A 140,286-nucleotide genomic window follows, 5' to 3' on the forward strand; every position below is an offset into this window, starting at 1 on the left:
TCTCACCGATCTGAGTAAAGGCAGGCCTGCAGCTCCGGGTCTGCCTTCTGACGTCCTTTGACAGCTGTCTGAACAGGTTTTGTTCCCCCTAACATTACCAGGTAGGCAAGTGTCCTCTGAATCATTATTTAAGAAATAAGCCAACACACAACCAGCAGCACCAGCTAGCTGGTGCATCTTACATAGCTCTATCCTCCCTCGTGAAAAGTCAGAAAATGCCTTGATCCCACTTAGCTCAGGCATAATTTACGGCTTGACATTAACAGTTAATGACTTTATTAAAATGTTCTGTCAGTCCAAAATTTAAAAGCACATAGAAAAACACATCTGACCTAGAAATACAGGGCTACATTATTCTCCTTGAAGACAAATTCAAATTGGACAACTGAAGGTCATTCATTCATATTTTATACAATTTATTTTTGAACACGGTTTCCTTTTGGACATGATGAAATACGTGGAATTCCTGCAGTTTTGTGTTTTGTCCTACTAATGATTTTAGTAAATTGACTAATGTCCTTATAGAAAATCGTATCTACAGAGCAGTTCCTCATAGCAGCTGATGAAAACATCAGGTGTGCTTTCTGCTTATTGTCAGAACTCAGCACCTCCCCCTTTTGTGTTTACACACCAGGTAGAAGACATGGGCGGGAACATTTGACATCAATCCTGTGATGTTGTGGTGCCTTGAGTGTTAAACAGCCACTATGCAATATAAGCTCTCAATTGGGATTGCAGAGGTGGTCCCGCTGGAGGGGGAGGGACAGCTCTTAACAGAGGTAAGGAGCTGCTGTGGTTGCTAGGCATCCAACGCTGAGGAAAGCATATCTGTTTTGGGCCCTGGTCCTCCTCTCTGCTTTTCCCACAACAGAGTGCAGCACCACTGTCAGCCACAGAGGGCAGCCATACTGCTCATGCTGTGCTGCTCTCCTTCCCAGCTCCCTGTAGTGAAAAAAAAACAGGATGGCCCAAATAATCCCCTTTAATACCCTTCTGCACTTGATTTCCTGACCTGTGATTGGATGGTAATTCTGTTTGCTGCTGTTTGTGATAGCTGATTGGTCTGGACCACCGTGCAGTGAGTGAGGGTTTGTCAAGCGGAGCCTCCAGGGAGCCTCTTTGGCATAATGACCCATGACTAGGCGAGGCAGAGTCCCTGTATCGGCTTTGCAAAAAAATAGCTGATAAACACTGCAAGGAGACTGAGAGCACAGACCAAGGGAGGACGCCAAAGAACCTCACATGACCTTGCCAGCTTCAATCATGGCTGCTCATCAGAGGTGGTTAGGTGGGCAGACGGGACGATGGAGCACGTGGCTGGAAGGGTTTACTGACAGGATTGCCTATGACTGCTGTGAATAAGAAAAAGAATGACCAATTCTGATTAAGGAAGACGAAAGGCATCCTGAAGAGGGAGCGCTGCTCAGTGCTGCTGCACACTGCACTGCCTCTGCACCCCTGCGTGTCTGTCTCTGTGTGACTAAGCGCGTGTGTGTGTGTATGTGTGTGTGTGAGAAAGAGAGAGAGAGGCAGAGAGAGAGACAGGGAGAGAGGGAAAGGGGGCGTGTAGATGTGTGTGCTCTGCTGCACAGCCAAGGTAGTGTGAGCTGAGTGATGCTCGCTGGCCGTCTCTCTCTCTCTCTCTCTCTCTCTCTCTCTCTCTCCTCTCTGCACTGCCTGGCTGTGCCTCTTTCGAGCATTGATGAACCATTTTATGCTACAGAGCTGCCGTAGCCATCGTCCTGGTCCAGCTGCCAGCTGCTTCTCTGTCCTTTCAACACGTTAGGAAACACCTGCTAATGCATCGCTCTCTTAAAAATTGCTGCTAAGGTACTGTACCATCTACTGTCTGCCTGTCAAGCCTTGTGTGTTTTTCTGAGCCAGGGCTTGTTGTGCTGCCTCTGCTGCAAGATCCCTGGCTGCTGCTGCTGCTGCTGCTGCTGCTGCTGCTGCTGCTGCTGCTGCTACTACTGCTGGAGGGATAGGGATAATCTTAACATGTCTTTGGCTCTTACCGCTATGATAGAAATGTACTCTTCTGCTTACTATAGCTCCTAACCTTTACATACATTTCTTCACAGAAGGATCATACTGTTTAGATTCCTGTGCAGAAGTGCAGAATATCCAGGTTAGACGGCACTGGGAAGAGTCAGAGGACATTGCACATCATTTGCATGCAGTAAGGAGTCACTGTCAAATTATTTTGTTATTTAAGTTTCTTGCCCTAAATGAAAACATTTCAAGGAACACTTAATTCTGGACAACATGAGCAGACTGTTTATTGGCTGTGGTTGATGTATCCTAATTTTTAGGGTGAATGTTTGTTCTGGTTGTCGCCGGCATGCCTGTCAGAATTTGCTTTCTACAGAGTCCATCTCCATGCATAGGCGATGTGTTTTTTTATTAATTGCGAGAAATCATTAGTGCAAAGAAGTTGTGTGAAGGACTTGGTCACATATATTCTAATTGATAGATAGCAGTTATTTGATATTTATCAAACTGCTTGAATGGATTTTGTAAAGCGATTGTACTGATTATCCATCTGGGTTTTGTACCAGTGAAGACTGTTTGAGATCAAAGCTGTGAAGACAGCAGCTGATTCTGTGTGGTTGGTCTTTTTTTTTTTTTTTTTTTCTCACACAAAAAAGGTGTCCATTAATGTTTGTGTGTGTGTGTGAGTGTGTGGTCATTATAAGTAGATACAGAAAGCTGTAGAGGGCATTAACAGATATGTAAAGGCTGTAATTGTTTCTGTATGTCGTGTCATCAGTTTGCAGTGAGACAGGATCCTATAGGTGGCAGTCATGAGTGCAGACAAATAAAGAGTGAAGGCTGAACTGTGCAGAAATATAATGTCTGTGTGCATGTGTGCACAGGTATAGATGTTTTGCTGCCTCCCAAGGTCACTCATTTAAAGAGCTTTCATAATTAGGGCTGTCAGTCTCGACTCACACCTCAGGTATGAGAGAGTACTCTGTCGACATACTCCCATTCATGCTGTGGCTCCTCCTGCCCACCTTGACAAGTAGGCATGGCCATTTATCATTTTGCTGGTTATCCCTGAGGTGCCTGCAAGCGACTTTTATCTTCACTATGCACAGGAGAGGGGCATTCATATTTCTTAGCTAAATTTGTTTTGCTCTGCAATGAGTTGATTACAAGAGAGGAGGTTGGAGGGTGGCAGTGGTTGCTGTGGGGGAGCTCAGGAGGGAGGAGGAGTACTGCTGAGCGTTTCTTAAACCCAGCCCCAGGTCAAATAATATTTGCATAAAATTGTTAGTATATATTTCCTCCTTTTGGTTGCACTGAATGGATGGGATCTTCTGCAGTGGGAGTTCAAACTCTTGGTTTGCAATAACAGAAAACTACACTGAATTTAAAATTAACAATTATTTATTTTTTTTAACTATAATGAAGCCTTCTGCTACATGTGAATATGATTATGAGAACCAAGACTTCTTCATCTGACAGGATATTTGGAATCTGCTTAGTTTAAAAAAAAATTGCAACCAACATTTAATGAGTGAGACATTTAAACCTGCATTAATGATTTTATGGTTGCTTAGGGCAGCAGACAACACCTACATTAAACACCTTTGAGATATCACATCAACAAACGTGCCTATTTGTACACCCATCAGACACAGAGCAACATTAGCATGCATGGGGAATCATGCCCAATCCACCAGACATGCACTCCGGATGGTTCCTTATGGAATATATTTGGTTCTAAGCTGGCTGTAGAAATAAATCTGGGGCCACTGAGAGTGACCTAAACAGTGAGGATTTTTGCTTTTGAACTATATATTAGAGCCCGAGAGTCCAAAACGCTCATAAAGGAATTAGAAGAAGTAGAATCCACATGCAGTTAGAGATCTGATCTGTGTAAAATGACATTTTTAATCAGAGCAGATTTGAAGTAGAAAAAAACATGTGTCAGCTCATTCCAGGGTACAGTTTTTATACAGGAAAAAAAGTGTTTCTCAATTACCTAAAAAAATATACTACAATTATAAAATTATAAAATGTTATATCATTTAGGATGTCTTTGCTCTTATTTCTTATAAAGTTGGCAACACTTTAAATGACAGATGTGTTTGTAATGAGATAAAATCATGAATAAATGATCGCCATGCATGGTATTGAAGTTTCACAGAATAATTAGCAAGTTTAATTTTAAATCGGATCTATGTACTGTATGTCTAAATTAACATGCACAACACTAAAGGCTACATCATGCAGCATGTTCATGAGTGTGTAACCTCAGTGACATAATTACCAACCCTTTTAGCCAATGCAGATGGTGCCCACAGCTCGCAGTTTGGATCCAAGTGTTTATAAGATTTTTTGGGCAACCAATTTGAAGTCCCTAAATAATGCATCATCAGTAAATCCCCATGTGTTGTGTGTTCATTACGGAGGATATGCTGAATTAGTACTGTCGGTGTAAAGCAATGTTTCCATTGCTTATTCCTGTGACACCAAAGTGAAATGAGTGCTGAGGCACTGAACATGGCTGCTCAGCTGAGGATGCAGCAGTGGGAGAGGAGCATGGCTCAGCATGCTCCTTAGTGACTGAAGCTACGCTGTAGTAACAGCTGGATTGTACTCTTGGCGCCTGGATGTGGCCTGGATAAAGCATGTGACCCCGCGCCACAGTGTGAGGCATTAGTGATATGAACAGCAGGGTCCATGGCCGTTGTTACATAACACCATCTTCGCTGGGAAAGCTCTGTAAAGATGGCTATGGGAGGCTCGGTGACAGTAGAGTGAAAGTGCATTATCATTGTCAGCGACTGCATCACTCGCTCTGATTGTTAAACTGTCCCGTGCATGACAAAGCAAGCATGTGTCTCTGATGTGTCCTCAGGGTATTCTCATGTGCGGGCGGATTTATGTAGATGTTTTGTGCTTTAAGCCTCTGGACTTGATCCGTTTAAAACACATGTTCAGTGCATTTGTGGTCTGTCCATATATGTATGTGTATCTGCTCGCATGTGTCTTAACATCAGGATGTGACTGTTGCAGTTTGTATCTTAATAGATGAGCATGTGTATGATTATACAGCACAAGTTCATGTTAACGCTATAGCCACTGCAGCTCAGATGTATCATTAGAAGAAAGATGTTGAGCCAGCTATTGTCATATCAGCAGTTTGACCATTGTGGTGTTGCTCGGACGGCCAAGAGTGTCTGTCTGCTGACTGTAGCTGAGGTCAGAGGAGAGTGGCTGGTAATCACCCTAGGGATCTGGCTGCATTCATAATTGATTGCTCCTGGAGTTGATCAGGGCTGCCCACCTAGTCAGATGAGAAACACTGATCTGGGTTAAAAAGTATGAGATTAGAGCCCCTGGGGTTTGAGAAAAACTTTACAGCCATAACGATGGAAAACAATGCAATTTATTACTTAGAAGAAACTGTGATCCTGCTTTTTTTTGTAAGATTATGTGTTTGGGCTTTTTGGCCCTTATTAGATAGGAAATATTTGGAGAGACAGTAAGTGTGTGGAGAGAGAAGGGGATGACATGCACCAAACAGGTCGGGAGTCAGACATGCCAACAGTTCTACAAGGACTGTAAAGTCTGTACATGGTACACGGCTGCACTACCAACTGTGCTAAGCCAGTGCTTACGATGATCCTACTTGTTGCTCTTTTGATTTTTAGCCTCATCCCATTCTTTAGGACAGGGGGGAATGTCTCTATCCAAACTCAGTTCAGGACAAGAATTAGAGTGAAAAGGATAAAACACCTGTCTCGCAAAAATAACAGGATTTTAGGGCGCACTCACACTAGGCATTCTGTACTGTACCCAAGCACGCTTCACCCCTAAAGTCTAGGTCGTTTGACTAGTGTGAGTGCTCTGATCCATGCTCAAGCATGGTACACTTCCTTGGCACTTCGAAGAGGTGTGCTTCGGGAACAGTACAGTTAATGCACGAGCACAAGCACGCGGGTACACAACGTTGACAGCCTTCATTATGGAGAAATCCCGGCGTTGTATGGCTGTATCTGACTAAAATTACTCAAAATAAGCCACAAAGTCAGTAAAGTAGCTGAGCTGTCTTGTTCTCCGGTGTGCGGATGCAGACCCGACAGCGTGTCTTTTTCTTTCCCTCAAGTCCGTCTGTCTTGTAACTAAGGATGCTTCATAATTACGTGTTGTGTTATGACCATATGCACAAGAGGTAATCGTGCTCAGGCCTGGTTAGTCCTGGAGAGTGCAGGCCATGGAGGGGAATGGGGAGGGGGGGGGGGGTGGGGGGGCAATCACGGTACGGGACAACTTTGCTGAGTGCACCCTTAGTGTGCACTAGCCAACAAGACAAAAAACCACAGCTCATATATGAAAGACTATTACAGAGTTTTGCTGCTCTCTCTGAACTGTTGGTACGTTTGTGTTTGAGGTCAGCTTAGTAAGGTGGAGGGCTGTTTGGTCCTGTTCTGAAAGGTTCGCATTTATGCACGAGGGAGGCTGCTGAGGGTGATTACGTGGATCTTGCCAAAATCCACAGGCAGTGATGATTATTTTTAAGGATTTGCTTTGTAATAAAAAAAGCTTATCCTGCAGGTTCAATCCCTCTCTGTCTCTGTCTCTGCCTTTCTGCTTACATGTTTAGCTTAGTGTGTCTGCTACGTCATCAATGTATTAGAACTTTCTTTAAATACCAAAATGTGTTCAGTTTCCTTTTGCACAAGTTAATTCAACCTGAACTAGATTATATTTTTAACAGATGATAGTACAAATAAATCAAATACATCAGCGCTCATACCACTCTGTACTATCAGAGTGATATGAGCGCTGATTTATTTGATCAGCTTTCAAATGACAACAGTAGGATCCTCTGAAGTCTGAGATAGTTGTTGAACATCTTGTCCAGTGTTCATGTCCTCAACATGGACACACTCTTCTCCTTGTATTGTCATGGAAGTTAATTGCACACTCTTTCATTACATATTATTGGCAGGCAGGGCGACAGTCACACTGTTCATGTGAGTTCAAGGCACACTTTCTGTTTCTGAAGCATTTTAATGTTGAGGATGATGAATGCAATCCTTATGTGCTCCAGAGTGAATGCTTTGTGTTTATGTGGGGATGCTATTTATTGACTCTAATGTCCTGATCAAGTGGAATTTCACAGCAGATTACTGGAACAAAGCTCATCTATGCAGTGGGTGCTGCTGAAAAAGAGTTCCCTCTTTGTAGTGATCAATCTCTGTTAACTGTACCATAGGACACACTACATTGTCCTATGTTTTAGGCCCCTGTGGAGTTGATAAGCCCACTGTCCAATCCACTGCCTCCATATTGTCCCGTCATCCAACAGGGCCACAGGCTAATTGCATGAAGAAGCTGTAATAAGGTGGATTGAATTAGCATTGCCCTGACTTAAATGAATTAAAGAGGCCGTCATGACATACAGTCTCCCAAACTGACTTATAAAACCTGTTAAGGCAAATATTTGATAATCCAGGGTATAATCTTAAAGATGCTGATAGTCAAGGGGCCACAAAGCAACATGAATTTGTGCACAAGTTTCTAAGATACGAATTTGTATGAATTAGAAATACCTGCGTGGAACCTACCTTCTACTATGAAAAACCATTAGCTTCATTCCAGTCCTGACAAATTATCACAAATATTTTGCTCTTGCTATTTGAAATGTCATTCCATAAAATCATACATGTCTGATCCAGATGTTCATGTTTACAGTAATGGAATGCTTCTGAATCTTACTTCTCAATCCTACCTCTCAAATATTGTAGCCACAAACTATTATGTGAATAACATAGATATTTCATAGAGATTGTCTGTTAAAAAAAGGTATTATTATAATAAGACAAATCTAAAGATGACCTTATTCCCAACCTTGAATTGAAAGGATTTCTTGCTTTAATTTATTGATGTAATTGTAAAGGATTTTTCTTCTAGACTTTTGGTCAGACAAATCAAGCAATGGTAAGACGTCCCAGGACGCTTCTAAAAATTAGGCTGTGAACTTCTTAGAATTGTCTTACAAAGAGAGAAGAGAAATACCTTGTTCTTTCTGAAACACAGTATTGAGACGACCAAAGCTGATGGCCCTTTTGCCAAAGACTTAGTTGTTTGGACTCGTCAAGGAGTCGTATATAACCTAATGAAGTTGAGGTGAATGGAGGGGATGCATGGCTTTAGGAGCTGTTCCCTGGCAGCAGGATTACAAACGGGGCAGGACAGAGAGAGCCTTTGTCCAGATGTCTGTTTGTGTTCGTGAGGTTAAGGCACTGCCTTCCACCATTAGAAACAAACACTAATTGCCCATTGGCCCCGGGTTTAAGATGTGCAGCTGGGGACATGTGGCTAAAAATAGCACAGCTTTTTCCCATGAGTGGCGGGAACACAACACCATAGCATTAGTATTCAGCTCTAAAACATGGCATGGATTAAAAAGGTCATCTTCTGGCCATGGCCACAAATGTCAGACTGGGGTACAAAGCGAAACTAACACAAGGCGAGTTAGCTTAAAGCAACACCTCAGGGTTTGCCTACATTTAGACCAACCTACTGAACCTTTATCCTCTGTCTGTACACTCTGTTTCCATGTGACATTTTCCTGCAAGTGTCATGACATCCTGTGTTTTGTTTGTAGCCAGCAGCATCCATGCTTGTTCCATGAAGCTTTTACCTCCATGTAGCGCTGGCCTTCCATGCTTGAGTCGAGTTACAGCTCTCTCTCCCTCTATGACACAAAAGCAGCATCTGGTTCCACCTGACTAGAGCCATGAATAATTGAATAGGGGGCATTATTATTTCCAGCCAGCTCCACTAGCTTGGCAATAACAAGCAGTTTAGGTAGTGCTATCAGCGTTGCTAGCTAAGTGGTTGAGTATGGAGAGAGGATGTTATTTTACCTTGTTGGCATCCTATACTTGTGTGGGTTTGTAAGTATCTGGTTGAATGAGCACTTAAGTGTTATTTTTCATTGATACACTGGTTCAACATGTTGCATGGTTGTTTGCAGATTTTGGAGTGTGAGTAAACATAGTTGTAAAAGCGTCTGGCTGACTTCAATAATACAATAAAGTACACATTAGACCATCCACAATAAGACTTTCATTGGATTTCACAGACTCTCTATTGTTATACAATTTTTTTTCTATTTCAATTGTTTGTATTTTTTATCTGAATTGGACAACAGTTGGACACAGGTTCATTGTGTTTGCTGCTGGTGGGCAGGTAGTCCAGTAGATACTTTATTCTTTCTTTCTTGAGACAGAAACTGTGAGGCTAGATGAAGGTTGAACTCACTGTTTGCACTGTGAGTGTAGCTGTTAGCTGTTTTTCCACTCAGACCTCCTGCTAGCTCTGAAGGGCCACTCAACTACACTTAGAAGTAGAGTGCTAGCAGATTTCATCACTAGGGGGCCTTAGCAGTAGTGGTGTATGGTTATGTGGAGTAAATACAAAAATCACATTTTAGAACTGCTTTAGCACTTTTCAAAGTGCCTTACATACACTTAATATGGAGTTATAAAAACAGTCAGAAACTCTCCTCCCCCAGCTCACCCTTCAGGTCATGCACAAGGTTAAAACAAAAAATAGGTTATAAATGAAATACTGAAAACACTAAAATATAATAGAACAAAATAGAATTAGATGATAAAAAAATCACAGAAAATCCTTTTTTTTTTTTAATGAGCTAAAAAGATAATTTAATCAAAAATGTTGTTAATATTGCACAATCTTCTTCTTATAGCCCGCTCTGGCCAGTTAAAGTGCTGCCTTCAAAACAGAAAACAGTAACACATTATTCATAACTCCCATTGTTTTGCTGTGATACTGGTGTGTTGTCAGTGATTCTTGAAAGGTAATCTTGGTAATCACTACAACAGCATTAATGTTTTAAGTGACATTCGCAAGCGTGTGTCACAGTTGAAAGCAGCCACTAAACTTAGATTGTACACTTGGACTAGGTTTGTGGGGCAAGTAAGTTCTCTATAATAAACTAGTATGGCTAAATTCTTTTAAAACCATTGTTTCCTGGCAAGAAACAAGGCAAAAACACAATTTTAATCAAAATAAATCCCCAGAAGAGTCAGTGGAGAGTGACACAGAGTAGGAAAACAGAAGGGTCAAGAGCCAGACACATAGGATTTACAGCCTGGGCATCAGTAGGACATCAAACCAGACAACCCAGGAGGAGATGGAGGAAGTGCTCATTAAAGTAGAAAAAAGTTTTTAAATGAATAACCTTTGCATCATATCAGTTAATCTTCTTCATTTGGAGTTGAAAATTATTGACTGTTATTTTCTGAGCCAAAATAATGATCCAGGGCCAGTGGTTAAAATGGTGGCGCCATTGATATCCTAAAATTTGCCACTGCGGCAATGTAAACCCTGTACTGTGATAGCGACCACTAACTATTGTGGAAGGGTTATGTTTATAATAGAATTACTCTGCGCTAATATTACTATATTGACCAACTGTGTTCTGTTTCGTCCCACAGCTTCGAAATGAAGTCCCGCCCCTCCAGCTCCCAGATGTGCAGCGTGTGGACAGCTTTCATCTTCTAGAGGCCAACAGCAGAGCTCTGAGACTTGGCCCTGAGACCTTGAGCCACCAGAGGCAAAAGCAGAAATTACTGGTGAGTTCTCCTTGTTAAAAGGAGAAAAATGTTTGTTGGTGCAGGACTGGGCATGGGCCATTAGGGGCAGTTGAAGATGGCTGTGGAGGCATTTGCTCTAAGCAGTTGTCTGGCTTTTATGTTCCTCTCCCTGCCTCTGATTGTGAACTTGTGAACCATGAGTTATTTTTCCTCCAGTTACTGGTTTAATTTTGAAATGAGCCGTGCTCCCCTCTACTCGTGTTCAATTAGAATCATCATTTGGATTAATTGGGGCCATAATGGCAGTTTTCTTGGTATGTCATGATTGCTGACCATTTCAGTATAAAGTAAGAAGACAATGACCCTAACAGAGGTACACACATTTACAGTACATCTTCCATGTCCGAGGAGGTTACTGAGTCAATCAAATTTGTTTGCAAATGATATTTTCCTAATGAATCATAACCTTGAACGGTCATTTTATTTTTGAATTTATTATCAGTGATCCTCAGCAACTAATTTAAGTTTATGGCATCAATTTGGTGTAAAGACAGAATTGACAATTTTTACAGTTTTTATTTTTAAGGGAATAAGGAAAAAAACAAGTTTGAGTTTGGAAATATTAACATTTTGTTATTTCTGTGATATTTCCATTACATAAAATGAAATAAAATGGGCCCTTGAGACTTCTTCATTAAAATATTTATTTAGGCTCTTTGCCTTTATTTAATAGGACAGTGGATAAAGTAGGAAATTGGGAGATAGTGGGAAATTACATGCAGGAAAGGAGCTGCAGGTCGGACTTGAACCTGGGTCGGCCGCTTGAAGCACTATAGCCTCAGTACATGGCACACTAGGCCATCAGGTCCCCACCTACTACATTTAAAACTACACTACTATTGACAGCCTGCACTGCACAGGGGTGCTGAGTCAAATATTTTAATACCTTTAATTCATTGGCTGATATTTTTTTTGTACATGGCCTATATATTACGGACACCTCTGAGTGCATTTATATGATCACAAATCAAAGTAGAAAATGAAGTTCGGAGATGGTCCCTATCTAATTTCTTTCCCTGAGGCCTCCTGATGGTTAAATCCTGCTGCTCATATGAAAAATAGTACATCAGTTACCAGAGGAACTGACTGGGACAGCTTTTGTTCAGGAGGTAGCGGTGGTATCGTGATTATCTGCAGTTGGACCAATGATACCTCCAGTCCACCTGACAAAGTGTGTTTGGGCACGTCATCGAACTCCAAGTTGCTGTTTAAGGCTTAGTATGAAAGTGAAGAGATTAGATCCTAATGGGCAGATTGACACTTTACATAGTAGCCTTTGCCATGAATGTATTTGTGTGTGAATGTTGATATGTAGTGTACTGTAATTTTAATTGTTCAACTAGAAAGGCTCTGGGACAAGAAAGCTGCTATCGAAGTGCAATCCACTTACCATTTATTAAACCCTTTATGGGGGGAAATTGTTGCTTTCCTAACAGTTAACGCTTAAACATCTAAAGAAGATGGAATTTTGATCTTTAACAGTGTCTTTATTTTCTGATCTACCTGTACCACTTCAATTCCCTTGGAGTGAGGAGACCTCATAGCCAAGGACAGTAAACAGCAGGTTTCCAGAGCGGAGCTGGCTTTGTTTTCCTCAGGCTTCCTCCAGGCTGCGATCTCACAATGTAGGCTGCTTGTAATTCCCCCGGCTTCCCCTGATGTCTGCGGTTCAATATGAATGAGCTGCATCGATTAGACCTCAGTGTGGTGCTTACGCAAAGGGGATAAGGTGTGTGTGTGTGTGTGTGTGTGTGTGTGTGCATGGGGCTGCTGCCTTTCTGTCCTGTGTTTCCTAAGCACTTCCCAGACAGTTGTTCTACACAGGGTGAAGTTATGGGTGACATGTTTCGCTGTTCCATACAAGCTTGGTTATTAGCAGCCTCTTCCTGCTCGTTATGAAACGTGATGTATACTTCCTGGTGATCAAGAAAAGTACATTTTACTGGTTGCAATGGTAACAGAGGAAACGGAAAGCATAGTTTTCTAGATACTTTTGCTTTTCGCACCTTGGTTCTGATCATTGGCAGAAGATCAGAGCACCCCATGATATTCACAACCCCTCCAACCTTCTTGTCACACACTGAGAGCGAGGCCCTCTGATTTGCTGCGATAGATAGGATACACTTTATTGTCCCCTTGGGGAAATTTGTCTTGGACTCACAGTGCTGTATGATCTCTAGGGGTGCTAGGTTAGCACTACCAACTGTGTTTTTTTTGCATAATGGTGGTGTGAACTTTATTTTTAAATTCTCCTCCTGCTTGTGACATGGCTACTTGATAATTAACTTGTCAACATTTCTACAGGGGTTTCACTTGCCATTTCAGTCATGTGCTGTAGCATTTCCCAGGCAGCCACACATGGATTTTTTATAATCTGTCATTCTATCAAACTTCATAAAGATCCTGCAACAACTCTGTGAAGAGGACATTTTATTGTGCATTTGTCTGCCCGCGATTTTTTTACTCTAAACAGATGTTTAATCTGAAATGTGGACATTAAAGGGATACTTCACCCATTTGCATTAAGCTTTGTATCATTAGAAACCTGGTAGTATTTTTGAATGGTCGTGCATCCCGCCTTCATTTTCCCCTCAGATGCGAAATCTTTGTATTTCTAAGTCTGAAAAGGAGCTTCTGATTGTCTTCAAAAATTGTCATTTTACGTCATTGGAAGCTGTTGCTGTTAGCAGGGTGAAACTACAACGTTAGTTCCTCATATTTTTAACCACTGAAGCTACAGACCAATCACAGATCAGTGGGTGGGAACTCACTCCCAGAATCAAAACTTAATGTCCGCCATATTGCTTGGAAGCTATGCTAACAGGCTCTATGGAGAAAGCTGAAAGCCGGGGCCGCAGCAGCCGAGAAACAACAGCCACCTGCTATATTGCTATATTACTGGCCGCCGCCGGCCGTTGCCAGCTCAGCAGCCGAGACATAAGGCCTGCCTGTCGGCGGCGGTGAGGACGAGGACTGTTTGCCTATGGACACAGACATAGAGTCTGTTTTCTGACAGGAATTTCCAAGATCAATTCTGGAAGAAATCTCTGAATCAGTTGAGGAAATGGCCTTATGTGTTGAAGTAAATCTGTCTGTAAACCTGACCTTAGTGGGAGTGGCCTGCAGTGCAGTGCATTCTGGGATTTGGTGTCTTTCATCCACATGAGCCAAAAAGAAAGCACCAACTTCAAAATTTATTTACTACTACATATATGACCCAATGTCAATACAGGTTCATGTTTCAACAGGTGAAGTTTCCCTTTAAGGTTTAAAGGTATAGTATGTAGAATTGTATGACAATGTTTACATTCAAATATCTAAATTAATTAAAAATTGACTAGGCCTATGTATATATGTATATATAAGTTTTTGTTGAGTACTTAGAGTACCTCAAATATTTCCAACAGTTATCAAAGACAGAATAATCTGTAATTTTATAATTGTAAAAGACCCTATCTTCGCGGCAGCCGCCATGATGAGCCGCCATGACAGACACAAAATGTTTATCGTTGCCAAGGAAACACCGGATGTTACGTCAAAAAGCGCTGCATAAGGAAGCGGGAGCTGCTACTGAAAGCTGCCGTACTGTAGCTGTATGTGCTGCTGTAATATAATCTTCATGTAAATTATACTTGGCTACATCTTTGGTAAACATGTTGTCTTTCTCAGGTTGGTTTCGCCTGTTTGTATTGACTACGGTCAACACAAGAGTTCGTTTTCACCGGGGCCAGCCTCGGCATCTTCTTTTCTCTGCTTCATTGTTTTGATTGAGAGCCCCGTGGTGGCGGATTTTACATACTGTGTGTTTAATTGGCTGCTATTGCATTCATTCAGCCCCAACTCACTCTTATCTTGTTGTTATTATAACATCCTTGACAGACGTCTGGTCACATAAAAGCTCTTCCCTCGTACCTGCAGTGGTTGCTGGGAAACAAGCATTTTGAAGTTGACATGCTTCCTATCATGTAAGCTGGTGTTTTACACCTCTCAGTCAACAGAAATGAACTGGGAACAACAGGGGTGGGTGGGTTCAAGGTGGCGTTGTTAGTCCCCTCAAGTGGACAAACAGCTGATTATGGATTCTAGAAGATTGGTGTAGCATCAGTAATTGCAATACTGAACGTTCCTGCATAGAGCTGAGTGAAGTGGTAATGAAAAATTGACAGAGCAAGAGGCACTTCTTCAGCAGGCTCCATTAGCCTGCAGCTCTGTTATCTTATGATGGAGATGCAATCAACAAACAGCAGACACGTCCTGTTGAAGGTATCTTTCCCGTGAACACAGCTGTCTGAAACCGGTACATCTTAGCTGAGTGTGGTCTCCTGTGAGCAATTTTCACAAAAGTGACTTTTTTTTTTACTTTGCCCCAGAGATTGTGTACACTTTTTTCCACCCTTGTTGTTTGTCTTCTTTTATGTGCACAGATTTGTGCTGAAGAGGGAATTTCACAGATACTGAGTTTTCCTCTGTCATAAGACTTTTAAGTGTTTGACTGCAGGAGTTTTTGGAGATCAAGGAAACTGACTGTCTAAACTTCTCTGCCTGTAAATTATGCATCAGTTGAAAGTTGCTGTCATATAGTATAAATTAAACTTTTTTTGTTTCAATCACTTTCAGTTATAACAGTTCTCCACATTGTGAGCATGCTGTGCTGGTTAAATCAGTAGTAAAATCAGTGAATCAAAAGCCACTGAGCATAAAGAAAAAGTAGCTAATTTGTTTACTTTGTTTACAGCCAGAGAGGTACAGTTTTGTTGTTTACAATATTCCGTTATCAAGAATGCAACTGTAAAAAAGAAACAAAATGCATCGTTTGCATTTTCTTTGGCTGATTCCTATATCAGATCTTTTTAGAGGTGTCCCTGATCTGCAGATTCTAATTATGGCTGATTTCAATTTTCTATCTTTAAAGAACTATGGTTGACAGCAAAATAAACATTTTTGTAAATTTTCTTTTATGGAAATTCAATTTTCTGTCCCTTTATTAACACTGACTGGCTTACTATTTGTTTAAAAAAAGTCTTCATAACTGCAACAGGACATGACTATCTCTGTGTTCTCATCTAAAGTAAAACATTCTCCATCTCTTCAGCTGCATACTCCCTGACTCCTGAAGGAATTATGTATTATACATCAAAAACTACAACTCGTGACCATTCTTTAGACGATTGCTTGCAGTTTCTTGCCTGTCTACCTTTGTCTTTCTCACTGCTTGGTGACAGATATGTGGCCACAAAGAATGAATTAATTAGTGAAACGGTCTTTGATTACTCTCCAGTAGGTCAATGTTTTTTTTTTTTTTGCATCCACTGATAGACACCTCACATCCACACTGCCGTCTTGTTAGCTTGTTTGTGTGTAGCTACCACATTAGTGTCTGTGGCGCTGTGTGCATTGCAGGAACAGTGTGGCTCATGTGTGTTTATCTGAAGTCGGCACAGATTAGAATCTGATATATTTGAGAGGACCGGCCAGTCATGGCTGAACGGGCTGAAAATTGTCCGACTCTGGTCACCAGCTGGTCAATCGGTGCATCTGTAAAAAACAGCAATTTTTTCTTTCAATCGGCAAAACCCTTCATTCCAATGAATCGAGGACAATTTTGTTTAATTATTTAAAATTTCCCTTTGCGTTATGAAAATGTGCTTTTTCTTTAAATTGTCTACTAGCAAAACTAAGAGAGTGATCTTGGATGTTTCTGTATCAGATACCGCCAAGTCTGTCCCCCTCCACTTTTCCTGCCGATCTGCTGCAAGACTACATTTCTGAGATAAATAGACAGGCTTTCTAAGGAGTCAAAAAATACAGGCACATCTGTCAAAGTTAGTTGCAGCAAGGTTTGAGCATTTCTTTCAGCACTGAGCATTTGATTGATGTGGAATGAATGAATAGATGTGTTGTTTAAAGTGGAGAACATTTGCTGCCAGAATTTTGATTTGTGATGTTTTGCCAACAAATTGTAGGAACTGCACTATTTCTGTCTCCGTATCCATCCGTGTTTGTTCTGCGCTCTGATAGGCCCACCTGCATAATGAAAAGCTAAGAGTGTGACCGACTCCCCATCTGTCTCCGAGTGTCTCGGTGTCATAGCTGAGATGACAAGGGGTAAGACTTATTAGGGATGTGAACAGTTTCTCCTTGGTTAACTCCTGCCCTAATAACTATTCATCACTGAGAGCAGGCCTACAGACAGACCTGCAGGTTTACTCAGCTGTGCTCAGTCTGATGGTCAAGTGAATCATCAGGCCAATGGCACATTAGAGTTCTGATCATAAATATGAATCACACTGATAAAAAAAACCAGTCATAGTCTGTACCCATCATGTTCTTCTGAACATAAACTAAAAATATTCTCTGGTGTCAAACTTGGTGTCTTTACCCTCCTACACCACTATGCATGCCAAAATGATGCCTTTATTCATAATTATTCATATTCAGAGATTAAAATCACACAGCTGAGAATCGATGGAGAGAACGGTACGACAAACAGACGGAAGTATTTGTGTGGTGGGACTAGATGTGACTGAGACAAACAGTTGTAGATTTGTGGTTTTGTCATTTATTTCATTATGTTAATGTCTGTGTGCGTGTGGGTGCATGTTTTGCTGTGGGAGGCTCTGCGCTGGGGCACAACCACATGTTTACATCACTTATAATGAAATTAGAGCCACGTGGCGCCCACACTACAGGCCTCCACTGATCCTCTAATTCAATTACCCTCCTTATTAATGGTCCAATGCTGCTGGATGACCCAGGACCACACACCGTTCAGGCTACACACCATTCACTCAGCAGCCTGCTCTGCTTCTCCACTGGACTTACTTATCCGTCACTGCCGTATTGATGAACAAGGGCCATCCGGGAGAAAGAACCTTGATATCTATGTGATAGTTCATGACTGTAGTAGCAGTCTCTGGTCTGCAGTATCAGTAAATAAACTTTAAGTGTCCTTTTTTTGAGATTTATTTTTGGGCTTCCTTCATTTGGACAGGACAGTGGGTAGAGTAGGAAATAGGGCAGAGGGAATGGGGAATGACATGCCAGAAAGGATCCCTAGACCAGACTTGAACCAGGCCGAACGCTTGAAGGACTATTGCCTGTATACATGGGGTGTGACCTAACCACTAGACCATCTTGACCCCAAGAGTACATTTTTTCCATGCATAACTCTGTGCAGAATTTGTGAGAATCTTTGTTAATTGGAGAATACTGTTTTGCATTTGTCTGATTGGTCATGTTTTCATCATATCTATTTTTACGAGTTCAGCTGTGAACATTTATAATATCAGTCAATTAGGGGTGCTGGTAGCGCAGTGGTTAGAGTGTGCGCCCCATTGTATGGAGGCTGTAGTCCTGTAGCGGGCGGGTCAGGATCAAATCCGACCTGTGGCTCCTTTCCTGCATGTCATTCCCTACTCTCTCTCTGCCTGATTTTCGACTCTATCCACTGTTCTATCTCGCCAATAAAGGCACAAAATGCCCAAAAATAAATCTTAAAAAAATTAATAATAATATCAAACAATTGATCATTTTGTAGTGAAAGTAAATTTTGGTGTCCCAAATGTAGCTTGTCAGCTATGGGACTTAAATAAAAAAAATATATTATCAGCTCGATTGTTCAAGTGGAAAACTGCTGATGCAGCTTTTCTTATGCTGAATGCTAAAATGTCTAAATGTGTCCAAATGTTTAAGCTTTAGGACATTTACCTGCATGAACTTTTACAAGCCTTCATCAGCATTGTTTAATAGTGAAGAATAAACCTTGACTGAGGTTGCATGGATATTATTTTTACCTCATGATTTGATATTGAAGCCTGCGACTTTAACTTGACAACAGACAAGAACATTTTGAGCTTGTGGACTGTCTTAAAAGTGTTTCCAAAAACGGTTAAGCTTCAAAGGTTTCTGTCACTTAGATAATGTACATTCGCTATAATTGCTTCTGGACTTCCTATTCCTCATTGTCTTCAAAACCTCCCCTTTAGAGTAATGCAATACAAACAAGTGAGCTGTTTTAGCCCTATTTGTTGTCTATAGTTTTCTTCTTTTTTTTTTTTTTTTTTTTTTTACCAGCTTGAAAGTTAACCTGGTGTCACCAATCATTACATCTATTACCAACCGACCTGTAGTTTTTAAAATAAATAAAGGTCAATTTAAGCCAGTTCATTTGAAATTGGTCCAGTTTCAATCATCTTGTAAAAACTATTTGACATAAAATGTAAAGCTCCTCTGTGCAACTTTTCGATTTTGTTGAAATTGACTCCCCCTGTAGACAAAGTTTTACCTCTTACCTCTTTGTTTTTCTTCCTGTGCACATGTACATCGTGTTTTCTGAAAATTCTCTTCCTGCGTTACCACTCACAGTGAATCTTGGCTGTAGAAAATGTCAACGATGGCCATTTAAGCGGAGTTCTGTAAATCTTCTCTTCTGACTACTGCCTTGCTGCAGTGGTAACAAGCATGAAGCATCTCTATGTAGAAATGAGTCATCTTTAGACAGATTGGCTTGATAGAAAAATTCATCACTTTAAAGTAATAAATGCCATATCTTAAAGGTTTTTGCTTCTTTTACAGATCTGAGCAATACAGTTTTTTTCTGATGAAAAAACAGATCCTGATAACAACCTTCCATAATAACCCTCAAGGGAACCAATGAGGACATTCTGAAATATATGAATTAGAAAAAACCCTGTAAAAATGGGCTAGAAAATTAGCATTTTTGTTTTTTAAATTAGTGATCAGTTTGTATTTTCCAAACAAACCAATGTTAAGAAAGGGGAAATTGTTGAACCATTCCTAGACAGTGATTCTGATTCCTGCTATATTTCCTGCCTGAGATGCAGCCATGAATGTAAACTGTAAGATTGTGTTGCTGTTGGAAGAAAGCCCGCTGCCTCTCTGCTGTAACAGGTCTGCAAGGAGCTGGCAGGGTGTGTGGCATGATTTAACACACAGGGTGTCTGGTGCTAGCACATACACAGACAAGGGGCAAACACACTCACATAAACATATGAACACGCAGCACTGTATGCAGTCAGTGGTTGAGACTTTACTGCACAGATAACAGCACACTTATGATGCTGAGATAGCGTTTATCACAGCCTCATCAGAGATAGTAGAGAGAAGGAGAGAGCCCTCTCCAGTCTCCTCCAGGGTCATGTGTTTCTGAACCACCTTCCTTTAGACTGTCATGATGGCTGTCTGATGTAGGATCACACTGCTCTCTCTGTATTCGTTCATTTTACGTAAAGAAAATCCCCTCTGCTGCAAAACATGCTAATTTAAGATTTAAAAAAATGCAGTAATCAGAAATCTGTTATGTGAAAAATACATGTAGTCCTCCTGGCAGCATTTTATAACTTAAAGTGAATACATTAGAACTAGCAGGAGAAACATTGCTTCATATGACAGATTAAAACACTAAGAGAAGTGTCTGAAACAAAGCCAGCTAATGGGTTTATCACAGGTTCATAGAACCCCCCGTCTTTTGACCCGCTTGAGAGCATGCATGATACTGCATGGTTAATCATCTCATGGCCATACTCAGGATTTCAAAGGTAACTCTGCCAAGTATCTCAATCTCTAGCCACAGCAATGAGGTTATTAAAATTTCAATCTGCTACAGGCTCTCTTTCTCGCCCCGCAGGATGAATGTGCCCTTTTAATAATGTAACCGGTTTTAACAAGATCGTAAAATGTTCATTTAACTTTCATAAGTCCTGTTAGCAGAGGGACAAATTCATGTGATGGCAGGAAACACTTGGGCTGTCAGTCGGTTTTTAGAAATGAGTACAAAGTTTTTTTTTTTTTTTCTGTCGTTCAGTGCAGCTGCATGAGGCCGGACAGTTGTGCTGTAGTTTACAGCTGCCAGCAGGGGCGGGGATGGGGGGGGGGGGGGGGGGGGGGGGGGGGAGAGGGCTGAGCTTGTAGCTGTGTCACGCCTGTGGCTCTGAAAAGAGAGGTTAGTCATGATGGGGCAGATTTAAATTGGCCTTCTGGTAACTGATAGTGCTTGACTGAACACTCCCATTCTACTCTGCCTCATCTATAATGCACATGAGTTACAAAAGGGCTAAACCCTGAAAACAGCCTTTCACATGCAGCCAGAGCATGCTGTGTGATGGCTTTCAAAATCCATTTATGGCTCATGAGCTCTCCCTCTTTTTTCACACTCTTCAATACAGTCTCTGGTTCAGTGACATAACTCGAACTGGGGCAGGGTCAGGTTTGAATGCAAAAGCTGATTGGTTATTCAGTAGACTTTGTGTTTGCTTCACCGTCTCAAGCATTGTTGGAGTAATGTGACCTTCATTGGGAGATTAAAATATGTTGCAGGCGTGCATTGATTTCCGGGCTGGCCACTGGTATTTATGGACTCAGCCAGTGCATTAATATTGATATTGGCTCTCCTGAAGCCAGATCTGACTTTGTGTGTTCCTGCACTCATGTGCAAACTGAGATAAGAAAAATATCTGAAGAGACAGAGATAAGAAAAATATCTAAAGAGACAGTACCCAATAGAGAAGAATGATTGGTCGCTTATGTGTTTTGGTAACCTAAATCTGATGATGACCCAGCAGCAGCTTAATAAGGTCATTCCCCATTATGTAGTGGCTAATTACAAATCCTGTCATAGAAGTCCCAAAGCTGCACTGTCAAGTATAAAAGCAGTTTAAAGGAACACTTCACACTCAAACATGATAAGATGATGTTTTCTTTTTCCATTTTAACCCAATCTGAGATGTTTAACTGTTTATATAGATCATTTCACAGGCATTTTTGCATTGGTAACTCCACTTTGAGTGTTTTGATCCATCCGTTCCAACACAAAAAGCATTCCCAGGAGATTCACTTTGTGCTTTAGTAGTGATGGGTATCGAGAACTGTTATTTTTTCAAACCTGTACATATTTGGTCAGTACTGGAAGGACAGATTAGCTCATGGACAAACAGTGCCCCTACATTGCATCATATTTAATGCAGGGCTTTCCATAAGCACCAGCTGATGTTCTAACAGCTGAACAGTCACTTAACTACTTTTTTTTAATTAATGTTTTTAATCTAATAGTCGTGACACTCACCTTTGTTTCACATCAATATGAGCAGACGAGATGCCTCTCTGTCCGTGTCATTCCTGCCCGTATGTGTGAGCAGGGGGAGGCAGGGGCACTCAGCTGAGAGAACATGAAGAATTGCATATTACTGCACAGAAGAGGGTCATCGTCATTACAGACTGCCTAAAAAACCAAGTCAAAACAAATGATGCAGCAAGGTGATGCCTGCACTGTACTCTTTAAAAAAAAATTCCCAAACACGCCATGCAGACGTTTATGTGCTTAATAAATGAACATATCAATTAACTAACTTTTTTATGTTCTACAGATTTTGACATGTTTAGCATATTTGTAAGAGACGTCACCAGCTTTTTTTTTTTTAAATCTGTATGATTGTAAGTCATCAGGAGGTGGGTGATTTTGTTCAGTCTGGTGCCCTTTAATTGGATTGGTGCCTGAGTGGAATTAAAGGCCAACAATGGCTGCCAGCGTTTCTCATACAGGCAGAGGGGATGACTGATAAGCTGGCCACTCATAGTGTCAGAAGAGTTGCGATCAGCTTTGTGTGTGTCTGGAGTGTTGTTGTTGTTGTATCCTGTTATAACCCTCTCCTGCTTCCTCAAATTGCTCCTTTGTCTCAGCTGGGAATGCCTGTTCATCGGAGCGTTTTGTTCAGTGGTGTAGAGTTTTTTTTTCTAAGCGATTGTTGTTGAAGTTGAGACTCCTGTCTCTTGCTGCATTTGAGATGTTTTCTTCTGTGAGGTTTTGTTTTTAGGAGGTACTTTGGGATGAGCGTGAGGGGCAAGTGGTCCTGACAGTTCAACTAAGAATGACTCCCACTACTGACATGACTTTTGGCCAATGAGTTCGCCAAAAGGTTATGTTATTGGTCATTTGCTTGGATTACATCTCTCTCCCTCCCCTGTTGCCTTTTTATGTTGATGTCTAAGCTGTCACATAGTTTTACGGCAAAATGGGAGCCAGACATCTCAGGAATGTCCTGTAAATATTAGCGCAACATCAGTATGAAGAAACCTCTCATATATTTTGTGTTTTATATCGACATCAAAAAAAATAGCAAGCAGCCAACCTCCTACTCTAGGAGCTGCTGCATGTGAATGTACTCTACACACTAAAAGTGAGGTCTGACAGAGGTCTCACAGAGCAAAATATGGCACCAAGCCACTTAGCAGGGACTAAATATTTTACTCCCATCCCTTAGAGGGTAAATGAAGGACCAGAAAATGACTGGGAGTTAAAAAAAAAAAAAACCTGTTAATATTATCGAAAGAAGTGCACTGCTAATTAAACAGACTATCCTTCACTATATGTAGCTGCAATGCTGGCATTGAGTCATATTAATTCACCGTGTCTAACACACTGCTTATCAGTAAGAGTCTGCGACGGTGTGTTATTAGGTGACTGTAGCTATCGCAGCACGCAGTAATTCAATCGGCAGGCTTGGATAGCAGTATGGACTTGTGCTGAACTTCAGGATCAGGTTGCAGACCTGTGCTGCGCTTTCAAACCTCTGCGAAGTGAGCTTTGTCTATCTGCCATCTGTTCTACAGTTCAGACAGACTTGTGGAGACTGAAACAAACCGCTTGTTTGCTGCTGCCTGTGTGGATATGAGGGAAATCGTCTTTAAAGCTTGCACGGTCTCTGTGTGGGAGAAGGTAAGGCCAGGTGAAAAGGTGACCTTTATACAGTGTGAGTGAGAAAATCTAGGAAGTCAGGGGAAAGTTCAGGCAAGTGGACTGAATGTTGTCTGTTTGATGTTTCTCGATGGGACAAGTAGCCAGTCTCTGTCAGTGTCAGACCTTCTTCTGACCTGTTTTGGGATCACTCTTTTGTTGAAGTTGCAAAACAGAAAGTGCTGATATCTTACTGTTGATGAAATTAAAAGTAAAACCATTGTTGTGTTAACATCCTAGATTGATAGTAAAGAAATTCCAGTAACACGGTCTGGTAAAATGTTGACTTTGACAAGGAATAAGGTTGAAAATGTATTTCTACAAAAAGCCTTTGCAAAGTTGAGTTATTGGTGTGAGATAGCTCCACCTCCTTCTTGTGATGTCCTTCAAGGATTTTCTTCATGTCTTTAGAAACGTCTGAAAACAAGTGTAAATGCTTTCAGGAGCAAAATGAAGGTGCCTCCTGGAATTAAATAGAACTGTACCTTTACAGAGCAAGACATGTCTCCTTATTGGCCTTCTTTAGTTGGGCTTCCACTCATATGTTTTTTACATGATGGACTGACTTTATTTTCAGCAAGCAGCTACTCTTTATATTAGTGATGCTGGCCCAGAGCATATTTGGATATTTATGCTAAAATGAAATCTTAAAGATTTTCATTAACATAAATGTCTGTTTAAGCCCTTGTGTCTGAACTATTCTTTGTATTAAGAAATGGGTGTGGAGTTGATGTTTCCTGGAAAAATTGCACAACAGTTATTTGGATATCAAATCAGCTTGCCACTGCTGGTATATTGAACAGGGTGTTTGTGTGTGGACAGGGCATTGTGGTTGTTATACTGTTACATTTCAGTACAGCATTGCATAACTTATAAATGACCTCTTAGTCCCTCCCCACAAAATGGTCCTACACAGTACTTCTTTTAGCTTGCCTCATTTAGCTGGGGAGACTGAGTGTAATTATGGCACATTTTGTTACACCTGATGCGAGCACATGTTGTAAGTTTTTATTTTTATTTTTGTATTATTTTCAACTTCTTGTATTGTATTGATAGAACAAAAGTCCTTTATCAGGTTATCAGCTAAACCTATAATAATACATATATCTAATGTCTACAGAGAATGAACAAAAGCAAAGCCAAACAATAAGAGAAACATCCAATCATGACAAACTGTCAAAACTATCAGCAAGGGAACCGTTATGACATGTCTCTGTGTCCTATTCTTTTGAACATGCTGTCTCAAAAAATGCCTGCAGAAAATATCTTTGCATCTGGCACAGACCCCTAAAAAAGGTTTAAGGATGGACTGATGAGATCATGGAGGTCAAAGGTCCTGTTTTTATTTATTTTATTTTATTTCTCTGTGAGAGAATGGCACCCTTGCCCAGTCACAGTCAATTCAATACTATTCCCTACACTTTGTTTGTTGCTAAACTTGATGCATGCATGTGACTGCAAAGCCAAAATTCATAGTCATTGTGTTGATTAGCTTACCAACTATGCCATCACCTTAATTTATCTCGGCTCACTTAACATTTGCCTTCCACTTCATTTAATTTCATATCTTGTGAAGCTATGTAAAGGCCTGCCCTTATTATAGTAACATGCCTATAATGGCTGCTCATTATTATTAAAACATTAAACTTAGGCTTTGGTGTCTGATGCTCTGATCATTCAATAGGCACATTGGAGCTGTGCCAATGTATCATTGCATAACACTGGCATAGCATGCAGGTGTACATTTACCAGCTGGGAGTCCATTGCCTGCTGCTGTTTGATATCTCTGGTGGATTTGAATCCCTTTTAAAGATGCAGGGTGTTTGGTATATCCTTGCTGCATTGCTGCCATAAGCACTGCCTTCGACTTAAAGAATGCCTCTCCCCTCTTTCTCTCTCTGCACTGAGGATGACTCACACTCCAACACACCCTGCAGAAACCGCCCCTCAAGCACCCGAGACAGAGAGAGAGAGAGAGAGAGAGAGAGAGAGAGATGAGAGAGAGATGAGAGGGATGCGTTTTTAAACGTGGCTCTAACACACACAATACCGGTTCATATGTCCTGATCTGCCTGCTCTGTCTGTTTAAAGAAATACCTGGACTCATCAGTATTCCCTCCTCTTCTCTGCACGAACCATGCAGCTGGTGTTTTTGAACTGCTAGACCCTTGAGTGTATTATTCATTCATTCAGGCAGCTGATTCTCTTATCTGAGACAAAGGGTCTTTAGAAGTGCATTTATATTCATACGATGTGTTTTATATCTCTTAAAAGTACCTCAGTACCTCAAAAAGCCAAAATGCGAGGTCATTATTTAAGTAGACAGAGTCAAGCATCAGATTAAAGCATCATGGCAAACAATGCATCCATAAAGGGTTAGTGGCAAAGGTGCCATTTTTAGATTCTCTCGTGATCCTCTCACCGTAGGCCGCCCTCCAGTGAGCGAGCTAACATTGTGTGACATTTGCAGTGATGCTGAAGTCCAGCCTGCACGTGCTGCAGCGCTGTAGGTCCGCTGCCCTTAGGCTTCCGCTTCTCTGGAAATAGAAAAAGAGCAAAGAGACCGAGCGTGATTAATGGCCATATATGTGCAGCAGAAAACACAACAAGCCTGTCTGCCGCCCTTCCCTAACACACAACCCTACAGGCTGAAAATTACATAACAAAATCTGCAAATTTGCTCATGCTGATTTTGAATTGCTGTAGTTCAGTTCTTGTATGTGATTGTGGCTGCATGGCCTCGCTTGTCAGGTGGGCTCACAGTCTCACTGAGATGTGAGCCGTTTCAGATTTTGAGTGGTTTCTCTGCATGGAGTGCTCTCCTCTTATTTACCATGCCCCCAAGGTCAGCTCTCAGGACTGTCTTTGGAAGCAATGTTTAACTCTCCCTCTCGTGCCAGCCTGGATTTGACTGGCACTCTGTTTTTTTTTCTATCAGGAATGTGCTATTTTTAGCGCACTGTGTCAAAACATGGCTGTCTCATCCTGTGTATGTATGTCCTCACTGAAATAACCTCTCTTCCCCAGAAGGCTGTTGTGGTCTCTTCAGCTACATGTGCTGTAGCCCTGTTTGCCTTGCTTCACACTGCATGCAGACCCATTATGCAACCCTGTGCATCAGCCGTGGGGCCACCGGGCCAGAATGGCAGCCAGCTCCCTCCCAGCTCTCTCCCTTTCATCGTCTTTTTCTTTCTTGTTTTCATTTATTTTCTTGTTCTGTGTCTCTCTGTTCACCCTGACCCCCTCCCTCTCTGTTTCTTTCTTTAATCTTAAGATAAAGAAGAATGCACTCTGCATTGAGTTGCCTCTGTACACAATTACAGCAGTCTGTGTTTTCAGTAGGCGGTAAAAACTGTGGATTCTGCTTTCATGCAGCGTAGTTCTCTGTCGGTGTGCTGGAGTGTGAAGGCAGGTCAGACGGGGCCAGAAGAAGAAGAGAGAATGATCTGTCCTCTGTTGTCAGTGGGCTTCCTGGCTGCTTTGTCTAATCTTAATGCAAATTGGAGGGTAGTGTTTTCAGAAGTGTTGGACTTATCAAAGTTGGCCATACCTTACTAATTGTTTGATCAGCCATATCACACAGTGATCTTTGCAGTGATTGGTGTAGCAGTGTACTAGTAGAATAAAAAGGAAGTTCCACACTGTTCAACTCCCAATGGCAATTTTATTTACACAGAGAAACATTTTGAGCTCAGAGGAAGATTTTTTTCTAAAGTTAGTACATTTCGTGTCCTGCACCTGTATTTATTTTTACCTGGATGTGCACACACTAGCTTTCTCTTTTCAGTGTAGATTATACAAGTACGACAAAAACAAACAGTGGCAGAACTAGTACCCGATAATATCAGTAGTAGTAACAACAATGCAAAGACACCGTTTTATTTTAAAAGTCATGATTTTGTAAATTGAAATATGAGCAGGAGAATGTTTACTCAAAGGTCCTTTTTATAGAGAGTGGGAACTTGCAGCATGTGGAATTGTTGACGAGTCAATGTTAAAGCAGAGTTTTTACTTTGTAGCTTCAATTAAAAATGTTTATGTCAGCAGATCAGCTGCTGGCTTTCGCTTTACTTTTGAGTACACATGTATATGGCTCCAGCCTCCAGCCATGGTCATAGCTTGGCTATGCACAAAAATTGGTTATGAAATAGGGAAACAGCTTTTCTGACAGTGGCCAAAAGTAAAACATTGTACAACTACTACAACCATGTCTGCTGCTGCTGCTACTATAACTACTACCAACTACTGCTATGACTGTACACTAGCAACATCTCTGAAGCTCACTGAGATGTATTGTCATTTTAAAAACCTGTAAAAGATATTGCATGTGATCACAAGTTACCCACCTTTTCCAATCAAAGCTAATGGGCTTCTGGTTGTATCTGTATATTAAATGGACAGGTATGAGATTGGTATTCATCTTCTGTCTAGTCTGACAAAGAATGATTTTGACCATGCATTTTAGCTTGAAATAAGCCGCCTAATTCAGATGGTGATCTCCTTCATCTATGCTATTTGCAAGTGTTCCTAATGCTTTTGCATGTGAAATGTTTAACACGTCCATTGTCAAACTTGAGTGTCACCATGATACATCATAAATTAAACAAGTTAAGAGTGGGTGCTCTTGTATTCATTATTAGTAAGGCTGTGATTCAACCTTAAATAATCACAGCCACACTCATTCTCTACTCTCGATAAAGGGAGTTCTCTGTAGTGGACTATAAAGTGCAGGGGTCACAGACCACCGGGTCTCAGAAGCAACCAATAATGTGGGAAAAGCAAGTTTTGAATGAATATTTTGATCCTACAGTAAGGCTTGTAACATATTGCACTATTATTTCATTATTTACATTTATTTTAATGGTTTATGTGGAGTTATTATTTAGGGGACTTAACCATTGTAATGCCAAGGGCTAACCTCCCCAGTTCCCCCACCAACTGATAGGCATGGTCTCTGCATCCGAGGTTGAGTGCTGCCCAAGAGGATTGTATTTCTTTGAACAAATAAAATCAAAGACAACATCCCAGAGCTTTTTTTTCCCTGCACACATGATGATTTTGGGTCAAGTGAGGCTTCTTGTCTAACTGGTGACAGAAAGCAAACAGTCTTCTTTCCCAAAATGTTCCTTTAAGTTCTAAGACTTGTAGTTGTTTAGTTGGATGAGTAATAACTATGTATTACAAGCAAAACACATCATTATGAGCATTTGACTTGAAGAGCGATATTACAGGCAAATTATGTTCCACAAATTAAAAGGACATTATGTTCCGTTCCAGTCCACTCAGTGTGTGAGCCTGCCTGCTCTGACATCTCATACTAGTTGAACCTCGGATATAAACATTTGACTGAGACTCTATTAAGACGTTAAATGAGCCTGAAGCAGATATTTGAAGAAGTTCAGAGTATTAATTAAACCAAATGAGATATCAGAGAAGTTATGTTGACCCCGGTCACGCTCTTAACAGTGGTAACCACACACAGACACACCCGCACCCTATGTTCTTCTTTCTTTTGCCTCATTTTCAAAGCATGCTTATAAGAACACACCTGTCGACAGGACTCTACTGTTTTCTGTTCTTTAAACTTTCTTATTTCTCTTCGAGTCTTCAGTCAGTGCGAGTCAGGAATTAAATTTGACCTTTAAACTTTGTTTGCTTTTAATGTTAAGTGCTGCATGCTTTGAAAATATTATGGAGACAAGATAAAACAATCCATAAGGTTGCAGACTGCTTGGAAACACTCCTGGTGCAACTTTGTATTCTATGTGAAGAAATGAGAATCAGAAACCTTCTCCCAAACAGCGTTTCATACCAAGACTTGTCTGCACAAATGCCATGCGAACTGCTTGAGGAGTGCAACATTTGAAAGTGTTATCAATGGAAAGTCAATCAATGTGTGTTTATATTTTACACAAAGGGTAAACATATGGCTTACTCAGCAATGTGAACTCATAGATGGTCCTTGACTGTGCTGAGCATTAATGGAAGCTAACACTCAGAGTATTTGATTTGTTAATGTATGTTGAAGGCCAGTGTAAATGCAGGGCTTTCAATGCAATATGTTGAGTTAAATAATGCAAATGTGTTTTTTCATATGCTTGTTTCCTTTGTGTTTACATTTGAATACATGCTGCTTCATCATGTCTCAGTGTTTGTTGTTACGCTGCAGTTGTAAAGTCAAATAGCTCAAGATAGATTACAACAGTGTTATCTAGAAGTTGAACAATTGCAGCAAACCTTTGCATGCTAGCCATTAATCTTAATTCATTACAACGTTTCTGTGAATCGATACTGTATCCTAAAACATTTCGACCCAATACTCAAGGAGTGTTTTGATATTTTCTAAGACCTCTATAGTATGCTTGCAGCTAATCAACATTGTACAGTGTCTGTAAAAACTTAAACCTGCTTGTTGTGTTTTAAAGTATAGCAGCAATGTTAATGTACAAGGGTTTATAATGGAAGCTCTTTGTTTGTTCCGGGGAGCCGAAAGTACTCATTTTGGCTCTGATTCTTTAAAACCAGCATCATCCAGCCCCTGCTGAGAGGAGGCAGGAGAAATTGATGTCCTCTCTGAGAAGCCCACTCACTCACACAAACACACGCACACACACATTTTCTACTAAGCCAGGTCGGCTCTCGGTTTTTCGGTATAAGTTGTCACTTTTGCAGCAGGCGGATGTAATCACAGTTGTCATTCATACAGTTCTAGTGTTGTTTGTTGAATATGAGAAGAATAATAACTAACCCTCTCTGTCTGCCACCCCCTTGTCTGAGTCAATTTCTTGAATGCAAAAAACTAAATTGGAGTTCTTTTTTTGTCCTGAAGGTTTAAATTGGAGTTCATAGTGATAGAAATGGAGCGTCCAGTGATTGACAGGTTGGAGTGTTGTTTTTCTGCTGTTTATCCTCTCCCCTGTGTGCAGGAATCAAAGTCCTGACAGTCGCGCTCTGATTCTGGATGAGGACCAGAGAGCATATTGACGATCAAGCCTTGTGCAGCAGCAGCAGCCGTCTTCTCCAGGCTGTTGTTTATATGCTAATGCTGGAGCCTGACTTTCTGTTAGGCTGCTGGTCGTGCACAGCATGCTTGATATTAATCTAAAATTCTATTCAGTTTGACAAAAATGTCACCTGTGATGATCTTTAGTCTTGATGAACTATGAGCTCACCTGCTATCTTTAGCATACATGCAAAAGTCCTTTGAACAACATTTATTTACTGTGACTTGTGGGAAGCTACAGGCTTGAAACAAAATTAGTTCCAGACTTGCCGTCCCTATTTAAGAGTTAGAGGGCTCTTTGTTCTACAAATAAGTAATTTGTTTTCAATTGAGCCATGACAGGGATGTCCTCTCATATGTTACAAACTACCATGACACAGTGTCTTTAAGCCAATAAGGATTTGTGTGGACATTTTCTGATGTGCTCCCTTTATTGGCCATTTCCATATTTACGGTGTTTTTTTGTTTTTGTTTCTATTAAATACTAAAAAGAGCAATTATGAGATCAAATCTATTTTTTAACCAAGCATATAATATGGATCATGTTATGAACAGTGTTGTCAGTCCAGCCACAACTGTTTTCCATACAGTTATAACTCAACAATGGTGGGATAGATTGCCATCAAATTTGATGCAGACAGTCATTGTTCCCAGATGATAAACATTTCTGTCCTTCTGCTCCCCTGACGTTTCCTTCTTCCCCATCAAGAGACTGACCTTTGTGGTGTTATAACTGTTGCATGATTTCCTGATGTTTGGGAGAATTAATTGTAAATATATTGGTGATCCCTTTACTTTTTTGTTCCATCTGGTTAAAATGTCAAGCGGTCTGTATGTTTGGGTACGACCTCACATCTGCAGAGCTAGATATGTTTATTGTGACACTCCCTGCCTCATCTTTACTCTATGATATTGCTTTTAAATCAATAAATCAATACAATTATTTAATTGACAATGTAACATGGTGATACTCAACTATGATAATGGATGTGTTAAACAGTTTACCTGCAAAATGTTGGCAAGTTAGCATTTTCTTTTCTAGCAATGCTAGCATTAGCATTTTATACAGCCTCACTAAGCCACTGGCATGACTGCAGACTTTAATGAACTATATAAAATAAAAAATAAAAAGCAATTGCTTTTGAATTAATCAATTTAAATGTTAAAGAGCATTAGAGTGAAATAACCTCATTTTCAATTGTGACACACAAATAGAAACACACAAAGACAAGCTAGTTCTCCGGTTTGTTTTCTTTTGGTTTTCCAACAGATTTTTTTGCAAAGTTGTTGATGATAATAGAGATGGATTCAAAATGCTAAAGCTGCCTTTATTAACTGTCTTCATCTGACCACTTGTTTGATTTGGCATTTTCACTCTGTGGGCAGCAAGTCCTCGCTTAGGTAATGACCAGTAATTGAGTGTCCTGTTAATTGGCAGTGATGGTTAGAGAGCGTCTCCCAGATGGAGGGAAAAGGCTTCTGTTTCTGCTCTGAATGTGCCAGACTCCTGTGGGGTGAGAGCCTCACTCTTTATCTCCTCCTGGGCACCACCTGTCTTCCATTACTAGACACAGGATCTCTTCACCAACACCCTAATGTGAAAACGCCTCACATCTTCGTCAGTCTCGTTTTGCTGTAAGGCCAAAAGCCAAGTCTGACACCTCATAACAATCATTTCACAGAAGGGCATCATCTCTTACTCACACGATTTAGAGCAGATGATCCTCTACTACAAGCCAAGGACGACCTTCCTCTCCGTCTGCATCTTTCCCTGGCATTAAAGACCCATTAATGGACACCTCTGTAGGGCCATGCTGACAGCAGCTCTTGGCAAGCATTGACGATTTGGCTGATGGAGGGATGTGCAGGTGTAAAAAATGGAGGAATAGGATCCTGTTTTTCTACTGGAAAAATCTATTCTGAGTACATGTACGCCAAATCTTGACCGTTTACAGCAGGAACTTTATTTTGCCAGCACTAACTTTGTTCCCCTTTGACAAAAGATGCAAAAGTTAAGGTGTACTCGGTATATTAGTTTTGCAATCTGGAGAGCAAACTAATTGGTCACCAGCTGTTGAAATGTAGCTAATGAACATAAAGGTAATGGAGAGCTGTTCCCTGCATCCAAAACAGCTCCTCCCTGCAGGATGGAGCGGCATATGTCTATGGCTCTGGCCCAGGATCAAAGCGGGAGACACACTACCTCAGCTGGTGACAGCACCTTCGCCTGTAACAGCCTGAGCTCTCACTGTGTGGGGCAGGAAGACAGATAAATTCGAGCTAATCACCAGACAGATCATTCAGAGCCAGCCAGTGTAGAATTAGCACGAGATGAACTTCTAATAACATTCAGTTGAGTTTTGAGCTGAGAAACTTCCAGAGCTTCATCTGGTTAGACTCTCTATACATTAGAGTCCACTGTGATAATATTTTCGATCACAAATGACAAAGCATCAACTCAGAGCTGTCATTGCAGCAGGGCGCAGTATGTAATCCAGTATGTTAAAGTGGCTGTTCAATCCTTTCATGCATTACAGGTGAAGATGAACTTATTGGACATAATTGACCTGCTGATGGTAAAGAGCCATGTGTGCTAAAGGATGAACTAGGGTACAATAACTAAAAATTATTTTGTATAATTACCTCATAATTATCCATCTCAATACCTTGATATTTCATAGGTCATTGATTTTGCATTACTAGAGGCATCAGGATAACACTGGATCTGAACAAATAGGACAGCATGTAATATTTTCTGCTCTAATCAGCTTATCTGGTTGGGGCCCAAGTGTGCAGACAAACAGACAGCTTGGTTCAATGTGAATTAGTTGAATGTGAATTTGTAATTTGATCATGGCAGGTTTGTAAGATTCTCTCTCTCTGTTGGCTTCTGACTGAGAGGGCCGCAGATGTGATGGCACGCCACGACTCCCCGTAGACTAAAAGCGAGTGATTCTGGCAAAGTCATGAAAAAGAAGACGGATGCTCCTTTTCTTTTTTTTTTTCTTTTTTTTAAATTTGTCTAGTTTAAACTTGTCTTTGTGTTTTAATAACAATCCAGTTATATGTATCTAATGTGATAATAAGTTATGATGTAGGTTATGCTCTTTATTTAGTTGAATTGCTGCAAGCCTGCAGGGCAACAATTCTCAGTCAAAGCAGTCTGGAAACAAGGGACCAGATCAACATTGACTTTTGCCAGTTATAATCCAATTTTTTAACCGCTTTTTTTGTTTGCCGCTAGCTATTAACCTTGTTGAAAGTATCATAAAACACAACCCAATCGTATTCATTTAAAAAGATGGTACTATTGTTACCATCTTTGCTGTTGTTTTTTTAGAAAACCCAGACAGCAAAGAGAAGTTGAGGAATAAACAATTCTAATTTGAATCACCTTATTGCAGTCTGCTGTGCCAAGTCGTCCACACTGTGCCTGTTTCTGCTGCCAACAGTCTGCTTAAGAATAAACAGAGGCCTCCACTGTTTCTAAGGGCGATTGCTGTGCTCCACAAGTGTCTTTATTTTCATTGTACAGTTGCCCAGTATTAGTGAGTCCGTATTCAGGGTTCATTTGCTCTCCTTTTTGCTCCCACGCTCTGTTTGACTACTGCGTCCTGAGGGTTGAACACTCTGTCTGGCCGCTCAGAGAACAGTCCACCATAGCTCATCTATACGCAGCTACTGGACACTCCGATGAGACTGGGGCCAGCTGTCACATAGTGCTGTGTATCTGCCATCTAGACGACTTAAACTATACTCCAACCAAGTCAAGTCTGTGAATGTGTCAGGATTCATTCAATCCAGCATATTTATTTCAAGAAAATATGTTATTGACAAACTAAATGTAAGGCCTTCTATTAAAGATGTTTGCATTAAACCTCACCTGAATGTAAGCTGAGTCAGGTTCTGTTATGTGTGTGACCCATACTCAATCTTTTTTTTTTAAAAGCAGCTTGTGTACTATCTTTGTCACTACAGCTTTCTTTTCCAAAGCTTGCTGGTTTATTTATATTGTGAAACATTTGTCCCAGTAAGATCACACTGTGCTGTTTGTGAATCCGTCCTAAAGGGATGGATATTTTACGGATTGTTCAGATTTAGTTTTATTGGGGGGCATATACTAAGCATTGAAATGACCTCTGAGAGCACCTTGGGTTAAGCAGAGGTATAGTTTCACTCAAGATCCTTACACAAATTGATGAACTGAAGGCAGTATAATCTGTAATTTATGTGAAATAATGTTTTCATTTCACTGTTTTGGTCAGTTTTTTAAGCATTAAGGGGAGTCGAAAAATGCAAAGTAATCTTAATGATCAGGGAATTAACAATGCTATAATTTCTCTCTAAATCATCAACTTTTTGAGAGATTCAAAGTTTCAGCTGTGAAACTCTTTTTCTTTCTGCACTATTGTCTCCGCAAACTCTCTGCATTAAAGTCAGTAATGAAAAAGAACATCTTTGTGGTGCTAAATTTAACGTCCACAAAATAAAAGAATCCCCTTCCCACACATATACTGCCCCACCTAGAACTGTGTAATGTGCGCCTGATGTTTTGGATTCTCTCCAGACAACAGTCACAATCAAAGCTGCAGAGGTGATCTGTGTTTACAAGCAGTAGTTTGTTACAAGGCGTCTACTGCGCCGCCATGAGAGATACGGGTTACCATGTGAACTGTCTGCAGAGGCATTGGCCAGCAAATCCAGCTGGGGATGAGTAAGCCTCCGTGTCTGAGTGGGCAGCAGCAGTGGGCTTCCAGCATTTGCTTGGTTGCAGCAGTAATCATCAGATGTTCTCTGTGGACCTTTAGTCAGCGAAATGCTTTCAGCTGCCAAAACAAGAAAATAAAACCTGTTTATTCTCTCATCATACAGTGGTGTCTCTATATAACCGGACATCGTCATAGGGATATGCATAGATCTTACAGCATTGCATAGCGCACCTCTTTATTTATCTCTGTAGGAGTCTGTTGAGGCTGCATGAGTCATTGTTTAGTTTCCATTAAGGTAAAAGTCTCAACTGGCATCTTTGTGTTCGTGCAGTGGGATTATCAGATTTACAGTCCTCTCTCCGGAGCCTCTCAGACACACTCAGCCCGCTCGTTCAAATTAGCCCCCTATTCCAACAAGCTAACATTTTATTATAGATCCTAGTTTATCCTCTTTGTAGTGCTCCTGACACTCTCCTCTCTTCACTCCTTTTATTGTAGAGGCCTGTGATGTTGCTCTGTTTTATACCTTGTGATTTCCTTCATTCTTCTTTCATTATAATTCGTTCTTTCCTTCCTCGCCTCACCAACAGTATTCCCCCTTCTCACACGTTCCTCCCTTTGTGCTCTTCAGTAGTAGCGTGCAAGACTCATAAGACATCAGCAGGCAGGTAGTGTAGCGTTCAGTGGCTCAGCGAGGTCAGGCCCCGGTGATAGTGGCAGCTTCATTTCGGATTCTGCAGCGTGCCAGTGCTTGTGTATCCTGGTGGGGTGATAGAGTTTGAAAGAGAAAAAGAGAGAGGAAGAGGTGGAGGAAGTGGAATTCAGACTAGGCGACACCTTTTAAATATCATTGCTGCATGATATTTAACATGCCTGATAGAGGACGCCTCACTGAGGTCTTATACCCGGAACAAAATGCTGCAGAGCTGAGGAGCTTAGACGGTAAATCCTGCCTCTCTCCCATTTTTCATTTTGCCCATTCTCCCTTCTTATCCTTTGTATTCATATCTAGGTCTCTATGCCTGACGTATCTCACTCGTGATCATACGTCTGTCCACTATGAATCTTTTTTCTCGCTCTTTTCACCTTTCCTCTCTGCTCCCTTGATTACATCTGTCAATCTGTTGGTATGCATGTGTGCCTATACTGTGTTTGTGTGTGTGTGTGTGTGTGTGTGTGTGGGGGAGATGTACAAGATGACCTCAGGGAGTTACTCTTGTTTTTTCCTGTAAATCTGTGATTCAGCAGTCCGACTGCATGCTATAGTGCATACACACACATGCACGAAAAGCATGCGCACATACACACACTTTGAGGCTGCAGACGAGTACAGTATTAGCGGAGTGCAAGCATCTGTGCACACACAGAGTTAAGCTGTGGGGGTTATGTAACTTTCTTTGCCATTTCAAATGATTTGCTGTGTTAGACTAGATTGCTTTGTGTCTAGGCCCCAGTATGTGCAATATACTGTGGAATGCTGAGTGGAGCCTGTGCTTGGGTGTTGAGTAACAGAGGGGGAAGCCTTTATTACAGACTTTGACAGCTCTCAGCATTGTTAGACTTTCCTTTCAACCTCCTTAATGGCCGTTTCTCTTTCTGAAGCTTGGCAGGGGAGAACAAACAAACTTAAATATCAAGAAAAATGTGTCAACACTACATACAGTATATATATCCTAAGAGATATATAAGAATATATATACTATATATCTCTAAGTTAGGAAGCTCCACTGACATTTTGATGGGCTACAAATTAGCTGTTAAGCCACAATATGTGCCCCAGTTAGAGGTGATGTATTGTTTGTTTCTGAGCGTAAATACTCCCTATTAAAAGTCAAGTGAATATTTCTTTGAGTGGCCATCATTTTTATGAAAATGTGGCTCAGCTGAATTGCACCACACTGTGTGGCTACATATTTCTAAAAGGATTAGCATACAGTAGCATAATTAGTTCTGAAAGAAAACCCTAAAATATTTTGCAAGGAGAACAGAGGTTGCTTTCAAAGTCCTCCTGGAGCAAGTCTTACTCCTGTGCATGTCTGTCTCTATTTGATATCTCCATCAGATATCTGTTGTTTGCATAGCATTGCCCCCTGGTAGAAAACGTGTGCAGTTTTTTTGCACTGCCATAGGCAGGATTATTACCCATCATTATGCATCATACATATTCAAAACGACTAGGGATGAAAGACTGAGAGCTAGAGAGAGAGGGAGAGAGAGAGGGAGTAATGAGGTTACCCCTGCTGCCACAGATTATACGCAGAGCTTTCTCAACTACAAAAGATCAGAAGACTGAATGCTGAGAATAGGGTGGGGAAAGCCTTTGCTATTAATTAGTCATTGCAGAGAGAATGCTATAGTATGTAAACTCGATTTCATCAAGATGCTGCTGTGCATTTAACTCACAGTGGAGGGTCAGCAAAAATAAAAAATGAGTTTAGGTAAAGCTTGTATGCATGTTACTGTTGTGTTCTCCTGTGGGAACTCTCCATGGTGCTGAATACTAAGACGGCTGAGTCCAGGACTCACAGCTGAGAATCTTCTGTTTCCAGTACTTGTGTTCTTTTGCAAAACATCTGCTAACATCATTATCATGATTAAATTATAGTATAGCAAATAATTCTTAGTTGCTGATCAGGTTTTTTGGGTGTATTTTGCGAGGTTGTTTGTTAAAAGAAAAGCATAGGAGTGGAAAAGCAAATGATAACTTTTTGGGGTACACCCTGGGGTTGTATCAGTGACAATCCATCCAGTGGATGTTGTGAAATTGGACAGGATAATAAAAAAATGTTCATCTGCTAGAGTTATGAAGGATAAATTAGAAGAACAAAGTCAGCAGGAGTGATCTTCTTTGGATCTTGCATATGTTCTGGCAATCCATCCAACATGTAAAACAGTTCAGTACTGGACTGTCTGACCAATAGAACACTATTGCCATCATAGTCATGTAACTACAGTAGTAAACCCAATGAATTGATTAATTCATAAAAAAATAAAAAAAATAAATGAAAGGCTAAAATGGGAAAGGTTAGATGAAGAGGAAATTTATGGTTGTAAGAAGCTTGGGCTTAATAATATATTTTTATTGAATGAAGAAAAGCAGCAGGTCTTCATCATCGAGAAGATGGAACTTTCCAAATGACGTATTTTTGATCAATTATCACCATTATGGTTTGATTAATTTCTTATGAGTGGCTCCTAAATAAATCACCAAAGAGAAGTTGTGAAGATTAGATCTTCTGCAATCAAACAGGATGTTAAAGTCCTCCTGCCTCATATCGTGAACCATTGAGGTAGTACAGATTGCTGTGGATGCACCTCTCTTGTGCATGCATTTGCATTAGTGCCAGTGAGGTATAAATGCTAGACCCAGCTTAAGGGGATGGTGCTTCTCATCTGTCTTCATCTGCTGTGCAGTAAACGCCTCCTCACTTATACAGGAGCTCATTACTCACAATGGCAGCCATTTGAATCTTTTATCAGAGGGATTTTTAATTGAACATTGGCAAATGTGCTCCAAACAAATGAGCCTCAGCAAAGCCTGTGAGCTGTGTGTGTGTGTGTGTGTGTCTGTGTGTGTGTATGTGTGTGTGTGTGTGTGTGTGTGTGTGTGTGTGTGTGTGTGTGTGTGTGTGTGTGTACATGTGTGTCTGTGTGTGTGTGTGTGTGTGTGTGTGTGTGTGTGTGTGTGTGTGTGTGTGTGTGTGTGTGTGTGTGTGTCTGTGTGTGTGTGTGTGTGTGTGTGTGTGTGTGTGTGTGTGTGTGTGTGTGTGTGTGTGTGTGTCTGTGTGTGTGGTTGTCTCGTTCTGAAAACTGCCCTCATAAGATACCATCCCTCATAAGAGATGACAAGCTGTTTGTAAAGGATCTGTAGGATTTTCTCAAAGGGATTCATTAAGTATCAACATGATAGTGTTTAATGTGCATATGCAGACTTTCCTGACCATTCCCGATCTTTTTTGACTCTTTTCATTTTTACTTTGTAGTGAATAAGAACTATGTGGTTTAAGGTGATGGAAACCTCACAGAACGACAGAAGCATTCACCTGCAGTGGCTGATATAACTCCCAACTCAAATTAAAAAAACAATTCATATATCAAAAATTAAAGTGGCAGTGTTTGTTTTGTAAATCTCTTTCAACAAACTGTTAGCTAGAACATTCTCATTTTTGTTCATACAATTTTGTAGAAAGGTTGAAGATCACTCTACCACAATTTTGCAAATAAACCTAAATTATATCCATATCATAACCATCCCTTTAAACACATTGCAAATCACACATGTATGTATGTGTGTGTGTGTGTGTGTGTGTGTGTGTGTGTGTGTGTGTGTGTGTGTGTGTGTGTGTGTGTGTGTATATATATATATATATATATATATATATATATATATATATATTAGGCCTGGGAATCTTTGGGTGTCTCATGATTTGATTCAGAATCTATTTTCGATTCAAAACAATTCTGGATTCATGATTCAAAGTCTATTTTTGAATTAGTAAATACTTCAGGATCTACTCCAGTCGTCTGTGAGACTGGCTGAATTTCTTGCTGCTCCATTTGGCATTCTACTGAGTTAAAGAGCTTTGAATTTTTTTTTTTTTGATTTTTGGAAGTTATGAATCGATTTAAAATCTCAGAAGATAAGAATCTTGATTTTTACATTAATCAATTTTTTGATTATGAGATATATATATATATATATATATATATATATATACACAACATATATAAAACAAATTATTTTAAATTGTTAGAAAAATCATACCTTTATCTTAACTCTTTATTTGATAATGAAATATTGCTTCAGTGTACAATTATTCCCCCCCACATGTGTGTCCATGTAAATGTTAATGTCCTTACATGCAACAAACAATTCAGCAGGATCATCGGTTGATCAGCTACAGAGAGAAGGGGTCAAAGATTTGATCAAACCAACTGTCACTTGCCAGTGTTGAAACACAACAAGGCTGCAGAGCTTGAAAGGGTCAAAGCTTGTTCCTCCTCCTTCCGCCCATCCTGTTCCCTGACCTTATTGCTCGCTGTCTTATTAGATATTGTTGGCACTGGCGGGTTCAAGAGGGGAACCAGCTGATGTAGCAGAGCAAACATGTCTTCCATTTGAATGGATTCCAATATGTTTCCAAAGTCAAACCAAGCTGTGGGCGCTTCTGTCATGAAATGCACATTCATGCATTCTCACTTGCAGCATGTATTCTGTGCTGTGGGCTTTATGGTGGCTTCGCTGATGCTTATTTTAGTCCTGCCCAGGGCCACGTGGTGCTATGCTACCACAGTGTGTGTATGTGTGTGCACATGTAGCCGACACTGACACAGATAAAATCCTGCTTAATTCTATATACACTAATCTTGGAACATCCAGCCACACGTTTCACTCCCCTCCATAGCAGGGCTGTTCATGGTACACTGAGAGAAAGAGAGCTCAAGCTGCAGGATCTGGTGGGTGATGTAACGCTTTGATGTAGTTTGTACTGTAAGAGCAGTGCAATAGTTGGCTATGCATTAAATGAATGACCATAAAAGAGCTGTTTCCCCTTTTTTTAATGGGTATACCCTTTCCAAGTGTTAAGCTCCTGATTATAGTACAGCAACAAAAAGAATGGCATCCTCTAATTGACTCTTGAGGGGGAAATTGTTATTCTAGCAGAGCCAGTGGTGATGACTTTTCTGAACAACACTCATAGACTAAACAAGTCATTCTCTGTGAATGCTTTGGTAAACGTTAGTCATATTTGGTCTCTAATCTCATATCACCAAAAAACCTGACTTTCTTTTCATTGTAATTGCAGCTGACACAGTATTCAGCTGTCAGTTCAGTTAAACGGCTGCTTGATGGAAACATAACAGGCTTTCAGAAAACTCAGGAGGGAACATGACGTGTCAGCTAGTCGCTAGTTGAACTATAATTACAAAGTGGCAGAATGAAGTCTGCAGTTTATTTGCACACATAGTTAACACTTGTTTGATTGAGAAGGAGAACAAGACGAAGAATACAATTTTTTTTTTTAAAGACCTTCTGATGTACTGGAGCCAAACGTGTGACTGCTCTGCTATTGTGCTCAGTTTCACTGCTGCCTTAAATGGAAGACAATCTTCATTAAGTGTATTATTTCCACCTGTGTCTTTTGCCTTACACAAAACTCTATACAGATTTTTAATCCTAATTCTGTTTGGAAACAAGTCACCAGCGTCTTAGGAACTTTAAAGATAGGAAACATGAGAGATTTAAAGAAAGACAAAGCTTTTATTTTGTAGCCACACTAGCCGTATCAACATTTGATTTTGTCAGGTACTTATGATTATAATAAAATCACTTCCAATCAATTTACAGATCTGTCAGCTTCAGATGCACTTTGTGTTTAGTCCAGACATTTTAGCATGCTAACACACCAAACAAAAATGTCAAACATGGTAACCATTACACTAGCCAAGATTAAAAAATTCAATATATCACCATGCCGAACAGTGTCAGCCAAAAATATGAATAATTTTATAAAAGTGTAACTGTCTAAACTGGGATAAGGCTTTTATTTATTGAGTTATTTGTTTGTTTGTTTGTTTGTTTGTTTGGTCATTGTCCTTATTACGTATGAACATTATTTCTTACACAGTATTCTAAGACAAAAAACATACACCCTCCACATTTGAACCCTAGATTCCTTCCAGCCCACAGTCTATTTTATTCTGTCAGTAAAAACGTTTTGTAACATCTATTAGGTAACACCTGTAAGTCTGTCAGAGTCTGTAGCACAGGCAAGACAATATACACACAAACACACACACATACTGTACATATGAAAAACACAGAGTGAATACTACTGAACAATAAGATGCTTCTGCTCGCTCTCTTTCTGCCTAGTTCAAACTAGTGCTCTGAGGTAGCGTCAGTACCTGACAAACCATCGCATCTTTTTTTTTTCTCTCCCCAGGAGACTGAAATCAGTACCAGAAGGAAGGAGTGCGAAGCACTCGAGGCAGAGGTGAAGAAAAAGAATCAAACATGTCAGACTTTGGTAAGTGCTCCAAAAATATACCCCAGCCTCTGAGTGAAAGGACAGGCTAAAATTGATTTGTACCTGAGAGCCTCGCCGACTATCAACACACACAAACATCCCCTGAGAAAACGAGGGACAGTCTGCTGTAATGATATCTTGCTTCTTAAGAGGTGATGACAGGAATTGAAAATAAGAGCAGTTCACTGCATGTTGCATTATTTGCTGATAAGGATACATTTGAGAATGAGGGATAAGCTTCACAGCAGTAATTATATGAAGTAGTAGTTGTACACATTCACAGAAGAAATACCATGTTATCTTCTACAATGTAAACTTGAGTGGTATCCTCGGGCTCGGCTATATTGGTTTATTTGTATTCACATCAGTTCAAATAGCTCTGTGAAACACTGCTGCTCTTTATGTGTACAGCAGCACACAGGACTGTGCATGTTTTTAAAGTAAGGTCACCGCTCTGAAAGGTTAGAGATGTTAGACAAGTCTTGTGTCTTCTTTTTGTGTTTGGTGCCTTTTTGAAGGACATTTTCTTACAATGTCCCAGAAATGTCATTCTGCCCGCTGGGTGACCTTGACACAGGACAAAAGGCAAAGAAAACTGAAAAAAAAGGTTAAAGAGAACTTGCTGAGAATAAAAATATTTTACAACTCTTGCTTTGTCACTCAGAAACGGGCTGTAGAAGTCCTATGTTAGGCTAATTTAGTGGTTAGTTTGAGTTGTATATGTAGTGGTTAGCAGTTTCACATTTTGATGGATTCTTAATGGCCTGTGTCCCCTAACTTTTTTTTGGTAAGTCAATTTTGAGAGAAATTAAAAACGTTAATAAATTCAATTTGGGCCCTTTTTTTCATGGAGAGATAGAGTTGGAAATGAGAGAGAGAGAGAGAGAGAGAGAGAGAGAGAGGAATGAAATGCGGGAAAGGAGCCACAGGTGGGATTCGATCCTAAGCTGCCTGCTTGGAGGACTATAGACTCTATATAAGGGGCGCGCACACTAACCAATGCTCCAGCAGCGCCCCTAAAAACATTTTTTTAAAGCAATGGAAAGGAATCAAGTCCTTGCATTAGTAGCAGCTAGTCTATGCTCCAGACCTTCACATTGTACTCTTGGCGAATAAGTCTGGATAAATGAGATAAACCATGCAAAGAAAATAAGTAGTTTCCCCTCCACCATTGTTGCTAACAAAAATGTGATATTGGAAGTCCCACCCCTTCTTGATTTTGATTTGTCAGTGTGGGGGAAGTGACATTGATGAGCAAGTTGAACTATTGTGAGTGGCGCCACATTGGTTGCATTGGTTTTGTTTAGGAAATAGGTGCTTCCAGTGTAAAAAGCACTGTTAGTGGACACAAGACCTTATTGTCAGAATTATGGAGTGAACAAATAACAAGCTCTTCAACTGCTGGTGGTGCTGTTTATAAATGTTTATATTGCCACTTTGTTATTGGTTTGATGCATGTTTCGTACTTATATAAATATAGTTTTACACTATAGTAAAGGATAAAAAAAAACTTTTTGGGGTCACCAATCAACTGTGTTCAGCCAGTTTTGGTAAACCACATCACATTAGATAAGAGGATTCATCAGGCTCTATGTCTTACTACAGGAAGACATCAAAGATGTAAATCACAGCAGAGATAAAGTGTATGTGAAGGGTTCTGGTCTGTGGGATTTCACCAATACAGTTATGGGAGCCCCACTTATCACTCTGACTAATCACTTCATATTATGTTCTGAGATGGAGCGCTCGGCTCAGCTTTTTATAGTTTTTTTTGTCTTAGAGAGAGCGACGTCTTACTGCTGTGGCGTTTCAGTAGAAGTAGTTTTTAAAGAAGTGTCCCCACAGGCTTTGAAAAAAATGTTTAATTTCAGTCAATTTCACTAGAATTTTAGTGAATGTGTAAATACAGAGATTTGTAGGATTACTTTCTGTGGTTTGAGAATGAAAAATAAACTGGGGTGTTGTACGACTGACAACAGCTACTCTGTCAAAGTTTCAAACCACATACATGCTTGGGACCTGTAGAGGCAGAAGTAAGCTCAGAGTCAGGCATTACGCTTGGAGTGAGATTTTTCCTGTGAAAGGCAGGAGCTGGAAGGATTCAGCAGTAATCTAAATGACACTGTTTGGTCTGAGACTATTTGAATTCATTCCCTTATGCCCCCAAGACCACTTCTTTAGATGAGCTGTCTTTGTGTGTGGCTCTCTGCCCTGGAATAAACACTCCATTAGGACTGTTTTCTCTGCTGCCCTCCTCTCACGTCCCCTGCCCAGAGCAACACTTCCTTCCTCGCCCATTGTCGCTGAGCTTGCTTACTCCCGGTGAAGCAACCCAGAGGACACACTGTCCCCAAATGGCGTGCAGAAATGGCAGGCTGGTCTCTACAGACTGCAGCACAGCTCTTATCTCCTCTCGCACTGAGCTCAAAGAACGGAGACACAAACACAGACAAGACCAATGAACACTACAGTGAGGAGACGGCGAGTTGACAGTAATGTCACTCCCTGTTTGGTCTGAGCTTGCTTACCTCTCTGTATCTCCTCTGTTTCTCCCCTTTTCTCGCTTCTTAGTTCACAGTTTTTAGGAAAGAGTGCACATACAAAATAAGATATAGGTTTTACTCTAAGCAGCCGCTCTCCTGGTCATTTCTTATAACTAAACACTGACAGCATATCTACAAGAATATACGTTGATCTTACAAAATCTTTAGAAATTGTAGCTGGGATCGATGCCATGCATCCTCACAGTTAGTTCAGCTGTAGTGTATAAACAGTGTGTATGTGACTGACAGTAAACACTACTATAGCCATCTGGTACCTCCACCTTCATGGGTATCGAGTGTATAACTACATTTTCAATTTAAATGGGATAGATAGGATAGAACCAGTCAGAAGGTAGGAGGCAGGATATAACATTGTGATGCATTTGAATGGATCGTAAGCTTCAACAAAGCTATTCAATTGGTTGAAAAATGAGTAAATGTCCCTGAGTGTAGGATGAGTCATCAGACATTTGAAAAAGTAAACAACAAGAGAAAATACAGTTATTTTGATGTAAATGCTCAGATAATGCTTTATTGAAAAATATGTGTCAGAGAATGGCAGATACACAAACATTTTACACATGAACACTGGATTTAAACAGGAAAAATGTATTTTCCATGTCATGTGGACTTTAAGGCTGGTTACCATGGCAACAAGGATCTGCTGTGCAAGCGTTCCTCAAAACATGTATCAGTTCTAATCGAAGATTAATACTGAGGCAGACAGGAGGCTGACTCAACAGGTTAAACGGCAGGACTGTCGAGCTGTGCTCTCAAATTTAGCTCAATAATCGGGGTGAAAAAGTCCGCCTCTGTGGTCATATTAGCTTTCAGTCCGGACACATTGGGAGCATCTTAACAGAGGCTGGACTGGCAGCTCTCATTGCTTGGACACATGGCGTACATTGTATGTGCATCAGCAGAAAGACGGATTCTATTCTCCATGCCTTTTTTCTTGTTTACATTTAAAGGGTACAGTACAATCAATTCACATATGAAATTGCTGTGTCCATGCTTTGCACATCTTTCAGATGGCCTTGAACTCTTGAGTATTTTTTTGCACAGCATGGTGTGCACCACTCAAAGAGAGCACTGGTATTTATCATTTTGTGTGCAGAGTACTGGAAGCCCTTGTACTGTATGTAAACTTTTACCCCTTTACACAGTGCAGCTGTCGTTTAGAGATTTGAACTTCAAAATATTTGAATTGCAATTTGTGGCATTTGCCCGTTCCCAAATGTACTTAAAGCAGACTTTATAACTTACTGCTCTCTCTTTATGTAGTCCCTTTTTAATATTATTCATGTTACATTATACTTTAGTGCAGATGGTGTGGGTAAAGGAATAGGCTGAAAAGATTAAGCTGGTCATTAGAACAACACTGATAATGGCGGTGGTCTATGCTGAACAAGAGTAAATGATGCTGCTCACCCTGAGTCCACAGAGCAGAGGGTAAGTGGGTGAAATGTTTGCTCTGCTGCTGTGCTAAATGGCAGAGTTGATTCATCCGTCAGGCCTGTCAAAATTAAACACACAGCTCTAGCACAGCAGGCTGAGTCAGACCATGTCTGGACAAGACACACGACAGCCTCTCAACTGCTTTCAGACGCAGGATTAAGCAAGGTACTCTGCTCCTGGCCTAATAATATTGTAAGTGTATTATTCATGAACCTATGGCGGCTTCCTGAGCATCCCGAGCAAATCCAAAATATCTTTAAGAATTTCCTGTTTGTCATGTTTCCTGGGTTTTTTGCTTTAGTGTACCACATTTTCTGCAGACAAAATTATAATTGGTATGTTACAGATAATGACATATATGTTTGTCAAAGAACGTTTTAAAACTTACTATATATGTAATGAGTGTTACAATGAGTGTTGACACCATCCAGTCTCTTAAGCATTACAAATTGGAACAGAATGTGCTGTATGCTGTGTGCATAATGATTTCATGGATCGTTGTATTTTAAGAAAAACTGAAATCCCACCTCAGCACAAAATCTCAGGTTTTCATCTGAATAGTGTGGTAGGCAGCTAAAAATAGGCCACAGTGTATTCTGCATGGAATTTACTCCATCACTGGGCTCACAGGCTCTCCATAAAAAATGGGCCTTGCCAAGGGATTATGACGTGTACTGATCTGTTTAAAGCGTTAACACATCGACAATACAGGACAAAGGAACAGCTGATTCTGTGTTCAAGACCATTTGTATTGCAACGCAACGTGTGTGCCCTCATATCCCAATTCTAGAAAGGGATTTTAAATGAGGATTTCAGTCAATTCTTGTTATAAGCATAAACACACAGTTATATGTGAGCTGTTTGTCCTTCAGAATGAACACCTGGAGGCTTCTCTGGCCCACATTAGCAATCAATCGAGGATCAATAGATATGAATAGGAAAGCCAATGCAATCTTATGCTTGTACGGGAAGCATTTAAATTAACAAGACGAAATTGATGCAGGTTAAAATGCCAATATTTTTTTGTTTATGCCACAGAAATGAAATTAATCTAAGAGTAGCAGATCTCAGTTGTGACTTTGGTATTTTCTTCGGGCTATTGTTGTTTGCTTATCACCGCTTGTCTTCGACAACAGTTCTCCTCTATAGAGTGCACATACACTTCATTTATGCAGTAGTTTATACAGTACACATCCATTAGAAAAAGGTCTGATAATTAGTAAGAAGTGACAGTAATGTCTGTAGTGCTACTGTACTACTACTACTGGTGTAAGTGATATCTAAACATCCTTTGATACTCAGTGGATTTTAGCTGGTTATTGATACATGATGTTCAGTGTGTTTTTGTGAATTTTACCCATTTATATTGATGTGAGTTCAAACAGTTCAATTAATAATATTTGAAATGATCCCTTCAATATAGAGTAGTCTGTTATATTTTGTTGATTCTCTCTATTATTTGCATTGTATTTGCATACAGGACAACTAGCAGCAAAACTTTCTCAAAAGTAACCTTTTCAGTTCTCTGATTGGATGATCACAGATGTTACATATAACATTAATGATGCCTCTATTCAATTGAAGTGTACCACTGAAAGTAATCAGGCATGCACAAGGACAAATACACTGAACCTGAAGCAGGAATTCAGACACCATTATCAAATTAGTTACGCCTGTGAATTTACCACTGTCACATTTAAAAATGTATTCTGTAAAGATGGCTTTTTGCCATGACCAACTCACATGTTTTGCACCATGCATCTCATGCTGATTCTTTCCTTATTGCTGCATCAAAGGAAATAACTTAAAGCTTTGCGGTTGGTTAATGTTCAAACCCTGCATGCTTGTTAGTTTGGTGACTCGTGTCTCCATTTGCCCTCTGAAACATCCTTCATAAGTAAAACATAAGGCAGCGGGAGTGGCTGCATCACAAGCCATTAACAAGCACTGTATTTACTGTAAATGTATCATGCATGAGCTAGTAGGTTTCGTAGCTCCTGACAAGAACAACACTTGGCCTACATGATGCTCGAGCTGCAGTGAAGTGCACATCTCAGGGAACTCTGAAGATGACACTGTAAATTGCATCCATGGCACGCAATGAAGGTTTATTCCTTCTACCAGCAGCTCAACACACTTGATCAGAGCGTGGGGATCTGTGTGTGTGTGTGTGTGTGTGTGTGTGTGTGTGTGTGTGTGTGTGTGTGTGTGTTTTTGAGAGACAATCAAAACACTTACTTGATTTAGATCCACTCAGAGTGAACAGTGAAGAAAACATTTCCCATGGTGTCTTATTACATCTCCTCTAAAATGTTTACATAAAAGTTCATATTCTGGCTACATTATTGTTCCACTGCAGTGGCTAGAATTTAAGTCATGCTTTCTAAAACATGCAGGAGAACGTCCAGCAGACTGCTCAGATGAATAATGCATGGGCTATCACTAACAACACGCTCTGTTTGGGTGCTGGGCTTTGTTATAAACATGACTTCTTAGGTTCTGAACACTGTTTTCTTTCTGCTTCTTTTGCTTAGGAGAATGAGCTTCAAGATTTCCTTCAGGACAATAAGCACTTGAACCTCCAGTTCTTTAACAATAGCCACAAAGGATCTGACCATGAGAAGGTAAGCAGCAAAAAAAGCCTAGGATTTTGCTTTTATGACTGTATTATGAAATGATTTTACCCTTAGATTTGTCTGGTGAGAACAACACGTAGTGATCCCCTGACTGCCGTAATGACATTTATTTTATTTCGTAGATTATATTGTACCAATGAAGTTCATTACGTAACGGCCATTCATGGTGCTCTGTGGATACAATCTGATAACTTTGGTGAGCCCCTTGTTTTTCTTTTGGGCCCTAAAGCTTAGAAATAAACAACTCAACAACTATTGGATTGCTATGAACTGGTAAAGACATTCATGTTGACCTTGGGACTATTTGTTCTAACTTTTGTGATCCCTTAACTTCTCATATAAGGTCATCATTTTCATTCAGACTACCTCTGCACTTGTGCAGATGTCCACACCAGTTCTGTCCAAGCTCATGTCTCAGCAGTTTCAAACGGGCAAAAATCGACATAACTGTTAGAAAACCTCTTCAAAGACAGCTTGTTTTGCACTTAAGCATCATGGGATTCCTAGCCACGCTAAGAGAGCTAACATTGCCACTTATATTTTCATATTTTCTCCCTCGTAATGTCAAAATCCTCCAAATAATGCAAGGCAAGGCATGTTTATTTATACGGCACATTTCAACAGCAAGACAATTCAAAGTGATTCACACATCAAAAGCATCATAACAGAGGGGAAAAAAAGGAAATATTAAAATTGAAAATTGAAAAATCACTAAAACAAAAACTTCAAAATCACAGAGAAGAACCATTCAGACATTCCTTAGCATTTTTACTACCTCCTTCATATCCCAGACTGTTGGATATTTCCTCCTGATATTCAAGATTTTATTAAGGGAGTCGATTTGGCTTACTGTAACCAGGACACCGTTTTATTAATCTTGAATATTCAGTTTATTGCCTCTTTCCTAGCAATCTTCAATTACCCAGTAAGTGGTATTCCTTTTTTTGTTAACCCACATAAAGAAAACAGTGATATACTGTTAAGTTTTGTTTGAATAGAAACTTAAATTCAAGACATTTATTGACCAGTGGTGGTGCATAGCCCGACTGTAGCCGAACTGTTGGCTTGCTGTTAGCAGACACTGGGACGCTGGTTTTCAGGACACCACTGCTGGTGAAAGACAAAGCCGTTTAGCAAAGCCCGGAGCTTTCCGGACAAAACTGGTTAAACAGTAGTGGGTGTAATTAGCCTAGCATATGTTAGTTTTCTTAAGAATGACTCTGACACGTCTTACCAAAACACAGCCCACTGTTTCTCCAAATCCACTGCATGACAAGCTGTCATCCTCACCTGTGGATGTGCAGCCACGAACAGCTCACATACAAGCATGGAGGCTGAGTTGTAGGAGCATGGTAGTTCTGTTGCACCTGATTGGGCGGAACATTTGTGTGTGTTTTTATTATTGGTTTGACATTTATTGTGTCAGAAAATGTTCAAAAACCCCCAAAAAAGGTTGGAAGGTAGCTTCTAATACTGTCGGAGAGTTCATTTTTTCAGTACATAAGATCAAACATAACACAGTTAGAAGCTTTTTGCGGATTTGGTTTTCCAGGGGCTTTAAATGTACAAGCTTCAGAACCAAGAGGAGGAGGAGCTCTCCTTCTGTTTACATTGACTATGTTAATAATGCCTGTAAATGTTGAGTTAAACAACAAGGCTTTAAACAGCAGCTTTTATTAAAATGAAGACTACCAATGATAAACAAAGATATTGTCACATTAAAGGTTCTGTTCCTATGGCAGAGGATTTTTTTTTAAAAATAGCAATCTCTGTTAGGTTTAGTGTTGAATTATGAGTAATGTAAGTGTCAATCATATGCAATTTTTGACAGAAAAAGAATCAGTTAGACTCACACATATCAAAGCAAAACTTCTCACTGCACTGACAGTAGGTTGACATGCAGTTAAATACATAGATTTTCTTTAACTTAAGGACAAAACAGAAGAGGTAAAGACAGTGGCTTCAATGTTGCATGAATGCTGATGAGTGCGATGCAAACATGACATTTGTGGTCTTGCCACAGTGTCAACCGTGTTCTTCATAGGTCACAGCCGCTCTGGCCCTTACAGTTACACTCTACAAGATGGATTTCTGGGTCAAACTATAATTTGCTTTAGGATGCTGGATTAATGGAGCCTTTTTCCCAATATACAGCGTAGAACTGAAAGTAACAATTTTCCAAATATTAAAACTCCCTCACCTTACTTTTGAGTTGAGTACTTTTAGGGTTGAAGATCTCAAAGGCCTTCAGAGTGGATAACACAAAGTCGGAGTAGATCAGTAAACTCAGAGCACCTGGTTTCTCTCTATGGACAGAGAGTATTTCCTAAAGGTGCTGATTGGCAGGTTGTTGGGGGGAAGAAAGCTGCTAGTTATTGACATCTTATCAGGGTGGAGGTGGCTCTTGGAGCAGCTGTGCTGAGGACTCCTGAACTGTTATCACGCTGAGGGATATGAGAGCAGCACTCTGCAGGGTAGTGCGGATATCAGCCCTCGCTAACACCCCCATGTTCTGATCCCTATCGTCTCTGAATGAACTGGGAGGGGCAGAAAACTGCACCCCCCCCTCTGCCCATAATAGACTATTGACCTGCTTCTGCTAAATCCAATATAGTTTTGTTCGATCTGTCTACATAAGGTCTGACAGTCGCTTCTATCCATGTGGATTGTTTGGCTGTGCGGAGGCAGCTTGTTCATAGACATACTCACTGAAGTCTGTTTGTGTTTCGCTTTGCTGATGTTTGCTGAAACGCCCTCCTCCAGGAATCATTAGTCATTGATGGCTGCTCTGAGGAAAGGGCTACGCCACATTACGGCTGCAGGAACCAGACGTTTTGCAGCCGATGAGGGGCATTTAAAAAACTGATTAAAAAAATGCCTCCTAAGTAGCAATACAGCTGGTCCATGGAAGAAAGATTATGAACAAAGTTAATTTCTTTCCAAATATTTATTCATTTAGCATTCATTTACTGGTGTTGAATTGGTGTACAATGTTAATATAATGCGCAATTGCTTCAAAAACTTGGTGCTTGGCTAACAATGACACATGAATAATGTATTTATGTTCTGGTAATAACCATCTCAGTCAGTGAATTATGTAACATTTCCATCATCATAATATTTTAAATCTTCTATCGTTTAAACCAGTCAGCTCCCTCGTCCTTTATTAAAATGTTTTGGTATGCTTTGGCTGGCATTCAAATAAATATCTCTTATTTTCACATCTTTGTGCTAAAAATGAGCAAAAGTGTCAAAAGATGTCCAGTTTTTGTCGATACTGATTTAATAAGTGAGGAGACAACCTGGTGTCAATTAGTCAATTGTACTGAACAGTGTTTCTTTCTTTACAACAAAAAAAGGAAAGTGGCAAACAATGAACTGGGTGACTTTATGAAAAGCTTTGAAACTCTTCTGGCTTCATTATTTGTTGAATTAGAATAATACAAATGATCTGTCTATATTAAGATCTGTCTTTAAGATAATATGGTTGGTAAGAGTTGGATAAATGATGGGTAAATTCAAATCTTGTTCGATTTTTAGGAGCTAACTGTGCAACACTCACAACTTAAGTTCCTTTGTGTGAATCAGTTGCACTAATAACTGTGCTTGTGATTGTAATTATACTTTATCGATTACCAATGCAGTGATTACATTGTTATTGTAGTCTGCACTCTGTCTTTCATTGTAAAGCTGTAATAGTCTTAGTCTTAGTTCATTGTGGCACTGATTTTGATCCTCAAGATGTCCCGTGATGTTTTTGACAACTAGCTGTGATGTTTTTAACACAGCCTTAATTTAGTTTGTATTCTGAGCTTACATAGGAGCACACAAGCTACACAGTTTCGTGAATAGCTTCACACTATTCAGCTGATGATAGTCAGGTAGCACTAATATCAGAAGAGTAGCGATATAGCAGTGAAATGCTCTGAGAATAGTTCACATAACATGAAGTAAAACAAAACAGGATTGAAGATGTTGTTGTTATTTTTAAAAGGCGTAAATGCTTTCAGAATGTTTGGTAAATCTCCAGGATACACACAGCGCATTGTGATGAGAAACAATGAGTGTGTTTACAACTCTGCGGGATACATTTAATTTCTCAATGCAGCAAAAACCCAGCAGGACACCTGCACTTAGCCTGCTCCAACACAAAATCGAACAGCTTGCTATAAAGTAAAAGGTCGGCAAATGTGCACAATATCCATCATTTGAATCATTTGAACATTGTATCTGACCATTGTTACTTCTGAAAAACAGGGTGGAGACATCAGAGAGGCCTGGTAACTTGAAAGAGTTACCTCTCTTGTAGGGGAGATGGGAAATGACCTTGCTCATTTTATACAAAGAAAGATGTGCAGTATTCCTAAAAAAAAAAAGGCTTAGCACCTGACCAAGCGTAAATAAAGAAGCAGATTAAAATGGCCTAATTTTGCCAGAGGAAATAAACTGCAGAACAGCTGCACTCTCAGTCTCTTTGCTCCCTGCTTATTCCCTGCACAGGTGAAGTCTGAGTATGCCCATCTCAAAGAAACCCTTGGTGCTGTGACGCAGGAGAGAGATTTAGCCCTGTGGGAGAAGAACCAGCTCCAAGACAAACTGGAGAACCTAGAGCAGGTGCTCAAGGTGAGGAAACCAGCTCTAAGGCCAGAACTGACTCAACTACCTGTCAGTGCTGCTTGCATTTCTAGTTCTTGTAGTCCGTCAATGCTGGGATCCTAATTCAGGGGTTTTTATGCAGCCTGACCCTTTGCCAGTTCCCCCTTTTCTCCTACCTGTGTGCTACACTGCCTCCATCTGGTTCTCTTCAGCTTTACTGTCTAATGTCCCTGACATGTCTGTTGCCTTCCAGTGTCGTGTTGGGAGGTCTGACCAGGAGCTGTGAAAGAGTAGAAGCTTGGAGCAGTCTGCCCTCTTTTCTTATCCTGTTGTGCCCTTTCATGTTGTCCTACCCTACCTGACCTGCCCCTGTCCCTCCTTCCCTGCCCCCTCTGCCCCTGCTAGATTTACAAGGTATCACTGCCATGTCCGCCTGTTAGGGAGCAGCCCTATTTATTCCCATTCGGAATGCTGTCTGTCCACCTCAGTGGCTGTGCTTATCTCTCCCTTTACGCGTGGGCTGCTACCAGACATATGAATGGTCACCTGGCTAAACGACCACAGCACTGTGATGAGGAATGTGATTTTTTTTGCATGAGGCAGGACACAGAGTTTGCCTTAATGATAACAGGAGGAGGAAGAAGAGGGGATAGAGAGACTGAGTCACTCTTCATGATGATAATGTCAAGTTTGATGACATTACCTATCTTAGACCTCAATTTTTACTGGCATGAAAATGTCATTTGCTTTTTTCCACCTGATAAATATTCACATATAGCGGGAGCAGTAATGTGACTGGATGACAGGGGTATATTGTGTGATGAAGAGCCTAGCATTCAGTCCCTGTTATTGGATGGCTTCTTTTGTTTTTATGGATGACCACAGACAAGTGAGCACGCCCCCGAGTTTGCTCACCCTTCATGTAACGATAAACCCTGTATTGATCATGCAAAGATGACGTGGCTGAGGTCGGCCTTTCAAACAGGCTCACTAACCTGACTTCTAACAGGTATTGTGTTACCTAAAGGGGGCAGCAAACCTGAATGTGGATTGATGTTGGTCTTTTTGTTCACACAGCAAAGCATCTCAAGTCCTCATCCATAAGCACTTTGGTGCAGCATTTGATCTGATCTCTGTCCTGCAGATCATTCTGCATAAACTGTTCTCACGTGGCATTTATTAAAGCACAGTTTATGTTACTTGTTTTTAATGGTTTAAAGGTCAGTACACTGTTAACCAGCCTCTTTATGTGTGATATGTGTGCACATGTTACACCTGTGTTGTTTTTCTGAGTGTGGAGGAGAAGACTGGAGATGCATTTTGTGTTGGCTCATTGCCGTTAGATTTTAGTTCCACTAACAGCAGCCGTCTCTATGCTCCCCTTCCACAATCCTCACCCTGGCTCTCCACCCCTGCACCCCCTGCGGACAGCATATGCGCGAGGCTGCGGAGCGGAGGCAGCAGCTAGAGTTGGAGCATGAACAGGCCTTGGCTGTACTCAATGCAAAGCAGCAGGAGATTGACCTTCTTCAGAAGGTAAGGGGAACTTCTTTTCTGAATTTCTTGTTTTCCCAGCCTACGCCTGTGTCATGGGTCAAAAAGCTTTTTGTCGAGCAGCGCTGCGATACAAAAAGTCAAACAAAGGTGAAAGTCTACTGTGTGGCAGTAGCTCAGACTGTAGGGACTTGGGTTAGGAACCGGAGGGACATTGGTTCAAGTCCTGGTACATACCAAGTCTGGAAATTGGTCTGGTACCTGGAGAGGTGCCCTTGAGCAAGACAGAGCACTCGCTGTGCAGCCCCCTCACTCTGACATCTCTCTGTTAGTGCATGTCCTTAGGATCATGTTTGTAAATTGGATTTCCTCTTGTAGATATTAATAAAGTCTAATAATAATAAATATATCTGTTTAAAAAAACAGTATTATAGAGAGCAGATGAAAGTATTGGGCTCTCTGGCAGCTTTAGCACTCACCTCTCTCATTATTTTCACCACCGCTCTCACAGTGCATCCACTTTACCCCATCCTTCAGCTGTCCATCACTCTCCATACCCTGAGAGTTGAACAGTTCAGGAGCACTCCTCGTGTTTGTTACGAGGGAAGCAAATCAAACATTCAAAGCCAAGAGCAGATATGACACTTTTTCGAGGCTTGCTTTAAACAAAAATGCTGGCCCAGGCCATTTGATGGTCGGGCATCCAAGTCTTTGCACTGGCGCTGACTGTAATGTCAAAGCAAGCCCTGCTATGGCTGAGATTGCTGATAGTGTGAACGTGATAGGAATTGTCACCAATGCCTGCTCTTGAAACAATGTGTGTACCCCCAGTGTTGCTGTTGCTGCAGTGTTGCTCTAACTTCACAGTCAGCCTTTCACAGGCCGACTTCTCAGCTTTTTTCTCTCATTAACAGAAGCTCATTACTGCCTTATCTTCCCTCAGACACAGGCTGCTCTCTGCATTCTCACAAATTAATTGCCTGCAAAGTAGATTTATGAAATTGTGAAGCCCACAGATGCTCTCATATTCATGTGGAACACTCAACAGATGTTTCTAGTTCCCAAAAGAAAAATTGCGTGTATAATGCTACGTTTCTATACAGTTCAATGCTTCTATAAACCCAAACCCTTATTCCCTTTGAATATACTCGTCACATCTATTTGTTATGTATGGAACATCATTTTAATTGGTTCAAAATGATATCTGTTTGCAGAGAGCCTCAATCTAGGCTATTTTTCTAGATTTAGCTTCAATAACCATTCAAACTTTGACCCTGATAAATTGTTAATTGTTCAAAAGGACCATCAGAAGTGGAAAAAAAACCAAAAAAACATTTTTGCAGAAATATTTCAAGTACAGACTTGTCTTAATTCAGTTGGAGTATGAGATATGTGACATTGTCAGGACAGTTTACATTGGTACCTCAAACTGAAACCACCTGTGGGGCCAGTGGTCAGGTTGTGGCCACTTGAATACCTTGTATGACTGCAGAAAGGCAGCTTTTACTCCTGCATTCCTTTTGAAAGTGTCCATGCTCCAGGTCAACCTTTCTTTTCAGTGTAGAAAGAACTGTGTGGGAGTGAGGTTGGTGTAGAAGGCTGATGGTTATTTCTAAAGGTGTTCATGTAAAAGTGAAAGATAGTTAGATGAGAAGATTGAGAGCGCCTGCTACATTTGTGTTCAAGGCAAAAGGCAACAACCAACAGCCAGCTATCTTAGCTTCATTTAGCGTATAGATTTGCATCTGTAACTACCTTAAGTGTTTGCTGGTTGCCCTGTCATGGGAGTGATTGAGCGTCCTGTATAACCCTTGACCAGAAAGGGGAGATCGGTATTTCCCTAAATTTTAATTTTAACTGTCCTTAAGGTGGAATTTAGAAGTTTCAGCCCAACAAAACGAAACAATCAATACGATGAGTAAAGCCAAAATTCTGTTTTTTTTTTATATTTGTGGGCCAATTTCTGGCTCTTGGACTGGTAGTTAATGACCCCTGGTTAAGTGCTCAGAGACAAGTGCTCTTCATAGGTAAGTGTCGTATAATATCTAATTAATGCTTTCCCAATTAATTTTGGATGCATTTAATTTTAAACATTATAGAGTGCCTTTTCATAAATATTCAACCTCCTTGTAAATGTTCACATTTACAATGTTACAACCTGGAATTCAAAATTATTATTAATAATTACTAATTATCGTTTTTCTGTTTCACTGACAAATGCACACACTCCATTGGATGGATGCACAAGTGAAACTAATCAAATTCAATTAAGTTTATGGGTTCAAAGATTTTCATATATTTGTTGTAAAATACTTGTAAATACCACAAAATGCTCCCACTCACTTCAAATAATGGTCTATTTTGTGTTGATCCATTTCACACAACCCCAATAAAATACATTTATTTTGCAATTGTCAAATGACAACATATAGAGAGGTTCAAGGAGGGTAAATACTTATGTAAGACACTATAAGAAAATAAAAATGGTGTCAGACAAGCCTTAGTAACCTAAGCTGGTTGTGGTTAAGTAACAACTGATTTGGGCTGAAATCAAGGCACTGTTGCTGACTATAATTGTAATCCTGTATCATGTCCTCATGTAGGGTGGACAGGGATGCTTGCTTTCTTTTCAACCCAGAAGAAACGGAGACTGAAAAGCTGTTCCCACTTTAGTTTATAAAGGCCTTTCATTGATGTTTGAAAGTAAATCTGAAATGTAAATGAAATTAAACTGAAACAGTGCACTTTGTTTTCCAGGCTCAGGTTGAAGCAAAAAAGGAACATGAAGGTGCTGTCCATCTGTTAGAGGTGAGTGTCTGACACTGGCTTGACGGTGTGTTTCTCTGTGGAGCTGCAGGATAGGGGGACATTGAGCTCTGGGGCAGACCTTTGTAAAACTAGATCCATTATGCTTTTTAGTCCCTGTGTTTCAGGATGTGAGTATTGGCTGAGTGTAGACAGTAGATAGCTTTATTTATATTGTAAATGTGATGTAAAAAGACTTGTAAAGTAAACGCTTGAACTAGAGCCAGTTGTAAACAACAACATGTCAGACAGACAGTGTTAAAGTAGATACAAACTGTTTTTGTGCCTGTACGATGTGTATGAGTGATCACATGTGTAATCGTGCTTTATTTCTTTCCTACATCTCTTTTTACTGAATGGGTGTGTGTTTATGCTTATACAGAACCACTTGGACAGCATGCAGGTATTTCAGAATTGTTTTCATTTATTTTCTTGATATTCTCTTAGGCCTTTCAGTTTTTACATGGTGTACAAATGGTACTCAAAAAGCAAAAGGTAACACTAAGCATCATCAGTTCATCAGTTCAGAACTAATCTGATGTGTGATCTATGCTTTTTGGTTTTCAGAATTATTCAGGGCTGCATCATTTCTTGGGGCTTTGCTACCCACTCAGCTCTGTTTCACATTTCCATCAAAGCAAACTCAGAAGTTCAAAAGTCTGGAACTTGACTGACAGCATAAAGTGGGGGTCTTTCTAACTTGATCATAGAGAAGAATTCAGCAACATTCGTTTAACAATTGATGAAAAGATTCCAGACGTAAAATCAAGATTCAGAATATGGATCGCCTTAAATCAAAGACGAATGCCTGGGGCTTCACTGACGCACCCCAGTTCCACATAATGAAAACCCATCAACATACTGAGGCAAGCAAATTTAACTTCATAAACCCAAACACCTGTTTATAGTGCTTGTTCTGATGTAAACAAACTACATATCAGACTGCAAAAAAAGACAGTCAATAAATTAATTTTGACACAGAGGCATTTGGATAGATGTACATTTTGAATCTATCTTTGAATTTTTTCATTAAATATATGTAATGTCAATATGATCTTTATTATGTGAAACAGTATAAAAGTGTATTTTTATCAGGAGTTCACATCGCTGAGCAGTGATGGATGTGAGCCTGTTTTATTGTAGCAATGCATTGTGTTATCCAGCATGTGTTTGTGATACAGCTGAGAACCGTATGATGCTTTGGAAAAAGTAGCTCTGTATTTAGGATGTTTTTTTTTTAACACAAATAGACTCATTCTTTCTGGCATCTTTCTTCTAACAGCATGTTGTATTGAGCAACAACCTGTGTGCATGAAATAGACCCATAGTCTTGACAGAACAGCAAAGGATGTACTGGAACTACAGGGGGTCTTTGTTCTGTGTTGGGCAGTGCTAGTAAATTCCATGGTGGCTTCAGTGCCATTGTCGTCGGTATAATATTGATTTTTTTTACTGTCCGTCAACGTGATCAAAAATCATGCTCTAGCACCTGGAATTTCCATTATGCCTGCTCAAATGACTATGTTAAGTGAATCAATTTTAGGATGTGTAATAAAGTCTCCCTGGCATTATAATAAATAACTGGTGTTATTTATTATTTTCATGATTTGACAACTAATCCCTCAAAGAGACCGCTTCAACTAAAGACTTCAGGTCGATTCATTCCTAATCAGGAAGTAACAGATGTTCTGTTTTGGCATAAATTATTTTTCTATTTGTAATAGAAGCAGCTGGGCACTTTTGTTTGTAACATACATCACAAGAAAACAAATCCAATGCTGCATAAGCAGGGACTATTCTCTACTGCGGTTGAACACACATTTGGTGCTCAGGAGAGTTTTTAAATCAGCAGGACAATGTTAAAGTAATTGTCTTAAAAATACACTCCAGTGCCGAATTTCATCATGATGACAAAACATGCTCCCCCAGTTTGGCTCATTGATGTGTTTTTAATAGTTTGTTGACAACAATGGAGCTCTATGGCACAGAGGAATAAGATATATCCGGCTCTGACACAGACAATACTTGGGTAGAATACAATTATTTTTGGCTTTGGTCTTTTCGAAGGATTACTTGACAATAACAGGAAATATAAAATAAAATCAAACTAATCCTCTCGGACACTGTGCAGTTTGGTAATGCAAACTGCCTAGAGGCAAGTTACTTTTAATTTCCATGTGTTTTGCATTAACTGTTGTTTTGCATGTGATTTGAATAGTGTGCTGTCAGTGGAAGTTAAAAACTAATTATAGGAAGTTTTCTCTGAACTGACTGGTCCTCATGTTTTAAGTTCTTCAGTAGATCTCTGCCCATGTTCTATTGTGTAGAAAGTAAATCTGTGTTTACACTGAAGTCTTTCTGTGTGCAGTCTGTTCTGTCTTTCATCTACTAGTTTCCTTATTTTTGTCTTCTGTTGTTTTCCTTGTTTCCCATCCTTTCCTTCCTTGTCCTTGTCTATCCGCCTCTCTCTCTCTCTCTCTCTCCCTCTTTCTCTGTCTGTCTCTCTGTCTCTCAATCCCCTCTCAATGACACTCTTCCTCACCACCATCAGGCCAAAGTACGAGAGCTGGAGGAAAAATGTCGGAATCAGAGTGAGCAGTTCAACCTCCTGTCAAAGGAGCTGGAGAAGTTCCGGCTCCAAGCCGGGAAGTTTGATATCCTCAGCACAGAACCGTTGACTTTATGTGAATCCCCGGGGTCACCCAACAAATCCCTGTCCCAGCTCCTCAATGGACTGGCTGCCCCCATAGGAAAAGGTATGTGTAAGATCTTTTAGATGCTGATTGCTTCAAAAATATGTTGAAACTCTGTAAGGGCAGGTTGGTCTTATGTATAAACTGAGCACGAGTATTGCAAGCAAATAAAACAGTGATATCAATTTATATGCAGTACGTTTTCCAAACACCGTGAATCAATGTGGTGACTGGAGTTGATGAATAACTGAGTTTAACTGAGTTAACTGAGTTTACATTTAAGAAGAGTTACAATGAGGTGAAAGAAATCACAGCTGAATAAGAAATGTGATAGGATTCTGATGTAATCTGCTGCAAAAAGAAACTGAAATAGTCACAGTGAGAAATATCGGCTAGCTATTCAATCTTGTCTTCAGTTTGTCTGTCACCTTTTAAAGGTAGAGTCATTAGTATTGTTCGTTGCAGACTTTAAACACAACATTCAAAACAGGGCCTTCCTCCTGGGCTCATCGCAGCCAGAAGTGCATGGCCACATTTCTATGCATAGGCTGAAACATCAAGTTATTTGCATTGGTACATAGCAGGGCTTATTGTGTACATATACAGTACTGCTTGTACATAAACTGCCAGCTATCTGAGAATATAACTTCTTTTGTAATGGAAAAGCCCATAACTTAGGACATAGTTACTGATTCTATATTTAACTCCTCACTTATTACAGGAGCAGGTATCATCAACACTTGCTATGACGTCTTTAATTAATTTGTATAAATTTGACAGACCACTTGAAACTAAAAAAACATTTTTTTTAGGTTTCCATTTAAAAACCTCCCCGAGGACATCAATTATTAGAGATATTATTTAATCCAACAATTTTGTACTCTTCAAAGGATTAGGGTAGATCTTGTAGTGTAGATGGCTTATCAATCTGTATATTCTTTTTTCAAATGGATTTTGACAGTGTGTAGTTTTTGCACTATTTTGTGTCACAGGCTTGATATAAGTTCTGTTATTGAACTGTGAGGGTCTGATGAGAGAAGTTGTTTGTGTTCCGCAGGCAATGAGGCTCCGACAAGCAGATCTTTGATATCTGAGTTCATTCGGCCGCTCCAGATCAGTGGAGACAAGCCGGAGCTCCTCTCAGTCAAGCCAACATTCCTCACTCGGAGTCGAACCCGCAGCCCAGCACGGGCTTTCCTCTCTGATGTAACTGTTCTTGTCTGTTTTCATCCCATATTTCTTATGCTATCTTGCCCAGTTTCCCATTTTACACTTTGCATGTCATCTTTAAAAAACATGTTTAATAATCATACAGCTGCAGAATGGAAGACTATTTAGGAAGCCTAAACAATGTGACAATGTGAGGCTGCATTAAGGACAAATCCCCTTTAATGTAGATGCTTTAGTCTGTCCTGTTGACCCAAATCAAATCCTGTAGTCAGCTAGTTCAACCTCTGCAGCCAAGTGACACATAGTTAAGAGTGTCTCAAAGACAGCACTCAGTGAGCTCTGTCACTTCTATAACACTTTGACGTCCCTCAGTTCTGACAGTACAGAACAGCACAGTGCAGTGCTGGGACTAAATGTTGCTCCTGTACAACAGAAAACGGAAACAAAATTCAGGCCTTCATGTTAGACTCGTGCAGGCTGACTTTTTAAAATTGATCCAAATGTGTGTACACAGGAGATAAAAACATGAAACAAAAGACAAATCATTGTAATAGTACTTTTATTGAAATAATTGAATTGATTTGCAGATCGCAGATGTTCATTGTAATGCAAAGAACGAGCACCTTGATTCGAAGAATCAGTATTTGTGCATTTACATTTGATCTCTGAGCATCTATGCATGTCCATTCTAACAATTAAAGGGGTTTCCCTTTAATGAGTTAATCAGCTTCTGCCTCCATCAAAAACAAACAACATTTCAGCTTATCATAAAGCATGTCTCTCTGGTTATGAAATAAATATGTGAAAGGTGAAAGAGTAACATTGGATGTGAGAACCAAGATTATTTTGCATCTGTAGATGGACAAGGAGCTCGGCTCAACGACCAGGTCCAAACTAAGGTTCACAGGGAAAGTTCGTCTGTGCATCGCCAGGTACAGGTTAGTATACGCAATGTATGTGTACACACAACACATAGTTCCTTTATTACCTACTGTACTTTTGATACTTTCTCCTTTCATTCAGAAGATGTTACATTCCTCTTTATAGTGGAGTTAACTGGCTAGAAAATTCATGGACACATATTGCTGAGACTCTTTGCTTTCTCTCACAGAGCTTCGGGCTGTGGTCTTAAAGATGATTCAGTGTTTCTATCTCTATGGAAAATTACCTGTCAGCACAAAAAATAATTGGAATCCTCAGAGCACAAATATGAATATGGCCAATGCGTCCAACCCACACTAACCTCAGCTGTCTACAATTTGTAGAAAAAACAAATCAATCATAAAAAGTAACAAACTTCATATTTGCACTCAGCTGCAGCACTCAGCAAATAATACCTATTAGAGAGTTATAATGTTTGACATAAAAGGCTCTGAAGAAGTGGAGTTTAGAAATGTATGATACAGTTTGATGGTTAATTTTTTGATTATTGTTTTTTGCTTTAGTTACAATCCTTATGATGGGCCTAATGAGCATCCTGAGGCTGAGCTCCCCCTGGTGGCAGGAAAGTACCTCTATGTTTACGGAACGATGGATGAGGATGGCTTTTATGAAGGTCCGACCTGCTTTAATATTCCTTAAACATTTGTACTCATTACCACCACAATACCTACTGTCTCCTCCTTGTTTCTCAGGAGAGCTGCTGGATGGACAGCGGGGACTGGTCCCATCCAATTTTGTGGACTTTATCAAAGATGAGGAGAAAACGTCTGCCCAACCAAGGGACACAGTATCTAAAGAACCTGGTTACCTCAACCACAGTAGCCTGGGGACACAGAGACATGGGGTGGGCAAAGGAACAGGCATAAGCAGCCTGCTGTGTGACAGTAAACTAGACTGTCTCAGCACCAGCAGCTTGGGCATAGACCTCCTGGGCTCCTCCAGCAACGGGACAGGAACCTTTGATGTCAACATTGACGAAATTGGTGAAGACATTGTGCCTTATCCCCGCCGCATCAACCTGATTAAACAACTTGCAAAGAGTGTGATTATTGGCTGGGATGCTCCTGTAGTCCCACCTGGCTGGGGCACCATCAGTGGCTACAATGTCATGGTGGATAAGGAGTTGCGCATGAGTGTCCCCTACGGGGGCAGGACAAAGTCTCTAATTGAAAAGCTCAATCTGGTCACCAACACTTACCGTATCACAGTGCAGAGCATCACCGACCGAGGCCCGTCAGACGAGCTGCGGTGCACTCTGCTCGTGGGAAAGGATGTGGTGGTGGCACCTTACTACCTGCGAGTGGACTGCATAACGCAGGTCTCTGCTGAGCTTTCTTGGATGCCCAGCAACAGCAACTACAGCCACACCATCTTTCTGAACGGTGCAGAATATGACATGGTCAAAGCGGGAGGCTATAAGTACAAGTTCTTCAACCTGAAGCCCATGACCGTTTACAAGGTGAAGGTTGTGGCGCAGCCGCATCAGGTGCCTTGGCAGCTTCCAATGGATCAAAGGGACAAGAGGGAAATATCTGTGGAGTTCTGCACTCAGCATGCAGGTCAGTCTCAAAAACATTATTCACATCAGAACTTTTATCAGTTAACCACAGCCCAGCAGTGACTGTGTTTTAGTATGTGGTTAATAGTTGTACTATATTATAGCCTCGGCTAGACCCACTGGTACAAGTTTTAGCAATGCTGACATGGGTGAAGAGATGGTAGTTTATACTGTTGGTTTGTCTATATACTACATTGGTCAAGAGTGACATTTTTCCATAAAATAATATGTACACAGCACTCTTTGCTCTTTATCTAGTTTTGTCATTTGGTTAAGAGTTGACTTTGTGTAATCCAGGGAAAACAGATGTAAATTATCTTATAGTTAACTCTGGTACAATTAATAGGCGGTACACTGTCTCTGTCAAAATAAATAAATAAGACTTTTTAATCACAATTTAAGCAAGCTACTAACCTGGGATTAGGGAATATGGTCAAATTTAAACATGCTATACATGAGCATTTTTATTCTGAGCATTTAAGCATCAGAATGTCAGAAATAGGCTCAGAGCAGCGGACTACCTCAGGACATTCTCATTAAGTCCTTAATGTGGCTCGGGGCTTTTAGTCTTGTAGGTCTATTTTAGTTGTGCTTCAACTTAAATCTTAACATGGCATTATTTGGCTATTTAACAGAAGTCTAAAGCTGTTAAGGGGAATTTTGTAGTTGCTATTTGAAACATTCAGCAGATATAAAATCAATATTACCACTGATTAAAGGTAATGTGATGTGTTTGGTCAACTGGCAAGTGTAAGGCTTTATTCAATGTGTTCAGGCTCCATGAAGCTCTCTTTACTACCTCAGAAAAATGTTTGCTCTCCAGCTGCAAAATGATCCACTCTCTCTAACTGGCTAGTGCATAACTCTGTCTGTTTCTATTTGGTGCTGGGCTAGTAGTGCACACTGAGGTTAACAGAGAATTTTCCAGCCGGCTTTGGCTGGAAACAAGGTTGATCAGAATGTCAGATAGATGCTGAATGCTTTTCCAGATACTAATAACTAACTTTGGTTCAAAGCTCTGAGGTGAATTCATGATAAAGACATTTAGACTTCTATTAACCCAATCGGATTTCTTTCTTTGTGTTCTAGTATTCTGTTTAGGTTCAAAGTCATCAGATATGACACAACGGAAGCCATCTGATCATTTACATCCAACACAGTCCTTTTGGATTTACACGGCCTCAGGCTTAAAGCCCTTAACTTTTACAAACCTGACAAACATCTTAGCCATTTTCATTTCCCCCCCGCCACTTTTAGAGTGCCCTCAAGGATTTATTTGTGTATTGCTGTGATAAGAAACATGGCATGGCAGCACAAAAAAAAAAAGGGAGTGCAATGAGATAAGGTTGACAAATCCTTCCTTGAATTAAGCTACATAACCCTGGAAACAAGAGGCTCTTGAAGCCAAATTAGTGTAAATACTGAGCGTAGATCTCTAGGATTTCTTCTCCCTTGAGGCTTGTTGATGCTGAGGCTGTTGCCAGCGCTAACTCGAGTCTCACAGCCTGACTGTCATGCTGCGGGAAAATCTTTTAAGTGAGAATTTAATAGGAGTTCTTCTCTCCACAGCCATTTATGAGAATGATTTTATTTGGGTGCAAATTTGTAGTCAGTGTTTAGTTAACCAATTGTGTGCCATATTATTGCTTCTTTAAGACTTTAATTTAATGTAACTTTAATTTATCATGATTAAACATGTAGATTAAAACTGCTGTAGCTATTAAAAGTTGATCAGATGAATGAATCATTCATGACCTTACTTTTTACCAAAGTTTGTTTTACAAATCGATGATTCATAATTTTGCATCGGTAAGAGGCTCCACCTCCTTTAAGGAGGAAAGGAAACAAACGAACATCTGTTTATAATCAATCTCAATTTCTGTGTTTCAAGTTCTGATGTGTGGACCAGCAATTTCTGCTCTGAAAAAGAATAAACAGACAACGACTTTGGCGATAAATAATACCTTTTTTTTAAATTAAAATGATTACAAATGAATGAATAAATGAGGGAGTAAATAAGCACATGAACAGATAATATAAAATGAACGAATAAGAAACAGAATTGGCTGGGTTATAACGATGAAGGAAATGATTTTAGGTTGATTAGAGGTTAACTAACTAATGTAATCTACTAATGTAATCTAAGTCCTACACATTTTGAGTTTCAGAGAATTTAAAGCACTATCCCACTTCGACTCTGACCTCATCATTTCATGTTTGAGGTCTACTTGATGTGGGGTTGTCTCACAGAGGAACTTTCTCCAGCGGGGGTCAGGTGAGCCGCTTTGGCTCCGACCTGGCAACACCAGCTCTCCAGCATGTAGAGCCAGGTGATGGAGACGAGGAGGAAGGAATCACAGCTGGCCAAAAGTGTCCACATGGCAGACTCTGGAGTTTAACTTTATATCTGTCGTTCAAAGGCAGGAGTGCAGGTACTGCTCCAGATGCTGGTCTTTTAGAAGCTGAAGTCAAAAGCTAAAAAGTCTTCTTTAAAGTTGTCTCAAGTTGATCACACCATTTGGCCATACGATAAAACCTTTGATGTATAAAAACTGAGATATCTTCAGGTGCAAAAGATCAACAGACTTGCTTTGCTGGCTGATTTCATTTCATGGAGAAGTTCAAAAACATGGAAAATAACACAAAGGAAGTTGTTTGAGCAGTGAAGAAGGTGTCTCAAAAACAAAAATCTAAATCACAAAAGCAAAAGAGCTAAAACAATACAGAAAAGTTACAAAAATATTAATAGAGAGGAAGACAGAAAAGAAGAGAAAATGAAGCAGACAGATCCCAGTTGATCTGGGATCCGAGAAGATGGGGGCCACATTTTGGGGCAATCTCAAGTTGCATTTCTTCCTTTGTTTTATATTTATGGGTCTATAACTTCTTAGTTTGTCTTCAGGTGTGTCAAATCAATCCAACTGGGATGCTGTCACATACAAGGTCACATTTCTTCAGCACTATTGTCCAATTAGCAGTAATGAACATGATGATACATGACATTTCACTTTAGCATTAGTCTATAGAAGAAAGCAGAAATACACATAATCATAGGCAAAGCTAGATAAAAAAAACATTATTCTAAATGTTTTCTACAGGTCCAACAAATGATCTCTTCAGAAGTTCATTACCAACATTGTTCATTGAACAATAGCTGTATGGCAACATGCTATATAAATGGCATTTTCATGACAGTTATCACATTTAATTCTCAGTATCGTACAGTAGTTAGTTGGACCAAAGTATCTAGTAGAACAGTCAAACGATTACGATTTTTAATCGTAAGTGATTTCTTGCTTTTTTCCAATAGTAAGTCTCCATTAAACTCATGTCCGAAAATCCATTACTCCGCATTTAATAATTAAAATTGTAAGGCTTTTATTTTGAAAATGTCTCCTGTCTAAATCTGAGCGTGCTTTACTTGCTATTTGAGGAAGCTGCCTTTTATTTTGAAACGGATTAAGAACCTTCTGCTAGATTGAAGGGTACGACTTGAACTTAACCACGGAAAAAGGAACTCATTACGGATCAAAGACTAAATGAAAATAACCAAAAGGAAATGTAAAAAATTGAAATGTTTGATGTCTGGAGGTGGATATTACTGTTCACTCTTCTACTGAACTGTCTGGGAGTCAAGTCAAATGAGACATTTAAAGATGCAGCAGTGTCCTTCTTTTCCATCACTGTGACTAAAGATAAACACTGTGGAGGCTTATCCTCCTATCATGCAATTAATTGTGATGTAAAGATGTATGCATTAATTTCAGACCTTAATTAATCGTGATTAACCATTTAATGCTGACATCCTTACTATCAAGAAACAAAAGCTTATAAACAACAAGAGGTATTACTGAATGATTTGACCAGTAGTTTACCCTGTTCAATATTTAGTGAAGAGAAAAACTCAGGCATTTCTCCTCCTCTGAGATTTACAACCCTTCTATGGCTTTCCTCTGCAAGGAGAGAAAGGGAGAGGAAGAGGGGCAGATAGAGGGGGAGTTTCAGTCCATTGCTATTTCTTATCGTCTATTGATGCATCCCATTGTGAATATGTCCTATCAGATCCAGAATCTCTCTTTAGGATGCTGTGGAACTATAGTTCTGGGCTGGACAGAGTTATTGTGTCACATCAGTAACTGAAGTCAATCGGGGCATGGGAGAAAAGGAGCAAAGCCTTTCAAAGGTTCAATTTGGGCAACTCCCTTATGAAAAAGGGTTTTGGGGATTAAGCCTTCAACTGATACTGAAACATTTGATTAATCACGGGAATCTTCTGTTCTGTCACTCATACACATTACACAGTAGATTAAAAAATCCATTGTTAAAGTACCGGAATGATGTGCAAGCAGTTCAGATAATAAGAGACAAACAGAGATATTAAAGGCATACTTGAGAGATTGAAAGGTCGAGTGATGGATAAAAGAGAGGGATTAAAGGGAGGACGCACAGGGAGTATAGCTAATGTTTGAATTGACATATTCTGTTGGCAGCTGTCAAGCTAACTGAGAGTTCATTAAATTCTCTATCTGTTGAACATGTTGATTAGAGGTGTCTGAAAAAGTCTCAGTATGGCAGACAACTGATGTCAATAACACAATCAGACTCCTGATGCCCTTTATTAGCCTTTAGCATCCAGCCCGTGTTCTTTGAACAAGTGACCTTATTAGTTATTAGCCATTAAACATGTTTATTATGTTGTCTGATGTTGTCAGATGGGGTATCATCTGATTACCTTCTTAGAAATCAGTGTCTGTTTTTGGGTCCAGTATTAGTAAAAGTGGCTCTGCTAGAACATGAATTTAAAGACTAATGCCAGTTCTCAGAGGAGCTTGTTTATGACGGGCAAAGTTTAGAGATGACAAGAGGAAATTAAACGTCTTAACAGCCAACACCGCTGTTTCAACACTGTGTGTTTAGTCTGCTGACAGTCAGCGTGGAAATGTGATTAAGGTTGCATTGCTGTGGATTCTTGGACACACACATATAGCTGCACGCTGACTGAAACTGCTCCCTCTCCCTTTCTGTGTGACTGCGGGTGGGGCTGAGGGGGGGGGGGGGCGGGGGGGCTGGGCTGGGGTTAGCAGCACTGCACAGATGGCTATGTTGTTTAGTATGCAAGCAGCACTTACAGATTGTGAAAATAGCAAACTGTTTTTTTTTTCATGCTCTGAAAAATCTTGTCAGGGAGAATTTGGCAACAGGACATTTTCTACGTACACTGATGGCTGAATGTTGGCAAACTCAATGTAACGCATGAGCTTGATACACATATGAATTAGTCTAAGGATTCACAGTCTGAACCTGCACACAGTTGAACAAAACATCACAAAGTCAACCTGGAAATAAAAATAATGCATGCAAAACAATGCTTTTAATTAAGTCTATGTTTACATGCCACTTGCTAAGTTTACAACATGTCAGCGGTTCATTTGACTGAATTAGAAATTATTTTAGAATCATTTTGATTTTTGATTTTAATCTCTGTTTCATCACATGTTTAGCCTGTACTATAACAGTACTATAAACATGTGATCTACAATACAGTTTCCCTAGAATAAGAATATTCTTATTGTATACCACTGTGAACTGGTTATTGAATGCAAGAAGTCCATAGTGCCAATGTCAGCAAAGTATGCTTTCATCAATTAGAAAGAAATGCTTGAACCACTGTTCAGCCTTCTTTTCTCTCCTTATCCAGTGAGTGTATTGTGTTCGCCAGGGCCTCCTCTCCCTCCCCAAGAGGTGCAGGTCCAGGTTGGTCAGTCGCCCGGGATCCTACAGGTCAGATGGAAGCCGCCGCCTCTGACGTCTTCAGGAACCTCCAACGGCGCCTGTGTGATTGGCTACGCCGTGTGCACAAAGGGACAAAAGGTACCCTAATGTCAGATCAACTAGAAATTGTCTTGAAGTACATATCTTTGAACAGGAAGCTTTTGCCTCCCTTAGAGGGGACTTCTTTGAGTAACGCTTTATTGCCATCTCCTGGAGAAATGACATACTGCTGATGCCTCCAGGGACAAGTATTTCTTATGACATAACCTCAGAAAACATAGGTGTTACAGGCTCCGTGTTGTCACTTTGACATCTTTTTTTTACCACTAGCAGCTGTTGCTTTTGTTGTGTTTATGTGACAGCGATATGATTGTGAACAAGCCAGGGGGGTATTCCATGAAGCAGGATTAAGTCTGGATGGTTTACGTGGGAGTTCAGTTCCATCACTTATATGAATCCACGCTGAGTTACCATAGTAACTAATGCTGGTGAACAAGTCTGCTCCGGACCAGGTTAACAGTCAAGCTGTTAGCAACTGTGTGGTAGAAACAGACTCTCAAAAGACCGTTCCGTCAGGTGAATTTCTGCCCTCACGTCACTCATGTCATGTATTTATTTTTTTTAAATCCTGAAACATCTCACATTTTAATTTTCTCCAAAATCAACCAATAAATAATATTACAAAATATCTTTACATTATAAAAGTCACACATCAAATGCAACCACAACTGAGAAAATAAAATAATGTAAAAATATCCTTATGACATTTATTATTCACATTCCACAAGGACCCTCTCTCATTGGCTGGAGGGAAAGTAGTGGACGATACCTTCGACATATTTATCCCGGGCACCTGGGGGAATCATTTCTGTAGATATCTCTCCCCCCCCCCCCCCCCTTCTTTTCCTTTAACCTGGGGCCATCCTTAAGTAAAGCTCAGTGCCAGCTCCTCTCCTGGTGTGAGCTCCTCAGGTGAAGTGGTCTGTGTCGTTTTCTTTTTTTTGTGGCTACAGTTGTCCATATTTATACATTTTAAGAAACATTTTCAAAATAAAATTGACATTTCATTAAAGGCTACTTACATACACATACACTGTAGAAGATTTTTTTAATGCTCAGGGGAGATTTACGTTTCAATAAAGTAGCAAAATATTTGTTCAGTTTGAAAAAAAAGATGAATGAAAAGAAAGAAAGGAAAAAGATGGTCAAGAATGATCCCGTTATTAATAACGTGGAAAGATAAAAAGATGAAATACAGTCAGGCATCAGCCAATTCATACATGGTAAAGAGCCAGTTTATACATGAACATAAGTTATATATTCTATTCTAACACTGTCCAAGACGTTTTTAGAATGTATTTTTATTTGTTGCTATAGGGCCTATGGTCTGCTGAGATAGCTTCATAACACTATTTTAAAACACACTTGCAAACACTTCCATAACTTATGCATTTAGTTTGTCTGAAATGTTCTGCCATGCCATCTCCCTGGCCTTATTAATGACTGCAGTAGTTTTTAGTAATAACATCTTTAAACTCTTTGTTCAGCTCCATCAGCAGTGTTTGTTCAGCTTTCACCTCTCTGTGATACATAAGATCATGTTCCTGTCATCCATACATTTGGGCTTCTTATAGACCTTGAGTACGTGTCTTTAGTCAGCCTTCATTGGATGAGGCTGGATTTCTTTTAATGGAACGTATTAAGGCTAAATTGGCTTTTTCAGGCTATCTTTAGCTACATTGATGGAGTACCCCCCTGGGTAGAAAAGTTAAAACTTTATCTGGCTTATTATTTGTAATACTAAGAACTCATATCTGTCTATCCATAATAGTTTTTAAGTAGTTTCTTTTTTCAAATAGATATTTCTCTTTCGCCAAAGAAAATGTTTGCATAATGCTTATAAAGTAGGAAGTTGTGTACGATGGTTTTTTGAACTGCCCTGTTGTAAAGACTCTTTGGTTCTCTGTGAATGCAGATAGCAGAGGTCTTATACCCCACAGCAGACTATGTGAGCGTGGAGTTAAACAGGATTCAGTGTCTGGAGGCCCGGGAAATCATTGTAAGGACGTTGTCAACACAAGGAGAGTCCCAGGACTCGCCCGTGGCCATAATCCCGCACAATCTCTTGGGCTCTCCACACCTCTCCCGGAGGACCACAAGTCACCCTATTCCCCACTCGCAGTCTCAACCAGTACACTCACAAACCCACCCTCCTTACCCCTCAACATACCCACCAAATCACCCTCAGCCACAGGTTCAGCCTCTGCCTCAAACCCAACCCCACACGCTGCCCCACGCACAGCCGCACACTCAGCCTGGCCGCCGTCCCCCTCCTCATCCGCAGACTCATTTCCAGCGCCACCCCATGTCCAAGTCCAAACCGTTAGTAAGTGCCAGAGAGTCAGAAACCAAAGAGCATGAGGTGGGTTTACGGTCAGCCCCGCACTGGGAGCGTTCCCCCTCTCCGCTGCCTCCAATGCGTGGACCCAACCTGGAGCCGCCGCACTTCCAGCCACGGCGATCACCCTCTCCTCAGAGGATCCTGCCTCAGCCTCAGGGAGTCCCCATCCCCAACACCATCGCCAAGGCCATGGCCAGGGAAGCTGCCCAGAGAGTGTTTGCAGAGGGTAACCGGGTGAGTGGGAATTTTCCCTTTTTTAAATCAGATTTGTAATTATGCTCAATGTTTGTCAGTATGAAAAGCTAACTTCACTTGTTCCTGAAAACCAGCTTTCTTTCTTTTTTTAAATCAATATTGTATTGTGTGACACAATATACTTTGATTGATCCCTTGTGTGCATTAGTCCTTACTTGAATATGGCACATTAACAAGGTATAACATACTAATCAGAACCATGAACTACAAATACACTACATTGCCCATATTGCACATGCCTTACTGTACATATTAAAATACAGTGTGACGAGAGACATGAAGCTAATCACAACCCCTGCAGCTTCAAGAAAGATTAAAACAGGTCTGAGTCACAAACAGGGCATCACCATTGAAGGTAAATAGTGAATTTAAATATCTCAACTGAATTTTTACATCAGGTTCACACGCACAAAAAAGTCATTTTAAGACTAGTTATTTGGAACACTTGTCCACCTGAATGTCAAACATATCTCTTTTCAGGTTGAGAAAAGGAACATCTTCAGTGATCGAGGTAACGCCATACATCCAGTCAACTCTGATGAGGAGGAGGACGGCTATGATTCTCCTCATGCAAGAAGGAGAGGAGCCTCAGTCGATGAATTCCTCAGAGGCTCAGAGCTGGGCAGACAGGTACTTTATTGAAAACACAATGAGTCACGCTGTTTTGATCAGTGACTGTTTGTAACTTATTTCCATGAAGAACATACAGCAACCGTGTATTGCTGCATTTGTTGGGCATTAAAAATAGAAATGTTTGTTTGAATAAAATCTGGCTCACTTCATTGCTAAAAACACTTCGAATGAAAAGAAAGAAGTGTCGACCAACAGTTAACAAATCTAGACAAAATTAATTTTGGAGGGAAAAAAAGGCATCATTTCAGTACATCTTGTTTAGTAAACATGACGTGCCTTAATAATTCACAAAACGTTGTTAGCACCACAGTCTATTATTATTAGTGCTACTCAGTGCTGTGGAATTCATCACTGACTCAAAGATGCCACAGTACAAAGAATAAAACTAACACTGTAATCTCTTTACATTACATTGTTTCTTTTAATTTCATACAGATAACTTCTGTCACTTCGTCTTGCAGGTTGCTGCAAAAGCTATACTTTTCTCAATCAACTTCCTTCTATTGTTCTACTCTATTGTTGTACTGCAAAACACCACAACACATCCCTTGTGGGTCTTGGCAGATTCTGCTTCTTGACCTTGGTAGTATAAATCTCTGTTCCCTCTGTCCTGTCCTCCCTCAGCACCATTACCCTCACTACAGCCACAGTGAGGAGTACCACACAGAGAGCAGCCGGGGCTCTGACCTGTCTGACATCATGGAGGAGGATGAGGAAGATCTTTACTCCGAGATGCAGCTGGAGGAGGGGCGCAGGCGCAGTATCAACTCCCACAACACTCTTAAGGTACATACTGCACACATTCACCTCGTAGTGGTCGTGGGGGAGGACAGACATTCATGGAGGGAGGGCCTTGCTCTACAACCAGGCCTGTCGTAGCTTTGTCTGGCTGAGCTCCCCCTGCCTCACATTAGTTGAATCAGCGTCCCTGCTCCTTCACCCTGCCCCTGCAGCACTGCTTTACTCATACCAGGCTGAGCTCATGTGAGGGGGCTGTGTGTACATAGCTATACAGCATGCAATAGGGGAGGGTTGTTATCTGAAAGCACAATATATTTTATGGTATGAATTGCATTTGGATTGAAAGTAAATCTTATAGGTGTTATTATGAGACATTAAAATCAAAGATTTTATTCACTCTACTGTATCAAAGGGTCATGGCATATGAAGTGCATATGGGAATCTCATTTAAGTGAGTACTTAAATGGAAATATTCACTTTTGTTTATGTCTGTCACGTCTTAATGCTTAATTTTTCTATCGTCGATGTAGACGTTCACATTGTTTGTACCCGATCCTGTCTTCATTCGGTGTGTCGACGGGGATGTGTGGACATTAAGCCAAGATCTGCCACCACTAGAGAAAAGCACCATGAGAGTGATAGCAATTGTAACATTATGTATAGGAAATATTAGATATAGGAAAATCAATACAAAATAACTGAAACTTAAGTTTGATTATTGCTGCTTTTATCCAGTTACCTGTTCAGTATTGTGCTGTTAATAAGGGCTATTTATTGGTGTATTCACACTTCAAATACACCAATGCTGCATCCAGTGTTTCTCTTCACCATCTGTATGTAAATCACTGTGCATATTATCCATGCCCCTTATTGTCTGTGAAAACATTATTCTTTTAAAAATATGTAAAGATTGATACATTTGAATTCGACATTGTTAAGTGAGAAGTTTTTTCTGCTGTTGTATTTGTGAGCTCAAAGAAAGAAGTTGTGTATGCCTTGCTACATTTGAAATGTTTAACAAGTGTCCTTATGTAGTATGTATGTGCAGCAGATTCCTTCACATTTTTTTTTAAATTCTTTTCATCCTCACAATTCTTTTCATTAATCCCTCAAACGATGCCTGCAACTTTTTTATTTAGATATTTCTAATTTCTCGTCTGGGAAATTCCCTTCTCCACATTTGACCTCCATGACCACCCTGTTTGTCAGTCTTCACTCCATACTTGAGCCTTCACAGATTCCTGTTCAGAGCATGCCATTTCCTCCTCACGGAATGAGACTGCATGTTTTACTACATTGCCACAAATAACTAATTCTGTCTTTATTTTGTCTTTTCCCCCCATTTGTTCTATTCACACACTGTGTTGTTTCCTGCCTGTTCTAAAACCTTCAAAAAACGTTTCAACCCCCTTCGCAAAATCTAAACTGAACCTTGTGAATAATACTGACTGTAACTGAACTGTTAAACTGTGGAACCTGATCATGACTGAAGGCTTATTACAAGCGTCAGGACTTAGCCGAGGAAAGAGACTGCTGGGACCTCCAGAGAGAGGTGGTGAAGCAGAAGTCGCTGCGCAGCAAACGTCTCCACAGCATCCCGGAGGTGGCTGAGGAGGAGTCGGACTGTGTGGATGGCATGGGCCAACGCCTTTGCTTTGAAGACGGCGGGAGGCCGGGGACCCCGCACTCTCAGAGGAGGATGTACCCCCAGAACAACAACATCACCCCCAGGAAGAACTCCCGCTACCTGCAGCGCCAGCGCTCCTCCCCTCGCTTCACTGACAGCCGCTACTACTACTACAATTCAGACGACCGCAGCTTGGGAAGACCCAACCGGCAGAGCACCAAGAGTCCTGACAGCGGTCTAGACTGTGGCAGTGAGGAAGAAGGCTCTCTGGGCCGGAGTCATCGAGGGTATTATGCTCATGGAAGCACCATGCGGGGGCCGGTGCAGGTCATCCACTGTGAAGGCCCAGTAGAAAGGCGTGCTCTGGCTATGGGCCGTAAAAGAACTCTGACTCGACAGTGCAGTGTGGAGGAGGAGTTTCCAGGGACTTCAGCCAAATCGGTCCACACGGGGGACTTAAGGAACAGGGATCACTTTGGGCCTGGCCGAGACTGTAACTACTCCAGGGAAGGGGCCCTGAGCGACGGCCGGCTACACATGCTGGACAGGGTCTATTACAGCCCCCACAGGGAGGCTAGGGCCCACTCTTTGTCCAGGCTCAACCGGGACCAGCCGCTGGTGTGTGATTCAGACTTTCTGCTGTAAATTTCATCAGCAAGCTGCAGCCGTTTTAATGTTGTCTGTTTTTCTTTATGACCCCCCCCCCCCCCCCCCCCCTCTCTTTATTTGCCATTTTGTTATCCCATGTTCATGGTTTGTGTCATTGATGTTTTATTTGGTGTGAATTATGTCGTTTGTATTCAGATTGTCAGGTGGATTTTGAAGTATAACTTTTAATCACCTAAAGGCCATTTAACAAAGTTTTGACTTCTCATGTCTTTGAGGGGAAGGTTTCATTTCAAAGATTAGCAGTGTCTGTGCAGTTCATGGGGACTGCTGCCCCCGTATCTTCTTCCCCTTCCCCCTCTGCCAGCTAACAGCCTCATTTGTTGCTCTCCATGTGTCGGCCTCTGGAGCTTCAGCGCTGACACTGCGCCTTGTGCTTGGAGCTTTATTTCAGCAATTTGTGCCTCTCATTGCTTCAAATTTGAAATAATGATCACAACTTTTGCCGCCTGCAGTGATCCATTTAGTTTTCAACTCATTCACATCAACTCATGTGTTTTTCACTTCAGCAAACAATCACTTGTTCCTCATTATTTTTTTATTCATCAAATGTTTAGGTTGTTGTCATGGCTGAGGCTATGGCTGAGCTCATCAAATCACAGTTATCCATTCTTAGTCAAACACAGCTCTACTTTAACACTTTGTTTTTATCTCATGTATTTTTTCACTTCATACTTCTGTTCTCATCCAGGGGCTGACATGCACAGATCAAAACAAACCAAAAAAATGGTCTTTAGCTAAACATCTGACCCTTCCTAGCTCCCAGTCCATGTTGTTATGTTGGGGTTAATTTTATTTATGGTTCGTTGGATTTCTTTTATCGTTTGTGGATTTTTTTTTTTTTACTATTATTTTGCCTCCGTAAGGACAAATGAAAGCCAACATTTGCTCTTAAGGGTTTTTAATTGTTTTAACAGGAATGTGGGATATTTGAACGAGTTTATATATTTAATAACTATGAGGTGTTTTGTATTTCTAACCCCTAATATGTTGTTTTTTTACTCTAAAGATCATTGGGAACTCATCATCACATGGAAACGCTGATCGTCTGGAACACTCAGGGAGGAGGCTGGTACACATTGGCACCCCCTCTCAGCAACGGCCCATCCCATCCATTGGTTAGTGAGGTCACCACATGAGGAGACGCCTCATCCCACCTGCAGGGCCACTGATGTTTGTGCTATTTATACCATGTGTGTCCCTTCCCCATGTGAGCTGAGCTGTACATCTCTCCCATAGAGCTTAAACAACCACGTAAACCCTTATTTTGTGGGGTGTTTGCACACCCTTTAGCTCTCCATCCTCACCAGCTGGAATCGCCAGATGTTCACACGCAGTTTTGCAGGAAAGTTCTCCCAGATCCTATCCATCCCTATGCCTGTGTTTACTGTGGCTTAACATGTTAACATGACTACCCAATTTGACCTCCATGCAACAGTGCAAGCATTGCTGTTTTACACCCAGTGACTCCAGAGTGAAACCTGTTGCCTTGTACACCTTCCCACCTCAGGGCAACCTCATCATCCTACTGTCTCAGCATGAATGAATGGGCCATGGGGTAGACCAGAGTGTGTGTGTGGGGGATCTCTGACCGTAACGTTGTGATTGGTGTCTTCTGTAGAGATCACCATGGACAGTAACAGTGAGGGGAGTGAGGGGAACCTCTCACCCGTCAAGGAGGATGTTTACTATGGCAGTGTAGCTCGGCGCAGGATATGGCGGTCTTTGTCCTCAGAGGATCAATATGGTATGTGGTGCAGCTTCTCTCCAAGGTGACAATTCAACTTGACAAGGTCAGAAAAAAAAGACCAAAAATGCAGTGATATCATGGTGGCCTTTGTACTGTGCTGGACAGTTAGCTTCATTGTTTAGCTTAGCTTAGCTGAATAAAGCTGACTGGGGAAGAAAAGACTGGCCACTTTCCCCGTTGCTGGAGAATGAAAACCCCTTCCCTGTATGTTCTCCTACACCCTAAATCCCAAGAAACCCCAACTCACTCAATCTCCCCATTCACCCTCAATAACCAGACCACGCTCCCACCACATTAACCCAACATCCTCTCCAGTAGCTTCTCCACCATCTCCTCCTTTCCTTCTCCTCCCGCCTTGATGAGTCAGCAGCCCATTTCGATGTTATTTTGCATGACCCGTTTACAGCACAGCGAGAAGGAAAGACACATTAGTGGATGGGTTGTTGCATTCTTGCCTTGTTGGTATCACTTGGTTGCACTATCATTTACTTTGCTGCCATCAAAACACATTTTACACCAGTGGAGCACATTTTGCATATTTGAAAAAGCATATCCAAGTTGCTTAGGTTAGTATTGGTTGCATTATTTTTGAGCCATTATCCAGACTTACAACCTGCCATTGAAACATTTAACATGGTGATCCATAAGAAGCATGGGGAACTGATATCAGGTTCATCCCTTCCCCCTTACTGTCCCTGATATCTGCGTTGCCAGGAACTGCTGGGGCATATGATGTGTTATCTCCCCTGGGAGCGTGCCTTTGCCCTTTTTTTCGCTGCACATTATTTCCAGATGTGGCCTTTAAGCATGACAGCACACCTGCATTTGATGGTGGAATGCTCTCCTAATCATGTCTAATCCCAGGAAAACATGCATGTGTTGATCAGCCTCTGTGAGATAAGGCAGTGAAACAGCAATGAACAGTAGTGAAATGTTACTTGTGTTCTCCTGGTGTGCACAGTCATTCAGTTTCCCCTGCACCCCAACGAACTGCTTGACCTGTGTTTCCTGTCCGTGCTGTGATGTACTGTGATCTATGATGTTCAGTGACTGTTCCGCCAGCAAACAGAGATGTGTGAACGAAGAACCTTGCTGTGCTACCATTGCAATGGGTCTTTATTGTGAAAGCATTCTTTGATTTTAGTGCTTGAACACAACAGAAATTTTAAACCAAAAGACATTAAAACCATGAAGTAAAATTACGGCATTCAATCCGGCTCTTTTTTCACACATGCATCTCATCGCCCTCTCCCCTGTCAGCTCTAACAGAGAGACATCTTCTGCTCTCATTGCCTCTACAGCCAGCGTGGCTGTATAAGGCTGGTAGTAGCAGCAGAGGCCTCCTCTATGTTTCAGACGGCTATGGCGGGCGCAGGCACGGGCGGGGACGGCGTTCCCTCGATTACTATGATGAGTCGGAGCCAGACGAGATGACCCGAGTGTTTGTGGCTCTGTTTGATTACGACCCCATGTCCATGTCTCCCAACCCTGACGCGGCGGATGAGGAGCTGCCATTCAAGGAGGGCCAGATCATCAAGGTGATGAATTGGCTCTAAGACACTATTCAGAGTGTCTCATAACTAGCTAGATGTCGAATGCCTTGTGTTTAGTTAAATCCTTTAGAATGTTGTGTAATATTGTAATCTTTGCCTTGGTCTTACTGCATGACCACCGTCTCTCCCTGACACTTTGTTCTTCCTTTAGGTGTTTGGGAATAAAGACACAGATGGCTTCTACAGGGCTGAGATCCGAGATAGAGTGGGTCTGATCCCCTGTAACATGGTTTCTGAGATCCAGACGGAGGATGACGATATGATGGACCAGCTCCTCAAACAAGGTTTCCTACCACTCAACACTCCTGTGGAGAAGTTAGGTGAGAGCCCTGTTTTTCTACAGCCTATGCTTCCTTTTTCTTTTCTTTTACCCTTTTATCCTCTATGTCTGTTTTGACAACTTACTGCTGTACTGACTTGTCTTTTACTATGTTCTCCTTTTCTCTGCTCTCCACACTTGATTGTGTTTCTTTGCTTTCCTGTGAAGTGAACTGTGACCGTTTCAAAGATGGACGCTCAATTAATCGCAGATCCAGAAAGTCTAAGCGAGGTCTGTGTCCAGTTAGCTGCTCTTCTGCTTCATCTATTGCTTTTTAAACTTTTCTTCATCCTTAGTCATCTTCGAATAATCTCTTTTGAGCTCATTTCGCCCAATAAACATCAGTATAGATTACATTGAAAGTCGTTGATCGGATTGCAAAGATCGGATCTGCATAGCTGTCACGTATCCTCAATTATCATTACATCCATCAGCATCCAAGTTTTAAAATGATTCACATTGATTAGCCTTGTTTTTTGTTTTACTATTTCACTTCACAGAGAGAAATAGACGGAGTGGCCGTCAACATCCCATGTCGACACGTAGAATGGTGGCACTGTACGACTACGACCCTCGAGAGAGCTCCCCTAATGTTGACGTAGAGGTACTGTCCTCTTCTAACTCCAGCTTTTCACTTTGTCTTAATCATTCTCTGTTACCATCATCATAGAAACAGATGCATAAAAACTGTTTAAGTGCAAAATGTTGTTGAGGTGCCGAAGCACAATTTTTTTAATGGTTTAGTTTGGGAATTATTCATTGTGTTGCCAAGTTTGATTTAAAGATTAAAAGTGTTGATTCTCTGTTATGTAAGTCATGTCATGAGAGAAAACAAGCCTACCAGAACTTCTAGAGCTCACTATTTAACCCATTATACCTCATTTGTTTATTATGTACTAAAACTTATTTGTATAAACAACATTTTAGGGAAGGGCTAAACAATACTTTACATTTTCACTAGCATCCAAACATACACACGCAACATGAAATCAATGCAAACAACTGCAAATTAAAGAAATACAATGATGCCAAGGGACTTCTCAACACTAAGTTTACAAAGTTCAGTAGATAACAGCCAGCACCGTCCTTGTTCAGAGAAGCCGGTCAGAGTTCTTATACAGATGCTAAGCTTTGTACCAATGCAGACAATACAAACTTAAGTGTCTCATCAGATGAAGCCCTAGCTCGCCAACAATCACCCTCAGCTAAATGGGGGTCAATTAAGATGCCGCTGTATGGTTATCCGACATGTGGCTGTGGAATGAGAAACAGAAGAGTGAGGAATTGTGATGAAGACCTTTTTGCAGCAGAAAGACTTGGAGCCTGTAAAGTGTAGTTGTTATTCACACTGATGTTTATTTTGCACTGTTCTTGCACATTGCACATTCAGTAATCCTCATGTTCAACTTTCTGGTTTGAGTCGGCTCTCTAAAAGTCACTACATAGACCCTTTAAATGTGTTAAAAGTCAAAAAATCTTTAAATGAGATATAATGTGATAAATAGTGAACATACGTGGTGCTGGTAGGCAGATTTTGTTAACCCCTTCAGAGTCAGACAGGCTTCCAGCGGTCATGTCCAGCTAAGCTAACATCTTCAAGCTGTGGTTTGATAGTTAAAGCAGAGAGTGTCTTCTTATCTAGCTCTGAACACGATTATGTTGAATTATTCCTTTATTTGGGATTGAGGGCATTAAGGTCAAAGGTGAGGTTGAGTGAGCGTTTAGAGTTAGCACTGTGTAAGCTAGAGGATTGAATTACTCTCCCATGCTGTTTCTTTTGCCCTTACCCCCATTTACGTACTCTCACCTCTCCATTGGCAATGCCACCGACACAGTATGAGGGCAACAGACTGAATGAGGAGGTGAGTGAGAAGGGTACGCTACTGTCTGGTTGTGTGTGTTTCCTCCCCCGTTTGTTGGACTGCAAACGAGGAGGCGGGCCTGGATGATGGGGCACAGCCCTCTGTCCCTGGTGGTCATGACACAGCCCCTCATGCATTGCCCGAGTCAGCACCTCCCCTCCTTGGTTTGGTCTTTTGTGTCACCCACGTACACTATGTTTGGTTTGTGTGGTTTGGAGAATCCCATAGGACAGATGTGCCACGTGTATGCAATCCTGTCTTCAAAGATCCAACATTTGATGCATTTACAGTTGCAACAGTCCATCCGCCAAGACTGAATTGACACTCGTGTTTAAGATGCATCACATTGTTTTGGAGAAGGAAGCACAGCATTTCAAACTCATGAAACCCCAGTAGTTACTGTGATGTTTTGAAAAGTCTTCAGCTCACTTGAATCACTTTAAACACTAAGAAAAGCACATCTGATCTAAAAGTATCTAAAAGATTTTTCTTCTTTGACAGGCTGAACTGACTTTCTGTGCCGGTGATGTCATATCAGTTTTTGGTGAAATTGATGAAGACGGCTTTTACTATGTAAGTCTGAAGTCTATTTCCACATCTGTTTTATTTTTTTTTATCCCAGCTGTTATTGGCTTAATTCATCTTTAAATGTGAAAACAAATCTTTTTAAATCCACCATTATATTTTTAATAAAAGATCATTATTTATGATGCCTGTCAGACTTCATTCTTTTACACTTTAAACTGATGTTTTCCAACCATATTGGTTTGCTTATATCCTCTTTCTTAGTCTCCTTCTGTAATGCTAAATATTGAAACCCAGTGTTTAGAGTAAAATGTATGCAATCTACAATAAAAAATGTTTTTTTCATCACTTTTATTATGCTATAAGATGTACTTATACAACTGTCTTTGCACATGTTCAACATGCTTTAAATGCTGAATTCTGCTGGGAGAACCTGCTTTAGCCCCAGACTTAAAGCATGATATCGTGTATGTAGCCATCAAGTACATTTTCTAAATTGCTTTGCAAGATTGTGGAAGTAAGTCAAATGGAAATAAAAAAGAGCCGTAGAGAACTTTTGTAACTAAATAAACTATTGTTAGCTGAAGAAGTAAGCTAGCTGCTGCTGAAAAAAACAGATTGAACTCTAGCCAGCAGTGAGAAACGTCCCTTTGCCTTCTCCTGAAATGATGGACCCAATCTTAAATCTGATTTTTATATAAAACATCTACAAAGTACATTGTAGGCTGCTATCATTGACAAGTCCATGTGTGTTGTAAAAGAATGGATTGACTTGAAAGCTGTAGTTACTGTACTGAGTCTGACAACAAGAAGCTGTTGGTCAAAGTCTCTGCTGGTAACTGGACTGACTACGAGTGTGAAGGTGTTGATGGGGTTAGCCAAGCTCCAGCCAGAGCCCTTCAAGCTCTAGCCAGACACAGATGGGCTAACAGCTCCCCTTACTGTCAAGGACATGCTGCACATAGGCTTGCTTATTGCATTAGTATCAGGACAGTACGCTAACCACTGAACCTCACTGTGCTGCTCGTTTAGATTGAAAACCATCATGGTCTGCAGGATTTCTAAATCCCAGAGCCAACACCTATAAAGAACCATCTTTAAATATTTCCTAACGTTATCTCTGAGTTAACTGTCACATTAAAGAAACCTCTGTCTGCTTGTTCCACATCACCGGGTAACCATACTTGGATTTGGATGAAGCTGAAATACTGGTTTGATATCTTCTCCATATTTGGGGACATCCATATATGGCTCACAGGCAGTCTTAAGGGTTGAGTTCAAAGGCATACACTACAAATATCTCGAGCTTCAGTTCAGCCTTCAGCCCTGCACCAGGCTGCATTGCACTGCTGCCTCGGATGATCTGTCCACGATAATGGCAGTTGCATGCTTCTGTAAGGTGGAATAAAATAACTTAAAGTCAGCCAATGAGTGTGGTTACAAAGAACCAGAGCATCATCCATTAGAGCCCTATTTAAAAATCTACTCCTGTTGCAGTGCTCTGATGTGGACGTTCCTTCGGGGGTTGCTAGAGAGGTGTCTCTGTTTTGTCCATGTTAAAGATCTATTTTGCTGTTATGTCTGGCTGTAACTCTATCTTTGAAGGAGCGACACCAGGCGATAACCCTCTTGCCGTATGTCCTCTAAATGAAGTCTGCTGGCTGAGCCCTGTGGCTAAATGCCGTTCCCCCTCATGAGATTTGGCATTATGCTTTTGAGCCCACAAAGTCTGTAGCCTGGGGCATATTTGACAAAGTTAATTCCTGCATCTTATAGCCATATGACTTTTGATCTCTTGAGCTTTGCCCCCCCCCCCCCCCCCCCCTCCACACTTTGGCATCTGAAAGTAGAAGAGCTTGCATTCTCTGTGTCCAGAGTGCAGGTTGCAAGTCTACCTCAACCACACTGGAAGTGTTTGATAGTACGACCAGATATTTGTCTCTTTTGCTACCAGTCAGAAAGATAAAGTCAACACTTTATCAACACTTTAATTTACAAAAAAAACAAAGAAAAAACACACAAAGAAAACTCCAAAGGTGTATTTTGGTGAGAGAAATGCATCCTGGGATCATAAATTCCTGGGCCATGCTTCATGAATTGCAGCTATACATGTTGATTGAAGAATTGCAGCTTAAATAATTCCCTTTTAAATTCTTGTTTAATCATGAGTGACTTCCACAACTATAACACCATGTAATGTTTTTAACCGTCACAACCAAGCGCTTTAGATTTAATCTTGCTATGATATGCTCCTTTTTTCAACAGAGGCCTCTGCTTATATGATTTTTCAATAATAAAGTTGAAAACTGGTGACTATAACATAAAAGTAGAGCGTCATTATTATATATTATAGTATAGTATATATTATATATATAGTATTGGAGAGTCCTGTTTAAGTATTAGTCAGGATGTTGAAGGAACAAAATCAAATGGGCATGCATGCTGGATGAAACCCTCTGGAAAGCAGCAGCCCATCTGAGTTGTCAACTCCTCTGCAGCACTTATTGACATTAGTAAGTGCCTTCTTAAAATAGTGGGGGGACTGCTGAGTACAGGGTGTAATTCAAGTTAAACACAGCAGATGAAGTCTCACTGTGCTTATGCTCTCCTTAGGGCGAGCTCAATGGACACAAGGGACTCGTTCCTTCCAACTTTCTTGAAGAAGTGCCTGATGATGTAGAGGTTTTTCTCACTGACTCACCATCTCGATACCCCCAGGACACTCCAGCACGGATAAAGACCAAAAGGGTACATGCTCCTTCGCAGTACTAGCCCTCTGTCATCCATTTACTCTTTTCAGTTCCCTCTATCTCCTTTAGTTTGGTGTCTGTGCGTGTGTGTGTGTGTATGTGTGTCTCACTGAAGTACTATGGGATTTCTGACTTTGGAGCATTACACTGTAAATAAATAGATGTCTAAGATCTATGAAAAAATAAAATTTAAGACTTATACTTGACAGAGGAACTTTTATTTTTCATGTTTACTGCTGTGAAAGGGGGGAAGTTGTGCATTGTATAATATATGGATATACTGTATTCACTAAGCATTCTCAATGAGAGTAAAATGAAGTGGGGGGGGGGGTATGGGGTGGGAGGGCTCCTGTGACTTTTTACTTGTTCTGTCATGTCTGGAAAAAAAAGCAGCAGTTAACACTTTTTGCACATGCATATTCAGCATTCTAACAGATGCTTTGTGAACATATTCTGTGTTTGAGCTCAAATCATTTCTAATAGAGTCAATAGTTTTGTTGTACCAAAAGATGATTTATGTAGTCTGCAGCTTAGCATGTTCTATAGTCCACATGCATGACTTCTTGAACCTTTTATATAAAGATAAGTCTAGTGTAGTTTCATTTTTGTATCTGCTCCTGAACGCCTTGTTTTGTAAATTTCTTTCTTGTAAAGTAGCACTCAAAGGTCACTTAACCTATGTTGCCATCAGAGAATCATTTCAGAAATATTTATTTATTAATTGTACATAATGTGATGTAATGTTTATGTTCAAGAAATAATGCAATTGTTCACATATGACTAGATGTCATCAGATATTTCTTTCCTTGTGTTCTAACTTGCCATTGTCAGAGTGAAAATGATTGAAATGCCATCATCATGTTTTGTTTTTATTTCTTTTCCTCACCCGCTTGGCAAAACAGAAGAAGAGTGTTCATTTCACACCTTAAAGGCTCTGTTTCCGTCACGTAAGTGAGCAACTGAGGATACCACCATTACGCTCCCCTCGTCTAATGCAGATGACATGGGTCCCCTTAGCTTCTGGTATGAAACACGTGTACTTTCTAAGACATTCCTTCAGTACTGCTTTGTCTTTAGGTCGCTTCAGGAATTGTCCTTGTTTCACCAAAACTGTTGATGATGTGTGTTGGTAGGAGATAGTAACCCCAGCCAATGCATTAGACAAGAAGTATGGTATCTTCAGTTGTTTCTCTGAGTGTTGTACCTGACAATGTCCGTCTCCTGCAATAAGTCTCCTGCTGTAATTCATGATAAGCTAAAAGGCCGTAGTTGAAAATGACCCACAGAAGTTTGTTGACATTAATAGTATTTAGACTTCTTTGCTGGAGTATAGCATCCTGCAGCCCAGAAAGAAATCAGGAAAACCAATCCTATGCAAAACAAAAGAAGAGCATAAAGATTGAATTATCTGATGTCAGTTTTGAGACCTGGTTCCTCTAATTCAAAGAATAATGTAAATTGCATTAAAGCATTTTCGTTCATCAAAACATCAGGACTAATTTCTTTAAAAAGATAGATTTCCAACTTACTGGTTTAAAGCGAGACTGTTGAACTTTAGCTGAAAACCTACTGGATATTGTAAAAATGCTACACTGTGCCTACATCGTCATCTAAAAGTTGAGTTAATGTTCCATAAGTGAACTCTGAAGTGTCTGCAATATATCAAAACCAACCCAAAGTGTTGTTATGTTAGCGTGCATCATCCACCAAAAGCCACTAGTTACACTCCACACCATACGGCTGTAGCAGCAAAGCAGGTGTTAAAAAAAGAAGTGGATGCAGCTACTCAAGGGTCACCTATTTGGTTGTGGAGCCCTCTCTGAAGCCCCAAATGTGATAATTTAGCACTAATCTTCATCTTGTCTCTGAACCAACATACTTGGGTTGGGTGTGAAATGTTTTCTCTATCTTGGTTGACAGGTCGCCGTGATAAGAGATCTGTCAATCACAGTTAACCACACCCAGAAGTGGCGGCGACTGCACTGCTTGCAATATGTTCAAAACTGTATGAAACCACTTGGGAATGGTCATTTTCACATGTGGTTTCATACAATTGAACGTATTACAGGCAGTGCAGTTGCCCCCTGCTGGTCATGAGAAGAAACAGCAGGTTTGAGGAACTTCTACATTGGCTTCACTTCTGAAACCAGAAGCTATCTCTAATTCTTATCAACAGTCTGAGAATGAAACTGAGAAATGTTCTGTTTCTTAAGAATTAGACATTTTATTCCCAAGTTGAACAAACCCCTTTATTTGTACTTTAAGAATAAACATCTCGCTTTAAACTCCATAGAATGAAATACACCAAACAGCAGAATGGTTCAGATATGATTCACGTTCTGGTGTACTGAGTCTCACATAATGAATTCATGTATAAATACACACTCTGTCCAAAGTGCAATATAAAGAAGCCTTTTAGCTCATGATTACAGAAAAGGAGTAGTGACTGGTAGTTTCTCTGTAACCCAGTTGTACCAGTGCAATCCATATCCAATTTATATGAGAGAAAGGAATGTGGTTGTGATATAAATTAGTCCCAAAGCAAATGTATCCATTGATGTGAGAGAAACTGTCCCCCCCTCCCCCCGCCTTTGAAGATGTTGTCACCTTTCATTGATGTGGAAGTGAGTCGATGTCATGCTTTAACTGTGTGTGCCGTTGTAGCTTATTCATAGCAGCTTGTTAAAAAAATAAATCTACATTACAGGAGGGGAGGGGAGAGGAGGGGGGGGGGATTCTATGCACAGGACAACATCCAGGGAGGTAGAGTTCAGAGCTATGGTGGCCCTACAGAGACAGAAAGGACTAAAAGAGAAGGAGGGGAGTAATGACTGAGGTGTGACAGACGGCTGGCTTTTTAACACCCTCAACTGTCCCTTACGGGTCTCCCATTAGGTTCCACTGGAAAAATCGTCTCCGCGCAGAGGAGCACCCTCTCCCACAGTGCGTCCACACGTCGCTGGCTCAGGCCCTGCCACCGTGGGGCCCCGCAGCCCCATCAGGTCCCACTGGACATGTACTCCTCCAAACAGAGAAGGGGACTGCTCTCCAAAAAGGAAGAAACTATTGGAAAGACTGGGCACTGTAAAATAATGATCGAGTGTCATCCAACAAAGTGAAAAAAAAAAGAAAAGAAATTCTAACAGAGGACAGTTGGCATTTATTCTTGTACATCTGTTGTATACTAGAGTATTTGTATTTTGTTAACAGTATCAACAACATATTTTCAATTACACATTTCATATTATTATCCTGAGACCTCATGTTGTCAGCAGATGAGTATCTTACCTCCAGGTCTCTTGGCTGATGAAGTTCGGCTGTAGTCAAAGACAGGGCTCTCGGCATTCTCCTTTTTGCAGTTGCTTAAAACACCACGAGTCTGACCAGTGTCTCTGTGAAACTCAGAATGTCTTTCAAATACTGAGGGCTCAATTTAACATTTGAGTCCATTTAGTAACAGAAGAACGAGACGGACGTGTCAGCTGGTTAGATTTTTTTTTTTTTTAGGTGAGGTTTGCATGCTTTTACTTCAGCACATTCCCTCCTGACCCCCCCTGAGAGCGTGCAAAATGAAACTTGGTGCATGCAGTACTTTCATACAGCGCCGCTGACTCGCTGTGCAGTATACTGTGACAAATCAGAAGAATCGACTCCTACTCCTCTGCCCTATTTTAACAACTGTGAGAGAGCCAAGTGTTCCCCCTCGTACATGTCAGACGCCTCCAAAAACAAGCACATGCTGCGCCTACCACAGGGTCTCTGCAGTCAAATCAGCCTGAATGGAAATGCCTCGTAGATCCAACCTCCATGTTTTTGCCTTACTATCGCACAATGGTTAGTCCTTTGTCCAGTAGAGCGTGCAGTTTCATGCTTGTTATTCATTCTGTGTTCAAAAAAACAAGAGCTGTTAGCATACTGTGTGACTGTCGTGATCTCCTGAAGATCAGAGCTTACATACAACCGTCCAGCAACCATCATCAATAGTTAAGCCCAAAAAAAGAAATTATTTTTTGTATCTTAGAAAAGAAAGGGGCAAAATATTTAAAGGTTTTATTTTTTATTTAACTGTTTCTGCTGCCGCACTGATGCACATCTGATTTAAAGTGACTACTCTCGTGAGGAAACTACTACAAAAAACAATCAGCTTCTGTGTTAGATAAGCATCAGCAAATGGGAGTCCTCCTATTGTACTGCATATGATTCATAACATGCAACACTGTCGGGCTTCACTAGAACAATAAAAGGTTAATAACTGTTTCCACAGAAATTAACAGAGACACAAGGCTACCTCTACGCTGCCCCCTACCTGTCTGACCCTAAATCTAGAAATCAGAAACATGTTGACTCAAGCCAATCTGTCAGTGATGCCTGTTCAGTGTGTCCCGAGTGATGTTGGTGCAGGATTCAAAGTACTGTATATCGATATATAAATATATATCTACACCTTAATGTAGAGTAGTGAATGTATGATGAATTGAAAGCCAATGTATTTTCAAAACTGTCCAAAAGGATTGTGCAGATGCTCGTCTTTGTGCGTGAAATGAAACGGTCCACCTTTATTTCCTCCCATCTTTCATTTCATCCTCATGTTAATACAAACTCAAAATCTAGCCTATTTTTTCTACACGAGTTGAACTGAAACTGCCAAAAAAGAATGTATGCAAAACATTCTGATACTTTCTGTACAATTGTCGGCCAACAGCCATGAAAACCTGCGATAAACCGATGTACATCTTTTCCTCTTTCTGGACCATGTCTTCAGACATTGCTTCGATTCATTTTGAGTGACTGTTGCTCTTTTTGTACTTTGTCCATTTCTAAAATTGTTTTTAAATGTTTGTACTTGATTTTCAAACTGCCTTTTTTGTACATTTAACTTTATAATCAAACAGTGCAAGCTTTCCCCATGGTGTCTTGAAGACCATATTGTTTCAAAGTCTGCAGTTGTGTGCTAGCTTTATGATAAGAATTATCAAGCCTATATTGATGGTTAAAAAAACAATTATTGTGTGAGTGTGCATGTGCAATCTTTTATAAAAAAAAAAAAGAAGAAAGAAATCTAAATAAATTTGATATTTTGTAATGTTTTATGCGTGATTGAATTCACAACACGATTCATCATGTGGTACAACACGTTTTATTTGAACTCAATGCAGTACAGGAACAGCAGGATCTTAATACTGACCCTCATGAGCCTCACTACTAACAAAAATGTAAAACATATTTTACTCCTCACCATAGAGGACAGAAACTGCAGTCAAGTCTTTTAACAAAGGCTCTCTTGTGTAATCTGACAATGTGTTCAGTTTGTCTACAAAAAGTGCCTTTTTTATTTGTTATCCAAAACAAACTCAAATAACTTATTGGTACAAAGTTATACATGAAAACACTTAAAACATTTAGTGTCAAATCTATCTCTCATTTCAGTGTTGTTTTAGTAACAGATCAAGATACTCTATTTTACTCTGAACATACTCATCCATTTAGCCCAGAAAACACAAATCTCTTTCCATAAAGGGAACAGGGTTCATAGATCATTTTCTTTACTTAACTTTAATATTGGTAACCTGAAACTGCATACCTTCATACACAGATGTGATGCTAGATTCAAACAAACTCTTAGCATCTACAAAACACAACTTATATTCATTCAAACTAAGAAAAGCTTTTACAACAAAGGCTTACATACCAGGTACACTTCTTTGCAAGGTAACTGACGAGTCAGAGCCCAACAGGTCGTCTTTCCTTCCTTACAGGTAGAAGAGCAGGTCATCCAGTTTGGCACTGGGCTCTTTGTGGATGCTCTGGCCTACAAGGAACGCCAACTTGTGGGCATACTGGCAGGGAGCGGGCACTCTGATGATCCCCTTCAGAACAAATCAAGTATTTTAGAAATATTTTAATTGGACTAAAAGAAGTAGCCTCAGTTATTCTTGAAGATATTTTCTGCAAGTAACAGTTAAGCAATTTCACAGTTGCAAGATTTTAATCTGGGCTCATATGCTGATTTATTGGCCAGCCTACCTGCCAGTTGTAATACATGTGGCACAGCTTGTAGGTGAGCCTCTGCATGTGATCAGGCTTCAGTCCACTGGTGTCGTACACCACATTGTAGTGGGTTGGGGAGACACTCCCACTTTGGACAGCCTGGCTTACAATGTAGAAGTCATACCTGGAGGACAAGTCATAGTTCATATTATAAAAAGTCAAATCAACACAAATCGTCTCTCACGACACATATTAATAAACTTACGTACTGTACAGCACTTTTTAAAACTTGCAAATTGTTTTACTAAACAGATAAACCGTCAATTGATTCTTGTGTTTTACTTTGAGTCAAATAAGAACACAAAACCTAAAAAACCCACAGAGTTTACCAAGAACAGTTTAAATTAAAGTGACAGGACTCATTAAAAAGATAAAAACTAATCCCAGGTCCTAAAGGAGGGAGCTCAACAGTTTTAGTCATGATGTTGCAATTTAAAATAAAAGTTCAAAATCCATCTGAAACATTCAGAGACCCAGTGCAGTCCAGTAGACAGATACAGTGAGTTCTTATCTGTTAGTATTTGAAGACTGGTGACGAAGCTGATTACAGGTCATTATAAAAATCCTTTTATGAGATGAGAGCATGACTGTCTGATCATATCACAACTTCTGAATAAATCAATGAATTGAAGGAGTCCTAAAACACGTACCACTCGGGGCGGGTGACATCTGAGTCGACGACGGTGCCTGGGGGAGGGTTGTCCACCTTGCCGTTAGTGTGGGAAAAGAACCTCGTGCTGATGCGCTTCTTCACCACCACCACACTCAGCTTGGGCCTACAACAAGCAGATGAAGAGGCTGTGTCAAACACTGACAGTACAGGCTTTAGTGAATGAGCTTCTGCACAAGGCAACTAATGTGGAAGAAGTACACAGAGGCCCACATTTGAGGTGTTTAATACAGGTTACTGATTCTCAGTGCAGCAGCATTCATGAATGACTCACAGGTAGTCGTGCCCCATGGACTTGATGGACTCCAAGATCTGTGAGACCTCGTAGTTGACCACACTGTGAAGCTGGCCGTCACCCACTCCATCTCTGTACACAATGATGCGTGAAGGCAGGCAGTTGTTGAACTTAAGATAGTCTTTGAGGGCACCTGGAAAAAATAAAGTCATGACAGTTATGCTGCTAGTGTTTGGGAGAATTGACACATGGACATTGAAATTGCGTAGCACAACACATTAAAAGGGTGACTTGCCAGATAAGGCCATCTTCAGTCCATCCATGATTTCCTGACCTTTGTGCTGCAACACACACTTTGAGTACCACCTTTACAGAGATGTTAAAAAAAAATATAAAAGACAGTTTGATCCAGTGCTCCAGTACAACAAATTAAATGTAAGGTCACACAATCTTACAACACAGCTTATGGTCTGCTGTAGAAACTGACCTGCTCATGCTGTTGTTCAGGCTGGCCACCAGAGCGCCAATGGACCGTTTCCCCGCAGAAATGTCGTGGTAGCAGTCGATGCCCACAATCATCAGCTGCTTAAGCTGCACAATTAGCGGGGACAAGGTAGCAAACCAGTGTTGTAGTTCAGTTCAGTCACAAAAAAACATCTACTTCCCTGTTTATGAACCAGTTTTTTTTTTTTGTTTTTTTAACTATCGTGGAACCTTTGAATGCTTTCTCATCAAAGCTTCGGTAATGCTTAGTAAGCATCTTTCAGTCGGTTATCTGCTTTCAGACACAGATTCAGTGTCAAGTATTGAAATTAACAGGACAGAGCTAGCCAATCCTCTACCTCATGACTTTCATCAGGAGTACCTGTACAGCCTTTTCAGGGTTTTTTTTAGCATTGATTTTTATCTCAAGTTATTATTTCGTCTTAGCCAAATTTTTACTTTGATATTAATCACTGATGTGTTTTTTTTACTATATTGATTTGAGTTATTTATTTTAATTCATTTGTGTCTTTATCTTTTTCTGTTCTTTTGTGAAGCACTTTGGGCTTCATGTCTTTATGTACGAGTGCTATGTAAAGAAAGTTCAGTGGAGTTTTAGGCCATTTAGCCACTTTAAAACACAGTATAATTAAGCAGTAGAGCCCACATTCAGACCCCACAATTGTTTAAAAAAAAAAAAATCTTTCTTGATCCACTTTTATAAATCATCTTAAAGCTTGCTACAACACCTTATCTTCTCCTTTCTTCAACGTACAAATAACTGAATGTGAAAAGGACTTACGGGGATTTCCACACTCCACAGCTCTCCTCCCATCTTGCATGCCATCTGCAGTACGATCTTGGTGGCCACAGTCATGAGCGCCTGAGGCTTGCTGATAGTACGGGTAACCACACACTGGCTGGGAATGGGGCACTCCACACAAAGATACTTCTTGACAGTGTCATACTTGTCCTTCCTGTTGCTGGGGAGGACCACCACAACCTTACAAAAACAAGAGTGCTTAGTTAGCAAGGCAGTGAGACCCTCATGTCAAATTTGTGATTTACAATCAACACTCGTAATACATAACATGTTGTCATGGTTACAACGCAGACTTTCAAGTTCAACCACAGTAAACAAGAGATCTTACAGCCAAGAGTAACTTACTTGTAACCATACTTGTACACACACATAATACCATAAGGTAGCCCACAGAGTGATGCTGTACCATGGCAGTGGAGTTCCTAATTCATAGTGGTTATTTTATATACCCCATTCTGCTCGACTTTTTTTTTTGTCTGATTGACGCTTAATAAAAATATTACAATTGTGAAATTAACAGAAATCCGTCGTAGCGACGGAGAACTTTAATCCCTGGAATTGGGTTTGTTTATATTTTAAATTGTGCTTTCTTTTTTTGTGTACTTCACAAACAAATGTAATGTGTGTGTGTGTGTGAGTGAGAGAATGTCAAGGAAGTGAAATGAACACACCATCACCTCTGCACTCTTAAACAGAGTTTTTCCTACATAGAGAAGTTTTGGCACCCCCCCCCCCCCCCCAAAAGGGGTTGTACCAAGTGCCCAATGAAAATGGCAAGCGGCAGAAAAAGACCAAAAATTGCAATTGAAATCCTCTCTGAATGCATGTGTAAAATATCAAACAACTGGTGAACAAGCAGAAAATACATTTAAATACAACATCTCTGGCTTCCACCAGCCATCTCCCCTTTCATCTGTTGACACATGCGGCTCGCGCTGGATAGCCAGATGATTAACTTTTTCACCGTGTCTGCTTTTATCAACAATCAGTAACTTAACGATCATAACATCAGCCTGCTGCAGTATGTGAACTTCTCTACTCAAGACCGTGAATCAGAGCTAAACACTCAATAACGCTACCTGTTTCACTTACAATGCGCTGCAGGAGCTGCCAGAGATACACTTACAATAACAGCCAGTCTGCTTACCGGTATATTCAGTATATAACATTGTCAAAGCTGAATTGAAAGACACGCTACTTTTTGTGGATTAAGGCAAAATTATTATTCACAGATAAAGTTTTGTTTGGAGTTTGTAACGTAATTGAAGGGGTCACCCCCCCCCCCCCGTCAAACGCTAGCTGCTGCGTTTTAAATGTTTCACTCGATACAGTGTGATCCGTATGTGGATGCTGATGACACGTATTGCAACCATCATCTAAAACTAAAAGAAGGACAACGGCAGCTGCAGAAAAATATTAAAAAGTCTGCACAAGAAGTTTTAATATAAATTGTCCCACCTCAATCTGTGCACAGGGTTAGGGTCGTATCAGTAGACGTCTCTCTTACAGAAGGTTATTATATACAGATCAAAAAATGATGGGCAAATACATAAGTGGGCAGACATAAATATACATGGATGGCCTGCATGAGTATAATCTCTGTATGTGTGTAAAACACTGAGAACATGTGTGCGTGTTACTAACCATCTGTGTTTGAGGTCCAACATTCTGCTGCAGGGCTCTGAGCAGAGACTCCTGATAATCCTCATACTCCACCCTGAATAAAAAGACCGTTAACAATAATCAGGTGACTAAACTGTAACCAGCCAATCAGAGCTCAACATTGTGGAACCTGTTTTAGCTGATAACCTTTTTTAGGCTGAAACTTACATGACAGCTCGCTGGATGCGGATACCAAGTGGACCTGAGACTTTGTTGAGGGTTTGATGGAGAGACTGGGCCTCGTTGCTGCTACGGCGGGTGTAGAACATGAACCAGTCAGTCAGCGGAGGAGAGCTGATCACAGGCACCCCACGCATCTCTCTGGACCATTCAGCTGATTGCGGGTTGATGTCATACTAGGTGAGAGAAATTATGTTAATCTCTCAATTAATTCAAAAGAGCACATTTATGTAACCACAAGCACATTATACCGATCTTGATCCCTGGTAAAGCCTCTCTCCTGGGAGGACTCTGCCAGTCAGGTTTAGGAGCGCTTTATCAAAGTTGAGTCCCCACTTATCCAACTCCGCCTGTGCGTCAGCATTCCTATTAAACGATATTAAAGATTTAAAATCGAAACAAGTTACACTGCCTCAAGATGTTTTTTTTTTGTTTTTTTTAATTATTCGCCTTTTAACAGACTAAACTACAGGAGCCGCTGAGAGGAGGAGAACTTTGAGGTTAAATGGTTAAGAGCCTTCATGATTAATAATAAAAAATAGAAATCTTTAGATAAATAACAGTGTGAGGTTGTTCAAAAGTTATTTGACAAATTGCATTAATAATGTTTACCACTTCTCCCCTGTCAAAAAGGAGTAGAACAAGTTTGAAAGGCCTTGAAATTACAGTCAAGCTGCCATGTGTCAATAATAAACACTCTGCAGTGATTCACTGTTATCACCTACTTCTGAATGTTTGAGACAAATCTGTTGAGGCGTCCCTCCCTCTGCTCTGGAGTTAGTTTGGTGTGATTGCTCAGATCCTTCATGATGCGAAAGTCAGCTCGCATCTTGTCAGTCAAGCCTGTCAAACACAAAAAGGGATAGTAGTTCAACCAGGATCAGTTTGAACAGGTACATTTTAAAAATATATATATATTTTAGCCTTTTTCCTGCACCTTTATTGTGACACATGAATTAAAAAGTATCTTATATTTTATCAGTAAACACCTTGCATGTTGAGATGTCCGCTGGGAATAAAGAGTCAACAGTAGATGGAGTTAGTCACCTGTAAGGTAGCACAGCTCTGGGATAAGCATGGCCGGACCAGGAGGAGGACCTCCAGAAGGACCCATCTTCTTCACATGGCTGATCAGCAAAACCTGGTTCCCATCTTTGATATCCAGGCTATATTGCTTAAAACAGAAAAGTAGAAACAAACAATGATGAAGTTGGTGAATGTGATTCATTTTCCACTGCATTGCTGAGCTCTCTTTAGATTCAGACAAAATAATTGGTCCACACAGCATCAGAAGGTTTCCTCTTAAAATGTTAAGAGGTGGAGTAATTCCACACCGGTCTATCCTGACTCTTTATCTTTGCCTGATTGAAATAATAGTCTTTCACACTTGTGTAAGTGTGCAACTATTGAAGGCATGACACCTACAGCCTTGTAATAGTTCTTGAAGGAGATGTCCGTGTCTCCCTTCTTGAAAGTGTTGTTGGGAGTGTGATCCCATGCAATATCATCAATCCTGTAGGTCTTGTTGTTGTACCTAAGAAAACGAGGAATAAGATGAGAATAAGTCCAGAAACAGTGAAAAACTATTTGAAATTCAAACACTTCTGCACGTCGCACTATGCGTGTGTGATAATGTGCATACTTGGTGAGGACAATGAGTCCAACAAGCTCCTTAGCACAAATTTCAGGGAAGCGTTGGTTTCCACACTGCTGCCTCAAGTTGTACATGAAGTCCAGGACCGTCTCACTGCGCAGCACCTTGTGGCTCACGTCCGTACACAGCATGATGGACGTCTCGTAATTCAGAATGGTGGTGGTGTAGCCTGGCCAGATGGTCAGCCTGCGACAGAAGGAAGATACTCATTGTTTATCAACACTGTTTCTTTCATCATTAAAAATTGCTCATTGACAAATCTCAATGAACACTTTCAGAAAATTATTTTGGCCTTTAAAGTTCAAGATTACTAAAATAAATATATACATATATCAGTACTAGATATAGGTAATTACTAAAGTAAAGTCATTTTAAGAATTGCAAAGTATAGCTTGTGTATGAGCTGGACAAACAAATGAACCTGTGTTGTGGTATGTTGAGAGGATCATTGGGGTTGTAGTAGTTACGTCCAATCTGCTGCATGTCGAGAATTCTCAAGATCCTGGAGCGAGAGAAAAAACATTATTAATAAGATTAGAAGCAGCTGTATTCAAAGTTAATGAATTATTCCAGTTTAAACATGCAACAACCATCCCCTCAAACACACTGGTCGCAAGAATATCTGATTATTTTAAGACATTATTTAACTTGGCCGACGCCTTTCATGTGCAAGTCCTCATAGTGCATGTCTTATATTTGTACTTTGATTTTTACCTTCTGAATATGATGTTGTAAAACTGAATGCACACAGGAGATGTAGGCGGCAGTTCATTAGTCAAGGTGACAGTTATCTGGACCTTCTCTCCATTCCTCGTCTCACTGTGGAGCACAGTTTCCTAAACACAAGGTTAGACATCGCTGTAAATGTTAGGAAGCCAACATAAATCTGTTACAAGTAAAACTACAAATTTTAACCCAAAAAACTCTCACTTCCAGTGAGGTTATAACACCTTCAGATCAAATTGTTATTGTTTTGTTTAAAAAAAAAAAAGACAGACAGACAGACAGACAGAGAAAGACGTGCTACTGGACAACAAGACATACATGATCTTGGTTATTTAATTTAAATTCAATTCTTATCTTTACGAGTTGCCAAAGAATACTTGTATAGTATTGATTCTTCCAAGATGTTTGGCATTAGAATTACCTTGCTGTGCAATCTGAGCGGCAGAAAAAGCAGAGCTCCGTCAAAGCTCCGCGCTGAACCAAGTGCTTCATCGTGCTGGAAGAGGAGAGCAGATCTCAGGCGACGAGACTCCATTGGTGGTTTGTAGTCCACATGGTACTGATACAGAACCCACTGAGGGCGGGAAAGGATGCGAAAGAAGTTTGCTGACAGTGGAATTGAGCGGCCAGATGTTCCTAAAAAACAAACAAGAACTTTAAGGAGTAGTTTATATTCTCTGATTCTACATGCATGTTTGATTAATGTGTCAGTGTACACCAGTTTGAAAGAAAACAGACCCATCTTTGATTCCTTAACATGCTCCATCGCCTGCCTAGTATTAATCCCTGCATCGTGAAAATCCCGACGGCGTCCGCCTCTTTCACCCAGCTTCACTTGCTGAAATCCAGCAGAAATCTGCAGAACAGCTAAATAAGAAAATAAATATTTTTCAGTACAATTGTAATTACACCAGTATCCGACACAAAGATACAAACACCTCAGTACAGTTGAAATCCTAAGCCAATTAGTCAAAGTACTTTGACTGAGAAGGAGCAGACAATGTGGTGACAAAAATGCATTTATAACTACACCACTCAGGACTGAACAGGATCACTTAATACAAATATTCTTGACTATTAGGGGTGTGACAAAATGGATTACTGTTAGAATTGCAAATATTCATTTCAAAGATTTTTAATCTATTCAAATGTCCAAAAAACATTTTTTTCTTTTAAAACGTCTCTTGTATCCTATAACGAAGTTTTCAACAGCAGCCAGGCTAAATATGGCAAACCTGCTGCTGCCATTTTTCTTCAATGCTCCCTCCCCACCTCCCTTGGTACACCGATACCGATGTGAGTCCCCTCCTTTAGGTGAGAGGAGGGCTGACCTAACATATCAATATGCAAGGTCTGCAAAATAAAAGTTAAGTACGCCAGGACAGATCCACCTCTGAGCTTGCATTATAGGCCGAAATTGAATGGAACCATGAGACACTGATAAGATTCACACTTCGACTGTAAGTTTGACCAAACCTTCTGCAGAAAAGGCTCCAGGGGCACCCTTCTGCCTTCCTCTGCCGACCAGCTCTCCCTCAGCAGGGGGGGCAGGCGCTGGTGTCGGCTCTCGAGCCTGGCTCTTGGGGTGAACAGATGTTGGAGATGTGTAAACACAAGGTTAAATTCATTAATTTTCCAGGTGAGAATCATTCACGTTGAACCACTGTGAGCATCATAGAAAAATACATAACTGGAAACTAAATTGAGCTTGTTTAATATTACATAAGAAACAACATTCTTGTCCTGTTCTGTATTTGAAGTTACTGAAGGTATCATCCAAAAGACTACATGGGAACACCAAGGTGCATAAACATAGTGCCTCTAGTCAGAGGAAATGCTTTTTAAAATGTAAATGTTCCTGCTTTAAGTTAGGAATCAGTCTTTTATGATTAAAAGGAAACCCTAGGACAATTATTTTATCCCTTTAGTTTACTTTTAATTAACCAGGCAGGTCAGAACAGATTCCCTATTTACAACAACAGCCTGACAACTGTTTATGAAGAGTAGCTTTCTTATGTGCTGTATTTACATTTAATGCTCACTTATTAACACTGGCTTCAAACTGCTTTGTATTGTAACTATTACATAGACAATCTATCAAACACAATTAAGGTCTATAATTCTCATCCGCCCATCACATCACTATAAATCAGGTAACAGGAGGTCTAATATGACAGACCTGACATATTTCCACTAAAAGGATATTAACATGATATTTTCAGGATAACTAACATGTCACCTGCTCTTACCGCTCCAGGTGCTGTAGTCTCTTGACCACGTGCTCTGCCTCTGGATCTTGCTCGTGCCCGACCAGTCATTTTTCACAGCCTCAAAGATAACCCTGTAAAACAATTATTTACTTCCCATAAATTAAAACAATTAACCAAGAAATACAATAAAACAAATCCAATCAAGTTACACGGGCTATTAAGCGCTTATTATGTTTTACTGAAAGAGTATTTTTCACTTGTTTCCTACCAAAAAAAAAAAAAGCCTTAAGTCATTAAAATAACTCGAATATATCTCAAGTATTTAAGAGAAATATAAAAAGTTGAACTTATGAACACTTTGTTTGTACAAGACAAGATGGCGCCGCTAGTCAACGTGACACCAACAAGTTAGCTGGCAGGCTAACTAAAGTAAAACCAGAGTAAAACATGCTGTTCTCTTTCTGCAACATGAGACATAATTCATTTAAAATTATCTAAATTTAGCACCGTGTTTGTGAATGTTAAATTTAGCATTAACTTTCACCGTGAGCAGATGTTATCAAGCTACAGATGATGTTTGTGCGAAAAGTAACTTCGATTAAACCGAATCAAAGGGAAGAAATCGTGAAAATTAATGTAATTATGAACAAATCTGGCAACTTACTCTTAAAGAAAAGTTTCTTTTATCCTAAAGTCACTACTGCTGCTGAGTTGAAGTTCAGCACAGGTGTGCTATCCACGATGTAGATGACGGGAAAAACGCCGCTAATCAATTATACGCCTCTTCACTGGTTAAATTAATACGCTATAATTTGTTTAAATCAAACACTTACCAGGTTTACATAAGTCGTAATTATTCTTAATAGTGTAATTGTTCGGAATTAATCTTGGAAATGTATCACTGAAAGGGTTGCTGAAAAAATAAATCAGCATAAAGCCTACGAACTACTTTTTAAAGCGCAGTGATATGTTGGAACTAGTGCTGTTATGTGTGCATTTAGTATTTTAGGTGCGACTCCAATTATAACCACTAGATGGCAGCAAAGTCGCAACAGTAAATTTACACATTGCCTGTATCCCTGTGTAGACTGAGCGCTATGATACACACATCCACATCAAAGGTCTTAAATAAATCAGAAACGGACAAACTTTAAATAGAGCTTGTAGGGCCACAGCTCAGTACTACAATAATAATAATAGTAGTCAATTGTTAGAAAAGTAAACCAAAATATTACTTTGACTTATTGCTGGCCTAGTGGTAAAATGACATGTAGGACTTTCTGCATATATTATGAAATTAACTATGTGATAAATAATGTGGAAAATGTACAACATAGAAGTTTATGTAAGATTTAAACAGCCTGAAAATTAAGTAGCCTATGGTGTGTAGATGCTGAATAATGGTGCCTGTACGGGCTTAAGAAAGGTTCTGATGGATTCAGGTTTAGGCTTACAAGACCTTGTGAAGGCCAAGATATTTCCCCTTCTTTGTAAATTTACTTTAAGACAATGATGAAAAGCAAAGATTAAATTGCTCAGAATGGTTTTACAAAGATTAAAAACAAATTATTTTATGCACTCCTTTAAAGAACAACCTGATCACAAGCTATTATTTCTTCCCGAACTTTTCCTCTCCCCTACACATCTTACCATTTGAAGCCAAACTTGGCACCTCAGAGGGCATTTTTCTTGGGGAAGATGTACGCAAGTCTTTCATGTCTGAGATCTAAGAGTGATTACAGATTCAGACCTGAGGGACCAGTCTGCAAGGACCTGCTTCAGTCACTGTTTACCTGCTGGAAGAGGACTGAGGAGAGATGAAGAAGAAGGCAGGGACATCAGCGTCATCAAGACTGATCGTGGGTAAAAAGAGAAAGTCACTCTCAGATAATCACAAGACACAGGTGTGTAGGTGTCTTTGAGCATATGAAGTGCATGCATGCAATTCAACATTACACCCACAAAGTAATATAATGTTGTGAAAAGGCTGAACAGTAATATGACATAAACTGTCGAGATTTGTAGAAGCTTTGATAAAAAATGAAAAGTTGACTTCAAAGGCCGAGCTATCTCTTAAAAAACAACAAAGCAAAAAGAAAAGAGGAAAAATGAAAGAAGAAAGAGGAAAACATGGCCATGCAGAGGGCTGCAGGCTGAGCAGTGTGAAGCTGAGAAAGGTGCACCCTGCCAGGGACGTTGATGAATGCGCTTCAGGCTTCAAGCTTGCCCTGCAGCCCCCAGCAGTGTGTATTCCACGCTGACGCTAATCATGCTTTGTGAGATACTATAGCCCAAAGCTGATGAAAGGAAACATGCATCACAGTCAGTATATCAAACTGGCTGCAAATTCACAAAATACACTATTATCATTTCAACCGAGCATGTCATCACCATCAACATAAGGAAAATGTTTTGGTTATTAAACAATAATGCAACCATACTTTCTGTTTGAAATATTAAAAACAAATCAAAACTAAAGCTTTTAGTTCCACAGAAATCATAGCGCTCTCATTTAGTTTGAACTCTTGCTTCCAAAACTAGAACAAGAGGGGATTGTGAATAAAAAGGATCTACTCCGCCATGATATCAGTAAGCGGGTTAGCAAAATTAGATTATTCTCTCTCCTGCCGTGGAACTTAATCTGCTCTGCATCAGTGTGTTCCCCCTTAAAATGAAGCAGGCACTGCATCAAACACACACACACACACACACACACACACACACACACACACACACACACACACACACACAATATCACCATGGGTTTCTGAGCAAATTCAGAATAAGCAGTCAGACCGTGCACACAGTATTTTAAAAAGAAACTGGGGTTCTATTTATATTGAAGGCAGAAAACACCAGTGTGTTTTTTGTGTGTGGTTTTGTTAGTGATGGTACACAGTGAGTATCGTCAAAATCACTGAGGTTCACTCCTGCCATTCTCCCAAAAGCACAATGATCTTTTCCAAGCAGATACTAAAAGAATAAGAGGTGGGTTTCTACCCAAAAAAATCCAAGACGCTACATTATTTATAGATGAAAGCATTTGTGGCCCTAAAAGATTGATCAGCCATACATTGTACTCTATCTACATAAACACACAGCAAAAACAGCTGCCCCTCATTTCAGATAAATAGAATAAATGGGACCTGCAGTTTTCAGAGTCATCACATATTATACCACTATACCTATATAGTTGTGTGTGTGTGTGTGTGTGTGTGTGTGTGTGTGTGTGTGTGTGTGTGTGTATCCTCCTCATAGGCCTCCTGTCTGATGACTCAGGGAAACAACATTATAAAGTAATTAGATGATAAGCAGCTTTATTGTCAGTACATAGGATGACATTTGAGTTACCTTAAAGCCAAACAATTAAACCTTGAATGAAGAATTATTTTGTCACAATCTTTCCATCTTGTTTGGTGTTTTACCTCTGTCCTGCAGTACTGAAGCACCACTTGGTTCAAGTGTCTCTTTAAAGTCTATATAGCTCCACCAAAAAGAAGATCTGCTCAAAAGTTATAGGCCAACCACCCAAAAGACTGAATGAATCACGTCACGATAAAAACATGATAATGATGGCCGACAACTTTGTTGTCTCAGACCTCAACCATGCTCATCACAGTGAATATGAACTGTGACTATCAAACCTGAGATCCAGGGTCTTATGTACACCAGTCAATCCTTCAATTATATATGGAGCTTAACCTCAGATCAAAGTACATTGCAGCAGTGGTAGCCAGACTTTTTTGACTGTGGTGGCCGGAAGTGCCCATACATTCCCACCAATGAAAAGCATTTATTTACTCTCTCTATCGCCACAATAAAGTGCAACTTTTATATCAGTGATTCTCAACTGCTCTAGCCTCAGCACCGACCACCAACTCCTCGTGAAAAATTGCAAAACAGAAGAAATTGAACAAAACTAATGTTTCAAAGGCACTTCAAAGATGATCCATGTCCAAAGTCACTATTCATAATACCAACCAAATGAAATGGGCTTCATTGAAATGCAATATAAAGTTACCAGCAGGATTTCGGGGTGGCCACTGGGGTGGCCAATCAGATTTCTAGGGTGATCCTGGCAATCCCCTGGCTCTGCCCCTGCATTGAAATCCTGTGTTTGGTCTTTAAAATGTCATGTCAAATATCTTTGTATCTTTATTGCAAATGAAGCTGCAGTGGATCAATTCCAGAATGGTCTGACTATAAAGTCACATCAATCAATCAATTTAGAGATTTTCAAACCTCTTAAAGTTACAATAATGTCAGATGCAATGTTGCTTCTGTGAGGATCTTTCACTTTGTGTGGATTTTGGCGCCCCCTGTAGACTTTACTCTTTGCTGATTATGTTCTGTACATGTTTAAGTTGTATTCTCTAATGACAGAACCCATCTTGCTTTTAGCTGTCAAACACATAATGTCACTCACTCACTCACTGGAACTCTCTCCTCTTGTAAAGGCCTTTTCAGTCGACACAGCTGTAACAGATGTTTAGAAAGACATTTATGAAAAAGTAAATCTTCTAACTGATGGTCTGGTTTGCTTTTGTAAGTCATAGAAAGACATTAGTGACATTTTCATTCTGTTCTAAAACCAGTTAAACCTTGCAGTAGATTTTAAATATGTTTTTAAATCTTATACTTCTAACATCGGTGTTTAGGTGAAATGCTTGCATCAGCATTAATTTACCTTAATTTGTTTACATTGGAATATTTTTCAACACAAAAGTGTCCATTTGAATAATTTTTTATTTGTTTCCCTCACTCTGCTTTACTTCTTAACAGAACACTGATACATGTGTCAACTAGTATGTGTGTTATGATGTATATACATTGCATATTCTTTGTATTTAAAGGCCCTGTAGTTACATCATCAGCTTTAGAGTGCAGAGAGTAATGTTGGCAGAGCTTTAGCACTGTAGCCTGTTGATTTGGTTCCAATAATTGTTTTTTATTAACTATATTTCTTCCGCTGGGTATCTGAGAATGCAGAGATAAACGAGCGTTTGGGTCAGAATGACCCTAAAAACATGGGAACAGACAAAAGTCTGCTCTTTGATGACAAGAGTTTGTAGCAGACTCATCAACGTTGTCACATGCGATCCCTTCTTTCTACGCCGTGTCTTTCATGTCTAACACTTTCTTGTAAACCAGACTATGTAAATATCCCTTCCAAAAAACTACACAAAGTCTGAAGTGCTAAAAAAGAAAGCACACATCTTAGTGATTCAGCTACATCCTGCGGGCCTGTATGCCAAGGACATATCCCATTCAGGTTCCATTTGTTTGGCAAATACCACTTCCTGTTCATTTGATAACAAATAGTCTGGCTGGTGGTTTCGACTTGCTAGAGATTATTTATGTAAACAGATACAGGAACTCTTGGAATAATAGGATTTGATCCAAGTGGCATGGATTTGACTGCTGAAGAAAAGGAGGTTTGAAGTATATAGAAGAACTGTCAATCATGTTTTTTTTTGTCTGGGAGAAGTAATGGCAGCATTTGAGTGTTGTTTGAAACACTTTGAGATATTTGTGCATATCTTTGGTGTGCTCAAACATCTTTCTTCTTTTGTAGAAGCAGGGGGTAAAGACAGCAGGACGAGGAGGCTCGTGCTGACCATAGCAGAGTTTTTGCGGAGGCAGAGCCCCCTCGGAGCCAGCCACAGTGAGGATGCCATGTGATCTCTGCAAAAGTCAACAAGGGCTGGTCCACAGCTGGGCTGCAGGAGAACAGAGAGCAGACACGTAGCAACACCCTCCTGCTGGGAGCAGCCGAGGAGACGCAGGACTCACAGCCTGCCTCTGAATCTACTGTAGATGTCTCCGAGCAGACAGCGGGGAGGAATCTTCCCTAATTCAGCCCTCAGCATTTCAATTGTGATTCTTATTTGTAGCTCTCATTTTAGTTTACATACATGGTTACTAACCCTAAGACTCCTGCTATTTTCATTCCTAACCAATAGATATCAAACCATCTCCGCTAAAAAGAAAAACTCACAATCCATCTCCTGTGTGCCAGAGAGCCACCTCACAACAGGAGAGCTGTGATTTAATTTCCACAAAAGATTAAGTTGCCTTCTGCATCGCTGAAACTTTCAGGGGGTTTAAAGTTGAAATCTCGGCGGTTTTGCCTCTCTTTGTCCACAGCGATGGTTTGAACAAAGGTGCAGTGAAGCATCTGCAGCAAAGGATCTAATAAGCACATTGTGGGAATAAAGCAGAGGGGAGTGAGCATCAAAGGCAGCCAGGCACAGCATGACTGGCATCAGCCTGAACTCCCAACCTAGGACACTCAGCATGCTCCTCAGCAATCACCCCCTTTAGACCAGTCCTGGGCAGTAATTAAAACCATCGTTCCCACTGCTTCAGTATCTCATTAGCCACAGGACCCCAGGCTTTCATCCTTGCTTGCCCAAAAATATCACAAATCCACACAAGCAAAGATGAGTCCCACATAAGCAAAAACCCACGTCTGTGACATCTCTGAGATGGAACAGAGTATTATTCAACTATCATCCAACTCCAAAGAACAGTGGGAGATCACAAAAGCCTGCCTCTTCATGTCCGCAGTAATTAATACTGCACCTAACAGGGACGATCTGGAGGGAAACCGTCACCCCGCTGTTGCTTGATTAAATCTACCTGTGCGGGAAACAAAGAGGAAAAACAGAAATGAAAGAGCCGCCAAAATGTAGCAATGACACATTTGCTCCACAGGGAACAAGGCAGAAAAGGAATCTTTGTATGATTTTGTTGAAGCTCCAAACATCAACCAGTTTTTTGCAACTAAAACCCATTAAAAAAAAAGAGGACAAGCTGATACATTTGAAGCTCCTACGCTTTCACTATCAAAGGGAGGATTTGAAGTGGGCGAGTATCGGTTGCAGTGGTCAGATTTAGTACTTTGGCTGTAGATAAAAAGAAACTCTTCTTCCCATGTTTAATTCAGTATGAGCCATGACTAACTCATGTAATATATGGGCCTCTGAAGATGAGCGAATGCTTCTTCGCTCTGCTTTGTGTACTGTGGATTGAAATGAATGTGTCATTGTATTTTGACTGGGATGCACCTCCGCACAGGGGGAAGCCGGTCAGGGAAAAGACGACAAGACAGGTTGGGCTTATTCGCTGGTTAAATCCAAATTTCTTAGCATAGCAGCATTGCAGAGCTAAACTAAAACCTTAATCCACTGCATGTTATTAACCTACTTGGCATTACTGCCAGGCTGTCTTTGTGCTTTAGAAATGACAGCAGGAGAGCTAACTGAGAGACAGGATGTTAGCAAGAGCGGGATTGTGTTCCTTTTCAGGCCTCTCACTTTCAACAGACAGTTTTTAGGTAAATGTAAAATAAAGGCACAAAAAGAAAAGCTCTGTTGAAAAAAGGTGTGAGCATCTTTTAAATGTTTGAATAAACAAATTCCAGTATGTTGCTTAAGAACTTTCAAAAATAATTTTATGATCCTCCATTGAAGAGTTGCAAAATAGCTGCAAGATGCCCCAACCAAGCATAGAGGCATGACAAGTTCAATGTTGCTAAAAAAGTGCTGCTACATTGCCCTCACTAACATACAAACCACTCCTCCTCATGCTGCACGAGTGTGTGTGTTTAGTTTTGTGTGTGTGTGTGTGTGTGTGTTTTGTGTGTGTGTGTGTGTGTGTGTGTGTGTGTGTGTGTGTGTGTGTGTGTTTTGTGTGTGTGTGTGTGTGTGTGTTTGTGTTTAGTTTTGTGTGTGTGTGTGTGTATGTGTGTGTTTAGTTTTGTGTGTGTGTGTGTGTGTGTTTAGTTTTGTGTGTGTGTGTGTGTGTGTGTGTTTTGTGTGTGTGTGTGTGTGTGTGTGTGTGTGTGGGTGTGTGTGTGTGTGTGTGTGTGTGTTTTGAAACGGAGTCTCCCTATTCTTTGACCATGAAAAAAAGCCTCTGATCTTTCAATGACACAAAGACTTGTGCAAGAAGAGGATGAGCTCTCAACCTTTGTCAACATCCAGCCTGACTCCCCGGCTCTCTTAATAACAGCGGCACATTGTTTATCGGAGTGTATGCTCAAAAACAAAAACAAGGCCCTGATGCCACAAAAACCATTAAAGACCGTAGTCCTCATTTCCTCCTCTTTGCCATTATGGTGTGTGTGTGTGTGTGTGTGTGTGTGTGTGTGTGTGTGTGTGTGTGTGTGTGTGTGTGTGTGTGTGTGTGTGTGTGTGTGTGTGTGTGTGTGTGTGTGTGGAAATGAAAACCCCACCACAAGCTGGTTCTCAGCCAAATTCAGCTAACTGACTCTCTCCCGCTCTGTTTCTTTGAGAAGCCTTTGATGTTAGCAGGGGGCTTTTGCACTCGCAGTGATGGTAACGAATGATACTTTAAGCGATTCTTTTTTATCCGGCGAGCTTAATGAAAGATTAATGGGTTTGATATTTTCCCTTGTTTATATTTTATTCAAAAAGTAAGCCACGGTCCTTGGAACCTGTTAAAAGCTTCTTGGTAATGATTTTTTGAATCAGTGAAAGTCATATGCATGGTCTTTGGCTCTAAACACTATGAGAAGTGTTGATTGTCTTCTTAGTAACATCATCTTTACAGGAAACGCTTTGACCTTGCCTAAATCTCCGTCTGATATGGATACAGAGTTATGCTGCTGCTGCTGCGGCAGAGATATGTTCATTTCCATATGTCCTAATTCAGCCCGCTGCAGACTCCCAATTTCACTCTTTTTCACAGCTCAAAGGATGAAATGCTTCAGACTCTGTGGATTTTGTGGTGACAGTCTATAGATTTTCCCTTCAGCTTGAGATATTGCTTGTTCAGCAGAAAGGAAATGTCTGATCTGATGATAGAGAGGAAATGTACAGCTGAATGCCAATCAGAAAAGACAGTTTCTTTTAGTTCCAGGCCTCTCGGAGGATCTTAAATCATGTCCTTCAATAATAGCAGACTGTTTATTGTTTAATCAAGACTATAAATACAGTCAGACAACTGTCGATCAATTCATAACCAAAACAAATAAACCCACGTCGCAGATCAGGATTGCTTTGCAGTGACTGCTCCCTTAAGTGGTCCATTATTATTTATTGAAATAGTTCAATAATTGTTTGCAACCTTAACTAGCTTCTTCAACACCATAACATTTAAAGCTTGTAAAGAGATTTTTTTTTTCTTCTTGATCTTGAAAATTCTTTTCCCCTATGGAAAGCATGAAGAGATCAAGATCAAAGACTTCCACTAAAGACTATTTTAAATCCCTGAATTTGACTGATCAAGCATTTTTGTTGCTTTTATTGGATGTATTCATGAGAGGTCTTTTCCACCGGGGAGTTAAGCCAGTACTGCATAGTTATCTTTACTTCATAAACATGAATGAAAGTGACTTCTCCCCCTGAGGAGCCTGAAAATTTGTGAAAATTTCCACATTGGACGGGTTTTAAATTCCATTTCTTTGCTTTAAAAAAAAAAAAGGGAAACTCCAATGATTTTACACATTCAGTGCACAGTATAAGTCAGTGCTCCCAATAAATAAGAAAATCACCAACCAATGCCTTAAACCTGTTTGTCAGGGGCAAAGGAGGAATCAGTATTTTGTTGTTACAGACAGACAAAGTGCAGAGATATGTAGTCCACATCAGAGTAGTGTGATCAACAAAATGTCAAACTTAAGCACTGGAGACAATGTTTGCTTCTTGTTTGTTGATAGCAGTCAGCTATCCCATTGTTTTAACAATGGCAGCAGCAGTTAGCCGTTATCATTGTAACCATGAGTATGACCAAACTGTTTTCCCTAAAGCTAACCAAGATGTATTTCCCTCAAAGTTTCCTTGCAGAAGTTCTGACAACTTGATATTCAACTCTTTTTCAAATGTTTGTTTACAAGAACACTCAACAACTGTTCACATGAAAAACTTTTCCATTTTTGAAATTGCAATTTCATCCTTCAGTAAAAAGAGGCATCAGATCAGAAAATGTTGCCACGTGTTCTTCAAGAAGGCACAAACAAACTTTTTTTTTGTTTCAGTTGGACTTCTTGTACCCAGCCTTTGAAAACTGTTGTGTAATGTCCTATTTGGATCTGTAGAAATCTTTCTACAATTTGAAAAATGGGCCTGAAGATGTCCCAGTGTAATGAAGTCTATATGGAGTTGGATTATTGGAAAAATACATAGACTGTATAAAACAGAGGTGTACTCTCAGTGATGTCACCCATTGGTTTCTGAAGTGTAGTTTGGAAGCCCAACAATGGTTATTTCCATATTTAAATGCTGTCTCAACCAATATTTTGGTCAACCCAGTGAGAGGCAATGAAGTGGAGTTGAGACAGACCTTAAGCCACTTGAACACCAGCTAAAATGTGCACGCTTGCAATCAGATCAGCCGAGCCCCTAACTATGCACAACTCTTATCCTTCAATAAATAAAAACTGACGAGTTGTAAAAAAAAATCCCCCGTACAATGTGTGCTGATTAAGGCTTTTGCTATTTATACCAATTTCCTCTTATGAAGCAGTCTGTGAACATGTTTCTTTCTGCTGTCATAGTGGGCTTTTTAACATGGGTGTGTATGTGACTTTCAGGACTTTTGCAGCCAGCCTCAAGTGGACACTCAAGGAACAGAATTATTTTTTCATTTCTGAATTTCAAAACATGAGGCTACTGGTTGGAAATAAATGAGCCAAAGTTGTTGGATTTTGTCATCATGTATTGGCAGTGGCGATTCTAGAGTCTGTTAGGGCCCTAGACAAAACATTTACAGAGAGCCCACCCAATGAGCGTCCATCACTATTACGTCATGAAACGACACCAATAAAAGTGAGAGGTAGTGCTGCCATATGGGGACCCCTTAATGAGATATCCTACTGTCATTGCGAACACATTCTGAGCCACTCCTGTCTCTCATACATCCTTTTTTTGTGGAAGTACTTACTTAGTATAACAGTAATAACATAGAATAAAAAATAAAACTGTTGATTTCCAGTGAAGGCGCACATCATGTACAGATTGAAACTTTTGATTCTTTATGGGACCATTTTTGATGGCACGTTATGCCTCTTCATTAAAGTCCCCATAAAACAGAACTTCCAGAGTTAACTGCTTTATTTTCTTATTTCCTACTAAAACAGGATAGAACTAATCACAAGAAGGCGGGACATAACGTTGGGATGAATTTGATTGGATAGTTGAAAAGTGGGAGGGGCATACAAAATACTACATTTTTAAATTTGTCAATACAAGAGTGCATCCAGAGTGAAGCATGAGTCATCGTAAGACATACAAAGACAAAAAGTGTGACAAAATGCTAAGAAATTACCAGGATTACAGCTTGAAATATAGAATCAATTTTAAGCAGGAAGAGAGTGGCATCCAGCAGAGTTAAATGTTACGATGGGAAAAACTTATCTCACCAATAAATGCTGGAAAATAACTGTTTTATACTTACACTCACTATTTATGAGACTAAATGTTTGTTGACTTGTGTATTTCTCTCCTAAAGATGTTTGCATGCCAGAATCCAAATGGAGCGTGCAAACAAAAAAAATGTAGATGGATTCCAGTGACTGCTGGTTGTGACACATTAAGTAGAGTCTAAAATTTCCCTTGGAGGAAATAAGAAGAGTAGCAAAGGTCCACATCAACAGTCACAACCACTGTTTCCTGTGGTCTGGTGTTGCTGCTTTAATGTGTGCAGGATGAAGGAGTCTGGTGTAATCGGGAGCCCTCGGGACCAGCAGAGGACCTACTATAGTCTGACTATCACAGAGACAGGAAGAAGAAAAGTGTGTGTTTGAGTTTGATTGGATGGGAGAAAAAAGAGAGAAAGAACGTTTTTTTAAAAAAGGGACTGATGAGAGTATTTAAGAGGAACAGTGTGATTTTTAGTGTCAGGCCCTCCTCTGGCCCTGAGGCTGTTCTCTCTCTTCACTTTCTCTCTACTTCTCTCCAACTTTTTTCTCTGTGATTTATAAACTAACCTCTATAATTACAGTGCCAACCGCAGCAGCCGTCAGGTTCAGACCGGGTTAAGCACAGACATGCCCCATCACCTGAGAGCAGCGACTTGCCAGCTCTGTGCTGCAAAATACAGCTGCAATTTTCCCTTCAGCCTAATCTCCTTGACATTGGCTTTAGGAACATACTTGTGTGACAACAAGAAAATCGCAGCGCCAGACATCAGTCAATTGTTTCCTATTATAAAACACAGTAAGGTTATGAAAACTGATGCTCAGCGAGGGAATCAAATTAATTTCTGTTGATGGATTTTTGCTCTTATCAGTGAGCTCTACCTTTACTGTGGTACATTGCTTTAAAAAATTACTATCTTAAGGATGCAATAAATGCACAAAATCCAAACATACATGACAAAAGCTCACTTGGCATGAAGTGTAACCTGTACCGAAGTCTTTCACTGCCGCTGTGGGATGAAAAATGATCGGCAGTTATTTGGACTATGTGACCCACAGTGCTGATCAACCACCTGACCTGACATGTCCTTGGATACAAAACACCCACTCAGATCCCACAATAGAGAGGAAATATATGTGTTGCCATGCGTTTTTGGAAGAGAAGCTGTAGGATTTTCAGCGGCTTCTCTTCTTTCCACTGTATATGTATGAGGATGTCCATGACACCCCAAGCATTGTTAGTGGACAGAAAGCTCTCTTTGGCAGCCCCCTCGGTGAAGCAGCATGATAGAAAGTCAGAGGAAGAAAAGAAAGAGAGGAAGAAAGAGAAAATGTGCCACATGAGTGTGACATAGTACTGCCGGACTGATTTGCTCTCCATGACAACCACACAGAGTCAGGCAAGGGGGGCCGGGGGACTCCATGGCTTTTCGGCCCAGCACAATATGGAGAGGCACGGCTGACTTAACCTCAGTGACATCCCTGTTGTCAGCGGGTCAAATCCTTGAATATCAATGAACTGACTCAGTGCCCCTTGCAGTGGTCTTCAAAAGTGTCCGGCTCACATAAGAAGCTCTTGCTGTCCTCTCTGACCTCTTCTGACCTGCCTCCAGCCTCTCACTGCTTTCAGACCAGAAAAACGGATCCCACAGGGTTAAACAACACTTAATCAGCGTGCATGCATTCCTGCTTCCAGTTTAAAGTCGACTCAGTTCATTTCTTGCCTGCTCGAGCAGTGATTCCCAACCAGAGGTACTTTTCCCCAGAGGGATAACTCTGCACCTGCCGGGGGGATGCCAGAAAATATTGTGCCGTTCCGCAGAAAAAAAAATTGAATCAGGATTTCATTTAACAAGATTTTCAAGATTTGTCAATATGAGAGACAAAATTAAGAGGAATTGGTATGAGGATGACTTGGCATAGTCCTGTAAGCTAAAGCCATGCTTTAATACTGACAGCATGCAAAAATAGCAAGAGTAAAAATGGGAATATAGGGATCAAAAAAGAAAGGAGTTAAATTAAGGCAAGGCAAGTTTATATAGCACAAAAGCGATGAAGAAACAGTTAAAATAGTTAGCTCATTATCAAATATAAAAACTATAAATAGCCACATTGCAAAAATAAAGTAATAAAAACTTTTAAAAGATGGAGCTAGCTTGAAGTCAATGATAAAAGATCTGCTTAAAGTCAAATCTAAACTTTATAAATATTTAGCTTAAAGTCATAGACAAACCCCAAAACAGTTGTAAAAAGTCATAATAAAACAGTTTTATAACGGTATTAGTTGGCCAAATGTCATGGAAAAACACAAATAGTAAGCCTAAAGTAATGAATAATAATAAAATACTTTTATATAAGTCATATAAGACTGGCTAAGAGCCAACCAGTAGAAATAGTTAACTTGAAAACAGTTGAAATAACAAGCGACTTCCAGAGTTTCTAACTAGCGTCTAGTGACTATTTCAAAATGAAACAGGAAAAACCAATCACAAGATAGAAGGCGGGACATAATGTTGGAATTAATTTGATTGGATTGTTAGCAAGGCTTTTTTATTTGTCCGAAAAGTTAGCAAATGTCCCTTAGTGTAGGATGAGTCATCCTACATTTTAAATGTTTTACAGGAAGATAAAATAAAGTTATTTAGATGAAGTACTCAGGGAAAAAAACACTTTCTAAAAATATATTTGGCAGATATATTAACATTTAATACAGGATTTTGATTAAAACAAGATAATATTTTTTGTTTCATGGGACTTTAAACTTATTAAACGGTTGGAATTGTAGGCTGTAAGTCATGTGACAAACAGCAGTATATGTTAGCTTAAACTCAGGAATAAATAGTGTAACTAAACATTAACACATAAATCGATCCACATCAAACACATTTGTAACATGACTTGTGCGATCTGTGAAGGTATAACTGATAGGGATAAAAAGCGGTTAGGAAACCACGTTGCTAGGATTACACTTTGACAGTAGACACAATAAACATTCATTTCTACGAATACAAGTCAGTGCCCAAGCACATGAGTCAAGGCCTCATACTGTCTGTGAAGACAACCACAATCCCACCGCAGCGCCAGCCATCACTTGAATGCCCATCTACATCAAGTCATGTGTTCCCTGCTTAATAGAACATTTTGTTGTCTGCAGAACTGCTCCTTTCTCTCCTATGAAAGGAGAAGAACAGAGACCCAATTTTATGTTGTTTTGAGAAATTTAGCCATGTTGCTTCAAAGTGCTTTCCGTGACCCGAGGCAGTGATCAAAAGCAGCGCTAAATTTAGGTCTTCATTCCCAGCCATCCTCGCTTGTGATACATTCTGAACATTTACTTGAAAGACATGGTGTGCAGGTGTTGTGCAGTAAATGTGTGGACAAATAGTTTACATGCTTCAGTGGAACACCCTTTACCACAGAGTTTGATGGCATGCCTTTGGCAGAGGCATGTATATGACAGCTGATTTATGGACTACAATCATTTTTTATACAGCATTACAAAAACCTGACTATACTCATGTATTTTCTTAAAGACTTTGACAAAGGATGAAGTAAATCTTCTGGAAACTCCCCTCACCCATCGTTACAGAAAATACAAGCACATTTTACTGAAGAGTCGACAAGTTTACTCATGTAAACAAACGTCAAGCAGCTTTAACTCTCAAATCAAAAGCTCAGGAAATCCATGTTAGTGTGACAAAAAGTCTCAAAGCCACTGAGTTGCCATGTAAACAAAGACAACAGTTGGACAACAGTGTTTCAATTAGCTCGTCCTGCTGCAATCACTTTAAGTGGGCCGCTATTTTCCACTCAGGCCAGATAACTTGGTCCTGACCCCTTTTCTGTGTAGATTAGCGCTTGCTGCCATCACTCCCATTACGATTATCAGGACCAGACAATCTGGCCTGCAACCAATATCCAGGAAACCTCAATTCTCCTGCCATGCTAAAGGCTGATTGCTCAAAGGAACCCATGTACTTCTATCAGATGGTCGCAAAAACTCCACAGTATGGTCATTTATCATCTCTGTTCCGCCGTTCTTATCCCAAATTGCTTCCAGTCTTGTCACTGCATAAAGGAAGATAGAAGCAAAACAGAACATTGTCCTGAACTGCTGTAGATCAACACATGTTATGTGTTTTCTTGCCAGTTCATGTTAACTTGATGCCTCAAGAAAAAAAAGAAACACAGTGATGTTTTTTTTTTCAAAATGACACTATGTGTATTGAAGTGAAGGTTCTGACATCTTCTCCAACCACTTGTTGCTAATGCCAGAAGCATGTCAAGGAAGGTCCTATAGGTTTCTGATCATCACCATGGCATCTCAAACTTAAACGTAGAAGTTAGATTGTTAATGTTCCATAAAGCAAGACACAGAATCTGCATTTTTTTTAAATAGTTTTGTACAGCTGACAGATTTAAGTTTAACTGCTTAATAATTAAATAGATGAAAAAAGGCTATGAGGACATTTCAGGGCGGCTGTGGCTCAGTTGGTAGAGTCGCTGCCTCTCAACCAGAAGGTCAAGAGTTTGATCCCCTGTTGGGCAACATGTCCTATATGTGTCCATGGGCAACCCTGCATTGCTGCTTCGGTGGCGGTGTATGAAGGGATTAGTGTTGTACTTACTCTCTGATGGATGTCACTTTGGATAAAAGCATCTGCTAAGTGAATTGTAGAATTTTAATTATTGGATTATTAATAAGAAATAGGCAGTTGATAGTTATAGAAAATGTTCTGTTTGCCGAGCAGTCAGACCACTTTTATAAGGATTGATTTGTATTTTACACCAGCTGTTGCAAGTCACTTCCACGCTAAGATTTTTGTGAATTTACAGTCACACCTCAGGTTATGTTAGTTACTGGTGATGAGTTGTCATTGTAATGTTTTTGTGTGTCATGCTGTCCATTGCACTGAGTTGATGTAAAAATGATCAAATGTCTGCATAGCATATTTTCTGTTGGCAGGGCCGGGATGTTTTCTCCAACTTTATGTGAGAGATGATTGTGTGGTTCCCTTTCATGTCCTCCCCCTCTGTGCCATCTTTCTTTGTTAAGTTTGCGGAGAGTGTCTTTGAACCACAGGCATTTTCTCTCTGCGGTGCTCATGAGCTCTGCCAGATCCATCATCATCCCTCTCCCTGCGTCTCTGCATCTATAGCTCCTATACTGTCTGTAAACTCACAAACACAGATATACAACATGTAGACAGTCTCCTGTTGTGCTCGCTCTCACCACTCCACCATCAATCCTGTCACTGTTGCATAAAAAAAAAAAAAAACATCTCTGAAAAGCTCCACTTACATGTGACAGACAGGAGCTCGCTTACACACAGAAAAAACATGAAAACACACACTCATGCAGATGAATTCATATAGGTGCTTCATCAGATTACAAACATACAACATAATTTAAGCAAATCAATGCATCAATACTTCTAAGACATCAGAATAAACTTGAACAAAACTGTTTAGGTGTGTCTGTATATTTCTGTGCTGATGTCTTTTTCGAAAATCAGCAGGTCAATACTCCTGCGTTTCTGCTGTTTTGAAACGATCGTAGCTCTTTGCTGTGTGGATTAGGAAGGTGGCAGATTAGAGTCTGCTGCTGAATCACCATGGCGAAAACCTTGCTTCCAGCTGACACCTCACGCATCACATCTCTCTAACCACACAATCTTTTGCTTTCTTGGTCACGTTGCAGCTCATGGGTGACAGTGTTTCAAATCTCATCCTCTCATCTGACAGTGTCCTTTTGAATGTTACACGTCGGTCATTTGGACTGGAAACCCCCTCAGTACACAATGCTCTGCTTGCCTTGTGAAGTGCTTGACATTTTGGGAAATCATATTTTTTTTTTCTTTTCTTGCTTAGATTAAGATGAGAAAATTGATAACATTTTCACTACTTTATATATGACTATACTTCAAGCAGCTGGTTAGCTTAATTTATTAACAAACTTTTGTCCTAAAAGTCAGCCGTGCTCCGTCTGACAGTAACTAAATCCTGCCATAGAGCATGAAAGTTTGTTAGAAGTGGACATAGAACATTGTCCCAATGATTTGATTTTCTCATACACTAGTTTCAAGTCTGCTCGATAATGATCATGTGTGTGGGTGTGGTAGAAACATGAAAATAGCCCTATCAAGACTGCCCGTTAAAGGCGTGATATTTAGATCCCTGTGACATCTTTACCTTCACTATGAATGTCACAGACGCATAATAGGGGGCGATGTGATCCCCCCTCTGTAGCGCCTTTGGAGGAAGTAACAGAGGAGTTACAGGGGAGAGATGGTATAGGCACAGCAAGCGAGGGAGAACAGTGCTGTGTGTGTGCATGTCCAAGTGCATGTGTATGTGGAGCACCCACGGTTTCTTTTTACGTAGTATTTCCGCAACGCTGTAAGGGAATGTGAATACACAGACTGGGACAAAAATATTAGGGCGTTTTTTAATCAATATGAATGTACAAAGACTTAATTATAGCTGAGCTTAGTTAAGGCACTTTTGCGGAAACGCAATCTGAAAAAGGGCTAATGGCTTATATGGAAACCACTCCTAGAAGACGTATAAAAATAAATACAAACCCACCAAAACAACCTAAATATCAAAGTTCTCAGATGAAGTTATGCTAGAAATGCAAACAACATAAGTGGTAATACTTAAGGATAACAACTTTTATTGTAATCCTTCAAAATGCAATGTTTTTGTCAACAAACAATTAGAAACATAAATGAATCCCAGATATTTGATAAGAGTTCACCAAAGGGTGATTTTATATGTAGAGGTGTTAGGAGATTTTAATCCTCCAGTGGTTCGCTTTCATCCAATTATGATAACTTTTGACTTTGAGAAACAAGATGGTGACAACAATAATGTCATCTCTGAGACCACTAGATGACTAAATATTCTATGTCCAATTCTTTAACAAAAGCCTATGTTTTACCATCTGCCTGTTTCCTAAACTTAGCAACATTCTTCATAACATGAAAGATACAAAATCATAATTTAAGAGTTGCTGGAAGGCAGATTTTCAAGCAAAGATGGATCCAGGTTTGCTTTTATCCTTTATGCTAAGCTAAGCCAGCCTGCTGCTGGATGTATAGCTTTAATATTAAGTGTCCAAATATGAGCGTGGTGTCTATCTCCTTGTCTTACTCTTAGCAAGAATTCAGATTTGCCTAAATGTTGTACTTCACGTTTAGCACTAAAGCTGGAGCAAAAAGCTGTGCAGGTTTTTCACTTTTGACTTTAGACATTTTTGTCTGGTATTACAACAAAAAAAGTTACCTCTTACTAAGATTCAAGAAGATACAACTATTACACAATTTCCATATTTTTCAGTACAGTTTATGCTGTGATACTCTGCTCTGTAGTTTTAAAAAAGAATCTGGTACTCAGGTGAAATGTATTCCCGATCTTTTATTGGTTTACTCAGAAAATGTATCAGCTATCAGTGTGTCTGCTCTCACATGCTCTGAGCCAAACAGCCAAAATCTGTGAAAAAAAGAGAAAAGACATGGCTTAGGGGAGGAGGCTGCATGAAAGGAACAATGTCTGAAATTAGCCGGAGCTGCGGCGCTCTGGATTGTCTGATGTTGTATTCAGACTAACTAGTCCTGGGAGGAAGTGCCCCGCTTGTATGCAGGGGGAGTGTCTGTTTGCACAGGTCTCTGTCAGTTAACACTAATCTGCCTGATCTCCACCTCAAAGTCACTCACTTCTCCACATGCAAATAAACATATTCAGTCCTCTTTCAAACCAAAGCCACTATCAAACACTTGTTTGATCAGCAGAGGGCCTGCAAGGCACTTCATTATGCATTTAAAGAAAGAGTCCCCCCCCCCCTTGCAGGCAGCAAACTCATTGTTGTCAGGTTTTTTTTTTTAAATGTAATTACTCTCACCTTCAGCAGAGGCTGGGAACAACTACCTCCACAGCAGGCTGATGCATGTGTGTCTGTCTGAGCTGTAAGCATGGCTTGTTACTGCAGATTTGGCGTGTATACTGTAGACTAACTTTGCCCCAGATTCTTTGCTATATACATCAGTTCAGAACATGAAGCCCACCCACACCTCCTTCAACCATAATCCTCAGAACTCTGGATTTATGTAGCGTCAGAACTCGAGGGATGAAAAGCCACCTTCATTGCATTCTCTGATAACATTCAGGCCTCTCAAACTTGCAGCTCTGTCTGCAAACTTTTTTCTTCAATAGCGCTCTTACTCCATGTTACTTCTTCAGCAGGGAAACAAAGCCTTATTTGTCACAATGCATCGACTATTTTCTCTGCTCTGGTGCAGCAAAAGGGAGCAAAATCATCTGAAATGTGACATCTTTGCATTTAGAGAGGTTGTCTAATAAGAGTAACAAGCGCCAGGCATCAGTTTGAAGCATCAGCAGCATGAAGAAACCCACTTGCCCCAGAGCAGCTGCTGAATTCCTTTTTGTGTATGTTGTGTTAGTGCATCATGTATGAGTCCATGACATTGGGAGGCTAAGCATTGCTTTGCAAACAGACAGGCCTGAACTAGTAAACAGGTGCTGCTGGAGCAGCTGAGGATGAGGACATGGGGCGTCTCCACAAAGCTTGATCAAAGAGGAGCTGTCTCAGCCGCCAGTCATCCCTGCAACTTGATTTATGTCACCATGTCAGAGAACTTCGAGAGCACTTGAAAAAACCGAAGGCAAAGTAAAGGTACACAGGTTCCACCGAGGCCTACTTATATACACAGCACAAAGAAGAAGTCATTTGTTGGTACAGGAGTATCATTTTAAGCTTTTGAAAGGTTAGGCTTTCTTGCCACTTTCTCTTTGAACCAGTGTTTGACAGTGAGAGGAGGCTAAATTGTTCTGTCATTTATCTCTATGTTTTTAATACTACTCGTTTCCACAAAGACATTAAACATCAGTGTGAAAAGCTGAAAATCCCAGCTCACTGGAGAAACATTCACGTTAAATTAAATCTAGTAATCATCAATGGTTTGATGCTGTTTCAACAGCACTGATCACAAGCAGAAAACCCTTTTTCAGAAGCCAACACACACACTGCTATCTCCTGAGTGGCACAGCAGAAGGAACGAGAGACAGGCAGTGGAGGAGTGCGGTGTGACAGCATTCGTCCTGGTGGAGTTTACAGATGTGTGGGTCTGAGATTCATCAGCCTTAGTCACATGGTTCTGACGGGATTCCCCTCCGCTTTGACGAATAAAACATGTCATCTCAAAGAACAGTTTAAATGATGAGCAACACCAGACGAAAAGATGTTTCACTCTCCAGGCTGGATAAATTGCTATGTGATGAAATAATATCTAAACTTTTAAAAGCCTACATCCAGCCATACATACAGACGAGTGTGATGTCTAAAAAAAAAAATATAAGAGAGAGAGAGAAAAAACTTTCTTGCCAGCAATACTTTGCCCTTGCTCAGAGCAGGATTTTTCCCTTTGAAGCGAGTAGAAGAAAAGTGAAGCCTGCTTGGCTGAAGAAGCCCTGGAGGGGGGTGGTAACTGTCATTTATATTTACAGCCTTTCCAGACACCTCGGGGGCTGTTATCCAGGTGGCCTCTGCTGAAGCTCTCAGAAGCACTCACACCTTTTTCTGCGACTCACAGTATCAATAGACACTGCCTGACTTTGATTCAGCCACATAAAGGTTGTGAGTCATGTGCTTTTGACTGTTAAAACGGGTTGGGCTGACGCTGGAACTTGAATGCCCTCAGGGATAAAGCATTACTACACTTTGAGAAACTTTATTAGACCAGAGAGGACTCAACCAGAGGTTTTAAACTCTCCAAAAAAGTGAGACAGATAATGGCAGAAAAATGACTTTTAATCACAACCTGTGTTGACTTTTAAGAAAAATATTAGAATAATTGAATTCCTATTTTGCTTGATAACCTATCAAAAGCCTGCACGTGTGTGTCTTTGATGGTTGACATACTTGTTGCCAAAGTTAATTGCTGATGCCTTTATTCAAGACAGGACTTGAACTGTTGACAGTGTAAGGATCATTTAACCCCAAAACATCTCCACACAGTGTATTCTCTTTGCTTATGCCTTACAAAAACCTGCTTCAGTCAATATGTAACCACTTCAAATCCAGACCAGATGTGTCTTTAGAAATGTCACTATGCCCTGCTGATAAGAAGAGCAGAGATGACAGATATTCTGTATTTTTTGGTTTGCAGCGATCCTCCGTTCAAAGTCAGCCCCTTCAAACAGTCTAATCCTGTCCTGAATGAGAGCTGGATTATTGTATAACCCCTCCATTGATACGCACCGACACATGCAGCACAGCAAGAGACAGACAGAGAGAGAGAGAGAGAGAGAGAGAGAGAGAGAGAGAGAGAGAAGGGAAAGTTATATATCCTCTTCAGCTGGGGTTTAAAACTATACTAAATGTTAAATAGAATCATCCAGCATAAAGGCAGTGACTTTATCTTGAAAATCATAAACAGGCTTTTAAAACACAAACATATCAATTAAACACAATCTTAAAGTGTTATTTTGTCCTTTTTAAAATACATCAGCAGTTACACTTTTCATTGTAGAAATACAAATTTAGCTAAATTTTAAAGGTGAGTTTTCTAATCAAAGGGAAAGATTTCTATTTTCAAAATGATAAACTACATCTGACTTGGGAATGATTGATTAAAACGATATTAAAACAAACACTTTTAGATAACAATTTTAGATAAAAAGACTAAATCATAAAATCTAATTATATATTCATAAATTGCTCTGTTGCCTTTTTAACAATGCAGACAGAAACTGGGTATGCAGACAGTCCTTTTACATCACATATTATTGTATTAAGTCGTCGATAAAGTAGCCCCATGATGACAGAAATACCTTTTGCATTATGTTCGAATAAACCCTTAAAAAACAAGTAAGAACTGTCGCTTTTTAAGTCTCAACACTTAAGAGGTCACAGTTTAGGAATGGTCACGTCCCTTTCTTAAATGAAAAATTGAAAGTTTTTTTTTTATCCATATCCAGAACCACACAGTTTGTGTAAAACATCTCTCAGTATATCTGAACTGGTCATAGGACTAAGCCGTTATTGATGTATAATGTAATGTAAAACCTTATGTTTTCTCGTTTTGGTCTTGTAGACATTGCCCTCTCTGTCAATTATTTTCAAGCTTCTGTGAATGAACAAACCAGATAAAACCCATCTCTGACCCACCATCACTTTCAACTAAGCCCCATGATTTTATGATTAAAAAAAGGACTGCTGTGAGCTAACAGCTGATTAAAAGTGATGGGAGAAAGCAATGCTTCAAAACTGAAATAAAAAAACTAAATAATTGTGGCATGATTTAAAAGGACACTTTGAAACACTCAAGCATTCACGACAGCTGCAAAAAACACAATCACTGCTTCACAAACATTTAAAACTAAAACGTTTTATTAATTTTTCTATAAAATCTCAAGTTTTTAGAAATATATACAAACGTTCCCTTGTGCTATAAAACAGCAAAGAAAAAACATGGAAAAACTCCACAGCGTGTACAAATAAGTTGTCATTAACGAGTGCTTGATTAATTTATGGCGGGGCTTTGCCTCAATGGGCAGTTCGGAAAGGTCCTGAGCGCTTTTCAACAGCTGCTCTCACTCCAGTTCAAACATTTATGACACTGCCTCGATATCCATTCAAAAGCCTGCAGACACAACAATCATCTCTCTGACCATTTGCCTCCATTTTCTATGGGGTCTTTTCATTGTCTGCAATCTTTCACTAACAGTACAAGTGTCTTTTTCTGCCTGTGAGGGAAAAAAAAAACATCTATTGCACATTATTCAAGTAACCCCATGGCACATCCAAATGGTTTATTCCACTCTTTTTGTCTTGGGAATAATAAGAATTTATTTCTCTCCACCAAGTTTCTCAATAGGATAAATGAATCCAGGAGAAGCAGATTTTTTTCTCAAACAAAGGCAGCTCTTGTTGCGTGAGATGGCTCAAGATACAAAAAAAACCCCACATCCCATGATCTTCAATGCAGTTTGCATAAATAAAACATGAACCTTGAGTCTTTTGAGGGCACTCTGATTACAAAGTCTCATTTAGGTAAGGGCTTTACAAGTATTTTTGGGGTTCATAATAAAAAAAAGGGCCACCTCATACACATGTCGGAGGAGGCCGTGTAGGCTCATACTTGGTACTGTGGCCTTTGAGAGACGGGTGAGGTTTGATGTAAGGCCTGCTGCTGGTGAACACACTAGCAGCCTTCCTCCTTGTCCTCTTCTTTAGCTTCCTGCTGAACACATTCTGCCACGACTGTAGTGTCTTTGAGGTCCAGATCCACATGCCGCTAGTGATGCCCACCACCAGCAGCATGAAGATCTTCACCATGAAGATCTCCACAGCAGGGATGGACATCTTCATGACACACTCGTCCGACTCAGGCCCGCTGCCCTCCACACACTTCTGCTCGACGGCCAGGATGCGCCAGTAGTCCATGTTGAGCCTCTCGTAGAAGTAGCAGGCGATGACGCAGGTGGCTGGAACAGTGTAAAGCACAGAAAAGACCCCGATGCGGACCATCAGCTTCTCGAGCTTGTCAGTGTTCTCGCCCTCTGTTTTCATGATCTTACGGATGTGAAAGAGGGCGACAAAGCCGGACAGCAGGAAAGAAGTGCCGATAATAAGGTAGCATGAGAGAGGAATGAGTACAAAGCCGGTGAGGGCTTTGACGTCCATGCTGCCCACGTAGCACACGCCCGTCAGCTCGTCCCCCGCCACCTTCCGCATCACCAGGATCATGATGGTCTTAACTGCCGGGATGGCCCACGCGGCCAGGTGAAAGTAGCTGCTGTTTGCCTCGATGGCTTCGTGACCCCACTTCTTCCCTGCAGCCAGGAACCATGTGAGGGTCAGTATAACCCACCAGAGGGAGCTGGCCATGCCGAAGTAATATAGGATGAGGAAGACAATGGTGCAGCCGGTGCTCTCCAGACCCTCCTGGATGACATACTGGACTCCATTGTCTCTGTCGCAGGCTATTCTGTCTGCTCCCACAAAGAGTCGGATGAGGTAGCCCACAGAGTAAACACAGTAGGACATGGAGAGGAAGATGATCGGCCTCTCTGGGTATTTAAATCTTTGCGGGTCTATGAGGAAGGTGAGCACCGTGAAGGCGCTTGAGACAAAGCAGAGGATGGACCAGATTGCAATCCAAACCAGAGAGAACTGCTTGTCCCCTTGACTCCAATAAACATCCACTGTGGGGTAGCATTTAGGAGCACAGGACTCGCTTTTCTCTACAAAGTGGAACTTGCCAGGATTGCTGCATGTCTGCCTGCTGCCACTGTCCTTCAGGAGCAAGTCCTGCCCGCTGAGAGGCCGCTGGGGCCTGAAGTCTGGAGGTTGGGTGTGGGAGACTTTGGGAGGCTCGTCAGAGCCATTGTTGGGCGCCTCCATGCAGAGGTTGTTGGGGTCGTTTTTGGTCGGCAGCCGGGAGCAGTCCAGAGAGTCAGGCCAGGGGAAGTTAAACTGCTCCAAGATGGGTGAGCATTTCAGCTTGACCTGCTCACACATCACTCTGCATGCTGGGATGGGGTTGGACACCTGCTCGGTGCACATGGGCGCATACAGCGAACACAGGAAGAATTTAAGATGACTGTGGCATCCAAACTGTATCAGTGTCGCAAACTCCTGCAGCTTTATCGCTGCCTCTTTTTGGTCATCGTGGCCCATAAGGTTTGGCATTCGAGTCATGTTGTAACCAATGTCTTTGCACTGGGGGATGGTGATCTGTTGACATCCCCCCTCTCCTGACCAGTCCGGCTCTATGGAGCTGATGGCTGAGCCCCCATCGCTCCACAGGACCAGTAGCACACAAATCAGGCTCACTTTAACAGCTGAACACATCCTCCCCTCTTGATCTAAAGAAGAAAAATGAGGCCAAGTGTTCACCGCTGCCACAACAAACAAGTTTCTCTCACTGCTGAAACCCTGCCACTGTTTGTGTGTGAGATCAAAAACTTACAGAACTATCTGTCGCAGGACCAGCGACTCCTCATTTTAGGTTTCAAGGATTTAACAAAAACGTAAATCCGAAAACAGTCCGAAAATGTTTCCTCTCTGTTGGTCGCGTGCGTTCAGGTCCATGCTTTCACGCGCTTAGTTTGTTGGATCTACTTCTTCAGTCTGCACCTCCGCGCATATCAGTCTGCTAAAAGTAAAGATGAATGATAATGTGCTCCGGTTTCTTCCCTGCGTGTCTCCAAAATGCTCACTTTCGCGTCCTCACGTTTCATGTCACTTTTCCGGGGTGTCTGTCCGTGCAGCGGAGCGGTGTCAGTCCTCCTGCGAAAACTTGTTAAAAAACAACAAAAAATAATTTCCCTTCAGTCCTTTCAGCGGTGGGAATGGCTGCTCACGAGGCACCCGGAACAATTACCGAGGCAGTGATATAAGTACAATAAATATCCCCAGTTTGAATTGTTAATATATTCCAGAGAGGCAGGATCACGCTCCTCCCGTCTGCAGGCAGTTGGTGCGTTTGGTGGCAGCGCTCGTCTGAGCTGGTCGGAGCCTCCGTCCCGGTCTAACCTGCCAAAAGATCCGCCTTCAAAGACAGCTACTTTGCATAAGAAAGATGACACTGACACGCGGATTATTTTCAAATCGTGCGGAACAGCTTGTTCATTACAGCAGTTTCAAAGGCTCAGTGCAAACTTCCTTCTCTCTGTTTGTTTGTGCTGAACCACAAACTTTAGCTGAAGCAGGATAGAGACACGTTTTTTTTTTAATAAGAATCACAAAATGTTGCGCAATATGGCTCAAAGGCGCACCGGACCGGAGGCGCACCACAACCAGCTGATGTTAAAACTACACATTACATGAAAGGACACTTTTTAAATGTTTCCCCCTTTTATTGCTCCCCCTTTTTTTAAAAGTAAAAGCTTCAGAAATACCAGACGAAACTATTAAAAACCACTTTACTTTGCAGTCAAACATGTTTTGGACTATCGTGGAATCTATGATTGAGGGTTTACTGCAGTATACCGAGTCAAAAAATCATTACTGCAATTAAATTCCCATTACCTTTTCAACACAGTGACACAGGACTGAACATGCATGAAAACAGATGAAGCTGTTCTCCAGAGAGATTCAGCTGCACATTAGTAGGCACTCAGTTGAAAGTAAAAGTAATGATTCCACAACTAATACAAGTAAAAAATGCATCCAAACTGTAAAAGTATAGTATAGTATTCACATCAAATTAAAGCCATCATTATGCAGAATGAGTAGAATACATGTACCATATTTTACATTTTATATTTTAAATGTATTTGTATCCATTTGATGTTTCAGTTTTCGCTGAGGGGTTAACATCATATGCATTTAACTCTCTTAAAATGTGTCATGTCTTCTGTAGCAAAGTTCACTGTTTTGTTACCTTTCCCTTCCATTTCTCACTTCCTGGTTTCTCTTTTACCTTGATTGGTTGTTGGATGCATTTCTTAGTTAGATTGAATTCACTTGATCACTCCTGACAGACTGCACTCCCTTTCAGTAAAACCCTTTTGACCTTCATGTGGGGCAGCAATTTATCCACATTTTTATAGGAAGCTAATCTAGTTTGACTTATTGAAATACCCTATGTGTCTTTTGATACCCCTTTATTGATCTGATTAATGTGAATAAAGTAAAGTTACTTGACTGCGTACTGACTGGACATCCATGTCAGTAGCCGAACTTCCAACAGCTGTCAATTAAATGTAGATAAAAAAAAGTTCAATATATCTGCATGAACTGTGGCAGAATTCAAGGGGAAAGTATCATAAAATGCAAATATTCAAACAGTGCATTAAATTTGACTAGTCTTTAAGAAGAGCACTTCCATGCACTTACTTTCAATTACTCCCATTAATAACATCATGCAACCTGTGAGTTCTACATTACGGTGCAGAACCAGACCCTTTTTATATAATGCTAGCAGAATTTAAGGTGAATGTATTTGACAAAGTTATTTTAATAACTATGATGTACTCCTTTATAATTCTGTATCATCAAATCTAAATTAGATGGATAGACAAACTGATTTCACTTTATGATATATTTTTTGTGTTCCACAGTATAGGTGAGTGTCCAGACAACATTAACAGACATAACAACAAAAGGAAGAAAAGTAAGGTAAAAAGTGATGGCTTCATTCTGTAAAATACAAGTTTTTTTCCCCCCCAGTCTTGATTATTTAAAGAAACCTAATAGATAAACAATATATGTCAGCATCTGTTGAGTTTGGTTTTGTGTGATTCAGAGCATTCTGTCCAACATTTTAGTCTCAAATTCAAAAAACCCCTTGCAGTCATTCCCTGTCTTCTTCAATGAAGCTCCAGCAAACCAACAAAGGTTGAACCACCATTTCTGAATGTCAGCCCAAAGCTTTAACATTGATCTACTGTCAGGCCCATGAGGAGTCTGCATCAAGATTACCTCAGAGTGCTTAGCTCTCTGCACAGTGACATCTGTGTTCTCACCAGATGTGGAAAATGTTAGCACTTTTTCAAACAATTTGGCTGGGATGTCATCTTAACTGTCTACACTAAGAGACAGCAAAAAACAGCCTGTTATTTAACTTTTGCCCATATGACTCATTTTGAATTGACCAAGATATTGGTATGCTTTTCAACACATTATTTTTATAATTCCTGGGAAGTTAAATGACCATTTAAAATCATTTGCTATACCCTTTGTGAACCATAAAATATAGTCATTGATTCTTATTGGAGAGTTATTTTCCACATTAATTATCATGCTGCCCTTTCAGACTCATACAATATTTGTTTGATTTATTATTAAATCTCATAACCTTTAATTTTGGGCTGAACATGTTTCTATCTTTGAGTGAGACTTTGCTGCAGAAAAAGAAATTCCTGTAGGAAGATTTTCTATAGAGTTTGAGCTGGATGATTTATTATTCTTAAAGATCAGATAACATTAGAAACAGATATTTCTCATTAAAAATGAATGAACACGACAACATTCATAAAGCCCTGTGTTTCACTGAGTGGCTTCTGTTCTCGAGAAAAAAGAAAAGGTGCAAACAAGCTGTAGGTTGAACAGAGTTTATTGTGTATTTATATTTCAACTACTTCATAGTCAAATTCTCTCATTTATAATAACTTCATTGCACGGTGAAATCTTTTGCCTGTTAGCAGGTCAGACAAAATGACCATCTTCCCATAGGTACGTATGTCTTACATTCATGTGTACGCCTTGTGTTGTGATAAAGTGTCCAGAGTTCATCCAGTCTCTTGCATTGGTTAGGCTCTGGCCCCCTGTGACCTGCAGGATAAGAGGTTTGGAGAATGAATGGATGGAGGGGCTTTTATCAGCCTGTTAAAGTGCATCAGTTCCTGGAGAGAGTCGGCCTATATGAGACATGTCCCTGCTAAAGATACCGTGTCATTAAATAAACCCAATTCAACATATCAACACAGACTGCTGTAATTAACGGCATGAGTAAACTTGCATGATAAATTGTTGTTACAGTGATGTGAGCTGCATCTTTGTTTCGCATATAGTGTCAGTTTGCTCATGGAGGAGCTGGATGCTATCACACGCTAAAGAGAACAGGTTATGCCTTTTTTTTTAATGTGTGTGTGAGATCCTCCAGACCTCACTCACATTACCTCATAAAAACGTTTGTAGTGCTAAGATTTATGCTGTAACCGGGTGGTGGTCCTCATCAAGGGTAAAATACTGATCACGCGTAAACACGAGTGCTTTTAGTACCCTTCTTTTTTTTCTTTTACAAGAGTCACTAAAGTGCTTTTAAAAAGTATTTCAGAAATGTGTCCGGGCAAGATGAGAAACCTGGCACCAGCGTGCCTAAGTGGTTTAAGCACAGCATATCTTAGCGGTGGCATTTCAGCTGTTAGCGCTCAGTGTGTGGAGCATGAGCATAAATATAGGGTATGAATACACTTCTGAACACAATACCCTCCTCCTATGCAGCACATGTGCCCCTCAGATATCACAAATCCAGCTGGTAACGTTTGAAGAGGTTTGGTTCGAACATGAGGAGAAAATATCTCGTGGTTATCACTTTATTTTAAATAATTCCTGAAATATTGTTTACATTTCTGTTTGTTAGCTGTGATTTTAGCTTGCATGCTAGCTAGTCTCCTGTCAGATTCTCTTGCTTTTTTCCTTCTGTGTGTTCGAATTAGTTTGACTGGGAATTGGTAATGATATGCAGTCAATTTTTCTTTGTCCAAGAAGCCCAGATGCAGTATAGCAGCATGAATTACATACATCCTGACCCCTCTCAACACCGCGCACAACAGCTGACATGCCTGCTCCGTCCCTCCCTCTCCACTAGACCTTCATTATGTAGCTGACGAGTAGGAGTAGAAGAAAAAAGGAGACGACAGCTTTAATGTGAAGAAGAATAATGTAATATCAATGGATTCCCAGAACTAGGGCTGCGATCTGCTCTCCATTTACTGATCATACGACTTTCACAAAACCCTGTCTGGCATATTTTAAAGCAAATATCTGCCCTTATTGCCGTTGCCTTTGGTGTAATGAAGCTGACAAGATAATACTGTCACACAGTCTAATAAGAAGACACAGTCCACTGCTTGTTGTAATTCATCGCCTTTGTTCTTTCCTCGCTTCTGCCTCCTTCTCTTTCATGATTGTTTTTGCCGGTCATGATGATATCTCTTTGAAAAGAAGAAGAAAAGAGGATGAATCAGGCCTGTTCACTCTTTAGCATCTGTAGCCTCTGCAGCTACAAATGTGTCTTTTATGATTTTTTTCCCCCTGTCTACCATCCTCTGTTTCATATACAACCCCCTCCTATAGCTCATTTCTCCTCACACATGTGCATAACACACACACACACACACACACACACACACACACACACACACACACACACTGACACACACACTCACACACGCGGCAACTTTATCTCATCTTTGCAACCATAACAGCACGGCAAAAAGAAAAGCAGTGCAGCTCCATCTCTGAGAAATCAGCAACTGTGAGATAATTCTGTAACTAATAAAGTGAAAGGAGGGGGCCCTTTGATGGCTGAAGCTGAAAAGATATTTTATTTTTTTGTGTGTGGGATTTGCGATGTGTGATTCTATGGAGCGAGCTGGCTCCCCTGCTGCTAGGCTCTGGCTGGAAGCTGGCCCCCCTCTGGCTAATGTTATGGAGAATCGCAGGAATTTTATGGCTGTCTTTTCCCTCAGCCCCCTTTTTTCTTTTGTTCCCCTTTGAAGAATGACTTTAGACATTTTATTTACATATTTAACCATGGATGAAAGAAACGAAGGGTGAAGAAGCAAAGCTCCTTGGCTTCTTTAGGGAATTTTGATCAGTGTAAAAAATGAGTTGAAGCTAATACATTTTTGCTTGCGTAGCCTGAGAATCAGATGGCTATCAAACAGGCCACTATGATGGTGACATTTCTGGAATTGATGCCATCGCTTCTTTGATGGGGAACATGATTCGCGTACACCCACTCTGCCTTAGTAAGAGGACTTTTTCTCCTAATTGCTGTGGTTAGATGCCTGGCATGCTGTTCCAACATGTGAGGTATGCTATGGGAGAAAATGGGGGACGTTTTAGACATGTTTGGTATTGTTGCCGGCGCTGAAAGGGCATGTTGATTAAACGTACGGGTGGGGTAGGGCTATAATCTTCTTAACCAAGGCCCTCCTCTTCTCTTTCAGACGGCACAATGAGAAGAAACAACACACTCAGTTGGAGGTGAGACTATTTGTCCGCATGCCCCGCACATTGTCCTAGGATCCTGTTCTCCCTCCTGATCGCACACATTCAGCATTTAGCTCAGGATGATCCTCTTGATCAACATAATCTGTTATTTTCTCTCTCATCGCCACTCCACAGCTTGTGAAGAGGTTCATGCACAAACCTAAAAGAAACAAAAATGATGGGAAAGCATCTGAGCAGTGACAGTTAAGAACTTTGTTGTATTATTGTATGGGGACAAAAAAGAAAAAAGCAGGAACATTAAAGAAAACTCGGCCTTATCCTAGTTTAAAAGACTGAATTGCATCTGCCGGCAAAGGCAGTTCTGTTTAATATCATCCATTCTATTTTTCTGCTCTGTTTGAAATGTGTGAGCTTTAATAAGAGCACCAGTTTTCATAAAGGGTCAGACATTCTGAGGAAACGCATATGAATCGAGCAATTAATTATTGAAGAGCCCTGTCAACATCAAAGCTTGCAGTATTCTTTGCTCATATGGTTTAAATAGTTCAATAAAGTAACTTATTAATGAGCACTAATTTGTCTCACTCGTCTTTTCACTCTGCTCCATTTAAATCTGTTTTGTTTCATGACGCTTATTATGGAGAGAGTCCCATCAGCTGAAGGTTAACCCGGTGACCTTGTTCATTGTGCAGTGCGCTTGATAAGAGGAAGTCTCAACGTTATTGTGACCTCTCAAGTGTTTATAGTGTAGATTAGTATAATTATAAGCATGGTGGGACCTCTTTATGGCTGTGGAGGCTGACAGCCAATCTGCAATAAACAGTGTTGTAATGTTTTTTTTTTTTTGTTTTTTTTTAAGCGAGTCCAATAACATCTGGGTTGAGGCTGCTTTGGAGCAGCAATATTAGTTTAGTGTTCTTACATCATACGCTTTCATGTGGTGGTCGTTTTTACTGCAATGAGATGAGGAAGAGGAGGAGGAGGAGGAGGAGGAGGAGGAGGAGGGGGTTGTGCTGGAGCTCAGCAGATTGAACGAAGCAATGGACCAACACAGTCTTGCAAAACACATTTTTGTCTCTGAAAGTCACCCAGCGGAGACATTTTTGCAAGATGTTTTTTCAACTTTTCTGCAAAGTTCTGACAATCATGAATGCGATTACTGGACGTTATGGATGAAGGGGGGGCGGGGGGGGGGTGGGGGTGGGGGAGTCAAAACAAAGGGGGTAAACTTTTTACTGCATGCATCAGTGAAGGACACTGATGGCAATATTATTACCCGAGGTCCTCGTGGGGGCACTTGAGTGTGAATTGCTAATCAGGAAGGCCTTCTCTGGTCTAATCCCTCTTTGAGTGGCCGGCCTGGAATCAGCGCGTCTGGGGGAGACTCCCCACTGCTTCTGGCTCTGGAGGCTTCATTGAATAGCGCGGCCCTCCTGTCCCATTCCCACAGTCCCCTCACACTGTGCATCGGAGCCATGCATGTGCACCCACACACACACACACACACACGCACACACACACACACACACACACACACACACACACACACACACACACACACACACACACACATATCCTCCTCTAACCAAATTAGATTAGACCCTTCCCTTTCTCCCCAGCAAGGCGCTGGTCTTTTCTCTGCCTGGTCATTTATCCTACGCTTTTGTCTCTGCTTTAGAAAAGAGAAACAAATTCCCAAACAACTCCTCTCCTAAAAATGCACCGGTTTGGGAGAAAAAAAGGACGAGGGAAGGGCAGACATCTTAAGAAGACCTTAGGTGATGCTATAATATGGCCTTCTCCTTTGGTGTGTCAGCTCTAATGATGTGTGGGGGAGCAGAGTGGTGTGTCAGAGCAGTGAGAACAACGCCAGCTGTGCATCTTGTCAACCTGTTACCCCACAACAACACTGAGCCGCCTCTGACAGCAACACAGAGGATCTCTTTATTGTGGCCCCCTTGCTAACATTGTCCAACATTTGCTCTGCTTGGCCGTAAATCCTCCCTGACTAGAATAGAGAAAGTGTATTTTTGGGAACTGACAGCATGAGACGTGCACCAATATGTCAGAGTCCTGCATTTTTTGTTGTTTTGATTCCTAGTGTCTCTTTTCCTTGCAAAAAGCAGTAATGGACACTGACACATTTAGGCAAAATAAAGGCCTCAGTTGAAAGGGTCTTTTGTAAGAAAGCCCTGGTGGAAGCTTATTCCTCCTGGTTGAATGTGCAGCCAAGCTATCCCAAAAGCAGCAAATTGAGATCAAAGCGAAATTAAAGCTGACTCGTTCAAAGCAAGATAAAAATGTGTGAGCCTGCAGCAATATTTTCTCTATTGATTTCCTCCTTTGCTTGCACTCGGTGGGACTGTGCTGGCTGTGCTGTGCTCAGCGCCAGCATCGGAGACTCTAAGGCTGCTGCAGGGAGAGAGGAAATGACTATCGATACAGACAGAAAAACACTGTCATAATGATCAGGGATAAACGGATTTCACAGAGCGCTCCACATCTAAGTGTTCGGGTAACTTTTCATTGCCGTCCAAATCTGGTTTCACTTTGCAATAAGACGCGAGGAAGAATAATGAGAGCATCTAATAGCAAGCATGAGAGTGGCATAAAGAACGAGCATGGGAACGAGTATTGTCTTTTGCAGTTATTAGCTGCAGATTCTCTGGGATAGTCAGCCAGTCATTGTCTTTATTTCTTTTTTTTTTGTAGAACCACATGTGGCGTCCGTCTCTCTGAAGTTTATTTAGATCTCCAAGAACACTGAAGAATGTCTTTCACAGACTTGTCTCTGGCCGTTTCTTATTTGCTTTTATGTTCACAAAGAATCAGGCACAGAAGTTTCCTCAGTGCTGCACAGCAGATAACTGCACATTGGAAAGATGTCAGCTTTAATTAGAGAGCACTGGCTTCAGTCTGATGCTCCAATAATAACAAAACAGCAAACAAAATTCCTTTGTTATGTCGAGCTCAAATCTAGGTAATTATGGGTAATTTAGCATCGCTGTACTTGCGCTGCAGGTTGTCGGCGAGGTGTGAGGGGATGAGTGAAGGTGCAGGTGAAGGATTGAGTGCTGCTGTTTGAAGTCATGGGAGGGATTGACAAGCCTTGCAGTGAAACCTGAGAAGGTATGAAGACAAGCTAGAACAATCAGACACCACAGACAAAGACAATTTCTCTCTTTCTGATGTAATTTTCCTCATGCAGCATCTTTAGTCTTGCACATCAGTCTTTATCTGCAGCTCAACAATGTGCCAAAGACGTCGGAAAAAGCTGAAAAGAAAACTAAAATGTCTGTCACTCAACACTTGGAGCTTTATAAACTGACAAAAAACACAATCTCTTTTTGTTTCCTGCTTCTCCAAAAACACATGCAAGAGTGTGTTTGCACTTCTTTTATGCTCTCTTCACCTTTCTCTTGTGAGGTGTAACACCTGGGCGAGCTGAAAAGAAGATGAATCAAGCTGAGGAAAATGTCTTTTAATCTGTTTCAGATATTGTTTCATAGCTGTAAGCAGTCTTACCTCATCTGCGAAGCTTCCTCTTCACACAGAGGGATCACTGTATCTGTAGGCATTCCTCAGGCTCAAATATCAAAACAGCACTAAATAACCTGTCATTCTCCCTCTGCAGAACACAGACGAGGCTGCGTGATCAAGCTTGTGGTCGGTTTTTGACGGAAAATTTGCCTACAATGGGACAGCCTTTAAAGGTTAAAGCATTTTCATTTACAGACGGCACTGAAACTGTAAAACGATTAGTGAGCTGGGAAAACGGGACATGAGGGGTTGTTTTAATCATACAAACTTCATAAAGTTGAATGCAGTAAAATGCATCCTAAATGCAATAAAACTGCCTTGTTTTTTCAAATTTCAACCCTTGTCAGAGAGACAACTGTCGGTAACCCAGATATGGAATGTGCCTGTGGGCTTTTTTCCCTCCCCTTGCACTCTGAGCAAGAGCAATTGCTGTTTGACTTCTACTTTTTCAGTGTTCAAGAGGTGTCCCAGACACAGATATCAAACTTAATACCAAGTGATTTCCATCACACATCAGTGCCTCCTGAGTGATCGAACGGGGAGCCTGCAACGTATCCAAAAGAAGAAGAAGAAGAAGAAGAAGAAGAAGAAGAAGAAGAAGAAGAAGAAGAAGAAGAAGAAGAAGAAGAAGAAGAAGCCACAGCGACAGTCAGTCAGAAGCCGTCCTGTTTCAGAGCTGTTTGACATGCAAGTTTCATACATCCTGTTTGATATACTGCAGTTTCATCTGTAAAGTATATTCGGGATGGTATCTTTAGGGAAAGGGGGGGGGGGGGGGGGGGGCTTGTTTCTCTGCTATTAAACAACACAACAATATGCATTCATCTAAGCACATGCAAACATGCATTTCTTTTTCTGCTTCATAGATTCGGCAGATGAAACAATTCATGCCTTTTGTAACTGAAAGGATGCTGATGTTGAGGCTTTGTTGAAGGGATTTGAAAGCAGTTTAATTGGTGTTGGCTCTGATCAGAAACTGGTGACATAAGCAAAGAAAACGTGCACACTAACAGTTCAAAGATGGCTCTCGTTGTGGTGCACAAGAGACCGGTGCAGATTGGGTGTGACAGGCTTAGCCCAGGTTTGAGCTCTTAAGCTCGTTATGAAAAGCATTCACGGTCTCAAGCTTAGAGCAATTCTTTTCATTTTATGGTTTTTAATATTTAATTAAAACAAAGTTTCTCACTACAAACAATCCACTGTCAAAGTTTGTGTCTTGACTAAAGGTGTGGCCTGGTTAGCTGTTTCAGTCTCTTTACAGTTTTTTTCATGCTCGGCTAAGCTAACTTAGCAGGGAACAAAATTATGTTCCAAGGTTCTGGTTTTCCCTAGAACAAAATCCTCTGAAAAATATCAAATTAAGGAGACATCTCCAAGGGTTTTATGGTCCAAGGTAAATGTTTAATGTTATTTTTCCTGGGTCAAAATATCATAATAATCAGCTTAAAAACCTACATCATCATAGAAAAAGAACATACTTTTTTCATTTTAGAGATCTCTCCTGTGTTGTCCACACAGGTCTTGTTCCTGCAGCAGAACAACTGCAGAGCTGCTAGCAACCTTTATACATTGCATCCACTGTGTCATTGGAAGGAAGCTCTTCCTGCACTTCGCTTACTTTTACACCGATCCTTGCATCAGCATAATATTGGGGACTCCTGTGGGATTTTACACAGCCCGTTGGCTTTGCAGAAGCATGAGAGGCACAACCTGTAAAAGAATAGCAGAGGCTTCACATAACTAAGACAAGGGGCTGTTCTTCTTTGCTGGCCTCAACATTTTACAATTACGCTGTTACACCTCTGTTACTCTGTTAATATCTTCAATGCAGGCTCATGTACAATCATGATGAGGCGTAACAATGCATAACAGTCCCTTCTTGAACTGAATATGCAAAGGGGCCCACTGACTGCTGTCCATCTAACTCTTATTAGCTTTGATTGTTGACATTAAAAACTTTGGTTACACATTTCATTCTTATGTATTCTAACCCCCAAAATCTGAGAAAATCTTTGTGACTGTGACTTTACCGATGTAGACATTAAAACGGTGATGAAATGTGAAATAATGCATAATATTGCTGGAAGAATGCCAGTGACTATCCACATATTTTTAATTCTATTCTGGCTGCAATTCATTCAAATTTAATGAACTGCAGTATCTCTAGATGATAATGCACTGCTCAGAGGGGTGCCTGCTTAAACCTGCTATTATGCAGTGTGTGCCAATATGAAAACAAGAGGTTCTGCCATTACAAATGTATGCTCAGGCAGGTACTATGTTGTAGCTGTAGCCCAGGAACATAGGACATAGTTGGACTTGTAGCAAACTGTAGACAACAGAAGACACACAGATGCAGTAGCTATGTGTCTAGCTAAGAGTATTTCCCAAATGTCATACTATCCTTGAAGCAGTCGCATTTTAGAGCTGTCCCTTATGTTGATATAAAAAGGCATATGCTATGCATTTATGCTGTTCGACTTCTCAGTCAAAGCCCTGTGCTGGAACAGTAGAGCATGGGCGGAACACCTTGTTCAGTTGTGGTCCAACAGGCTTTTCATGCAAGAGTAAATCGAACCGCACTATCTAGGTGTGTTGGTCCGAATATGAGAATCTTTACCTTAATCGCTTTCAAAAGGAATGAAGATTCCATGCATTTTAAAAGTCCAGTTATAGCAGGACTAAACCTATTAATCTAATCTTTCTGACTGCATGTAAATGAACTCAGTGATCAAACACTGTTGAATATAACTTTTTTTTTTTTTCGGGGCCAACTCAGTATCTAAGGAGTACATAGTTTCTTATGACACACATAATGATATGTGTTGCCCAAAGCCATTTCAGCTATGTTTACACAATCATGCTGCATCTAAAATATGCTTTGTGTTTCAGTTGAACACTAAAACCTGGCTGAAACTTAACATACCAATGAGTTTGATGTCTTTAATTAGTGTTCATGTTGCTAAGCAAAGGATAATATTTTACCATTCAGAACTGCTGGTGCATGTTAGAACTCCTATCTGCAACTTATTTAACCTCCACGTTCTTCTTATCATCCACCAGGTGTGACTACAATAAGGGCGAGGTCTGTGTGAAGCTCACAAGAAGGACAGCGGTCTATTTCATGGTTGCATCCAATTATTATTCTGTTTCATCTTCACTACAGATGTTGACAAGATCTATGCCTTCACTCACCTGAGAGGAAGACCAAAAGGAGGGTAAACAAAACTTCTGTGTCTCAAGTGGCATCCAGAGTGTCAAGTGTTGTTGACAGTCTGCGTTCAGAGCGAGCAGACTGTTAGCTGTCTAAACAGGGTGACAGCGGACGGCCCATTGTAGTTCAAACAGGTCAGCAGGAGTGAAAGACAACACCGGTATGGCTTCCCCCGCCCGGCCCTCTACGAGCTGACATAACCTTGTTGTTGCCCCCCTACCCCCAACTCCCATGTGGCGATAGGCATCCTCTATCCTAATCTATTACTGTAAAGAACAGGACACCCTGTTGCCACCACGACCCTCTTTTTCTAGACAAACAACCTATTTCTTCCGCACTCTCTAACCTCCTCTCCCTCTGTGGTCGTGACAGAGAGTCTGGTGTTATAAGACGTTTCCATTAGCACCTTTTGGTGAATCCCTTTCATCCAGCCGTCACAGGCCTTGTGATCTGACCATGTCGGAGCTGTTAGCCAACGTCGACACAGACAGACTTCACAAGAGAGGAAGCTCTCTGTTCAGTACTCTCTCTGTTTGCTTGCTCTCTAATAATTGTTTGCTCCGCCGTCTGGGGGTGTTTGTTTATGTCTGTTGACATTTGGCTCTGTGTTGATGCCTTATATGTGTTAGCCATACCTGTCATGTTTGAACTTCATTCCTAAGTGCCGAATAGTCCGTCGTCGGGTGTACGATTTGACACTGTTATTACTTATGTGTGTGTTGGAATCCTTACACGCAGTCATTGTAGCATTTTACTTGACAGGCATGTTCAGACAAAGTAGACCATCTGTAGTCATGATGTCATCTTCCGAGCAAGCTTTTTGTAAATGAATTCAAAAACCTATTCAGCATTTACTCATCATGTTTGAAATTAAAACATTTCTGATTCAACATACAAAAGGGAAACTTCAGATCTCATGAAATTTGCCTAGCAAACCAAAAAAGGGAAAAAAAACATTTTTTAATTGAACCTTGTTAAACCCAAGACAGTTAAAAAAATGAACATAGCCACCATGACCATATCCACTGTTTGGTGAAATACTCTGCTGAAGCCTTGACATTTTGTCTATCCTCATGTTGTTTCTTTAAAAATGAATGTATTTGACCTCAGTGTGGAGCTGCAGAGGACAGGGGTTTGCAAACACCAGGTTGTTAAATCTTAGCAGTCCATTTCCAAAGATAGATCTACAACAGTATTTGTGGTGGTAGCTCAACTAAGCTCTTTATCTTAAAAAAGAAAGAAAAAGCTAAAAGACCTTGTGGACTGTAGCAGAAGACGGACGAGGGTCAGGGGATCGAACCTAACCTGGTAACTAATAAGAAACTTTAACAAAACATATCAGCTAACATATTCCTCGAGATGCAAACACATGCACGTTCGAAAAGGAGTATGAAGTTTCATATCCGTTATCTACTTTCAACAACTATAACACAAATGTCTACCTATAACTATAACAGAGAAATAATAAACATGTTTTAACCAGTTATTACAATCTCTCCTCTTCTTCATACCCACAAAAACATACCGGGTCAGATCAGGACCAACTAAAGATTTGATTAATTCAACCCAGCCAGATGATTCAAATATTCAACCCACACCTTGGTTAATTTTTTTACTATATTGCTGCTTTAGTTCTATCACATAAATTAGTTGAAATATCTTCCCAAATGTTGGTTCATTTAAACTGGAATCTTTGGTTATTTTTACCTCATTAATAGGTTATTATTTAGTAATAAATAACCTAATAACCTAATAACCTAATAAATAATTTCTTCAATGGATATATCTTGTATATAATTCATATAATCTAATAAATGTGCTTAGTACAAAATACACACAATATTTTTGTATCAAAATATATGCAATAAACACTTCAAACAAAGTTAGATTTTTTGAGAAATATTTATTTTACAAAAAGCCATATGAAATCATAGCTGCTATAATCAGCATAATATACAGCAGCAACATTTTCTCAATATAAATACATTTTAACATGCCTTTACTATTTACTGTCAATTTTTTTCAGTAAAATTCCATTTAAATTGTACAAAGATAATATTTCCAATACATATGTAATAAATGTAATATGCATAATGACTGTAGGGTGCTTGTTGCCCGGACCTCAACACATTAATTCAGGTATGTATTATGTCGGGTTTCAAGCAGGTTTTGTCACACAGAAAGATGTATTTTCAAATACTCTTTGCTTTCAAATGTTGTCAATGATAATTTTTACATTTTTATTTTATTTTAAGTTTTCCAAACAACATAAACTTTGTTTTTTAAATTTCATAATACTTTGTCAAGTTCACACTAAAGCTTTAATTTAATCATTTCTGTTGCGATCACATCTAAAAGCTATTTGCAAAAGTTTTCCCTGAAGCGAATGAACTCATCTGAAAATAGAATACATTTAAACATTTTGGATACCCTGCTGATATTGTTTGTTTAAAGAATTTAGGCCTAATATTGAACCCTGAGGAACTCCCCATTTAATGTTCTTTATATATTGACTTATGTACACCTAAATGTATGACATGTTGTGTGTTTTGTAAACAGCTATTTACCCAATTATGTACAACTCCCTTGATACCGTACCTTTGGTTTATCGAGTCATATCTTGTGATCAGTTATTGTGATGAATTGAGCCAAATTGCATGCAAGGAACTGGGAGAGTACTAATTATGAAAGTTATGGTACTCACTGTTGGACTGATGCACAGACTTGTTGGATGGCCTGCAAGTATATCACTAAGCAAGTCATACATTCGATAAAAAATACTTCTAAAGAACTAATATCCCAAATGAAGCTGTGAATTTAATTTCAGGGACTGAATCTAGTTTACACTTAGCAGAGAAGTA

The 140,286-nt window shown here is 40.4% G+C and overlaps 3 protein-coding genes across 3 annotated transcripts; 1 reads left to right on the forward strand and 2 right to left on the reverse strand.

Annotated features, from left to right (window-relative positions):
- The first annotated feature begins 10,491 nt into the window (after window positions 1–10,491).
- On the forward strand, window positions 10,492–89,969 carry rimbp2b (RIMS binding protein 2b). Its single transcript, XM_065964140.1, is given in 28 exon segments — window positions 10,492–10,625; window positions 42,054–42,137; window positions 48,673–48,762; window positions 53,275–53,397; window positions 54,802–54,906; window positions 57,622–57,672; window positions 58,052–58,072; window positions 60,221–60,425; window positions 61,420–61,568; window positions 62,391–62,470; window positions 62,978–63,087; window positions 63,167–64,033; window positions 69,752–69,903; window positions 71,780–72,439; window positions 72,941–73,090; window positions 73,718–73,879; window positions 75,327–76,079; window positions 77,137–77,245; window positions 77,749–77,874; window positions 79,234–79,415; window positions 79,582–79,750; window positions 79,918–79,980; window positions 80,250–80,353; window positions 81,585–81,611; window positions 82,113–82,184; window positions 84,750–84,884; window positions 87,782–87,887; window positions 87,890–89,969. Coding segments are annotated over 24 exon segments (4,671 nt in total). The 5' UTR covers window positions 10,492–10,625; window positions 42,054–42,137; window positions 48,673–48,762; window positions 53,275–53,397; window positions 54,802–54,804; the 3' UTR covers window positions 88,006–89,969.
- Window positions 89,970–90,004: 35 nt separating this feature from the next.
- On the reverse strand, window positions 90,005–100,325 carry piwil1 (piwi-like RNA-mediated gene silencing 1). The gene is made up of 21 exons (XM_065964146.1): window positions 100,242–100,325; window positions 99,617–99,708; window positions 98,844–98,946; window positions 98,106–98,234; window positions 97,789–98,003; window positions 97,356–97,477; window positions 97,063–97,143; window positions 96,630–96,827; window positions 96,413–96,521; window positions 96,035–96,161; window positions 95,713–95,830; window positions 95,239–95,353; window positions 94,976–95,163; window positions 94,790–94,862; window positions 93,125–93,325; window positions 92,327–92,430; window positions 92,135–92,205; window positions 91,879–92,032; window positions 91,585–91,710; window positions 90,911–91,058; window positions 90,005–90,753 (listed from the first exon to the last, which is right to left on the reverse strand). Exons 2-21 carry the CDS (start codon window positions 99,683–99,685, stop codon window positions 90,637–90,639), a joined length of 2,568 nt encoding a protein of 855 aa, XP_065820218.1. The 5' UTR covers window positions 99,686–99,708; window positions 100,242–100,325; the 3' UTR covers window positions 90,005–90,636.
- A 22,023-nt stretch (window positions 100,326–122,348) lies between these two features.
- Window positions 122,349–125,570, reverse strand: fzd10 (frizzled class receptor 10). Its single transcript, XM_020632925.2, has one exon. It carries the CDS (start codon window positions 124,834–124,836, stop codon window positions 123,085–123,087), a length of 1,752 nt encoding a protein of 583 aa, XP_020488581.2. The 5' UTR covers window positions 124,837–125,570; the 3' UTR covers window positions 122,349–123,084.
- Window positions 125,571–140,286: the final 14,716 nt, after the last annotated feature.

Source organism: Labrus bergylta, chromosome 2 (genome assembly GCF_963930695.1).
Source record: "Labrus bergylta chromosome 2, fLabBer1.1, whole genome shotgun sequence".
Taxonomy (NCBI): domain Eukaryota; kingdom Metazoa; phylum Chordata; class Actinopteri; order Labriformes; family Labridae; genus Labrus; species Labrus bergylta.

Excerpts from the sequence above, each read along its gene's own strand:
- fzd10 (XM_020632925.2), bottom strand. The coding sequence starts at position 124,836 with ATGTGTTCAGCTGTTAAAGTGAGCCTGATTTGTGTGCTACTGGTCCTG.
- piwil1 (XM_065964146.1), bottom strand. The coding sequence starts at position 99,685 with ATGACTGGTCGGGCACGAGCAAGATCCAGAGGCAGAGCACGTGGTCAA. Across the intron at positions 97,478-97,788 it reads CGCTCAGATTGCACAGCAAG|GAAACTGTGCTCCACAGTGA; the intron begins GTAATTCTAATG and ends CCTTGTGTTTAG. Across the intron at positions 91,711-91,878 it reads TCCATGGGGCACGACTACCT|GCCCAAGCTGAGTGTGGTGG; the intron begins GTGAGTCATTCA and ends TGCTTGTTGTAG.